At 36.8% G+C, this 144,179-nt stretch overlaps 1 protein-coding gene and 1 pseudogene across 1 annotated transcript; both read right to left on the reverse strand.

The window, feature by feature from the left end:
- Nucleotides 1–1,715: 1,715 nt before the first annotated feature.
- AGK (acylglycerol kinase) lies at nt 1,716–98,891 on the reverse strand. Its single transcript, XM_074193543.1, has 16 exons — nt 98,826–98,891; nt 91,289–91,421; nt 65,100–65,139; nt 60,487–60,566; nt 49,470–49,545; nt 47,352–47,444; nt 39,062–39,094; nt 37,207–37,301; nt 32,464–32,533; nt 24,770–24,849; nt 20,141–20,198; nt 18,506–18,650; nt 17,677–17,774; nt 14,690–14,760; nt 3,931–4,015; nt 1,716–2,098 (listed from the first exon to the last, which is right to left on the reverse strand). The coding sequence occupies exons 2-16, from the start codon at nt 91,387–91,389 to the stop codon at nt 1,961–1,963; spliced, it is 1,263 nt and encodes a 420-aa protein (XP_074049644.1). The 5' UTR covers nt 91,390–91,421; nt 98,826–98,891; the 3' UTR covers nt 1,716–1,960.
- A 9,348-nt stretch (nt 98,892–108,239) lies between these two features.
- Nucleotides 108,240–109,392, reverse strand: LOC141493786 (non-selective voltage-gated ion channel VDAC2 pseudogene; annotated as a pseudogene).
- Between the last annotated feature and the right edge of the window lie 34,787 nt (nt 109,393–144,179).

A 144,179-nucleotide genomic window follows, 5' to 3' on the forward strand; every position in this document is an offset into this window, starting at 1 on the left:
AAAGGCAACAAAAACCAAAAAAAACATTAAAAATGTTCACATGAAAAACAAAAATGGATTTGGTAGTACATACATCACCTCCACCATCACTTTCTGGGTAAATGACTAAAATAATAGAGAAAATAGCTCAGAAAACTGAAGCTGCTCTTTCCAAAAAAAAAAAACAACAAAAAAAAAACAACAGGATAAAATACTGGTTTTTGCAGTTTGTAGATTTGGTTATAGAAAATACCCTATATGATGCAAAAAAGGGGAAAATAATTGATAACTTTTTGCAATGTTTTCTATACATTGTATCAATTGATTTTCACGTGCTCAGTAAGGCAGGTAGAAGAGGTAATAAAAGCATATTTAAATAGTCCACAGTTAAGAAGCTACGAAAAGACAGAGTCATGATACGGATGTCTGACTTCAAACTACTTTTTATAATTGTAATCATTTCTCCTGGGAAGAGTAGTGATAGGTCAGTTTAAAATATGTGTGAACCTACTCAAAATTAGGCAGTCTAGTGGAGTCAGAAGATGTGGGAAAGGGGTGGCTAGGTGGTTCAGTGGAGATAGAGCACTGGCCTTGGAGTCGGGAGTACCTGAGTTCAAAGCCGGCCTCAGACACTTAATTACCTAGCTGTGTGGCCTTGGGCAAGCCAGTTAACCCCATTGCCTTGCAAAAACCGAAAAAAAAGTATAATACCTCATAAGGCTGCTGAAAGGGAAGCATTTTTGCAAACTAAGAGGCTTAAGTGACTTGTCCAAGGTCACACAGCTATGCAATTATTTAAGTGTCAGGCCAAATTTGAACTCGAGGTCTTCCTGTTTCTAGGACTGGTGCTCTAATCCACTGTGCCACCTAGCTGCCCTCTAAATGTAAATTATTAGTAAAGCTCCCATTTGAGAAAGTAGAAAGCACAAATGAAATAAGAAATAACACATTAAGCAAAAATTAGATATGAGTGCTATGTTTTTTTTCAGAGGGTGATAGGAGGTAAGGTGAAGGGGTGAAGAGAAGAAATTGTGTTCAATTCTTCCCGAATTTTTTGTTTCTCTTTTCCTGAACTGCATTTATATTCATTTAAAGGTTCAGAATCAAGTACATCACAATGTCATATTCCAATTTAAGGGAGAAACCACTATGTATGTGCTTTCTGTTAAGGAAGGGCTAAGTCAACAGAAATAAAAATAAGGCCTTACAAACAAAAGGGCATAAGCTCAAGAGGTCAGGAAAAGCCTTCAGGGAGAGCTACCCTTACCTTAAAGGGTTATAGGGAGTGAATGAGTAGCTTTCCTACTTGAAAGAAATGTTATTTTATCCATGAGGATGCTCCCTCTTAGTAAAAACTCTGACTGGGTACTTCTGTAGGTGAACAGAGGTGGCTATCCCTGCTGCAGCCAAGCTGGGGAAGAGCCTTTGAGCTCAAATGGCCAGGCTGGCCCCAAAGGGGCAAAACAGGAGTCTGCTACCAAGTCTGCTGCTCAACCTTTTCCAGCTGGGTAGGTCCTGATTGATTTTCTTTCTAATCCACTGGCACTACCTTGAGAAAGAAGGGTTATTTTCTTGTCATGTTGATACATCAGAACAGAACTTTGGGACCTGGGGGAGGCAATAGATGCCCTTAACCCTTTTCCATTTCAACATGTGCTATTTTGGGAATAGAAGAAACTCTTGAAAGTCAGGATATATATCACGGGAAACCAAAAAACATCCAAGAGGGTAGAATGTCAAGATAAAAACTGAAACACTTTAATGGAAGCTGGCTACATGACGGATGATAAACAGGACATTTTGGGATATTCCAAGTGGCAGAGGGGTCTTTTCACAAGAAGAAGCCCCCAAGATAACGGGATGTTGTTTTCATTATGTGGTCCCACCTCTTTTCCTAGGTGTAGCAGAGCAGAGTCCCAACCTTCAGGTAGTTAGTGCCCCACCACTCAAGAAGGGCTGATTTCTGTCACCTTGTCCATGGTCACTGTACAGGCACCTGGAACAACTTCTCTCTCTGTCGTGGGTCACAAAAGAACTGGAGCTTCTTGGGCAGTAGTGTCACCTCCACATGCATGGCTTCATACTCCTCATTGTCAATGCTGAAGGACCCACCTGTTCCCTGAAGAGAAGAGGAATCCCAGAGCAGAGACTCAGTAGCCATAATACTACTCTGAAACATCGGAACAGCAGTATAATTGTGTTTCTAAGTCATATGAGGAGGGATGTAGCTCAATACTCTAAATATACCGTAACATGAAAATATGACTCAAAATAGGCACAACCATTTCCAATAGCTGTTGGCACTGATATATCCATGTATATCCCAAGCTTTATCCCATACATGTCAAAATCATACCAGATTTTATAAGAGATGTCATAATGTAAGTAAACTTTGTTCAGTAACCCTCTGATTATTAATATCAAGTGAGGGAGGCAGCAAACATAGAGACATGCATATACTTGCCACCATCATAAAAAACACCCAGCACAGACTACAAATGAAAGAGGGATTTTCCATTGATGGTATTGTTCCTTTTTGTAAAAGACAATTTGCTAAATTCATCAAGCCACTGTGGTGATTTCTAAAGTTTTGTATAATCATACAGGAAAACTAGGTAGATGAGGATGACTTGTTAAAATTAGTAGACAAAACTGAATAGTCAATCTATTCCTCTAGGCCTCTGCAGATTGCTGATGATGGAGAGTGAACTCTGCTCAGAATGGAAAAGGATAAAGTAGGGGAGGAAAGAGGAAGTCTTTTGGGACACTGAGGAGAGACTTAAATGATCTTGGGCTTCCAGAAAGATAGGCCCATCTTATCAATGCTTTTTACATGTGATGCTACATGGTTAGTAATGGAAGATTAGCTGCTTCCTGAGAAATTTTCCTTGCCCTTATTCTGAATATGACAGGTTTAAATAAGCTGCTACTAATTATCACTATCTCACACAGAAAACCAAGATAAGATCATGGAAACATGATTTACATCTAAAGGATAATACCATAAGTAAATTAAGAGAGCATGGGAACAGGTTTTCTGTTAGATTTATGAATACAAGAGGAATTTAGAATCAAAGAAGAGATAGAGGACATAGCAAAATGTAAGATAGATAATTTTGATTATATAAAGAAGTTTGTGCACAAATAAAACCAATGTAACCAAATTATAAACGTATTTTCAACTTTCATTTTTTTCTTATTTCAAGTCTTCTTGTGATGTTTGTCCTTCATTCTTTTTTTTTTAAGGTTTTTTTTTTTTTTTTGGTAAGGCAAATGGGGTTAAGTAGCTTGCCCAAAGCCACACAGCTAGGTAATTATTATGTCTGAGCCCAGATTTGAACCCAGATACTCCTGACTCCAGGGCCAGTGCTTTATCCACTGCGCCACCTAGCCATCCCTTTGTCCTTCATTCTTGAAGAAGACCATGACATCAGGAAGGTGGTGCCATGACAAGAATGTGAACTGGATTTGAGTGAGGGGTTGCTGGCTCTATCCACTGCACAAAATGACTAATATGGAAATATTTTACATAGTTGCAAAAAAAAAAAAAAAAATTAAAATTACTCCAGAAAGCAGATATCAAATCCTGGCCTTGGAAGTGACTTTTCCTTCCATTGTCTAAGGCAGAGAGAAGAAGGGCTTCCAGTGTTGGAGGCTAAAATCTCAGAAAACACTTCAATCCCAAGGATTAAGAATTATAACATGCATTTTATAGAACGCTTTAAATTTTGCAAAGTAATTTTCTTAACAACCCAATGAAGTAAGGAGTACACATACATTTAATGGATGAGAACACTCAGAGGGGTCCTACCTTTTTTCATACAGTTAGTCAATAGAGTTGAAATTTGAATCTAGGTCTTCTAGTTCCAATCTAGTGCTGATTCATTATGCATGTTGTCTTAGAGGAGTTAAAAGACAGATGATACAAGCCAGTTACCCCTGAACTCTTACCTCAGGAAGAAGCAAGGTACACCGGCTGGCTTGGAGGCAGTCTGAGCCTTCGGGACACACGTGAGGGTCTCTCATCTTCTGGCTCCTGTTGAAGTAGAAAACGGAATCTTAGAAATGGACAAAAGTAACTGCATTGAGGAAGTGACAATGCAATACACAAGTAGACTCGAGCTAGACACAGAGAAGCCAAAGCTGGAAACTTCTCCAACGTGACTGGCAGACAAGGAAGGCCTCTAGTGGCCGTGTCCACTTCAGTCACAAACTGTCGCTTGGCTCTGCAGACTTGGAGACGTGATGTATAGCCGAAGCCTACACGAGAAAACATGTCAGTGCACTCACTGCAAGGCTTAGTTCTTTAATTCAAAGCTGTACTCCTCTGTTCATGTTCTCAGCTCTTAAAGTAATTTAAAAGGAAATTTGTCAATTAATCAGAATCAAAAAGCATTGTAAAAATAATAAAAAGCAATAAAACAGACCCCTCCACCATCTTTAACTTTTTGATCTAAATCTAGGTTTAAACAATACTTATTCCTGAATCAAAAGGTAACTTTTGCTCTAAATAATATCAGATGCTCATCTAAGAATTGCTAAGAAATATCTTCAATCTATACAACCATAGTAATAATAATAATAATAATAATAATAATAATAATAATAATAATGATAATGCTAAATCACATTTATATAGTGTTTTAAGATTTACAAAGCACTTTTTTTTATAACAACACTGAAAGTTGAATTGTCCAAATACCCCATTTAACAGGCAGGGTCATTACAGTCTTTAGAGATGACCTTTGTGGTCACACTGTCAGCAGGTACCTTCCTACCATCTCACTTGGGCTATTACAATAGCCTCCTAATTGGCTATCCTTTGAGAAAACTACTCTTTAATTCATCCTCCACAGAGCTTCCAAAGTGATTTTCCTTTTTTTTTGAGGACATTTATTTGTTTGTTTTCCAATTATATGCGAAGCATTCATCCTTTTGCAAGCTTCTGGGTTTCCACATTTTCCCACTACCCTCCCTTTTCCACCGCAGCAAACAATCTAACATAGGCTATATGCATAAAACTGTGCTCAATATATTTCTATATTTCTCAGCAGTGTTTTGTTTTGCTTTTGACTACTGTCTCACTCTATCTGCAATTCCTTTTTTTTTTTTTTTTAGGTTTTTGCAAGGCAAATGGGGTTAAGTGGGTCACACAGCTAGGTAATTATTAAGTGTCTGAGACCGGATTTGAACCCAGGTATTCCTGATGCCAAAGCCAGTGCTTTATCCACTGCGCCACCTAGCTGCCTGAGAAGTACAATTCTTAAGAGCTATAAGTATCCTTATATCATAATCAATTTGTATTGACACCTTTTTTTTCAAGTACAATCCCCTCCATCTGTCCCAATAGACCTACAACTCTTAAGAGTTGTCACATCATAGTCAATATTTTTAAAGATGTATTTACTTTGAATTTTACAATTTCCCCCCAATCTCACTTCCTTCCCCCCACCCCCCACCCCCCACAGAAGATAGTCTGTTAGTCTTTTTCATTGTTTCCATCACAGTCAATTTCTGCCCAAGCCCTCTAAGTATGCTTCTTTCAACTGTCTAGAGAAATAAAATTCTCAGGACTTACAAATACCGTTTTCCTGTGTAGGAGTATACCTAATTTAATATTATTGACTAACATTTTTTCCCTTTCTGTTTACCTTTTTACACATCTCTTGAGTCAATTTTTATCAGATAAATTTGAAAGTCTTCAAATTTTCTGTATTTTCCCCTGTATTTTGCAGGGAAGTTAATTCAAGCTTCTTTGCCCTACAGAATATCATATTCTAGGCCCTTCAATCCTTTAATTTGAAGCTGATAAATCCTGCATAATTCTGTCCATGACCCTCTTGTACTTACTTTTTTTTTCAGTGCTTAAAACTCTATTTATTTATTTAATTTATTTTTTTATTCTAATTTTGTACAAATTTTTTTTACATTAATAAAATATTCTTGTTTACAAGTAAACAAAATACCCCTCTTCCCCCATGAATATAGATAGACTTGCTTGGGTGAAAAAAGTAAAGGGGAGAGAAAAAAATTAAAATCCCAGCTATGTGACATGCAAGCCACCCGATCCCCACTGCCCTGCAAAAACCAAAAAAAATTAAGAAAAAAAAGACCCAAAATAAAATAAAATAGTAATAATAGTAGGGGTGGCTGCGTGGCAGACAGAGCATTGGCCCTTGAGCCAAGGACACCTGGGTTCAAATCTGGTCCCAGACACCCAAAGATCACCCTGCTATGTGGCCCCAGGCAGGCCATCCAGCCCCACTTGCCCTGCACCCTCCCCCAAATAATAATAACAAAAAATGTGCTTGAGTCTTTGTTCCAACACCAACTACTCTGTCATGGGTGGATCTCATTCTTTATGATAAGTCCATCACAAAAGTTATTTCGTTATTTTTCCACCATTGCCATTGCTGATCGCAACTCCCTCCTTTCTTATTTCTCCACTACCATGTACTCTATTTTCTCTCTCCTTTCACTCTGAATCTGCTATAGGGTTGCTGAGTGGCACAGCAGACAGATCCCTGGTCCTGGGGACAAGAAGCCCTGAGCCCCCATACCACCCCTTAGGCCCAGCATCCACCTGGCACTATGGTGCTGGGCAGGCCTTCCAATCCCAGCCCCTTGCAAGAAGTAAGAAAGAAAATGTGTTATAGCTGGCCACTCTCCCCCCATGGTCCATCCTCTCCTCCTTTATTCACATCCCCACCCCTTCCCCCTGCTCCCCCCTCCTTCTTACTCCAGATGTCTATACCCCATTGAGTATATATGCTGTTTCCTCTCCTAGCCATCTCTGATGAGAGCAAAGGTTCCCTCATTCCCCCTTGCCTCCCCATTTCCATATCATTGCAATAGCTCATTGTAATAAAAAAAAATCTTATGCGAAATATCTTGAACTATTCCCCCCATCTTTTTCTTTCTCCCACTCCATTTCCCTTTTTTCTATTGACTCCATTTTTACACCATATTTTATCTTCAAATTCAGCTTTCTCCTGTGCTTCAACTATAAAAGCTCCCTCTACCTGCTCTATTAACTGAGAAGGTTCATATGAGTATTATCAGTGTCATTTTTCTATGCAAGAATACATGCTGTTCAGCCTCATTAAGTCCCTCATATTTCCCCCCTCTCCTCCAATCTCTATGCTTCACCTGAGTCCTGTGTCTGAAGATCAAACCTTCTGTTCAGCTCTGGCCATTCCAAAAGGAACATTTGAAATTCCCCTGGTTCATTGAAAGTCCATCTTTTTTCCTGGAAGAGGACATTCAGCCTTGCTAGGTAGTTCATTCTTGGCTGCATTCTAAGCTCTTTTGCCTTCCGGTATATTGTATTCCAAGCCCTACGTCCTGTGTGATCCTGACTGCAGCTCCACGATATTTGAACTGTGTCCTTCTGGCTGCTTGTAATATTTTCTCTTTGACTTGGGAGTTCTGGAACTTGGCTATAATATTCCTAGGGGTTGGTTTTTTGGGATCTCTTTCTCTGGGGGATCAGTGAATTCTCTCCATTTCTATCTTGCCCTCTGCTTCTAGGATATCAGGGCAATTTTCCTGTAGTAATTCTTTGAAAATGATGTCAAGACTCTTTTCCTGATCATGACTTTCAGGTATTCCAATAATTTTTAAATTATCTTTCCTAAGTCTGTTTTCCATATCAGTTGCTTTTTCCAATGAGATGTTTCACATTTTCTTCTAATTTTTCATTTTTTTTGGTTTTGAAGTGTTGATTCCTGATTTTTGGTAAATTCATCAATCTCCCTGAATTATTCTTTGTCTGAAGGATTTGTTCTCCTCAGAGTTTTCTTTATCTCTTTTTCCATCTGGCCAACTTTGCTTTTTAAAGCATTCTTCTCCTCAATAACTTTTTGAACTGTTTTATCCATTTGACCTAAGCTGGTTTTTAGCATGCTATTTTCTTCAGCGTTTTTTTGGATTTCCTTGACTAAGCTGCTGACTTTATTTTCATGTTTTTCCTGCATCTCTGTTCTTTCTTTTCCCAGTTTTTCTTCCAACTCCCTCATTTGATTTTCAAAGTCTTTTTTGAGATCTGTCATAGCCTGAGCCCAATTTCTGTTTTTCTTGGAGTCCTTAGATTCAGGAGCTTGTGCTTCCTCATCTTCAGACTGAGTATTTTGATCCTTCTTGGGTTCATTTGCAAAATATTTCTCAATAGTCTTCCTTTTGTTTCTTTGCTTGCTCATTTTCCCAGCCTGGGCCTGGTCTTAGGGGTGCTTCCTGAGCTTTTGGGATACTCCCACAAGGGTCTCAGTGTGTGAGGCTCTGTCCTCCCTCCTGGTCTGTGAATGACCATAAGCACCTCCCTCTGCCACGGGGCTGAGGTGGGGGGTCCCTGCTGTTCTATGGGGGGGCCTAGACTGGGATCAGGATCTGAATGTGGTCAGAGCCCCAGAGTCCTGTTCCAGGGGCAGAGGACCAAGCTCAGCAGTCTCTCTCTCTTCACTCCCTTCCCTCAGCTTAATGGGCTCATGCCCTGGGGGCTCCTGCTTACTGGCTCCGCCTGCTTCTGTTTCCTGGATCAGGGCTGGGGAAAGACCAGGCTGCTTGCTGTGTGCCCTGAGAGCTGGGCTCCACGTGCTGGCTCTGGCAGAGGTCCCCCGCTGGTCCCCACTTTGTGCCCGGTGCTCCTCGGGGTGCAGCTCAGGAGACTTCCCTGCTGCTGTGAGCTGAGACTCCCAGCACCCTGGGGCTGCCTCTGGGAGGCTGAAGTTCTTTCGCTCTGGCGGGCCACCCCTCCAATCCCGGGGAGCAGAGCCTTTCTGCTCTTTTCCAGGTTACCTTGAGTCGGAGAACTGCCTCACTGGGTCCCTTTGTGGGTTCTGTCTCTGGAAAGTTTAGAGTCCTTAGCTTATGAATTTTATCAGAGAGCTCCTAAGACTGGATCCCTTCTGGTTGCCATCTTGGCTCCACTGATTCTCTTGTATTTAAATTGCTTTTTTTGGGCTGCTTGTAGAATTTTCTCTAGTTGAGAATTCTGAATTTTTGGTTACAGTATTTCTTGGAGTTTTTATTTTGGGGTTTCTGGGAGTGATGGATGAATTCTTCCAAGGCCTATTTTATCTTCTTGTTCTAGGATATTAAGGCAGTTTCCCATGTTCATTTCCTGTAATATGCTATCCAGGTTCTTTCTTTGATCATGACTTTCAGGTAGACTAATAACTCATAAATTACCTCTTCTAGATCTGTTTTTTAGGTCAGTCATTTTCCTAAGAGATATTTTAAATTTTTAATTTTTTTTCAGTCTTTTTGGTTTTGTTTGCTAGAATCTTGGTGTCTCATAGTTATTCGTTTTCATTGTACAATTCTGATTTTTAGAATTTTATTTTCTTCAGTTAGCATTTGTATTTCCTTTTCTAATATGGTTAATTTTACTTTTAGATGAGTTGTTTTCCTTCCCAGTTGGTCATTTACTTTTTAAATTATTTTCTTCAATCAATTTTTCATAACTCTCCTGCATAACTTTCACTATTTTCCCTCCACTTTTCTTCTTTTCCTCTTCTTTGGCCTTTTTAAAAATCCTTTTTGAGCTCTTCCAAGAATTCTTTTTGCATTTGAGAGCACTTAATAATATCCTCTGAAGCATCACATGTAGGCATTTTGTCACTGCCTTCCTCTTCTAAGGTGACATTTTTATCATCCCTATCAGAATAGTAGCTGTCAATGGTTAGTGGGTTGTTTTTTGGGGTTTTTTTTTTGGTAATTGATAGCTGATTTTGATGGTTGCATTCTGCTTCTGTGGTATAGGGTGTACAGTCCCAAGCTTGTTACACTTGGGGCCTGTGGTTTGCTCCCTGCACTAAGGCAGCTGCACCCTATTCTCCAAACTATGCTTTAGACCCTCACTGTTGGCTCACTGAGCTGAGACCTCAGCTGACCTCAGTAGACTTGGAATTTCAGCTCTGTTGCCACTTTGCTGTGTTGAGACCTTAGCTGCCCACTGGGACCTGAGCCACAGGCTAGGATCTCAGCCGGACACTGGGACCTCAGCCATGTCTGAGCTACCAGGACCTGAGCCGGGTTATGGCTAAAAGCCTTTCACTTGTTTCCCAGCTACACTAGGCTCCACAACCCTTTTGCCCACTTGGCACAGACCTTTTCCTGAGGTTCTTCCAAGATATCTCACCAAAAAGTTGTTTCACTATTTGTTTGGAGGGGTTCTCTGACTTTAGGATTTGTTTAGAGATTTTATTCAAAGTTGTTACTGGGAAAAGCTCCAGAAGCTTCTGAGTTTTGCAATGTCACACTGGTACCCCCTCCTAGAAGTCTGCTCCAAAGTAATTTTTCTTAACAATGGATTTGACCATGTTGCTTTTCCACCAATAGGCAGTCAATTTCATTATCTTCTTATGATTTCAATGAACAGATTCAGCTTGTTCCATAGAGGGAGCCCAGGCCCTGAAGTTAGAGGACTATATAACTTAGGGAAGTCATTTGACATCCCTAAGTCCAAGTTTCCTCAGTGGTAAAGTGAAGGGGTTGGACTAGACCATGAATAATGGGTTCTTTAACCCCTCTAGGACTATGATCATATTGCGATTAAAGCCCTTTCCCTTGGACACTGGGCTCATACTCCCCTTTCAATGTCTTATGGTTCAATCCAACTGACGTTCCTACTAATTCCCACACAGGACATTACAGTCATCACTAGCCTTTAGACAGGGTTGTACTCCATGCCTGAAATGAACTTCCTTCCTCACTCAAACTGTTCAAAAAGCCCTAGCTTCCTTCCAGGTTTAGTTCAGATACCAACTTCAACATGAGGCCTTTTATGATTCCCCATAAGTGCTAAAGCATCCCCTTCAAAAACACCTTTTATTTTATATACCTTAATATATGTACAGTGTTGCCTTTCCCCATGAATGCAACCTTGAGAGGAGGGACTGTTTTCACTTTTATATCCCTATACCTAGCATAGTACTTGTAAGAGCCACAATTCAAATCCAAGCCTTCTGCTTCCAAAATCCAGCTTTCTTTTCATTATAGTACACAATCCTATCTTAGCCTTATTTATAATTATATTTATCATTTAGTTTTTTATTTTCACTTCCCATTGCTAGATGTTAAACTAGTGCAGGGCTGTGGTACTGGCATATTGCCCAGCAGGCAGCACAGGAATCTGCACAAAGTCAGCACTCCAGTAGTAATAGCTGAATGAACAATGAGCATGGATGAGCCTTTTAGAGTCTTATTATAAGGCTGCCATGGGGCAGATAGGATACAGGGGATAAAACACCAGCTCTGAAGTCAGGAGGACTAGAGTTCAAATCCCAATACTTACTTAGCTGTTTGACCTTGGGAAAGTCACTTAACCCCACTATCTTACAAAAATTAAAAAAAAGGCTGCCACTAGGTAAAGTAGTAACAGGTAGAAACTGCGGTTCAGAGAAGCTGTGACTTGCTCAAGGTCATGTGAATAGTTAAGGGGTAGAGGAGGCTAACTCCAATGCTTTTCCCACTATACAAGAGAGTTATCTGTTATCTTCAAATAAACACAATGAAAAATTCAGTATTTGAGTTTAGTACTACACCTAAATTAAGTAGTTATTAAATCTCCCAAATCACTGGACTAGTCAAAGGCATAAGCATCAAAGATCAAATTCTTTAAGAGGAGAAAAGATAATAAATAATATAAGTGAATCAATCCAATGTTTAATTTCTAGTCTTCTAGTTAGTTATATTATATCTTCAAATATGAAACTTCATTAGATTTTTAATTGATAAATTTTTTCTATATTATTTTTCCAATTACATATTATAAAAGTTTTTCAACATTCATCCACATGCATATGTATATTTTTAAATTATACAATTTCCTTCCATCCCCTCTCCCCATGCCCTTCCCCTCTCCCCATCCCCTTCCCCTCAGCAGTGAACAGTCTCGTGAATACTATATATACACACATGTTTACAGATTAGTCATTTTCTATATGAGGAATTAGGATTAAGGGAAAAGAAAGAAAACCATGAGATAAAGAGAAATTTTTAAAAAGTGAATATAGTCTTCATTCAGATTCTGAAGGGTTTTTTGATTTTTTTGTTTTGTTTTTGTTTTTCTTTCTTTGGGTGTGGATAGCATTATCCATAACTGTCTCCCAGGGTTATCCTGGCTCTCCAACTGCTGGAGAAGCTACTTCCATCAAGGTCGATCGATTCACAATGTTGTTAACATGTACAATGTTCTCTTGGTTCTGCTCTCTTTACTCAGCATCAGTTCCTGTAATTTGTTCCATAGAGTCTGACCATTCATGGTTTCTTATAGAACAATAGTATTCCATAACATTCATATACCATAACTCTTGTTCGGTTGTTTCCCAATTGATAGGCATCTCCTCAATTTCCCATTCTTTGCCACTACAAAAAGAGCTGCTATGAATATTTTGGAACATGTGGGACTTTTCCCATTTTTTATAATTTTATAATTATAATTTTTAAAAAACAACTAGAAAGTCCAGTTCTTATTCTACCCTTTCCTCTATCAATTATTCAGAGGCACTGACTGGATACTATTCTATAGTGAACTAAAACAGACATTTTGCCCAAGAAGAATGATACAAAAATTACTTTCACTCACCCTGAATCTCCTCTGCTTTAGGTAGTTGTTTTGGTAGTTGTTAGACTAGACAAAGCTATCTGCAGTCAGCATTGTATACACACACAACCTACATTGAATGCCTAAATCTCAGAAGAAAGTGGTTCTGGGAAATCAACAAATGACTTAGTAGCACTTGGGAAACAAATGTTTTAAAAACCTAAATGGTAACTATGGAGGCAATGGAGATGAAGGAGGGACAACAGAAAATAGGAGAAACCAGAAGAGGGGTTAGAAGTCATATAAAGATTGGCAGAAATCTGAAACAGCTGGAACATAGCCTCTGGTTTAGAAAACTCATATTTTTGTATAACCCTGACTAAAAGGATTCAAATAAATGAAAACAAAACCCCCAAACCCATTATTTTTCTTCTTCTAGCTAAATTAAAAAGCATAATCATGTTAATGATACATCAAGACAACAAAGAAATTACCTAAAAATAAATGATCTTTTCTTTACCCCTTCCAAATTAATTTGGAATCAGAATTTTGTAATTGTAAAAGACTTGAAGATCTTTTAGTCTCTCTCCTTCCCTAGAGGATTTGGAAGCCCAAAAAGTTTAAATATTTTCTCAAGGTAGCAGAATAAGAAAAACACCTGGATCTCCTGGGTTCTCTATCTCAAACTATTTTGTGAATTTTGAGAGGGACCATAACAGCAATGAAGCCTTTCATATGAGAGAATGACCAGAAAAAAGGAAAACTGATTCCACAAGCCAGATGCAAAGAACTCTTATTTACTTCATGATCCCACTAGAAAACATGGCCATCAAATTCTTCCTTCCATCTTTTGATGGAAAAGTGGCTAGAGTTGGTGCTTCAGAATCAGGAAAAACATCCTAGCTGTGGGGCTGAAGACAAGTCCCTTAGTTTTTGTTTCCATATTCAGACTGGTCTTGTCTCCTCACTTGGGAGTGCTCTTTATCAATAAAATCATAAATCTAGTACCTATTCCCCTTCCCCTATTCCTGCCCAGGGTGACATATGATTCTCTTTCCTACCCCTTCCCCAAATCTACCAATATAATAAAATTACAATTTTTTTGCCATTACAAGCCTCTGCTCTGGTCCTCAAACTGCTTAAGATATAACCTGACACAATTAGGTTATCAGGAAGGAAGATAATCCTATCCTTAGATGCCAAAGACTTAAAGAAAGGAGATTTCATCATCTGGACTCAATGACAATACCCTCAACAGAAACCATAACTTTTCCCTATTCTTTAAGAAAACAAAAGGCATTTTCCTCACAGAGCAGATAAAACCAAAGGCATATGCAGGGCCTGGAGATTCTGCACTGACTGCAGGAACTGTGCTCACTCAAGCAAGAAGGAAGCAGCTGCCAACCCTGAGAGCTGTGAATACAACAGTAACCATGGGGATCCTGCTGTAAATGAATGTGCTTCTTGCCTCTTCAGGCAATAGAGGGAGCACTGAGAATAAGAACCAAGCAAATGGCAGGGAGAGTTAGCCCCTGCTCAGGAACATGGCAGCCTCTCCCCATTCTCCAGGCCTTGGAGCTGGCAGCAGAGACTTGGGGAAAGGGCTTGTGATCCAAAATCCAGTGGGGTGGTGGGGTTTCCAAAGAATACTTCTGCACAAGGTCTTTTCTGCACCCCAGCAGCCAGCAGCTTCCATTTCTCTCCCTCCCTAGTCCCCTTTACTACTTAGTGAGTTGGTGATATATGGACAATGTCTCTCCTGTTCACATGTAAGCTCCAGAAGGACAAAAGGCAGGGGTCTCCTTCTCTTTGGGGTTCATATACACCATGCCTAGAACAATCCCTAGTACATAGGAAGCACCTACTAAACACTTGATGGTTAATTAATTAAAGTCCTGGGAAAGGAAAAAGGGTGAACTGGTCATTAAGTTCTTTCACTTTCCTTTTCAGTTAAAAGGTAAGGCTGTTATGAAATATGTTTGATCTCCTCAGAAAGGAGCCCGAAGATGGCAGCGGAGTTGTGCATGAAATCTAATCTGAAAGGCTAAAATCCAAGCAGAAGGAAAACAACTCTTAATTCTCAGTCCACTAGTCAAAATAGAGCACACAAGAGTAAAACTTTACTGCCTTCACACCCAAAACAAGCTTCTTTTCCTTTGTACTTACCCTATACTTATGAAGTCACTTTTATTGATAGTATCTGGTTCAATGCAAATATTCATGAAATCTTCTGTGCCCTGAGAAAGAGAATTCAGAAGACTCTGATTAGTGTTTCCATCACTGCAGCTAATGAGATTTAGCCTGGGTGTTATCCCTGGATTGTTCACCACCAAAAGTGATTCAATTCAGTTTAGTAGGGCTTTTGGTAAACTTCGAATTATGGGCCAAGCTTCCTGCTAGGTGAGGAAAATAAGCTGAGGCAGGACAGTCTGCTCTCATGGATCTTATAGTGTGGTAGGAGGAGACTCAGGGTCTGCAGGGTCCTAAGCCAAAACAGTTCAGAGGTATTCATGGCAGAGGCTGATCACTAAAAATAACAATTATTGGTATTATTAATGTAATTCCTTGTCCCTTAAGCTGACCTTCCTTCTGATTAGTCACTTTTATGCCAAAACAATGTTTTTCAGAATCTTTGTTCTTATTGATGCCATCATATGGAAAACCACATACAAGCTGTTCAGTATAAATTTTGGAAAGAAATGCTGCTTTACGTGTTCACCTTGTGCAGATCTCTCATTTCAAAACCTGCTGGTGACAGACTCACAAGAAGAGAGTAGCCAGGAGTGGAAGCTGAGCTCTCCAGTCACTATCATGTGGGGGTCACATACAATTATGGTACTGTTTGACTGAACCTCAGTTTAATTCCTGCTTTCCTGCACCAAATTAGTTGGGGGATATTCAGGAGTACTATCATTTATAATATGACATGAATGACAAAAATAATAATTTACAGGGCAAACTTTTAAAGGTTAGCAAAGTATTTTACATAAATTATCCCATTTGAGTCTCCCAAGACCTCTCTAAGAGATAGATACCATTCATGTAGCTACATGTATAGTATTTCAAATACCTGTGATTCTGTCAGTTTGGGAATTCCCTCCACCAAGGCAGGTGTAATCTAAGTGACTTACTCTTGGTTATACAATGCATATAAGTCATATGGGATTTCAACCCAAGTCTCCCTGACTCAGTACAGTTCTACCCACTAATATACAATGTCTCTCTTCCAATTAAAAAAAACTCAGTAATTACTCTATTCCCATTCTGGGTGGGAATGAGCAAAAGCTTCTTTGCAAGGGCTACAGTGACATACTAGAGTAAAACAAAACGAGTAATCATATATAAAAAAGGAAAGAAATGTGATCTATTTGATAAGGGAACACCTTGGTGTCTCTTACTTGCTAGTGCTGTGATCTCTACTCTAGATCTCCTATTTGGCTACTATACTGGTCTTTATTTGCCTTCCCATTTGCTCCTGTGGAATATAACCTTCATTTCATCTACCTATAAAATTTGCCATAGTCCTACAAAATCAGACTCTTAGTCTTGATTCTTCCTGCCTTATTCTGGTCAACCTGCTTGAAGCTAGCTAGCAGCAGCTCTGATCAGGAATCGAGGGTCTCATACAGTAGAAGACAGCTCTACCTCTCCTTGAAATGCTACACCAGGAATAACAAGACTAGGATGATTATGGAATCCTTTCTACCTAGCAACTTTGAGGCTGTGATGCCAGACAGATTTAAGCAGATTATCACTGAACCTCCCAATAGTAACTTATGAATCTGTCCAAAATGGTGACATGGACAGATTCAGAATCCTCTGCTTGAGAGGCTAAGAGAATGGTAATAGCGAACAAGAAAATATTTAAAACTTAACTTATGTTGACCTTTTTTAATCTTTGTGATTAATCAGTTTTTTTTTAAGATGGTCTATGCAAGAATGGTCATTATTATATCTGTGCCCTTGGGCTATTTTTCTTTTCTTTCTCTGCCAGATTTTAACTTTAGATTCAAATTACAATTTAAGATCAAGTTACTCTAAACAAATGCTCTGTCAAGATCTTGATGATAATTCTCCTCCTCCAGAGAAACAAACAGCAAAGATGTAAAGGTAAAGCCAAGAATGGGTGGAGACACAAAGGATAAAAAAAATGAAAACAGCCTCTAAAATAATGGTTATGTGGCACATCCTGGTAGGAAAAAGAAAAATTTTCTTCTCCCAACTTCTGTTTTCAGTAGTAACTTTATATAAGAACTGTTATTTATATGAATGAATAAATGAAAGTTTATTAAAATTAATTTGTTTTTAGATTCAATCATGTAATTCTTAAAAATGTTATTTATTTTGACCATGCATTTTTCCCTTTGTTGGCACCTGCCATTTTTTGGAAGGGTTAACTAGTTGTAACTTTACTGGTTTATGCAGGTTGAATCATCTATGAGGCTAATATCATTTATCATATCAAGTGACAAAGAGGATATGCTTTTTCTATTAGTTTACTATTGTAAAAAGTATGAGACATTTTAACAATCATCTTGGAGTACCCTGAGTCAGTGATATTAAGATATATAATCTAGGTCCTTGGGCTGGATCAAACTGGAAATCACATAAAACTGTATTTTAAAATTTATACTGACAAGAGTAAACTGATGGGGGCTATTAGTCTACACTGCCTTGTGCCCTGTCAAAGTGACCTCAAGAGCAGAAAACCTGAAGACTACTCTAACACTTGCAGGGTCAGAATTCTTCATTACAGTCCAAGAAGTTTTAAAACAAACATCCTTTCTAGTCTTATGAGGTACCAAGGTGTGACAGGAAGATAACTGGACTGGAAATAAGATAATCTGGATCCAAGGTAAAGTCTTCAGAAGAAACCTTACCTCCTCGGACCTGAGTTATATCATCTCGAAAGTGAAACAGTAAAATTAAATTCCATAAGATTCATTCCAGGTTTGACATTCTGTGTCTTATCCCATAATGCTATGTTATCACCTCCTTCACCTCTCTCCCCAGACCTGATCCTGACCCTTCCATCTCAGTCCTTTCACTTATTTACATAGTATAAACCAAACACTAAGTTGTAGAAAAACCAAGTGACCTCTGCTGCCTCACTGGAGAACACAAAATACTGATTTATAACATGGTCCTCTTACCATCAAGTCAGGCTGACTGTTCCTTGTTGTGATGGATAATTCCAGAGTAGACAACTGCACTTCTTTCCAGACCTCTGGTTTTACCTTCTGGGAGATGGCTGTGTGAAACCATTAGGCACAGGTCAATTATTTCCATTAGTGTCCCAGGACTACGAAGGCAAAACAAATGCCTGGGGCTTCCAGCTGCTCAGCTCCACTTTTGCCTGTACTGTCCTTTTCCTTCCCCTGCTTTATTTATTGTATACCTTGCTTACACACAGAGGAGAGAGAAGAGCCAGAGCCACTGGGGAGGATCCACACAGGACACATTCTAACCTAGTACAGCAGCCAAAGAAGTCAAGAAGAGGGGCCCATTCTATGCCACCCAGCAGGCTGAGTCTGTTACCATAAAATGAATAATTCTGGGCCAGAGAACTCAGATCAGTTTATTTGGCAGCTTGGATTCTGAGCTGACTAGACACAAGGGATGAACCAAAAAGATTTCTTTCCCCGATTGGATAATATCTGCTCCTCAAGAAAAGGGACTGTTAGGGGTGGCTAGGTGGCACAGTGGATAGAGCCCTGGCCCTGGAGTCAGGAGACCTGAGTTCAAATCTGGCCTCAGACATTTAATAATTACCTAGCTGTGTGGCCTTGAGCAAGCCACTTAAACCCACTTGCCTTGCAAAAGAAAAAGAGAAGGGACTGTTTCACTCTATATGTACCCTACACCCAGAAAGTGCCTGGTATGCAGTAGGCACACAGTAAATACTTATGGATTGATTAGGGAGGCTATCTAAGGGCAGTGTCAAGTAGCGAGGGTATCCCAGATTTCTAAATAATCTCTCACCATCCTGAGAACGTGTCCAGTATGTGAGCCTTCGAAATATCCTTCTGTATAAAGCAGGCCTGGGAGGCTTTTCTTCTGGCTCACTGGGTGGCCTCTCAGTAGGTCCCACATATTTGATGGAGGCCTGATGTATCTGAGGCCACTCCTAGATCAACATAGAGATTTAAGAAATATTGCTAGTAACTACTCCTGGGAGACCTTGGACAGTGAAGCAGGATCTGGATTTCTACTGGAAAGGCAAATGCCTCCTTTTCTTCCTCATGAAATCTGTGACTCTAAAGGAATTTGAAGACTGAAGTCTTCTAAAGCTTCTTCCTCTAGAGCTGATTCCTCATCACAAAGAGATATAAGGAATCTTTCCTTCAAACTAACAACTCAATGCATAAACTTACCTTTCAGTACAGGGGAAACTATTAAGATAACACAAGAAGACAAAGCTAATGGTACTAAGTGTGTGAAGGGAATCATTCCATAAAAAATTTAATTCACATATACAGATGCTAATAAAAACAAAAGTATTGAGTTACACCAAAAATTATTTAATTAAAAGACAAAGATACTAGGCCAGCTCTGAACTCAATGGTTTCTCACAAATTAGCTCCTCCCCTTTGAACTTCTGAATTGAGGAGTGTCTGTGTGTGTGTGTGTGCATGTATGCACATGTGCACAAGTGTCTGGTCTGTGAGGGGACATGGAATCAAATACTCTAATATAAAAAAACAGATCTTAAGAGTCCTCTGTGATTTAATAATTGGAGGATGATCCAGAAAAAATTCTCAGGGATGGGAACTGGACTAATGATTTCAGCCCTAGAGAGTAAGGAAACTCCTTTTACCAATGCAGGATGACACCTTCTCTGCAACTGCTAAGGATTAAAATGAAAACTAATTATATTGAGACATGGTTTCATTGATATGAAATATGTTAAAATACATACTTTTCAAAAATTCACAAATCCCAAGTTAAAAGCCTTCTGTAACTATCTCTTAAGAAAAGTGTTTGTTTCTATCCAGATGTTACAATTTAGTTATTTATCTGGACTCTTCCTTCACTCATCAACCCATGAAATGCACTTATCCTTTTGCTTATACATATTATTAATAATATATACCTATAAACTATATGTAGAGAGTATATTCTGTATGTAGAATATATTTTACTTTGAGATCTGTTCACAATACAGAGATGCACAGCTAAACAAAAATATAAACAAGTCTGTCTAGGTCCATATACTCAAAGATAGATTTGTACATATTTATTAATACACACACACACACACACACACACACACACACACACACACACACAAAGATAAGTTTGCACAAGAATAAAGAAGCTGAATAGGTTAAGTGGTGTTAGAAGGGTAGATTGGGGCAGGGGTGAGACTGAATAGAGAGAGTGGAAGAAAAGACAACTTTATCAGCAAAAAGACTATTAATGTAGGTATATTTTGTTTATTTCCTGTTTTGAAGATGCAGTCTTGTATATATGCCATTCTTCTGCACAATATGATGAAACAGATTCCATTCCCCCCCATTCACCTTTTCTACTACAAACAAAATGAGAAATGTGCATCACATATAAAAATACAACATCCTTCTAATCAGGGTTTTCCATGTTTTGTGTTTTACTTACCTTAAGAGCACTAAACAAATAAGCAGCTTTGGTTTTTAATGGTCCAAGATACCAGTACCTGAAAAGGATTGAGATGAAATTCTGATTAGAATTTCTGATTAGAAAATGTGATAACATTTCCAAGAGTCTTATTCATCTGATCTGTACCATTCAAAACAAAATGCAAATATCTATACCCTCAAGTACAAAATGTTAAGTACCTTCAGAGTATAATAGTAAAAGGGTCATAACTAGAGTCAAGGTTAGAAAAATGAATTTATGTCTGTATTAAAAAATGTTTCTTTGGGGCAGCTAGGTGGTGCAGTAGAGCACCAGCCCTGGAATCAGGAGAACCTGAGTTCAAATCCAACCTCAGACTCTTAATAACTACCTAGCTGTGTGACCTTGAGCAAGTCACTTAACCCCATTGCCTTAAATAAATTTTAAAAAATGTTTCTTTCCCTGATATAATAAACAGCGTCAATAAACAGATTTTCTGCAGATGAGAGGTCAGTCCAGGAGGGAAACCCTTTGTTTGATGGCAGACATGGGCAACAGTGGTATAGACTGGAAAGGCTTGAAATAGTTGTGAATGGAGTCATTAGAAGCTTGAGAAGACAGATGAACTGAACTCTGATGGAGAAGGCAGCAACATCCTTTTTTCTTTATTTAAGGCAATGGGGTTAAATGACTTGCCCAAGGTCACACAGCTAGGCAGTTATTAAGTGTCTGAGGCTCAGATTTGAACTCGGGTCCTCCTGATGCCAGGGCTGGTGCCTTATCCACTGCATCACCTAGTTGTTCCTGCAGCATCCTTCTTTGTCTAGGAAGACAAGTCCATTAGGGTGGCTGCTGTTAGTACTAATGAGCGGGCATGGGGGCCTGAGCTAGAGTATAATATTATATGTAAGCAATAAATTTTTATGGGATGAGTTGTGAGGGAGACACGGCTAACACCAGGCTTTGAGAGGCTCTCAGGGTAAATAACTGGCTTCCTACTCCATATTATCTTCCCTTGATGCAATTCAACAGACACTTACTGAGCTACTAATGGAGTCCAGGACTGTTGTCAAATGCTGCAGGATACAGGAGAATGTGTGACTTGAACCCTGCACTTATATAACCATGCCAGGGAGAGAACATATATAAAATAATAGAGAACACCACCTGAAAGGATATGACCATGAGAGAAATGGGCAAAGGACCTCCCTCCCCACCCAGAGAGCTACCAGCAGGCTTAACTCTGGTGTCTCTACTGTCAGTGAGAGAGCTGCAATGGAGCAGTTAGTGAGGGTCTTCAGGGTCTCACTCTAGCCTCTTGTTTGACCCCAAAGATCAAGGGCCATTAAGGCCTCCTCCTGTTCAATTCCAAAGGGCTTTCATTTACATAAGATCAACTAACACTCATCCCATCTCCAATAGCCAGAACACACATTTTCCCTAAGAGGTCTACTATTCTTTTTTTAATAACCACCTATGGTTTAGGAGTAAGCATATTTCTTGCTTTTTTTTTTCACACAATGTTCATTTGAATTGTGTTTAATTTAGACAAGCTGTCCTACAAGTCTGGATGTAAGGAGTTTCCTATCCCGGCTTAGAGCAGACCATGGCTGGCTGGCAGAAATGGCTATTTGGTTCACTCTTGGTTGACTCCCTTAATTTTTGTTTTTGATCCTGATCCAGATTGGTGAGGGACAATGCTCTGGGGTCCTACAAAATTCCACTATATGATAAAGCTCTAAATGAATATAATGTAAAGCTCTAAAATGAATATAATGCCAATGCCTAAATACATGACACAAACATGAAGAGTCAAGCACTTCAAGAAGGGAAGGAGAATATAAACTTTTTAGTTATTGGCAAAGGCCTAAGGCAGAAAGAGGAACCTGGGGTGGGTGGAGACATGCTGGGAGAGCATCATAGCTGGGGGCAAGAGCATGAGGAAAGGTCAGAAACAAGCAAAGATGTAAGACCAACCCAAGTAAAGCCACAGACAAGTAAACATATTCTACTTGGCTGACTGTTAAGTGCCCCCACAGACAGGGTACAAGGCTAAATCCTCACCAAAAGGATTTGCCCTTTAGGAGTTTATAATCCAGGAACATTAAGAGATAACATCAGGACCAGACTCTGGAGGAGTCTTTACTGTCACCTCTAACTGAGAGCCAGAAAGAGGTGTTAAGTCTTGATCCATGAGGGAATGGAAAACCATTAAATCAGGAGAATGATATGATTCACACTGATAAGAAAGCACTGACCTTCCTCCATTCCTCCATAGATAAGCTCCCTACCTTAACATAGTTTGCTTCCTATAAAAATTCTATTTCTTCAATAGAAAAAAACAGATTAAACTTTCCCCAACTCCCAGCTGAGGTTTCTAAACTGCCAGATCCCCTCAACATTCCACAAGTGGCTTAGCACTTTGCAATCCTTCAGCAGGCTGGGAAACAGTTATGTCACTTGGTTTCTTTCCATTGCACAAACAGGGCATTTCAACTGGTGGACAGTCTCATTTAAAATGTTAAACTAGGGCAGCTAGGTGGCGTAGTGGATAAAGCACCAGCCCTGGAGTCAGGAGCACCTGGGTTCAAATCCAGTCTCAGACACTTAATAATTACCTAGCTGTGTGGCCTTGGGCAAGCCACTTAACCCCATTTGCCTTGCAAAACCCTAAAAAAATAAATAAAATAAAATAAAATAAAATGTTATAGCAAGCATGCAAAGATCAGACAGCTGTCACTAGATTTCTATATAAATATAAGGCAAATATATGGATTTGCATTATTTTAATGACAGTTTGCTGCATGGGCAATATTTTTATTCTTTTTTTTTAAAAGAGGTTGGTGAGTAGGAAGAGAGGAGAGCCAGGTATTGGCATTTATTTTTTTATTTAAAAAATTATTTTTTAATTTAAGGCAATTGGGTTCAGTGACTTGCCCAAGGTCACACAGCTAGGCAATTATTAAGTGTATTAGGCTGGTTTTGAATTCAGGTCCTCCCGACTCTATCCACTGTACTACATAGCTTGCCCCTGGGATATTTAAAAAAATGAAAGCAAGTCAATGAAGTATTTTTTTAAATGCATTAAAAAACACAAAATTTTTAAGGAAATACAAGTGGTCAGACCACTTTGAAAACGACATATGGAATTATCATATATTAATATATGTAATGAAGATTCTTAGTTTCAGATAAAATCTTTTTCCTGTTTTTTTTTTTATTTGCTTAGGGAAATGTTCCCTTTTTTGGTTGGTATTCATTAAATTCAAAATGGAAAAAACCCCCCACAAAACTGGCAGTTTCCTATTGTCTACTGGATAAAATCCATACTTCTCTGTTACCTGTCTTTATTTTCCCACCTCATCTCATATAATCCCATTCTGTGACTAATCAAGCCAAGTTAAGACTATTCTCTTTTTCCTGAAAACACTCTTGCACTTTCATGTTTTTCCTGGGTTTGGAATTTTTGCTTCTTGAAAAATACTCATTTAAAGTCAGTTCAAATGTCACTTCTTCCATGAAGCCTTTCCTGATCACCTGATCAATAACACCATCTGGAGGACCTTTAATACTACTTGCTTTTTTATCTCTTCATGCAATATTGTATAATTCTCTATGTTTGTGTCCCATTCCCCTATTACATTGTTATTATATTATTATTATTTTTTTAGATTTTTTTGTAAGGCAAAGGGGTTAAGTGACTTGCCCAAGGTCACACAGCTAGGTAATTATTAAGTGTCTGAGGCCAGATTTGAACTGAAGGTCTCCTGACTCCAGGGCAGGTACTCTATTCACTGAGTCACCTAGCTGCCCCTCCCCAATTACACCATAAACAACAAGAGGCTGGTCCATCTTAGTCATGCTTCTTCTACCTTTCCCAGAATTGAGCACAATGCTTTCATATAGCTGATACTTAGTAAGTACTTATTAATTCATTGTCTACAAGAATTCCAAGTCCCTGATTATGAGATCTCCAGAAATAAATTCACTTTTTAAGAGAGATCAATGATAATCCCAGTTTCTTTTGATGACAGATCATTACAATCTCCTTTTCCCTTACCCTCCAAGCAAGGATTCCTTTTGCTCTCTTAAGAGCAACAGAGGGGCGGCTAGGTGGCGCAGTGGAAAGAGCACTGGCCCTGAAGTTAGGAGTACCTGAGTTCAAATCTGGCCTCAGACACTTAAAAAGAACAACAGAAAGGGTACTCTTTCTTTAGGAGAAGTCACACCCATCCATCAGTGTAATGCATCAGAAACAAGTTCTATAATGTGCTTCCCTTGTGCCAATCAGGCCATAAGGACACCATGATCACGGTTTTTAACTCAGACATGCACCCTCAGAAGGCCTGAATTTAAGTAGCAAATCTACTGTTTTTCTCAAATACCATCAACCCATTGTTAATGAGATGGGAACTCTCCTAATCCTCTTTGCATTAAGGGTGGCCAATCTCCACAAAAATAACTTCCATCCCTATAATTCAAACAAAACTGAACTTAGAAGTCTGCCAAATGGGGTGAAAAAAATTATGAAATGAGGTACTGTATCTCTAGAACCTTAAGTGAATAGAATCTTTTTTTTTAAATGAGAACTCTAGTAAGGAGAATATAAAGAAAGAAAAATCACATATTTGTAAAATAATACTACATTACTTGCTAACTTTGATGCCTGCATCTCTGTAGGATCCCCATCTCAGGCCAGATAATGCAAATACAGGCTGCTCTTTTTCTCCCTGGAGGTTAAGAACAGGAAATAAAGGTTAATGATTTCAACAAATAACATAGTTTAAAATTTTTTGAGTTCTAAATTTTCTCCCTCCCTCCTGCCCTCCACCATGCATTGAGAAGGCAAGTGATATGATACCCATTTTGTGTGTGTGTGTGTGTGTGTATTTATATATCTATATAAGCCACAACACAATTTTTCTATCATATTAGACTAAAGGTAGCAGTCTTGATTTTTTAAAACTATAACAAAAATATGAAAATTCTTTTTAAACTAGATTACTGCTTTGTATAATGAACATGATCCTCAAAACTGATGCTCAAGTCATACTTTTAAAAAGGGTCAATCCTTGGCTATTCTAAACTCAGGAATCAGTTGACAACAATGTCACCTTCAGATTCAAACAAAAAATTGTTCTATGTTATTTATTAGTTTATATACAGCCTAGGAGTTGAGTTTATCATTGTTTTCTTCATTCTTTTTCCCTTATCTACCTTTTTTGGGACAAAGTTGAAGTCTGCCATCAAAGAATTAGTCCAGGAATTTTTTTTTTTTTTAGGTTTTTGCAAGGCAAATGGGGTTAAGTGGCTTGCCCAAGGCCACACAGCTAGGTAATTCTTAAATGTCTGAGACCGGATTTGAACCCAGGTACTCCTGATTCCAAGGCCGATGCTTTATCCACTACGCCACCTAGCTGTCCCTAGTCCAGGAATTTAATAATAGTGTCAGAGTGTTGGCTCAACAGAAGAGTGGTCATGATGACAGTCCTATTACCTGGTGTGTTTGGGGCACACTTTATGGTTTACTCTATTTCCAAGTTCTTAGAATATGTATATTTTTTGGGGAAGAGATTTCTGTGGATGTCCATAATTCCTGGAAGGTTTTGAAAAGGGTTTTTGCTCTTTCTATGTTACATAATAAACACCTATAATATCAATTGTGTAAGAGCTGCCAAAAAGGATACAACTTCAGAGAAAATATACTCCAAATGATTACATTTTTCGAAAGAAAAAATCCCTAGCAATGACTATGGTAGCTGTGGAATCAAAAGGTAGAGAAGAGAGGTCAAGTCATTAAGTAACTATTATCAAACTTAATTAATTTAGTTTTTCCAAGGCAATGGGGGTTAAGTGGTTTGTCCAAGGCTACACAGCTAGTGTCTGAGGTCGGATTTGAACCCAGGTACCCGACTCCAAGGTTGGTGCTCTATCCACTGTGCCACCTAGCCGCCCTCTCAAACTTAATTTAAATTTCTCAACCAAAAGCTACATTCATGCAGTTAATGAATTGGGAAAGTATGGTGGAAGGGGCAGTTAACCACTTTTCATTTCTAACTGGAAATATCCCTCAGAACTGCTGTCATGGTCAACCTGTTGCTGAACAGATTTTAACTTCATACAGTTTTCTAACTTACTCAGAGCAGAACAGCTGAAGTTTGTTGGTCAGCTGGAATGAATGGTCATGACAAGAGAAAGAACCATCAGCATAGACTGTTTCTGTGCCTATCCCAATATAAAAGATAAGTATGGTGGCTCATATTTCATCTTGAGATGTGTATGATGATTTCCAGGAAGAAAAGATTAGGGGAGCACATGGGAAGATTATGCCTTGGTTGATATGAACAATCCCATGTAGAACAGAAATTTAGGATGAGGTTGAAGAAAAGTATACTTGAAGAAAAAAAGTCACATATGAGATTCATCTTAATAAGGTTTTAATTTGAGGATACCTTTGGAGAGAGAAGAGATTAAGTATGAGCAATCAACAAGGCTTCTTCTCCCTGAGAACACAGACAGAAAAACAGTAGTGACATGAACCTTGATGAAATGAACCTTTGGTATAGAAATATTCAGTAATCAAAGATAATGATATGGACTAAATTCTATAGAAAGAATATAGATTAGTCCAAGGCTACAGGAGAATCGTTCTTATTTATGCCACAAGTAGTTTTCAGGCTACTTTTCACTCTTTGTTTTTGGGTATTTTATTAAAAATATAAAAACTGGAACCTAAAAGGCATATCCTATTGGGGAATGTCTAAAAAAATATGGTACAAAAAATAGAATACTATTGTGCCATAAGAAATGGTGAAAGACAAATTCAGAGGAATCTGCAAAGATCTAAATGAATTGATTGCAAGCAAGTGGAAACTGAATAATTTATACAATGACAACAGTGTAAAAAAACACAAATCCAACTTTGAAAGATTTTAAAACTCTGATGTTTAAAACTCTGAGTCCAAAAAAAAAGAAATCTGAAATACACCACTCATCTCCTGGCAATGAGATTAAAAGCTATTTTTAGATATAGCTATTATATAGGAATGTGTTTTGCTGGACTAAGTATTTATAGAGAGCTTTATTTTTTTTAAATCAATTAAAGTGAGAGGGTCAAATTAATTTTTTTTAAAGGTTACTGATCAAAAAAACCACCAAAATAGAATAAAATATAGGCCACATTAAAATTATTGGGGAGAAAAGGAAAATATTATATGAATTTTGATAGTAATCTTTGACCAAAGGCTTATTTAATGCCTTATGGTGTGAAATTCATGACTCTGGGTTCTTCAAGGCTAAGATAGTGAAATTTAAATCACAGAAGTGTTTGATTACTCTAAAATAAGTGTCTAGATCTGGGGATGGACAGTGTAGCTACTATTTGAAGACCAAACGAGCTCATCATCCAGTGAGGCTTTTTTGGCCATAGCATCTCATCTCCTAAGGCTTGTAAGGAGTTTTGAGCTATATCAATGGAGTAGATGCCAACTGTGGTTAATGAAACAAACGGCCAGTGTGAAATAATGAAGGAAAAAATGTAAAATTTTTAGCAAGAGAAAACATTCTCATCAACTGCATTTTCTGAAGAAAATCTTAAGAAATTAAATAACCAAGTTATAAAGGCATCCAACTCAACATTAAGGAAATCTAGGTCCTCCATTTACCTTATGAAGAAAGGTAGCATTTGGTCCCAATCTGTCAACACAAAAGGTTTTTGTGTGTAAAGGTCTGGTTTCTGGGTCTGGAGTCAAATTTTCCTCTATTCTAGGCTTGCTTCCAAAGGACTCCATTCTGGGATAAGTGTCTTTAACTAAGTACAATGAACCCATTATACAGGTAGAAAAAGAAATGCCAGAAACAGCAGCCTAATTATGTGACAATCACTGTAATAAGGACTTGCTGCACAAAAGAATATAAAGGATGGCTCAGCCTCTCCAGGAACTCAGGGTTTAATGAAGAAAACAGGAAAGTAGATGTAAAGAGGATTTCAACAGGATACACTGGAGACAATTGATAGAAGAAAAACACTAACATCATGGGGAACTGAAAGGGCTTCTTTTTAGGGATTTTTAACTTGAACACGAAAGAACTGTGGACACCAGGAGGTGGAGATGAGTTGATAGAATTCAGGTAAGAGGAGAGTCAGTGATGGCGAGTCAAGAACACATGACAGAGAATACACGGTAAGGCCTGTGGTAGGAAAGAAGGACTGAGTCATGAAGGACTCTGAAACCAGGAAGAGAAGGGTCTCTTTGGATCTGGAGGTGAGGATAGGTGGGACAGGAGTCATAGTCAGACATATCTTCCATAGCTGAATAGAGGAGGATGGTCTGGATGGGGGATGCCAAAAGACCCAACCAAATGTCTAGGGCCATAGTTCAGAGAATCGGGTGTTAAACACTGTGAAGGGAAAATGCACATGATTTGGCTTCAGAATGTTCCATAGGAAATACACAGACTAAATGAGGGGAAGAGTAATGAATATCAGATGAGCAGGTGAAATGTGTATATGCTATACAGTGTCAGATCTATATACTGAGGAAGACTATTTAAAAACATTCCTTTATTGTCCCAGGAAGGTCCTGATCCTTGAGGGATGAAATGGTGGAGGTGTATTCTAAAGCATAAATAAGAATGAAAGACTGAGTCTCTTCTGGGCAGGTCAAGTAGTAAGAAGGCAGTCACGGGCTATGGGAGGAAAAACAGTGGCAGGTACTGGGTTAAGAGGAAGATTCTTTGTCCACTAATTGGGGAATGACTGAACAAATTGTGGTATAAGTATGTTATGGAACACTATTGTTCAATTAGAACCCAGTACAATTGGGAATTCAGAGAAGTCTGAAAGAGTTTGCATGAACTGATGCTGAGTGAGATGAGCAGAACCAGAAGAACATTGTACACCCTAACAGCAACATGGGGGGTGATCATCAACCTTAATGGACTTGCTCATTCCATCAGTGCAACAATCAAGCACAATTTTGGGGTATCTGCGATGGAGAAATTCCATCTATATCCAAAGAAAGAGTTGTGGAGTTTAAACAAAGACCAAAGACCATTACCTTTAATTTAAATTTTTTAAAAAAGGTATCTTATTGTGTAATTTTGCTATTTCATATTTTTTCCTTAAGGATATGATTTCTCTCTCAAGATTCAATTTTGATCAACGTATAGCATGAAAGCAATGTAAAGACTATCAGACTGCCTTCTGTGAGGGTGTGGGGGGGAGCAAAATGGGGGGAAATTGTAAAATTCAAAAAAAAATTAAGAAAAAGAAAACAGAGGAAAACTCATGATAGTGACTATTTAAAAGTAAATGAATGTCATTTGGAGATATGATTTGCTAATCCACAGGTGAATATTTTATATGGGGGAACATCAATACAACTACTCTTTGATAAAGGAGAAATCAAGAAGAGATCATGTCCAAATTTCTCCAATTGCCTTCATTCCATTTTTGTTAATGAAGCCAAACATTTTTCAATATAAGATTATTGAAAAATTTAAAAAAGGGGAATGAAATGTTGACTAAAGCAGGGAGGTGAGAAGACACATGTGGGATCTGCAATTGGAGAATTACTTTCTTGAAGATTAATACATTTTTGACTTGGAGAAGATGAGCTTTCTAAATAGTTAAGTGGGAACCAGGGGCTGAAGTAGAGGATATCCAGGAAGATTTAATTCTTAATGTAATTGGTCTTATAGGACTTAACCCTGGATTAAGAAATGAGAGAATGATACTGACTCACAGCTATTCCCCTGGAAAAATCTTTCAAGTAGTAAGGAAAACTGGATATAGTATTTGTTTTACTCCCTTTAAGTTTGAAAATTTTTTATGAGCATGAATCACATCTTAATCATCTTTATAATCCTTCAGGGCACCTGGAGGGTCCAACAAGGGCAGACTTTCACCTTCAAAGAATTTAAATGAATCGAATAGGTATTCTTCACCTGTTGTGGAGAAATTAGGTGGTTCAGTGAACAGAGCACTGAGCCCAGGGTTAGGAAGACCTGAGTTCAAATTTGACCTCAGACCTTCACTAGCTGTTACTTAACCCTGGGGCAAGTTACTTAACCCTGTTTGCTTCAGTTTCCTCATCTACAAAATGAACTGGAGAAGAAAGTAGCAAACTACTCCAATATCCTTGTCAAGAAAAACCCCAAATGGGGTCACAAAGAGTCATACACAAGTGAAAAAACTGAAAAAAAAACAACAAACTTCATCTGCTGATTATAACTCTGTAAGTGAATTTCTTGAAGAGTTAATGAAAAATATAACTGAGCTAAGCAGTGTTTGGGCATGTAAACAGAAATCATCTTCTGATCTTAGAAGGAACACTGATCTATTTGTCAGGAGCTCAAAATTAAAAGACAAATTAACCACTGACTATTAAGAAATGTACCACAACGGAGGACTATAGTCTCATTCAGGTCACCCCCCCCTTCAGAAACAGGACAAGAACTGGTGAGGAAGAAAGGAAGGCAGGGTAGGTAATGATGGTCCTCTCATTTTAGCCTTCATGCCATTCATTCATTTACACTAAGAGGTTATGGAAATAAGACAAAAAATGTTCTATGTGGACCTAACCTGAAAGTCTTTAAATGAGACATTAGAAAGAAAAGAACCAATGATGGTTCAATGAACATTTCAGTTATAATAATAAATAATATTAGTGATGATATTGATGTGTTGACTAATATTTATACCGTGCCTTATACATTTGCAAAACAATGTACAAATATTGGCTTATTAGCTCCTCACAACAACCCTGGAAAATAGAAGCTATTATTATCCCCATTTTACAGAGAGAATCTAAAGCAGGTGTCTGAGGCAGCATTTGAACTCAGGTCTTCCTGACTCTAGGTCCCTGTTCTATTCATTGTGTTACCTAGCAAGGATTCTACTCATATTAAACACCATACTATTGACCTTTTGGGGACAAAAATGTCTTTTATTCAACTGTAATATCTTCCAGAGAATTCTTAACTACATACCTAATTATAATTCGAATAGAACTATATGGATATAGTTATGTTGTGGGGAGGGGGGTGGCACAGGGAGGAGACTGCAGGTAGAGAGAGTAATAGCAGTGAAATAATTTATTTTCCTAATCCTATAAAGCAATTGGTCCTGGAAGCCAGGCCAAATTTATTTTAGCTGCATGCAAAAGAAACCAAAGAAGTCTGGAATGCCATATTTTCTGAGGATCTAAGAAATGACTTGTAGATATTGTTCATTTCCTTGATCATACCAGTATAAAGAGTAGTTATAAATCAACAATGGCTGAATCAACTTGCAAAAGAGGAACACTTGAAACAAAAATGAAAGTGCTGAGATGACAGGTATGGTCAGAAAAGGAGAAAAAAATATTTGTACCACTATCTCGAGCAGGAAAAATAAAAGAGCCAAATGAAACTTCTGAAAGCAGATTCTAACTTCACTTATAACTAGAAGCATTTTTAAAGTATGTTTTAATCTAATCCATCACCTTGGAATAGATTTTAAAAGCTATTACAATTCAGTAAAGAGCACTCCTTTTTCATATGCAAAAATAAATGTTCATCTTCAATTGTGAACAGTCAGCTCCAAATATCAAAATAATTGTATGTTGATGTTTATCCTTAGTTCTCGAAGAAGACCATGACATCAGAGAGGTGATGCTGTGACAAGTACTTGAACAGGATCTGAGTGAGGGGAGGCTGAGCTAAGTCACCAGACTCACTTTTTTCCTCCTGAGTCATCTGGAGATGGTCCTGGATATGAGACAATTGGGGTTAAGTGAGTTGTCCAAGGATACACAACTAGTAAGAGTCTTGACTCCAAGGCCAGGGGGTCTATCCCACTGCACCTCCTAATGCCCTATAAGAATATAACAACTAAGAACAAAGCAATGGATTTTAGACCCTCTTGACACTAATTTTTTTTTTTTGCCAAGGCAATGGAGTTAAGTGATTTGCCCAAGTTCATACAACTAGGTAATTATTAAGTGATTAAGTGTCTGAAGCCGGATTTGAACCTCCTGACTCCAGGGCTGGTGCTCTAGACACTATGACACCTAGCCATCCCTGACACTAATTTTTTTTTTTTTTTTTTAGATTTTTGTAAGGCAAACAGGGTTAAGTGGCTTGCCCAAGGCCACACAGCTAGGTAATTCTTAAGTGTCTGAGACCGGATTTGAACCCAAGGTACTCCTGACTCCAGGGCCGGTGCTTTATCCACTATGCCACCTAGCTGCCCACAACACTAATTTTTTAAAAGGGAACTTCACTGATGGAAAAGAAACCCAGAAAGAAACCTGTAAAGAAACCAAGTAAATTCTCAGCAGAAATTCAAAGGCTTTGCTTACCTTGATCTGTAGTACATCAAGTGGAATAGTTTCTCCTCTCACAATGGCCAGTGTAGCATCTGTAATGTGCCTAAAAGACAATCAGGTGGACATAATTCACATAAATATTTTCTTTTCATTAACTTTGTGATGAAGAGGCTACAGAAATATTTTTTTTTTAGGTTTTTGCAAGGCAAATGGGGTTAAGTGGCTTGCCCAAGGCCACACAGCTAGGTCATTATTAAGTGTCTGAGACCAGATTTGAACCCAGGTACTCCTGACTCCAGGGCCGGTGTTTTATCCACTGCGCCACCTAGCCACCTCCAGAAATCCCTTTTACGGGTGTGAAAGCTAAGGTTCTGAACTGGAGTTTCCTAATTGTGTGTACAGTTCTCTATCCCCTGACACACAGAAGACACTTAGAAGTCTATCTAGTATGTTGGTGATGAAGTCTATCTAGTATGTTGGTGATGAACAGTAGGATAAAAGATATTAAAGAATAATAAAGATCAGACATTCCTCCTATTATTTAAACATGAAAAGAAAGAACTCTTTCCTGTGTATGTCCCAAAAGTATTAGTGAATTTTTTAACACTAGCTTAAGCTACTATTAAGAAAACTAGTTTGGCTACGTGGCACAGTGGATAAAGCACCGGCCCTGGAGTCAGGAGTACCTGGGTTCAAATCCAACTTCAGACAATTAATAATTACCTACTGTGTGGCCTTGGGCAAGGTACTTAACCCTATTGCCTTGCAAAAAAAAAAAGAAGAAGAAAACTATTAAATTAGCTTAATTAAATAGCCAACAGCATTAAAACTTTTGGGACAGGCTATATGTGAGGTCTGATACCAGATACATATATAACAGAAAAGCCTGATATGGACAAAAATATCAAACTATGGCCTATTGAATTTTTAGTAATAATTAACAATTCAAGAATAAAGTCAAAAATATTACAATAGCAACTTCAGTTCTTTGCTGAGACATCCAAGCCACTAAACAAAAACATCACTTTAAGTGTTACAGAACATTAAATACAGAATCTTTAAATATTTTGTACCACAGATCTCATTTATACCTTCCCTTAGAGGCTATCACCATTTCAGGTGCATATGAGCTTGGAATATATGCTAAAAATCACCTTACAAGCTACAGGCAAGAAAAATAAATAAGCAGCCTTCATTTAAGAATTCTAGTGGAGGGGCGGCTAGGTGGCGCAGTGGATAAAGCACCGGCCCTGGAGTCAGGAGTACCTGGGTTCAAATCTGGTCTCAGACACTTAATAATGACCTAGCTGTGTGGCCTTGGGCAAGCCACTTAACCCCATTTGCCTTGTAAAAAAAAAAACCCTAAAAAAAAAAGAATTCTAGTGGAGAGGGGACTGTGTGGTTGTTTAGTTGTCTAGTCCTCCAGTCATGTTGAGTTTAAGATGTCTACTGGATATCTAGTTCAAAATGTCTGAAAGGCAATGGGAGAAGTGAAATTGAAGGTTAACAGGTTAGGGCAAGATTTGAGATTTGTCAACATGATAGATTTGAAAATGATCAACATGAAAGTAATAATGAAGTACAAAGAGGGTGATGAGATCAACAAGTGAAATAGTCTACAGGGAAGAGAGAAGAGGGCCTCAGATAGAATCCTAAGGAACACCTAAGATTAGAGGTGTGGTCTGGATCAATAAGAGAGAAGGAGCAGTCAGGAGAAAAATCAGGAGAGAGCAGTGTCCTGAAAACCTAGGTAGAATAATATTATCATGGAGGTGAAGAGAATGAGGGTTAAGAAAAAGCCTCAAAAACATACAAATTTGAGCAGTTAATTAAGATAAAATCTGAATTCTCAAATAGCCAAGTTAAAATTTAAGAGAGAAGTCACTTCTTCTCTTGATATTTGTAAGCTAAATAAATCTTCCAAGTAATAGTTGATAATAGCTCCTTACCTTCAAGGCACAAGTATCAAGGTAGATATTTACAGTAAGGTGTTTGTGTACATTATTATTACTCTTCATGCCAACACCATGTGGTAAGTATAATAGGTGTCGGATAATGATGAGGCAAGTGAGGAAACATGCTTGAAGGAATGATTTCCCCAGGGCCATACAGTTATTAGGCATCAAGATAACATATGAATGTAGGTTTCTTATGCCCCAGTTATCCAATCTGTGTAGGGGCTACTTGTAGCTTGTCTCCAGAAATAGAAAAAGGAGAAAGCAGTCTGGAGTCCACTCAACCTCACTTCCTCTTCTATTTTCAAGAGTCTGAATTACTCATCTTTTGAAAATAGAGCACTTAGCAGTTTAAAGTCTGAGATTGGTCACTTGAGGAAAGGGGAAATTGTATAGTTACTTTAATTGTTTATCTCAAAAAGAAACTTACTAAAAATACTGTAGGTTCTAAAAAAAAATTTCATTTACCTTAAGCAAAACCCTAGGAATACTACTGTAATTTAAGTGCTTAGTAGTTTTTGATTAAAAAAATGATCTTTACTTAATGTAGAATACTGTGTCTTTAAAGACTCAAGCCTGTCATTTCTAAATTGCTTTGTAAAGTGAAGAGCAGAAGTCAGTCAACTTTGTGGCCTTAGTGTCATTGGTCAGCAACTGTCCAAAGCACTGAAAAGTAACACTTCAGCATATCACCACACTTTAGTATTAATACCAGAATGGATTTTTATAATAGGATCCTCAGCTCATTTACCTGAACAACTCTGACATTCAAGGTTCTCTTTTCTCTAAGGTAATTATATATAACAAATCTTGACAGCAGTGCAAAAAAAGCAATATCTTGTTCTTTTTGGATGGCCTCAGGCACTTGCCATATTACCAGGGGCTGCAAAAATTCTGAACCTGGGCTTGCTGATTTCATTACACAAGAGCCTTGGGGTATGCTTACAAATTAAATTAAATTAAATTAAATTTTAAAAGGTAGCAAAAGGAACAGTAATATTTTAATTATGGGATAAGCAAACCTAAAAACTGAAGTTTGTCCTTTAGCCTGAGAAAAAGTAACCTCAGGCTATATAGAATGAGGATAAGAAAATAGACAAAGGATATGGATAAGTATAAAGTTCCAAAGACAATTTTCCCCTCCAAGGCAAAGATTCTGCCTCCAGTTTTCTTAAATTATATAGCAAGGAAATGTTGGCTAAAGCAGGTCAACTGATCAATACTGAAAGGAAGAAAAGAGAAGCTCTCAAAAGCAATCAAGACCCAAACCACAAAAAGCTTATGCCAGGTAAATAAAACTCATCATTTCAATATTTTTCATCTGTCTGAAAATCTTAGCTGAAAAGAAAAAGTACAGCTAATTTAACTGATCTTTTGCATCAATCCCTGGTTTCAGGGTGGCTGGAGAGAAGCGGAAGGCTACCTGTTTTATTAAGGGCCAAATCTCTAGGAGAGTTGGATGTGATTTGAGTTTGTTTACCTGCCAAATATCTGAGGTACTGTATGGCTGAAAGCACTTACAGGGTAGAATGCTTAAATACAATGAGAAGCAATAAATAGCTTAGTACTTTGCAACCATTAAAATAAACTAAAGAGTCTGAAAAATAGAAAGCAGCTCTGAAATTAAACACAGATGCACTATAGCACCATTTTAGGTTTACAAAACATTTTTTTTTGAGGGGCTAGAAGAGAAAACAGAAGAGAAACAGAGGAACCTCTTGACTTTGACTCTAATTCTCTTTATTTGATGAAAAATTATTTAAAAAATTATGTTTGTGATTAACATATATTAGGGCAGAAATGCATTTGTCTCTATTGAACATACCAAGCTGGCCTATTGAAGTTAACTCTAAAAGGGAACATTAAGTTGTAAATTCATTTGTTGATAGGGTTATACTAATGAGACCAAAGAATAAGGTTTGATTTAAGTAATGGCTACTCTCAATGTGCCTGAGTCAAATCTTAATCACAAGAGTACACTATTTTTGACAATGGTACCTAGAAAGATAAATCATTATTGTTGCCACTAAAAACAAAGCAAAGCAAATAATGTCAATTCCAAGTTCTGATGAGGCACCAGAAGCATCACCACCATACACTGCTTGACAGGTCATTTACTCAAGCATTCAGTCCTATCTCTGGCTTTAAGAACTCCCTCTACCACAATATCCCCTTTCTTGATAATTATGAACCCAAAAGCCTACCAGGATATTTGCAACTATTTTAATTAACATCTATCTCCTTCCCTGTGAATTAAAACTTTTAGTTTTCCTTATAATTTCTATTGTCTTTTTGGTTTCTACTTTACCAATTTCTCTAATTTTAAGTATATCCTCTTTTTTACTTATTTTGCATTTATTGTTGACTTTTTTTAGACTAGTTTTTTTTAATTTTTATAAATGAACTTTTTAAAATAGCCAGATTTTTGTAGGTAACTTTTTCTCTTTGTCCAAAGAAATGTTTAAAGTATTAAATAATTCACAGAAATCAAGTTCTCCATGCTGTGTATACAAATTAAAGAACCTGTGTGTGCCCTCCAACTGGCAATATATTGACTAATTTTAAGTGAATATTGTTTATTAATATTTTTCTTTTTTACTTAAAAATGTATGTTTCAGGGGATCTAATTTCTCCTGAGAAATGCCTTAGTGATAAACCCAGAATCATCATATCATTTTCTTTTACATAATTATTGTTTCTATATCTTTGATGTATGATTACAAGTCAACAACACTTTGACACAAGTTACATCATACAGGTAGAATTTTCCTTCTATTCCCTCACATTCATTAATGTTAAAATTCCCACATTTACAACCTACTGGACTTTGTTTCCACTTTCAGGAAATAGTGTATGGCTCAAACTGCAGGTTTGTCCCAGTGGGATAAATCCTATGGGAATCTTGCTGAAGGTAACCTGGAGAGGTGAGAAGAAAAAAGAAAGGAAAGATTGGGTAAAAAATTAGGTTAAGACAAGACCATAGCTGTGTTAGGTATGATAGGACAATCTCCATTTTTGGAACAGCACTCAAGTGTCACTACCAGGAAATCAATGAATAATGTCTTAGAATTTGGCAGAAAAACTCTGTAAAACCCACTAGTGCCAACAAATTAGAAAAGAGTTTTGTGAAATGAATAGGGCCATGATCATATATACTGATGTAAATAAACTAACAAGAAACAGAGGGATAGAATCCATCAGGTATCACCTCCTCCCAATTTGCAAATGTTGAATAGAAAATTCAAACACTCAGATTTGATTAAAATTAAATCAGATTTAATTTTTTATTTAATAAATATTTTACATTTAAATTATTATTTTATTTAAAATATTTAATTATCAAGATAGACTTGCTTTATCATTCAAAACAGAATAAAATATGACAGAGGGAGGCAGTAGCATAATGAAAAGCATACTGAATTTAGATTTAGAGGAGTTGGCTTCAAATTCCTTTACAAGGTGATACTATGCAGGTCACTTTTATTTACTGGAGTTTCAACTTCATTGTCTGCAAAATGAAGGGTTGTACTATACAGAGGTACAGTTCTGCCCTCTATGATCCATAACTGTCCTATTTGGATAAAATTTTTTTTTTAAAAATCATTTTTCCTCTTCTGTCATGAAGAGTCCAATGTTATAAACCAGTCACAATGACAATATGCTACAGCAAGATGATTTCAAGTAATAAATTTACACAACTCTGCAGCCTGCACTACTGTACTCTGATATATTAAAACAATATGCATTCCTCATGAATTGTCTTTGGGTCAAAAACTCTAGACCAAGGAAATCCAGAGGATCTAATGTGTGTGACTCAGTTCAATTAAACCTACAAAAAAAATTAAGCTGGTTTTTCATAAGACAGAAAATACCATTTTAGAAATATATTATATAACCAGAAGGTACGTTCCAGAAAGTTGCACTAACAGCCTAGTTAAGTAATTAACAAACAATCGACCTTCCCATTACTCCTAGTAATCAGTTTATCACTGGTCCAGTTAAATGCTAAAGAATGCTGCTTATTGGATGTGTACTCTAACAGGGTTGAAAAAAACTATACAGACCAAATTTATATATTAGGAAGGGAGTGTTACTAACAACAAAAGGCCATCTCCCTTAATCCATTTATTTCCCTTTCAATTTGGACTTCAAGTTTCATAAGGAAGATTCTCCCTGGGCTGTCTAGGAACCCAGGCTGATAAATTTCATGACACTTTTTGCACTTCTATTTTTCACCCCTACCACACCACTTAGAAAGGGTTTTAATTTTCTTCAGGAAGATAAAAACAAATCTTCAGGTTCCTCTGGTTTTGTAATTGATGTGATTAGAAATGGGAAAGGAAGGTGGCTAGGGCACCAAAATACATCAAATACCATGGAAATGATGGACACAGAAATATCCCGAAGATTGTTTTGGTAGAAAAGATTCTCTGCTGGAGGGGAAGAAAGTTTATGAGGTAAGGCAAAAATGGGTACAAGCTAGCCCTAGATAGTTAATGAAGATGCCTTGTTATAGAGGACTCAATACTTCCCGGGTACTTTTCCTCCCCGAAATCAAGGAAGTATATTCAAGGAAGCTCTTTCAATAAACTGGATAGAAGACAGAGGGAAAGGAAATAATAAGAAAGGAAGGAGTAGAATTCAAAATTCAGAGCCTATTAGTTCTAAAGGCTTACCTCATCTACTCTTCGAAGAAGTCCTGTAACAACCTACAAAGAAATGTAAGAGATTTTAAGTTTTGTTTTCCATTCATTTCATTTATTTTTGATATTTTTTTTTCCAACTTATATATCATGAAAATCTTTCAACATTCACCCACCTGCATATTCATAAGTTACACTTTTCTTCACCACTCTCCCTTGCCCCATCCCTCTAAACCCCACCCTGGAGTGAACAGTCTAGTAAAAGTTGTACATGTACACCCATGTTTAGCATACCCATATATTATTGTATATGAGGAATTAGGATCAAAGGAAAAGAAATAAAAATTATGGGAAAGGCAGGAAAAACATAAGAGAAGTTTTTAAAACTTAAATAGTATCCATCAAATTCTGTGCTTTTTTGTTGTTGTTGCTTTTTCCCTTCTGGATGCAGATGGCATTGTCTGTAACAGCTTTCTCAGGTTTGTCCTAGCTCTTTGAACTGCTGAGAGGAGCTGAATCATCAGAGTTGATCAATTCACAATGCTGTTGTTAGCATGCTCAATATTCTCTTGGTTCTGCTCCCTTCACTCAGCCTCAATTTATGTAATCTTTTCCATTTTTCTCTAAATTTGATCATTCATTGTTTCTTTCAGAACAAAAGTACCCCATAGCATTGGTATATGGCAAGTTGTTCAGTCATTCCAAATTGATGGGCATCTTAAGTTCCAATTCTTTGCCACTACAAAAAGGATTGCTTATGAATATTTTGGAACATGTGGGACTTTTTCCATTTTTTATTATTTCTTTTGGATATGTCTATTATTGATATTGCTAGATCAAAGGGGATGATCAGTTTCAGTGCTCTTTGGGCATATTTCCATATTGCTCTCCAGAATGGCTGGATTAGTTCACAACTCCGTAACAGTACATCAATGTTCCAATCTTCCCATACCCTCTCTATCTTAGATCATTTTCTCATCTTAGCCAATCTGATAGGTGAGAGGTAGTATCATAGTTTTCATTTGCAATTTTCTAATCAATAATGATTTGAAGTTTGTTTTTCATAAGATTATATACAGCTTTAATTTCTTCATTTGATAACTGCCTGTTCATACCCTTTGGCCATTTATTAACTGGGGAATGACTTGTAACCTCAGAAATTTGATACAATTTTCTATATATTTTACAAATGAGACCTTTATCAGAACCCCTAGTTGGGAAATTATTTACCAGCTTTATTTTCCTTCAGACTGGGCTACATTGGTTTTATTAGTGCAAAATCTTTTTTAATTTAATATAGTTAAAATCATTCATTTTGCAATTTACATTATTCTCTATTTCTTGTTTGATCATAATTTTGCCCTTTCCCACAGATCCATGAGATCTTTGGAATCACCCTTTATATCTAAATCCTGTACCTATTTTGACCTTATTTTGGTTTAGGGTGTGAGATAAGGATCTATGCCTAGTTTTTGTTTTACTGTTTTCCAGTTTTCCCCAGCAGTTTTTGTCAAATAACAGATTAATATAGTCATTTACAGTACCTTTTGTACCTATTCTAATCCCCCTGGTCTACTGCTCTAATACTTAACCAGTAAGAAACAGTTTTGATAACTGCCGCTTGATAGTATAGAATTAAATCTGGTACAACTAGGCAATCTTCCTTGGCATTTTTTTCATAAATTCACTTGACATTCTTGACTTTTGTTGTTCCAGATGAGTTTTGTTACTAATTTTTCTAGCTTTCTAAAATAGATTTTTGGTAGTTTGATGGGTCTGGCATTGAATAAGTAATTTAATTTGGGTAGAACTGTAATTTTTATTATATTAGTTCAGTCTAGTCGAGTATTGATGTTTTCCAATTGTTTAGATCTAACTTTTTTTGTGTGAAAAGTATTTTGTAATTGTGCTCAAATAGTTTCCGGATTTATATTGGGAGGTAGATTTCCAAGTATTTTATGTTGTCTACAGTTACTTTAAATGAAAGTTCACTTTCTACCTCTTGCCCATGGCCCTTGTGTTGTTCATATAAAGAAATGTTGATGATTTATATGAGTTTATTTCATGTTCTGCTACTTTTCTGGCATTAATTGTTTCAAGTAGTTTTTTAGTTGATTTTCTAAGGTTCTCTAAGTAAACCAAGACTTCATCTACAAAGAGTGAAAGTTTTCCTTCCTTACTGCCAATATCAATTGCTAATGCTAACACTTCTAATACCATATTGCATAATGGTGATAATGGACATTCTTGTTTCACCACTGATTTTATTGGAAATATTCCAAATTTATCCCCATTACATATGTTTTTGATAATTTTAGATAAGACTTTATTATTTTAAGGAAAACTCCATTTATTCTGATATTCCCCTTTTTTAAAAATAGGAATGAATAGTTTTTTGAAAAAGGGTTTTTCATCAACTATTAAGGTAGTCATATTTCTGTTGTTTTGTTACTGATATTATGTTGAGTGTTTTCCTAATATTGAACCCATTCCTGTCTATCTCGTATAAATCCTATCTAATCATGGTATATTATCTAAGTAATAATTTGCTGTAATCTGTTTGCTAAAATTTTATTTAAGATTTTTGCATCAATATTCATTAGGGACATTGGTCTATAATTTTGTCTGTTTTGGCTCTTCCTAAATTGGTATCACAAAACAAATCTGGCAAAATAACCTCATATTTTCAAAAATAATTTGTGTAGAATTGGAATTAATTGTTCCTTAAATATCTGTAAATTCATCTGGATCTGGAGATTTTTTCCCTCAGGGAGCTTATTGATGGTTGCTTCAACTTCTTTTTTCTGAAATAGGATTATTTCAGTATTTTATTTCCTATTCTGTTAATCTGGGTATATTTTTGTAAATATTCACGCAGGCTGTCAAATTTATTGGCTGTCATTTCACTCAGGCTGTCAAATTTATTGGCACACAGCTCCAAATTATCTTTTTAATTTTCTTCTCATTGGTAGTTAGTTTACCCTTTTCATTTTTGATACTGATAATTTGATATTCTTCTTCCTCTTCTTTTTTTGCAAGGAATAGGGTTAAATGACTTGCCCAAGGTCACACAGCTAGGTTATTATTAAATGTCTGAGGCTGGATTTGAACTCAGGTTCTCCTGACTCCAGGGTTGGTGTCCTATCCGCTGTGCCACCTAGCTATCCCCTCTTTCTCTTTTTTTTCTTTTAAAAAGATTAATCAAAGATTCATTTATTATACTGGCTTTTCATAAAACCAACTCATTTATTTATCAGGTCAATGATTTTCTTGCTTTCAACTTTATTAATTTTTCCTTGGATTTTTAGAATTTATTTTTTAATTTAATTTTAACTTTTTCTATTTTAGTTGCATGCCCAATTCACATTGATCTCCTCCTTCGATATTTTATTCAAATAAGCATTTAGAGATATAAAATTTCCCCTAAAAACTGCTTTGGCTGCATTCCATAAGTTTTGGTGTGATGTCTCATTGTCAATTTTTTGAATGAAATGGTTTCTATGATTTATTGTTTGAAAAGATAAAGGGTTAAGGGAACAAAACATTGGTGAGGAGGAATAAGTGGAAAGGAAAGAGAAAAGTATAAACCAGGAAAGATAGCATGGAGGGAAATACAGAAGTCTATAATATTCTTTAAAAGTAGGTTATTTAGTTGCCAATTAATTTTTGGTTTATCTTTAAATGGTCCTTTATTACATATACTTATTATTGCATTATGATTTGAAAAACATGTATTATATTATTATTTCTGCCTTTCTGCATTTGATTATAAGGTTTTTTTATGCCCCAGAACATGGTCAATTTTGGTATAGTTTTCATGTACTACAGAGAAAAAGGTATATTCCTTTCTATCCCCACTGAGTTTTCTCCAGAGGTCTATCATATCTAAGTTTTCTAAGATTTTATTCTTAGAATTCTTATTTTACTCTTGTTTTATTATTCTTTCTTAACTTCTTGTTTTGTTTATTTTGTGATTAGATTTATCTAACTCTGAGAGGAAGAGGTTAAGATCCCTCACTATTAAAGTTTTCTATCTATGTCTCCTTGTAATTTGTTCAACTTCTCTATAAATTTGGATACTCCATCACTTGGTGTATATATATTTAATGATGACATACCTTCATTGCTTATGGTGCCTTTTAAGAAGATGTAGCTTCCTGATCTCTTTTAATGAGATTTATTTTTGTTGAGATCAAGATTGCTACCCTTGATTTTTTTTACTTCCACTGAAGCATAATATATTTTGCTCACTCTTTTACTTTTACAGTGCATGCATCTCTCTGCTTCAAATATGTTTCTTGTAAGTAACAAATCATAGACTTCTGGTTTCTAATCCATTCTGCTATCTGTTTCCATTTTATGGGTTAGTTAATCCCATTCACATTTACAGTTAAAGACTACTAATTCTTTATTTCCCTCCATGCTATCTTTCCTGGTTTATACTTTTCTCTTTCCTTTCCACTTATTCCTCCTCACCAATGTTTTGCTCCCTTAATATCTTTTCTTTTAAATTTTTCTTTTAAATTTGCCTTCCCTTTTATCAGTTCCTTCTTCCCCTTTCTTTCCCTGTCCTTCCCTACTTCCCTAAAAATCTATGGGATAGATTTTTAAATTCAGTTGAGAATGTATGTTATTTCCTTTCTGGTTCCAATCTTTTGAGTATGGTTTACTCAGTGTTCACACCCTCCTTTCTTTCCCTCTACTTTAAATGGTCTTTGTGACTCTTCACCTGATGTTATTTATTCAATAATGCCTAGTCTTCTAGTTTAATCCTTTTCTTTATGTCTCTATTGTTTCATTCCTGTCTTATGCCTATAACCCCTTTGTCAAAATATACTACTTTTGGCTGACCTGGTAAAAAGTACCACTCTCAAAGTTTGATTGCTTGATTGAGAAGCAGCACAGCATCATAGTCACAAAGTACACTCCCCTCTTTTGTCCCAACAGAAATACACTTCTCTTCTCAAGTCATAAATCACATTAAATTATAATTGATTCACACCTCGCCCTCTTTTCAAGTACCTTCCATGGACACACCATCCTTAAGAGACAAAGCATCATACAAAGTCAAATTATTACATGAATTGTTTGCACTTTCTCCCCCATCCCCTCTTCCCTCAGGCATACTTTCTCCAACTGAAGCCAAGCACCAAGCAAAGCAAAATCGCTTCATAAACTTTTCATGTCCAGTTTCTCTAAGTACATTCTCTCCCTCCTCTTTACAGTATTCCAATCATAGTCCTAATAACCACCCCCAACCAAAGTATTGGGTACACTTATCTCTATCCCTTTAGCTTTCTAACCACAGTACCAAAACCCTTGTTTACTAAAGTATGTATTAAGACAAGATCACTTCCTAATCTATTTATATCCAATACTTTTAAGTATAGTCCCAACCTCTGACCCAAGTATACTACAACCACCTTAATTAAGGTATCTAGGAAAGTAAGGTCACTTTGAGATTTAAGTATGTACAGAGACTCTAAATACTCTCCCTCCCACTGTCTCTATAGCAATTAACACCTTCATAATCAATATTGATTCATGTCTCATTTATACCCATATCCTCTAAATACAATTCCTTCAAGTATTTTCAGTCCTTTAACTATCCTAAGAAAAATAGCATTCTCAAGAGTGTTATCTTTTCTTGTAGGGGTGTGTATACATATACATATGTAAATATGTACACACACACACACACACACACACACACACACACATACATAGTTTACTGTTCTTGACCAAAATGTCCCCCCCTTTCCTTTTTATGCATCTCTTGAGTCTTGTCTTTTAAGATCAAATTTTCTGTTCAGTTTGTCTTTTATCAGAAAATTGTGGAAGTCCTCTATTTCATTTTAAGTCCATCTTTTTCCCCTGATAGAATATGCTGAATTTTACAGGGTAGTAAATTCTTGGTTGTAATCTAAGGTCTTTTGTCCTCTGAAATATCATATTCCAGGCCTTCCAATTATTTTTTTTTTAGGTTTTTTTGCAAGGCAAATGGGGTTAAGTGGCTTGCCCAAGGCCACACAGCTAAGTAATTATTAAGTGTCTGAGACTGGATTTGAACCCAGGTACTCCTGACTCCAGGGCTAGTACTTTATCCACTACACCACCTAGCCACCCCTTTCCGATTCTTTAATGATGAAGTCGATAAGCCCTGTGTAATACTGATAGTACTTTCCTTGTATTTACATTGATTCTTTTTGACTGCTTGCAGTAATTTTTCCTTTAGTTGAGAATTCTTGCGTGGCTTTTCATTTCTTTTTTCCATTTTTCTTTGGTTTTAAAAATCATTTTAAGTCCTTCCAAGAGACTTTGACACTTCCAATGTAAGTAATATGTCATTGTTTTCTTCTTCTGAGATGGTATTTTTATCATTGCTATCTGAATAGTAGCTTTCTATGGTTAGACCATTTTTTGCCCAATTTGATAGTTGAGTTTTGTTCCTGGGGTTTAGGGAGTATAATCTTGAGCTTTTTGTGTTGGGGACTAAGGTCTGGTCCCTGGTTTATTATTTGTTGTCTATGCAGACCAGGCCTTGCCTATATAGTGCTTTGATTCCAACCCAAGCATCTGCTCCCCCAGTGTTCCTGGGCTCAGACACTGTCTGGAATTGGGACCCTCACTGCTGGGACTACTCTCTAGCTGCCTGGACCTGGACTGGAAGACTCTCACTGGTTTTCCTATTTTCCCACCTAGTGGAGCTTTATTTCCACTTTTCCACTAGAGACAGAACTTAAATGGAGATCATCCACAATATCAAGAGCTGAGAACTTGTTTTTTCTTTTTTTTTGGGGGGGGTGGTGGCATCTATAGCTTTAATGTCTGTGTGGAGGCTTCATTTACAGTGCAGGGAAAAGCTCCAGGAGCATACTAACTGCTATCTTGGCTCTGCCTTAGTGATGGTCCTTCAGACTACAGTCAGGTCTAGGCCTGGAAGTTGTAGTCTGTAAGCCCTTCTCTGAGCAACTCAATGCAGGTCCATTTCAGGTCTACTGCTGAGCCCCTTGGCAGAGGACAGGGCACCTATCTTTTCTGAAGTCACTTACTTTGTGGCCACTCAAGGTTGGGAAGCCAGGTGACCAGAAGACAGACACTGTCCAGGAGGAAGCCATTCTCTACAGCCAGAGTGATCTGGAGAGTCTGCTTCTCCTAACCTGAAACAGAACTGTGGAGGCCCCATTTTCACTTCCTTTGCCTTCCAGATCAAGATTCTGCCCTTGCTGACAGAGTCTAAAGATCCTTTTGACCCTCAGGGCAGTACCTTTTTACTGGAGATAAAGATACTGGAGGTACCTTTTTATGAAGGATTAGCACCTTTGGAACCTCAGGCAAATCCCTTTGGGCTTGAGCCCCCAGCTAGGAAGTAGGAGAGCCTCCAAGTACTGGCTAGAGAGATGAGATTCTCCCAGCTCTCACACAGCTCTCTCTGCTCCTTTTGGGCCATGCCTGTGGTCTTCAGTGACATAGAACAGGGCAAGTTCCTGAGTGTCCTGAGGCCCCTGAGCCCCTAGGACCTCTGCTGCCTAAAATCTGCCTGGTCAGTAATGGGCTCTGCCAAAGACGGGGCATGCTCTTAAGGCTTGTGAAGGTCCCACTGGAAGTTTACAGTGGCAGGAAAGTTGCCACAAGCATAATTCATCTGAGTCAGGAAGGTAGATCTCTCAGGAGAGTTTGTGCTATAAAGACAAAATGCACCATCAACAAAACAGGCTAAAAAAATTTCTAAAATTGCTCACAGAATTTCTAATGCTTGTATTAGAAATAGAATAGATAGAATTCTAACTGTTACAGTCTTCTTGTTTTGTGATCTGTGAGGAAAATGAACCAAATTATATCAGATAAAACCTTGAAATAAGGTACTGATGTTTATTGGGCAGCAGAGTGAAAGAGCTTAAGTAAGGACTTCATTTTTATTTCTTTAATAACCTTATGATAGTTAATTAAAGATGTTTGAATTTGCTGCAGAGAAAGGGTAAACTTTCCAATGAAAAAGGCTCACTGCCTTTTTGGAACCAAATATAATATCAAAACAAAGTAGAAACCTATTTGAAAAGAAAATTAATGCTGGCAAAAATAGATAAATAAATAGGAAAATATGTCCTTGGGATGAAGGTTTTAGAGAACATAGTAGGCAAAGATTACTGCAGAAATTTTACCTCTACAAACATTTCAGGAACTTGTAACTCCCTCAAAAATTAGAGCTTAGAAAGAAATCATTTTTCTGGAATGCAACCATCGCTCAGTGACAACACACTAAAATGTGGTGTCCATTTCCATCATCTTCAATAACCCTTCATATAGCAAAAAAAAGTCCTACCTCCTGCAGAGTTCCATCTCCTCCTGCAACAATGATCATGTCTGTGTTTTCCATTAATTCTAGCAGCTTCTTGGCTTGTCCTTCATAATCTGTCTAAAATGGAAATAAACTCCTGGTTCAATTGATTAATCCAAGGACCACAAATGTCCAATTTTTTAAATCTTGGACTTTTAAATTAAGACAGTCATCCTTCAAAAATAAAGTAACTGATACCTTACAGACATCTAATATGCTAACAAAATAATAATTGGGCCAATGCCTGCAAAGGGCCAGAGAGATTTCTAGCCTCATTTTTATATGCAAAGAAAATGAGGGCTAGAGAAATTATATGTCTTATCTAAAAGTGTACGGTCAGGACCAGGAGCATGTGAGGAAACCACATACAAATGCTCATTTCGTCCCTATACTTACTCAATGCTTTTCTTTTTAAAGCAGTGTGGAAACTAACTGCATAGGTGTGGGAATACTATTACTCCACAGGTATGTGGAATAATGACAAAAGAATATTTTCCTTCAAAGGACAGTAAAGGTATTTCTATGTTATGTAGGAAGGGAACAACATTTATACCTAGCTATCTATAAAGATAGTACATAAAATCCTAAACATGTACAGAAAGTATTTGTATCTGCTTAGAGCTAAGTATTAACCCATAGAGACTACTCAAAAAAAATGAAATGTACTTATCTTTGTGACAGAACAATACTTTAAAAATCACCACTGAACTAAAAGAAATGAAAACTGCATCCAATTGAGACTATATGGGAAATATTTATATGAGCAAAACCTAGCCATACACTAGTTGCAACAAATTTAGGAGAAACAATACTTCAGAATGACTCTGGGATCCAGCTTTTTACTCAAGGGTTGAAACTGGTAGCACATTTGACCACAGAAAGAAGTTACAATTTAAGTCTGGGGAACTAGTATTTAAAATACATAGGAGCAGAATTCTTGCTTTAGGAATTCTGAGCAAGAAACTGATAAAGACAGAGTTTAGAATAAAACTAGGAATATGATCTTATAAAAAATTAGCAAGACAGAATTCCTTACATATGTATATTGATCTCTAAAGTGGCTCAGCACCAATATGTAACAAATACTTCAGAGTCTGGTTTACAGTATGTTTATAGGAGTCTCCCTCTTTGTTTTTCCCTCTTCCTCTTAATTAAATTGCTGAGAACCTCAAAGGATCATCATTTAGGGTTCCTGCTAAAGAAAAAAAGGGAAAGTCTCTCTGAGGGCTAAGGTTATAGAGTCAGGTACTGAAATAACTCTCTGGTCTTAAGAATTTTATACTTTTTGGGGAAAAGAAATTCTCATAAGTTTTACCAGCTCTTGTCAAAGAAGCAATAATTTCAGAATATAATGCCAAAGACATACTAGGAGTTTTTTTTGACCTTTGTTTTTTAGCATGCCTGAGAAGGAGAAATCATCTCTCACTCTCTCTCTTCCTGTCTGTTATGTGATTTTGGTTGCATAGGACCAAAAGAACTTGTGTACAGATTGCTGGGTTGTTATAGTTCATCTCTGAGGAGTGTGGAAAAACTACCAAAGGATGAAAGATGGTCACGCTGATATATTTTTAGGAGAAAGAAGGGTGATTCCTTAAATTCAATTCAACAAGCATTTATTAAGTGCCTACTGTATGCCAGCTTCTGTGCTTAAGACACAGAAAGAGGCAAAAGACAGTCCTGACCTCTATGTTAGGGTGCCACCAGATTAGATCCCAATCGTGGAGAATGTGCCCCTCTACTTGTCCTGCTGCCCTGACTGGGGTTGCCACAGAAGTGGCTCTCTCCAGACTGGTCCCAGTGGCAGTTCAACAATTTTCTTACACTTCTCACTGCCTCTGGAAGGGCACCAGTGTACACCCTGTGGTTCCATCTTACTTCCTGTCCTGGCTTCTACTTCCCTGTCTGTGCTGTCTTTCCATGTTGGAGGGCATGGACAAGTCTCATCCTACTGTTTTGTAGCACTGGAGTTCAGCCCAGTTTTTGGCACATAGCAGATAACTATTAAAGGCTTTACTCATTCCTTCACTAAGAGCTTCAGAGGCACAGGGTAGATTGTTCTATGGGTCAATTTTGTGCAAAGCTATGTGCATGAGTTGGTCTCACCTTGACTACAGTCACATCCATGCCAGATAAGTGTAAAATTGGGGCAGCATTCTTTTCAAAAAGATTTCTGGCTTTTCTGTAGATAAAGAAAAAAGCAAAAAAAAAAATTGAACAAATCTTTCAAAGGGAGACCTAAAAACCTATAACATTTCCTACAGGGAAGATTATGAAATAATACTATGAATCTTTAAACCCTTTGTTCTGTCCGCTGAATTACAAGAAGTCCAAAACTCAGAAAATTTACTAAATAAATCATTCTTTGACCCAGAGATCCCACAACTAGCATTTGCCCTCAAGAAGTTAATGCAGAAAAGTCTCAAATATGCTAAAATATTTAAGGCAACGCTTTTTTGCAGTAACAAGAAACTGGAAACCAGTGAGTGCCCACCAATTGGGAAATATAAATTGTGATATATGAATGCAATTAAATATTACTATGCTATGGAAATAACAAGTATAAAAGATTCAGAGACACAAAGATATAGCAATACCAAGAAAAGAATATAAACAAGGAATTCAACAACATAAATAAAAATACTAAAATTTATCAATTTTTAGATCCAGAGAACTCAGGACTCAACCCTATTTTCCAGTAGAAAAAAAGGAGACAACAGAATGTTGTACATGTGCTTTGTCCATCTATTTTTCTGTTTTTAAGGAAGATGTGATTTAAGGAAATAATTGTTAGATTAAAAAATACATCAAACCATTTAGCTAGCTAGCTTCTAACAATGAGATACATACATACACACACACACACACATATATATATTTTAGGTTTTTTCAAGGCAATGGGGTTAAGTGGTTTGCCCAAGGCCACACAGCTAGGTAATTATTAAGTGTCTGAGACCAGATTTGAACCCAGGTACTCCTGACTCCAGGACCAGTGCTTTATCCACTGTGCCACCTAGCCGTCCCTAACAATGAGATACTAATAAAATAGAAAAACAGATCATCATCACCACTGAAACAACAGGATAGGTACTAGGTCTTTCCCAAATAGAATTAAGTTTTCTAGATAAAAAAATATGGAACACTGAAGTGAAACCACTCTGATTAGTGGTCCTTGAACTCAACATTCCAATTCTTACTCTGAGAATTCAGACAAGCACTGATCTCAGCTCCAGTTTCCAGAAGTCTTAATCTTGTCTCTAACCTTAATTTGCCAGCTACCACTTTGGAGAAGCTTTGAGTGACCACATCACTTGTTAATGTTCTAGGAAACTCCATGCATTTACTTATCTGAACACACATTATATCTCTCATGGAATGGAAGCATATTAAAAGCAAAAAGTCTTTTGTTTTGTCAAGTCCTTTCAGCACAATACTATGTACACATAAGACCTTCAATAAATGTCTGCTGAATGGCTTTAAAACATATTCAAGACCCAAGAAGCAGACAAACGACTTGTACTAAAGAAAATGGTATGACTACTAGGCAAAAGTTTCAAATTGTATAATTACATATGGAATACACTACCAGAAATCATCTAAATTCTTATACTAATAACTGAAGCAGATGAGAGACTCAAGGGCATTGAAGAGCAAAATCTAGCATTACTTGTAATGGAAAAAATACTGGAAGCTTCTCCATTAAGAGGGTAAAATAATGATGTCCACTATCACTACTACTATATGACATAATGCCAGAAATGCTGAATTCCTGCCAGTGAATATAGGAATGAGTCTGGTTAGTTTAGAAAGGAATCTGAAATTATACAACAGATGTTACAAAACTGTTCATGTTTTTTGACATAAATGATTCTACTACTATCTATACACCTAGAAAATCATTAGTAGAAAGAAAATGTCCTATGTATACAAAAACCAATCACAACAGTCCTCCTTTAATTATTTTGTATGGAAAAAATATTTTGAAATTATGAGCATTAGACAAAAAAAGAGCATTTCCACATATACACTAAAACACAAAGAATTATATGAATCACCACTTCCTTAAAAAAGTATAATAAATTTTACATGCCACATTCAAAACAGTCTTGATTGTACTTTATTCTGAATTTCCTTGTCTCTTCTGTGCATTTTCAAAATATTATAATGATCCTCTTCTTTTTCTAAGCATCTCTACTGCATCCCCACACCCCCATTAGAAATGGTAAGAAATTTTTAAAAGGGTTTTTTTTGTATCAAATAAGGCTAGTCAAGCAAAATGAATTCGAACAGTGGCAATATCCCAAAATGTCTCTACTCCTTTTGTCTATCGGCTCTCTGACAGGACAGATGGGGACACATTTTATCAGAGGCCCTTCGGGGTCAGTCATCCAGCACTTATTAAGCACCTACCATGTACCAGGAACCATTCAGCAGGGGTTACAATGAGAGACAAAAAGCCATCCCTGCCCTTGAGGAGCTCAAGTCATTCATGCTCATTTTTTGTTAAAATATTCCTATCTTTAAAAAAAAATGGTTGTTACTCAGCTGGATCCACTCCATATCAGCTCAGTCCACTCCACTTCAGCTCACACTCTCCAGGATTCTGAGACTTTTTTTTTTGTCATTTTTCAGTGCAATAATATTCCATTTCATTCAGTTGACAATATTTTTCCAGCCATTTCTCAAATGTCTAAGAGGCCTTCTAAGACACTCCAGTTTGAACTGATGCCTTTTCCTCCCTCTAACATATCTGGATCAGGAAGGTTATTTTGATTGTGGTTATTCCCTTTCCAATATCATCCTCCCTTCGACCTCCTCATTTCTCCCTTTTGCTTCCCTCACTGTGATGAAAAATATCAGATTATTCCCCCTTTCTACACCAGTATTATTTTTCCTTTTACCCCTCTATTCTCTTTCTTTTGTTCAAACTCTCTCAAATGGAATCACTCCACTCCCTGGTTGCCGGGGTTTTTTTTTTTTTTTAATTTAACACCCTTTGAAACCATGAAGTGACACTTGTTTCTTTTCCTCTTCAATTTAACTCTTTAGGTTTGTCTGAAGTGTATATATTTTAAAATTTCCCCTCAGTTCTGGTCTTTTCATCTAAAAGACTTTTATTCCCATTCCTAATTCCATTCCCTAAAGTTTGCTATTTCATTCCCCTCCATGGTATTATATTCAACTTTGTCACGTAAGTTATTCTTGGTTGTAAACCTCTTATTGTAAACACCTTTTGGAATATGACATTCCAAGATAGCTGGTTTTTAGTGAAATCATGATAATAATAGCTACTGCTTATATATTACCTACAATGAGCTAGGAAGTATGCTAAGGGCTTTTAACAATTATCTCATTTGATCCTCTCAATAAGAGATTGTTACAATTATTATCCCCACTTTACAGATAGTGACTCAGATAGTAGTTAAGGGCCTTGACCAATATCACAATTAGCAAGCATTTAAGTTTGAATTTGAACTCAAGTCTTCTTGGCTCCAGGTTCAGTACCCTATCCACTGTACCACCGTGTTGCCAGGTCTTGTGTTACCACAAGTTATCATAACTATAGTTCTTTTAACCTGAATTGCTTCAATCTAGAAGCTTACAGTACTTCTTTAACTTTTCATTTAGGGATTCCTTTCAGAAATTATCAGTAGTAGACTATCTTTTTTTTTGTAAGGCAAACAGGGTTAAGCAGCTTGCCCAAGGCCACACAGCTAGGTAATTACTAAGTGTCTGAGACCAGATTTGAACCCAGGTACTCCTGACTCCAGGGCCGGTGCTTTATCCACTGCACCACCTAGCTGCCCCTAGTAGTAGACTATCTTTATAAGGACAGTTTTCATTTACAACTTCTATAGATACTGATTTTTTTTTTTTTGCAGTGCAGTGGGCAAGTGCAAGTGACTTGCCCAAGGTCACACAGCTAGGTAATTATTATGTGTTTGAGACTGGTTTTGGACTCAGACCTTCTGACTCCAGGGTTGGTGTTCTATCCATGGCACCACCTAGTTGCCCCCAATACTGAGTATTCTTTTTTTTCCTGAGTATTCTTTAAAAAAAAAAAAGTCATGGTTTTCAGAGATTCCAAATGATTCTTAAAATCTCTTTCCTTGATTCTCTCCTTTTTGAGGTCAGCTATCTTTTTTTATTACAGATATTTTACAATCTTCCATATTTTCAATTATTTGATTTTGTTCTAATATTTCTTGTTACAAACATTCACTAATTTCCTTTCAATCTCTCTTCTAGTTTTCAGAAGTCCATTTCTTTTTCTTTCTAAATCTTTGAGAACTTGCATTTCTTCTTTTTAAATCTTGTTTCATGTCTTTTAGGTATTGATATAATATTTAAGGAAATTCCAATTTAATCTCTGAGTCTCCTTGCAATTGTACTTTTTTTTGTGGTATCTCTAAATTTATTTTGCAATAGTTTTTGATACTATTCATTGCTTTCTTTGATTTCTTCATCTCTTCAGCTTCAATTTCTGAATGGATCCATTTCTATTCTATGCTGCATTTTTGACAGAGGTATCTTGCTTGATCTCATCCTAGATCCTCTGGGTTCTTGTGCTCTCCTCCACTTCCCAAGATAAGGCAAAATGGAACTTGAGAATCAAGAGTGCTAGATTTCCAGAGTCTAGGTTATTCAAGACTGAGTTTTTGCCCACTGCCATTCCCTAGGGGTTCTAAGGTCTCTATTCTAATACTTTCTCAGGGAAATCCTCCTGCTACCTCCAAACACAGAATTACGCAAGCTACACTTGTACGTCTAAGGCTATGCTGAGAGGATACTTTGTATAGGTAATGACTTTGCCGATGGGTCCTTTTTCCTATCATCTGAGTTTCTAGTTGACCTTTTGGGGCAGTTCTAAAATGGAAAAAATCATTTACAGTAGTTTCTCACTAGATTTCTTGATCATTATTTAGGCTAGAACAAATTTCAATATTTTGCTAGAGGAGGTACAAGAGAGTTGGGTAGTCTGTCTCCTTTTAGGTAACTAGCTTGACAGGCCTAAACTTCTCTAACAAATAGCAAGATGCATAGTTTTGTTTTTTAGGGAATATACTGTTTTTCTTTATTTTGTTGTAATAAAAGACAAAAACTCAAAAATAAATTACCATTTTTTTTTAGTGTAATGAATCTTGTGAAAAATGTCATGGCAATAGAAAACTTCTTTCTTCTGTATCTTGCAATTTGTATCAGATCATCATCCATTTCTTCATCTTTCCAGGGAATCAATTATTTGGTACTTTTTTCTTTGTGTATTTGCACACAATACACATACACATATGTCTTTCACATATAAAATATATATGTATACACACATATGTAAATGTGTTAATTCATGACACTTAAAACACACCCTACATAATATCGTCCTGATAAAAATATTTCCTCAATAACAGCAGTAGTATCATAACCAAGCTTTTCTATAATATAATACAATTCTACTGCAATAACATTTGTTTAACTATAACACCATACTTCTCATGGAATTTACTCTCCCCAATAACAGTGACCCATTAAATCATATTTCTCTAAAACTAGCTAAAACACTAGACCAAATAGACCTGTACAATGCTATTTTGTTGTTTGTTCTATTAGCTGCTTCTTTAGACTAGACATATTTTTCAAATATTTTATTTCAGTTTTAGGATAAACAGACTATTCTTTCCAATTGATTTTTTTAAACAATTGCTATGGCGATAAAATACAAAACATGAAGAACTTATTCTGTGACTGATACTGTGCTAGGTACTAGATAATACACAAAAATGAAGATAGTCCTCAAGGAGTTTATATTCCACTTGTATATACAAGAAGGGTCAAAACGAATAAAAAAAAATAATGCCCCTGAATTTGAATACTGTGTGCAGTTTCGAAATACAATTAGATTTTAGGTAAGTTGTCATTGAGATAAGTTGGAAAGAGAATACATTTTATTTACTTTTATATCTTCTTCTTTACCTAGCACAGTGAGACACACACGTACACACATATGCATATACATTTCAAAATTATGTATAAAATTATGTACAAAATTATGAATAAAATCAGTCATCTTGATTTTATCAGCAAATTGAAGGTAAATCATGCTTGGAGTGCCATATCTGTATCCTTGCTTTCTTAAAGAAACAGCTCTCATACATTTTATATATTTAATACTGGACATTATCCTGAATCCAGGCATTCAATAAGCCTTGAATCTATCATCTAGGTCATATCTTTACAGTTTGCTTAGAGGCAATATGACATAGTGGACTCTGCTTTAGACGTGGATTCAAAAATACCAGAGTTCAAATACTGTCTCCGACACTCAGTATCTGATCAAATTACTTAATTACTTTTGGCCTAAATTTCTTCATCTGTAAAATGAAGAGATTAGACTTGATCTCTAGGATCCCTAACAGCTATTGATTACCATATCAATACATTTTCCAAAAAGACAATCAATTTTCATAGTAACAATATATGAGTACAAGTCAGATGCTAAAGAGGCCATGACTAACTTTCTGTTATAATGGTTTTGTATATCTGCCTCCCTCTGATCCTGGCCACTTGGATCAAAGTATCCAGATCTGACTGGAAAAAAACTAAGAAACTCAGTTCTTTTGACTTCTCCCTATGATTTTAATTATCTTTTTAAGTTCTAATTTTTCTCTTGTTAACTGTGGCTATTCAAAATTCTTCTCTAGCACCTCATCAGGGTGTAATGTGACCTCAGGTTCTCAAAAGTAACAACAATCAAGTATTGGTAAGTCCTGTAATTCCCTCTAAGGCCTCTGATTAATTTAATGTGTATGAAGTCAAGCTAGCTCAATTAAAAAGATTAAGTCTGACCACGGTCTTCTCTACCAACCTGTGGCCCAAGCAGCACTGCTTGGCTGTTCTTTTCTCTCTCTCTCTCTCCCTAGCCCTTCCTATGTCTTGTAAACTTTTTAATAAATTTTTGTTTTATTTCCACTCTTGCTTTCCCCAGTCTGAATAACGATTCCACACAGGCAGAACTAACTTAAGTAGCCAGCAGCTACAGGAGACTCTGCCTAGACTGGGAAATTGGATTGAGCTCCATAGGTGAGAAGCACGACCTTTTTTTAGATTCTAGATTTTTAGAAAAGTAGGAAAATTATTGGACCTCTGACCCTCTTTCTGTGTTTCCATTTTTCTGGAAAATGGAAAAAGGTTGAGTTTTTTTGGGGGAAGACAGCTAAGCTGATCCCATTTGGTGTTTCAAAGTAGCCCTGGTGTGGGCCTGCCTTTTTGAGACTGACTGGAGGAAAGGCAGTTCTGAGGTGGAGTGAGGGTTGTTAAGGAAAGATGTTTGGCATATATCCTAATTGACATGTTTGCCTACCTATAAATTGATGAGAATTAAAATATGGGGAAAAACTTGCTGTGTGCTTGCTCCTTGGAAGAAATTAGATTTGACAAAAGCAAAACACCTGAGCTCCTGGAAATTATCTTTTGGGTAGAACTCTTTTTCTCTCTTATTCTCTACCCTCATCCACCCCCCTGCAGGGGGAGGGGGGAGGGAGAAGGGAAATCTTCCTTTTTTAGAACTTTTAAACTCAAACCTATGTGTCAGATGGAATGCACGCTTCACTGCAAGAAGGATAAGACCCCCCCCCAAAACTTGTTTTAGGAAACAGGGGACCCCCATGCCTTCTTCCTGGTTTGGGGAAGGGGGGGGTTGGGCAATGACCATGTTTTCAAATGCAAGCCCCATTCCCTAAAGACATTAGCTGGGCTGAGAAAGTCCCACCCTTGGGAGGGGGAAGGGAAATGGGTAGACTGATTGGGAAGCCTGGTGGTCAATTAGTTAAGGAAAAAAAAGGGGGAAGACTTTTCTGGGACTAGGAAATTCAGATTTCATCTTTTAATTAAGCCTGTGCTAATAAATAATATCTTTGTAATAGAGTAGCTGGATTTGAACTTTATAAAGTTACTTAAGAATGCATTCAATTTGGGGTGGCTAGGTGGCGTAGTGGATAAAGCACTGGCCTTGGAGTCAGGAGTACCTGGGTTCAAATCCGGTCTCAAACACTTAATAATTACCTAGCTGTGTGGCCTTGGGCAAGCCACTTAACCCCATTTGCCTTGCAAAAACCTTAAAAAAAACTGAAAAAAAATGCATTCAATTTTAACTATTGATTGGCAATTTCAAAAATCTTAATGAATATATAAAAGGTTCCTCAAGACATTCATACTATTGTTAAAGTTATTTTTTTGACTGGTCTTAATTGGTACATTAAAAAAATAATATAAATATATTATATATATAAATATATATTCATATATAAATATATGTATATTATGTGTGAATGTCAATGGAATGTTTTCACATCTACTGGCCTGGAGAGATGAGAAAATGTTTCTATATTCTGAGGTTTCATCTTGGTAAATTTGATAGATTTGAGAGAGAGGGAGAGAGAGCGTGTGTGTTTGTAATTCAGATCTGAAATAGTTAAATGTTACTCCTTTTAGTTTGGGTTTTGAATTTAATTGCTTGAAAGGGTCTAATTTTAAGTAATTATGAAGTGGAGATCTGAGCCTATCCCCTTATACCATTTGAAAGTTTCTAAGTGGCAAAATTTGTGAAACAATCTCAGCTGTGAGCTAAGTTTAAGTTTTGTAACAAGTCTTGTGTTATTAAGAAGGAAAATATAATTGGGATAAATTGTATGTCAATTTGGGAATATTGAATCATATAATTACTGATTTCTTATGAGAAAGAAATACTGTACTAAATTTTGTGATCTGATCTGTTTTGATGTTAAATCAATATTGATAATTGTCAGCAATCTCACAAGGTCTTTTGTTGGTAAAGGAAGAAAGTTTGTAATCCTTGTCTCTTATCTATCCTTACATGTTTATGGAAGGGAATGTATATGTATATGTATTTACCAGTGATATTCTCTCGTAACTTCAAAGAAATATTAAGTGTTTGCTTCTTTTGTAAACATGTAAGCTATTTGAATACTGTAAACCTGGAATTAACACGTGATTGCTTTTAAGGGGTGATAAGGGAAATAATCACAAATTATGACCCCCCCATAAATCTGTGGATTCATGCATAATAATTCATGTAGTTAATTGATTTGAATGCCTCACTGTTTTTACTACTATTTAACTGCACTGGAATCAATAACACATGTTAGAAATTTAAGGTTACCTAAGATGTTCTAATGGTTTTAAAGAATTTTGAAAGTAATCATTTGTATTTTTGAAGATGGCTAGTAGTTAAAAGTTTATGTATAGAAATGTCTAGCTATATATGTAAACTGGGACTAAACTGTGGTTATTTGTTTTAAGGGAAAAGCAGTTATGTAACAGAAGGAAGATAAAACAATGATGATAATTTGAGATTTCTCTGTGGCAATCTCTAGCCAATTGTTATGTGAGAAATATGGGATAGGCAACCTCTTAGCCAGAAGGAGATGTTTACTTACTTAAACATTTTATAAAAAACATGAATTAGTATTGTGTTTTTACATCTCAAAATCTGTTTGTTGCATTTCATTTACAGCACAGTTCTTAGTTTTGACTAACAACTGAATTATGATTTTTTTCCCTGGATCTCTTATATCAAATTACAGCCTGGCACACTCTTGATTTTCCTTAGTGCTCAAGCCACCCAAAACTCTGGTTATAGGTAATTGCTATATTAAAGTATTGATAATTGATCTGCCTGACATCAGATATGTTAAAACAGAAAGACAATATGCCAAAGAAACCATTTAGCCCTATGGGCTTTGATGTTAAATGCTGCAGATGGACCTTTGAAAAAACGACCCTAACCTCAACTGGGGTAGGATTCTCTTAAAATTTCCTCACCTGGCTCATTGAAAAATATTGTCTGCATAAGGGAACATGTCTTCATGTCCTTCTCTGCTCTGTAATAGCAAATTGCCATGATCATTCCAGGTGCAACATAATTAAGTATGAGAGTAAAGCCAGTGATCATGGTAATGCCTATTGGTATATTTTTTTAGCTGCTTTAAAGAGAGCTATTCTTCAACTGGAATTTTTGTTCATTCTAAACATGGCCAAAAGCTAAAATAGAAAATTTTGTTGCAAATTACTTTTTGGACACATGCAGTTTTAAAATGCCTTTTCAGTACATTTGTTTATACTATTTGAGCTTTTGTTTGCAACTTATGTGGTATCCATCAACAAATCTGTGTTATATTGGAACCCATGTTCTTATAAAAGGTATTTTGATACTGGCTTAAGATCATAAAGCATAATTCTTGCCCCTTATAGACCTTCTAGTTTTTTCCTAATTATTGGACTCATGTTAAATAGCCTTCTCTTTTACAATATTTCTAGTTTTTGCTTGTTTAATTTTTTTCCTTGAGTTTTGTTTCTCTGTATAGCTCCAAGACCAGCCTCTGTCTCAATGAAGCCCTCTCTGTAATACATTCATCTCCAAATGGACTCTGAAAAGCCCAGAAGAATCTGGTCCAGAATAATTTTGAGGGGGGGGGGATGATGAAGAGAATTGTGAAAATAACGAAGAAAATTGGGTAGAGATGTAAATTGACTAGAAGTAGAGAATTATGATTGTAATAGAAATAATCTGTAATCTTAAAGGCTGCTCAAATTGGGTGGAGATCCCCATTCTTGATATAGCACTGATCCATTATTTAATGTAAAATTTGTATTCTGAACTCCTTAGGCTTTACCCTCTACCTAATTCCTGGTACAATAAGAGAAAGGGAGTTCATTCACCTTTTGCCCTCTGGTTGAGAAGCAAGAAATAAAAACTTGGGTTTGACCCTGGCTCAGGGCCACAGTCTTCTCTACCAACCTGTGGCCCAGCCTAGCTGTTCTTTAATCTATCTTTCTCTCTCCCTAGTCCTTCCTATGTCTTACAACCTTTTTAATAAATTTTTGTTTTATTTCCAAAAAGAGAAAAAAAAATTAAGACCCAGGGTAGGTTCAGGGTGACTCGTTTTAACTATGATCATGCTGGAAGTTTATCTATGTTGTCCTCAAAGGATCTGACACCAGTGGAGGAATGCTCCATATCTCTGAGGTAGCAAAAATGATTTATATCTTCTCTCTCTCTCTCTCTCTCTCTCTCTCTCTCTCTCTCTCTCATACACACTCTCTCTCTTACCCTTTGCAAGCTGCAGGGTTGAGAAAGACGGTTGCTTTCTTCACTTGTGCATTGGAAGGAATAAGTTGATTTCCAAATACCTAAGAAAGAGAATATAAGTTTTAAAAATAGATTTTTCCCTGTTCTTTGTTTAGCTATTAAATATATTATTTTATATATTTACATATTTTATATGCTTACATATTATATTATATTCTCAATCTACAGGGCATTTAGTCTTACCTGAGTTGAAGTGAATACCTTCATGTTCCCATATTTACAAACCACAAATATTTTCTTTCAGTTTTAGAATAAACAAACTATTCTTTCCAATTGATTTTTTTAAACAATTGCTATGGCTATTAAAGTATTATAAAGGGTTAAAATGAAGCTATGCCTTAATGTCATATGACAATAATTACTCAATCCTGGATACTATCATCTATGAGAGGGAGAATGAAAAAAACCCTCTTACTGTGGGTAAAAAATTGTCTTGGCTGTCACTGTGCATGTAAAGTACTCAAGTTATAAAATCGTTAGGATGGGATTTCTACTAAAGCCTACTGTAGAGGGAGTGAGGGGGCCAATTTGTCAATGATCCATTTCCTTGAGGAAGTAGGGAAGAATAAGCAGGGGCCTATGGACAGCTGGGATCCATTAAGTGGACACCAATGAATATTCAGAAGAGACCTGCTCTCGGGTAGCCCTGTGACCTTGTATGATCAAGAGAGACTTAAAGATAAATTCAATTCAAGGAGAATCAATAGAGTGTCCATCTATGGACCAGGCTCTGAGGAAACAAAGAAAAAAAAAACAGTTCCTGAGCTTATGGAGCTTGTATTCTACCAGGAAGAGAAAAACAACATTCATAAATAAGTAAAAATACAACAAAAATAAAATAAAACTGCTTTGGAAAGAGAGGAAATGCAATAACAAGGGTGAGGGTAAAGGGGGAGGGAGGGAGAGAGGCAGAGGTGGTGTCTTAGGATAGGTGGTCTATAGGAAGCTGTTACACAGGTTTTGTTTGGAAAGAAGTAGGGATTCTTCTGATGAAGGAGAAGAGGAAGAACACTCCAGACAGGATAAGTCTGTTGAAAGGGTGAAAGATGAAATGTCATAGACAAGTTCAATAATATGGCTGGTTTGGCTGAAATGGAGAATGCAAGAGGGAGAGTACAGTGCAATCTGGTCTGGAAAATTATGAAGAGCTTTAAGGGTTGACAGATTCTATTCAAAAAGGAATTCTATTCAAGTTCACTGAGTTAAGATGAATGACATGGTCAGACTAGATAAGAGGAGAAGGTCCTTCAATTCAATTAGAAGAGATATATATAATCCACCTTTATCAGTATTTTGGAAATATGCAAGGTGATTACCCTCATAGTAACCTCACCTGTTCCCTTCATGAGAGACCAGGAGAGATGAAGCTGCAGAAGTGGAACAGGCATGGGGGTGGGGTTGCATAGCAATTAGGAGCTATAGTGAGAAGTCTGAAAACTGAACCTGTTTCTCTATCCTGAGCCCTTTTCATATCATACTCTACCATTGTTATGGAGGTTTTCCCTTTCTATGAGGGCAGGTAGGTGGCAGTGGATAGAGCATTGGCCTTGGAATGAATAGGACAGGAGTTTCGAGTCCTGGCTGATACTTATTGGCTCTGTGATCGTGGGCAAGTTACTGAACCCTGACTGCAGTCGACCTGATTCATATCTGGCCACTAGCCCCAGATGGCTCTGGAGGAGACAGTGAGGCTGGTAATTTAGCACAGCTCGCCCTCACTCAAATCCAATTCATGTGCTTGTCATGCCATCATATCCCTGATGTTGTGGTCTTCTTCAAAAATGAAGGACAAACATTAGAGACCCTTTCTATATTCTCCTCTGTTCTGTGTATCCTTAAGTTGTATGTGACAGGTGTTCTTACAACAAATCTATGTCTTGGCATCTCAGTGACAAAGTGGCCTTGGCAATGTCCCCTAAACCCTAAGTCCTAAAGCCCTTTAAAAGCCATGGGACGCTGCAAGAATCAAATTAAAAGTGGATGATTCTTTTAGTTCAATCTAAATTTGACCACGTTAAGTTTTCATTCCTTGTTCTTACTGTACTTTTTTTTTTTGTAAGGCAAAGGGGGTTAAGCGGCTTGCCCAAGGCCACACAGCTAGGTAATTATTAAGTGTCTGAAACTGGATTTGAACCCAGGTACTCCTGACTCCAAGGCCAGTGCTTTATCCACTACGCCACCCCCCTTACTGTACTTTTCACTAATTTTTCAGTATATTTTTCAATTTTCAAAATATAATTTCAATATTGCTCTTTAACTCTGTAAGAGAAGGTAGCTTCACAGACCCAGACACTGGGAGGAAACAAACCCTCCAGTGTCATTTTCTTCTCCAACTCATTTTACAGATGAGGAAACTGAGGAAAAGAGGATTAACTGACTTTTTTGGGGTCACATACTACTAAATGTCTGAGGCCAGATTTGAATTCAGGAGGAGTCTTCCTAACTCCAGGTTTGGCATTCTATCCATTGTGCCTCCTAGCTACCCCACAGCCTACCATTTTCTGATAGGACGAGGACCTCTTTTGTTTGCCAAGTTCCCTGAAAATCTTATGGGTGAATTTACTTGTCTTTGCTTAATTATTGAAAATTTAGAAACTTTTTCACTAATCCTTGACTTAATCTAACTACTGGAATTCATAAACCTTATTAGAAAACTCTATTCTAGCTTAACTATTAATGTTATCTAATAAAATTACTTCTGAATTGGTATAAGCTTCTGAGACTTCAGGTCAGTTTTGTGTTAAAAGCACTTCCAATTTCCAAACAGTGATAATAAATTTTTTTTCCTTTTATTTTTCAGCCAGTTTTCTTACTTATTCTAATTCAAACGTGGTCTATTTACTTGCCTAAATTGATCAGGCTAGTTAGTTAGAAAGACATCCTTTTAGACTTCTTATTTTATGAGCAAGGAAGTTTTGCTATTAGTGAGCTATGCCCACTCTCCAAACAGCTGAAAAGGGGAGATTATAGTCCCATAACTACGACTATATATCAGTCTGCCACTTCCCAATCAGAAGCAAGTAACTTTATTTTTTAAACCAGTCATCTTCCCTCTCCCAAAATGAATTTCCAGTTGCTACTCCCTAGTTTAGTTATTTTGATTTAAAAAATACTTTCCCCAATAGCTGTGGTGGCACTAGCACCTAAAATATTTACAGTCTGTTTTCTAATGGTTGTGTTGGCAAGTGTTCCTCAAAACTAATTCTAAAAATGTCCCTATGAGAACAAAACAATTCTAAATAACATTTTAAAAAGGAAAACTTGACAAGTTTTAAAACAGAGTTAAAATGGTTTTACCTATTAATAGTTTGAAACATCAATGTAATTTCTGAAAATATTTCAGGAATGAATGTAAATTTGTCTACCACCTACCTCTCCAGGTCAATGTACTGTTCTCTTTTCCACTGATGACTTTAATGATCTTTTTTTTCTGTATTTATGACATGATAAGCTTAATGGACACAATGCATTTTCAAAATGTCACCAAACTCCTTGAAATTTATCTTGATTAAAGAAAAGGTATCTGATTGGAATCTGAAGACCTGAGTTTGAAATCTGACTCTTTCAATTAACTACCTGTGGGTCCCTGGACAAATTATTTAACCTGACCAGGCCTTAGTTTCCTCATTTATAAAATGAAGGAATTGCATTAGAAGACTTATTGGGGCAGCTAGATGGCGCAGTAGAGCACCAACCCTGGAGTCAGGAGTACATGAGTTCAAATCCGACCATAGACACTTAATAATTACCTAGCTGTGTAGCCTTGGGCAAGCTACTTAACCCACTGCCTTTCAAAAAAAAAAAAACAACAAACCTTAAAAAAAAAAGACTTCTAGTGCCCTTTTGAGTTCTATGCTCTAATGCTAGAGAAAACAAATTATATGAACCTGACAGTCTCTTGTAAATTGCAGATAAATGTGGTAGTTTCCCACATGAATAAAACAGAGGTCCAGAACAACAAAACATAATCTTGAAGATGGGTTTTAATAGCATCAATCAAACTTTTAGAGGCAAGTCCTAAAGTGGTAGTACCACCTGTGAACATAATCCTCAAAATTCATCTAGATGGAGGGTTTGCCCATAGCTGGATCATTCCATATAAAGGAAAACCTAAGGAGCCTAAGCTAGGCCAAATATGGAAGCTTGGGGTGATTTTCAGTCTTTTAATTTTTTTTTTCCAGTCATGTCCAGTTTTTGTGACTCTATTTGGGGTTTTCTTGGCAGAGATACTGGAGTGGTTTGCATTTCCTTCTCCAGTTCATTTTACAAATGAGGAAACTGATGCAAACAGGGTTAAATGAGTTTCCCAGAATCATACAACTAGCAAGTGTTATTATAGAACCAAAATAAGTGGGGGAAGGGAGGAAGAGCAAGGGTTACTGTTCAGGAGATAATTAACCTATTAGTTAACTAGTTAAGAGCTGACTCAGCCTGAGGCAGTCCCTCAGAGCCTCAACTCTAGTGATGTAAGGCACAGTATTCAACCAAAGTCCCAGGAATAGTCTGTGGTTGAAGTACTGCACAACTAAGATAAGAAAGATGAAATTTAATTTTATCACATTAAATGGTATTACCTGGGCTTCTTGACAGGCTGCTCTTCTTAGCAGGTTATCACTATCAAGGTAACAGAAAAAAGGAAATAATATATTAGCTTTCAATAAAAAGTTTAGTATTCAAACAAAAGAGTTCATTTTGCAAAACATAAGCAAACATTCCTTCTAAATTACTAAGGAAAATCTTAAGGAGCAAAGAGCACAGCAAGGAAAAAATTGAAAAATAATCTCCCTGGAAAAAATTATGTGTTGGTTATTTCCAGAATATTCATTTTTATTTCTTCCCCAACTCAGGTCATTGTGAAATAATTTGTTTCTTAATCTGTTTTTTTCTTTCTATTTCACTTAAAATCAGACCTCTCTCTCTCTCTTTTTTTTTAAAGACACTATCAATGATATCATAAATAGAACTCTTTTGGCATAACATAAAGATCGGTTTGGAAAAAAAATTCAATGGAGGTTGTCAGGAAGAAGTTTATCTATTTAGCTCCAAAGTTTCCAAACAATTTTTAAAATACAGTTTGGGTCATTATATCACCAAGAACTTTTCTGGTTAACAATTCCATGATCTTTTCAATGGAAGGCTCAATGAAGAATGGATGTAATTTGCTGGCAGTACTAAAATAATTTTAAGTGGTTCTAGGCCAAAATGAAAGTACTTGAGCAAAAGGCAATTTGTTAGAAAAAAATTTTAAAAGAAAAAAGATCATTACCTGAATTCTTTTTTTCTCCATGCTTTTCCCCTATGGATTGTGTTCATTACATTTAACACAAATTCAAATCTATTTTTCTAATCTATTATTGAGCTAGAAGAAATAAAATAAACAATTTCTTGCTATTTGCCACAATTACAGGAAAGGGCTGCTCACTTATTTTCTTATGATACAGCAATGCTGGAAAAAAAACAAATACCCCAATCTAGTAGAAAAAGCTCTATGCTCTAAGTTAAATGACACAACTCATTTAGGAGGTATAAAAACTGCTGGTTTCATTAAAATTCTAATGGAACAAGAAGCCTACTTGCCTAGTTGGCTTTGCAACAAGAAGGTAATTTAGTGCAACTACAGGACCCCAAATAGAAAGTCCCTAAATCTGAATTCCCTAAGGCACTGTGTCGAGTCTTCAGTCCGCCCCCCTTTCTATACCTGCTCTTGCTCATCATGTTCCATGGATTCAAGAGTCATTTCTATAAAGATGATTTTCAAATCTGTATTCAATCCCCAAACCAGTCCCAATCTGTGACCTGAACTCCAGTCACACATCAGTTCCCTGCTGGACATCTTCACCTGATGTCCCTTTAAAATCTTATTTAAAAATCCAATACATAACACATTATCCAGTTTGTGCCTTGTTACCACTGAAAAACACCAACAACCACAAACCCAAATGTTCCACCAAACTTTCCTATTTCAGTTGAGGGTATCGCCATCCTTCTAGCAAAACAGATTGCAACTGGAGAGTCATTCTCAACTCTTTTTTTCTCCCTTCTTCACATTAATCCATTAATCAGTTACTATGTTTTGCTAAATTTTACCTTCATAAACTTCCCTCACATCCATTCTAATCCATGATTCTAATTTAGAGACGCCCCCCCCCCACATCAACTTTCATCTAGAATTCTGAAATAGTTATTTCCTCTCTCTGGTTCCATTTTTTCCCCTCTCCAATTCATCTCTATACTGTTGCCTAAATCATCATGCTAAAGTGGAAGTCTGATCAAGACACTCTCCTGCTCAAAAATCTAGGCTCCTATTATTTCCAGAATAAGACACTAAGTTCTGAACCTGGTATTTAAAGTCCTTCATAATTTGGCTCACAGTAACTTTGCCAGATTTATTTCATAGTTTTCCCTTTATACTCAATTCATTTGCTGTTCCCTTAAGATGGAAACTTTAGATCCACTCTGATGCCTTCTCTCATTAGTGTGAAATGTAGATCAGTCCACAGTAGAAAAAAAGCTCTTTGAGTGAAAGGGCTTTTTCCTTTCTGCCTCTGAAAGACTAATGTACCTCATATACCAATTTATCCAAGGCAGTATAAGAGGCAATCCTAGAACAGAAGACTCTCTGGCCAAACTCTATCAACATACATACACACATACATACATACACACACACACATTCATTCATTCATTCATTCATTCATTCATTCATTCATTCAATGTTTTTGCAGGGCAAATGGGGTTAAGTGACTTGCCCAAGGCCACATGGCTAGTTAATTATTAAGTATGAGGCCGGATTTGAACTCAGATACTCCTGACTCCAGGGCCGGTGCTCTATCCACTGTGCCATCTAGTCACCTTCTATCAACATTTGTTTATGTAACTATATATCAAAGGGCAAACTGAAGCACAGAGAAGTAACTGTCTTATTCATCATGAGTTTTGATCATGTGTGATATAACTGCCAGAACAATACATCTTTCTACATAGGAGTCTTGAAGAAGAGACAAGTTGAACTGGAAACAGATACATACATATTCAAATTATGACATCATTGCTAGCTAATTATATTCTTGAATTTTTAAGGGGTCCCATTATACAAATTTTCTGTATCATATAAATAAGGTTCTTGACCTGGGTTCCAAAAACAAAAATCAGTAATTGTATTTTAATATAATTGATTTTCCTTCTAAGTGCATATATCATTTTATTCCTTTAAATACATTATTATGAGAAGGGTTCATGGACCATAGGTAGTCAAAGAAGTCCATGACACAGAAAAGAACTATGTCTGTGTCCAAGATCCTATAATAACACTATATAAAGACAGGCCCCATATCATTTGCAAGGTTAACAAAAAGCTTACAAATCCATTTTTGAACCAACCAATTGTGATGTACAAAAGCCACAGGTATGATCTTGGGAAGAGAGGGATAAAGATAAGAGTTCAAAACAGGATCTTGGGATATAAATCCAAAAGACTTCTAGCAGCTTCCTCATCTATAAAATGAAAAGACTAGATGAAATGACTTCTCAGGTACCTTTCAGTTCAGATTTTTTATCTTGTAACTGAGCCACTATCTGCAATAGCACCAGGTGACATGGCCAGAGATGTGTCCCCTTAAGGAACTAAACAGATATGACCAAGAAGTTAAAAGTAACCATGTTTCATTCTATTATGAATAAGCATCCCTCTATGTGTCACTGAAAAAAAGTAAAATCAAGGTCATGTATGGGTTCTGTGATCCTAAGGGGAAGGCAGTGTTTTCACCAAGTATAAACTTCAGAGAAGGAAAGCTCTGAAAAGCCTGGCAAAATTTATTAAAATATTTATGTCTTCCAACAATACCATATACCAACTCCCACCTAGTTAACATGATGCTACTTAACTGCTCTGGAAACCTTTTCATTTATGGTAGAAGAACCAATAAACTATTCATAACCTTTGATTCAAAGACCCACCCAAAAGACATAAATCCCAAGGAAGCCAAAAGTTTCCATTTTTGCCAAAATATCTTCTGGAGTTCTTTTTGCAGTAGCAAAACAAAGTAGCCTGGAATCAAAAACAGATAACTGTAAACTTAAGGAATGGCTGAATAGGGGAGGCTAGGTGGCGTAGTGGATACAGCACCAGCTCTGGAGTCAGGAGTACCTGAATTCAAACCCTGCCTCAGACATTTAATAATTGCCTAGTTGTGTGACTGTGGGTAAGTCACTTAACCCCATCACCTTGCAAAAACAACAACAACAATAACAACAAAAGAGGAATAGCTGGATAGAACATAATGGAATATTACTGAACCCTATAGAATGACAAAGAAAAATTCAGAGAACTATGAAAAATTTTTATGAACTGATGAAAAAGTGATGAAAATAGAATGAAGAAAACAATTTCCATACCAAGACAGCACTAAAAGTAACTGACCTTTGATTAACAGCACTAACCAAGTGCATTAAAACAGATTAAATCCACTTCCCAGCTCTCAGTAGAGGTGCAAAATGTTGTTTATGCTATCAAAAACTGTTTTGTTAGTTTAGCTTAATCATTTTTATTCGACATATACAGGAGAATATAATGTGGATTTATGAAGAAATGTAAAAAACAAAAAATACTAATAAAATAAAAACAAATCAGCTGTCACCCACAGTAATGGGTAAGGATCAATTTCTCTTCCAGAGACTTGTGAAAGGTAAACAGGCAGCCATTCATGAGCTGGGCAACATTTTATTACAGGGTGGCAAACAGAGTGCTACAAAGAAGCCTTTTCTTTACTTTCTTCTTTGTCCCCTGAAATCGGTAGAATCTGTAGATCTTTTGATATATATATGAAGTATACACAGTATATAAAGATTTTTCCATTCCATTAAAATGATGAGGTAACATTACAAGTACAAAGCTTCATATTATTGATTTAATTTGTCAGAAGGCAGTATGGAAAATATGGGGCTAGACTCAATCATGAAACAAAACTCTTAAAAGCACTTTCTCTGTTTCTTCACCTGAAAAATGAGGACAAAGATATTTTCCCTACTTTGCAAGGTGCCATGAGAAAAAGTACTTTGTTTTAATTGCCAAATCTAATGGCCTTTTCTTAATCTTTATCCTTCCTGATCCCTTTGCCAATTCTGGCAGGGCAGAGGGAGTGGTTTCAGAAAAGATGATATGGTGTTTGCTGTCTGACAGCACCAGGAAAAATGCTAAGAGCAGAGAAGTCTGTGTACAATGTTTGTAGATCTGACCAAAACCTTTCATACTGTCAGCCATGAGGGTTTATGGAAAATTATGTCAAAATTTGGTTGTCTGGATAAATTCCATCAAATTGTACTTCAGTTTCATGACACATGCTTGCCTGGCTTCTGGATAGTGGACGATGCTCTGGAACCTTCCCAGTTATCAGAGGAGTTAAACAAGGATGTGTCCTTGCTCTCATGTTTCTAGGCATGATATTTTCAGTCATGCTATCAAATGCCTTCATTGAGGATGAACAAAGTATCAAGGTCAGTAACTGCATTGATGGCAAATTCTTCAACTTGAAAAGGCTACAAACCAAGACCAAAGTGGAGGGAGTATTGGTGCAAGATCTTCTGTTTGCAATTAGTGTGCCCTCAATACAGCCTCTGAAGTTGAGATGCAAGAGTATGAAAAGATTCTCTGCTGTTTGTGCTAATTTTAACCTAACAATTAACACCAAGAAAACACAAGAGCTCCATCAGCCAGCAGCATACCATCCATTACAGCAAATGGATAAGTTTTGAATAGAGTGCAAGTTCACTTACCTTGGCAGTGTCCTTTCCAAGGGGATTCACATTGACAATGAAACTGATACAGACATTGCCAAAGCTATCTTAGTGTTTGGGAGAGAAGAGGTATTATACTGAAAAACAAACTGAAGGCCCTGTGAAACCTAGACAGACTACCAGCACCATGTCAGGAAACTGAATTGCTTCCATTTAAATTGTCTTAGGAAGATTCTGAAGATCACCTGGAAGAAGATACCAGACACTGAGGTTTTTTTCTCGAGCTAAACTACAAATCATTCAAATGTTACCATAGAGAGCACAACTATGATAGCTGGCCATTTTGTCTGTATGCCAAACACACATGTGCCTAAAAAAATTTTTTTTATGGAGAACTCAAACAGAAGTCAGCAAAAGCAATACAAGGATACTCTCAAAATATCTCTTAAGAACTTTGGAACTGATTGTGCAGCAGGGAAGAGACACTGGCACATGACTGTCCTGAATGGCATGTCCTCAGAGAGGGTGCTGTGCTCTATGAGAATGGCAGAACTGAGGCAGTTCAAAGGAAAAAGTGAGATGCACAAACATAAAGGACCCACCCTAGGTATTCACATGTGGTAAAGCATTCCAAGCTTGTACTGGTTGGACAAAGTGTAATTTGATTCTAACATAATCAATCACTCTTCTCTAGGTTTTCATAGTCCTTCTCTCTTCTGGTTGTCTCCCTACCTATATGACCATTATTCAGTCCTTTCTGACAAAGTTTCATTCAGATCACACCCCCTAAATATGGTTGATCCAGAGTTCCTAGGTCGTCTTCTCTTCTTCCTCTATATTACTTCACTTAGTAATCTCATAAGCTTCTGAGAATTTAATTATCATCTCTATGTAATAATTTTCAAATCTACTTATCTAGATTTTTTTGTTTGTTTTATATTTTATTTATTTAAGGCAATGAAGTTAAGAGTAAGACTTGCCCAAGGTCACACAGCTAGGCAATTATTAAGTGTCTGAGGACACATTTCAACTCAGGTCTTCCAGACTCCAGGGCCAATGCTCTATCCACTGCACCTCTTAGCTGCCTCTACTTATCTAATTCTAATCTAAAATTGACTTGCAGTCTCACATCTTCAAATACCTGTTAGATATCTCAAACTGAATGTACAAAACACATCTTAAACTTATCTCATCCAAACTCAACTCATAGTCTGCAAACTGCTTTCCCTAAATCTTTCCACCTTCCCAATTCTTTTATTATCACTGTCCCAGTCACCCTGGCTTGTAATCTAGGTTTCATACTTGACCTCTACTATTCTCTCAACCTCCTTATCTAACCCATTTGTTAGGGCTAGTTGGATTTTATCTTCCTAACATTTCTAGTATATGCCCCTATCTCTCCTTTGAAATGATCACAAGTTCAGTGTTGGATCTCATCTATGAAACTCAAAGATGGCCACTGCAATAGCCTGCTATGTGGTCTTCCCATCTCAAGTCTCCTTCCACTCCAGTTCATTCTTCACTCAGTTTGTTGCCCAAGTGATCTTCCTAAAGTACTGTTTGACCATATCACCTCAGTACTCAATAAATTCCAAGTTTCCTACCACTTCCAGGATCAAATATGAAGAGCTCCATACGATCCTCAAAGTCCTTTAGCACCTGCCTCCCCTATCTCCACCTCCACCTCTGTTCCAGGAACAGTGCTAAGCACTTGGGAATTAAAATATAAGTAAAAAGAAAAGACCAGTCCCTGCTTTCAAGAAGTCTATATTTTAATGGAGAAGGATAATCTACACTAGAGAGCTGAAGTGGAGAGGGCTAATGATGGTTCTGGAGTCCAAGAGAAGAGATAGAAATGATAGTTTTGAAGTAGAGAAAATCAGAAGGCTGGTCAACTGGGAGATTCAGATCACCTTGGCAGAGGGATATTTTAGGGAATCAAAGCTCAAGAGTGGTTGGATCTAACCAAGAGGACCCCAGGCAGGATCCAGAAAAAGATAGTTGCTGGGACCTCTGGCCAAGATGGTGGAGAGAAGACAGGCACAGTTCTAAAGTCTCCTGATCTCTTCCCCATCTATCACATGAAACAAACCTCTTAAAAGAAATCCGACCCACAAAACCCAGAAAGAAAAGCTAGAAGAAAGAACATCTACCTTGGGATTTGTCTCCAGCAGCAGCTTTGGCAGAATTCCGGTGGGTGAGTTTGGGCTCAGAGGAAGGATCAGCCCCAGATCAACCAGATTAACAGCTGAATTGGAACCAGGAGTCTGAAGGCCTGAGAGCCAGACCTGCTGGATCAGCGGTGGGGCTAGACGGCAGGGGCTTGAGTAGGCTGGGGAGCAGAGGCACTGGTGTTGGTGCTACCCTCCAGGAGCTTGTGGACAGGGCTAGGGGGGAAGAGCTCTGGAGCAGGAAAGCTTCAGACACCATCCCTGGGCTCCTCTGGTCTGAGTCCCATTACAATTCAGACTTCTTCCCTAACAAACAAATGCAAACTAATTCTACCTCAGGCCCAGGTGTGTGAGCAGAAGAACCAGCCCAGCTGAGGAATGACCTCAGGCCAGGGTACAGCCCACAATTGATTGAAGGCAAAAGAATTCAATTGCTCCAACTCCTCCCTTCAAGCAAAGGGAGAAGGCCTCAATCAAGGTCACAGACACTGCAGAGAAAGCAACCAACACCTCCTACTGACCAGCCAGAGAAACAGCACTCAGTGAGTAAAGCCTTTAGCGATCCCAAGCCCCTGTGAACCAGCCCCTCCCCAACTTAGGTCTTAGCAAAATGAAGAAGGGTCAGCAGAAAGGTGGATCCATAGAAAAATTCTTGGAAGGGAAAGACCCTAACTCAGAGAGACCTGGAACCTCTGAGGTGAATACAATCTGGTCTTCAGCACAGAAAGACTTCCTTGAAGAAATAAGGAAGGAGCTTAAAAATTTGAGAGAGACAATACCTTGCAACAAGAAAACAAAACCTTAGAAAGTACAATTGGACAAATACAAAAGGAGAATAAATCTCTCAGATCATCAATTGGACCAATACAAAATGAGAATAATTCTCTCACATCCTCAAATGAGCAAATGCAAAAAGAAATTAATTCCGCTCAAAACCTCAATTGGTCAAATGGAAAGCTCTTTCAAAAGTAGAATTGACCAACTGGAAAAGGAGTTGCAAAAGGTTAATGATAGTGTCTGAGGCCGGATTTGAATTCAGGTACTCCTGACTCCAGGGCTGGTGCTCTATCCACTGTGCCACCTAGCTGCCCCTATTACTTTTAATTTAAAAAAAACCCAGTAACTTATTATGTAATTTTGCCATCTCTTTTACTTTTTCCTTAAGGATATCATTCTCTCTCAACACATTCAATTTTGAGCAATGTATAGCATGTAAATAATGTAAAAGACTATCAGACTGCCTTCTGGGGGGTGGGGGGGAGGGAAGTGGGATTGGGGACAATTGTAAATTCAAAATGTAATAAAAAAAGAAAGAAAAGAATGATTGTCATTTCTCTAAATGATGAAGTATCAGAATGGAAAGTGCAGTAGAGTGGGAGTTTATTGTTCTGGGTTTTCAGAGATTTGAAGGGCTGACATAAGGAGGGATCACATTTATTTTGTGCCATTGTAGAAGAAGGGGCTGCAAGTGCTAGGGAGAAAGATTTCAGTGCTAAATGAGAAACAGTCATGACAATATGAAATTGGGATCACATATTCCCCTTTCGTAGGAGTATTCATAAAGAGATACACTTGTTAACCATTTGCAAATGAATTTCCTAAATGGAGTAGAGGGTTGGATTAAGATTATCTGGAAAGTAGCTACCAACTGGAAGATGTTGGTAAAAGCAGAACAAAGTGTCATAGAAGGGAAGGGTAAAATAATCATTACTGAGAATGAGAAGCAGTCCATGGATCTGCTAGAAAAAAGGTAACCTTCAAATAAATATTAGAGACAGAAGCTAGACTGACAGAAGTCTCAAGACAGCAGGTGGTGAGTGGAGCCTAGATTTGTAGAAGTTCAGTTCAATTCTAGTAAATGCTGAAATGATGAGTTAGCTTCCTTCATGAATGATACTGACATAGGTGATCTATTTATGTCAAAAACATCTAGCACAATTATTGATAACTTTGAGAATCAGGACATTATGACTATAGCAGACTGAAGTCTCACAATCACAATGAAAGTTTGAATACCAGGAGTGAACCTTTACCCTTTAAATCCACCAGTTTATATGGAGGTCTTTAAGACCAAAAAATATTGCAGAGAAAACAAAAAATAATTTTTTAAAGAGATGCATAAACATTATCCCTAAGGGGGAGGGAGAACACAAAATCTATAAAGATTTTAAAAAACCTACAGACTATAAGGAATGAGAAAATGTAGTTTAAAAATCTGAAAAGGGTTGTAAAATTTATATTTAAGGCATTTTTTTTTTTTACAATTTATCACTTGCCAAAGAGGAGGCCTTTGGAAGAAAGAGATTAGTAGTTGCCAAGTTAAGAAAATTTGCTGATGTTCACAAGCCAGCCTTAAAGGACATGAACTTTTCTGCTATCACAGGTAAAGACTGCTCTAAATTTATTCCAAGGCAATGTCTAATGTAGGCTATAGGAAAGAAGAATAAAAAGATTTTATTACAATAATCATACTGACCCATCCAATTCCCTCCCTACCCCAAGACATTTCCAACTTCAATCTAAAAGCAAATTGTATAGCAATCTCTAACACCAGATCTACCTTTACAGCATGCCAACATAGCTTATGCTTTACAAAAAAAAAATTAAAAAAAGACTCCAAGTACAGCATTTATAACAACCACTTCAACTTTATATAATACTATTTTTTTGCACTTAAATTAAATATGATATGCCAGTGGTTTTGTGTTCTGGCCACCCTGTGGAGCAGCAAAAGATTGGGGTGTCAGTAGAACCATAAGAAAAATAAACTTGGGGCAGCTAGGTGGCGCAGTGGATAAAGCACCGGCCCTGAAGTCAGGAGTACCTGGGTTCAAATTTGGTCTCAGATACTTAATAATTACCTAGCTGTGTGGCCTTGGGCAAGCCACTTAACCCCATTTGCCTTGCAAAAAAAAAACCTTTAAAAAAAAAGAACAACAAAATTAACTTCAGAAAATGATATATGACCAAGTATGTAGAGGTGTGTAAATATACTCTACCCTGGTTCAGAGAAATGCTTGATTATCTAGGTTTAGATGGTTATTAAAAAAAAATGGATAGTTCTACATTTGGAAACCACCAAGGGAAAGAAAATTGTTCATGATATTTAACTTGGCTAAACAAAGAGATGAAAAATCTTTTGCCTCTTGCAGATCTCCTCATAAAAACTTCCATTTTCCTTGATCAGCTGCTATGGGAGATACTAGGTCTTACTTCTAAATAATCCAGGGAGAACAAAGACAAAAAAGCCTATTCCTGACTAACACCATCAATTGGTTGCAAAAAGTAACACAGTAAGCGAAACATAATTATAGAGACAATTTTTCTTGTACAACCTGTCAAATGACATCATGCCGGGGTTTTATAATGTGTTGACAAAGTTTGGTTATAATGTATTAGTGACATTATTGAATAGCAAAATTGATTGGGATGAGATTATGTGAGGGGTGGATGTTTGTATCTAACACCAACCATAAAGAGTCATGAAAATATGCTTCTGGTTGCAATCTATTCATTTAAAGTACATTGATTTCAATGGGTATCATAAAACTAGTGAGAAATAAGGTGCCATAAAGGTTATCAGATCTTGACTCACAGTGAAGGACTATAGTAGCTATATGACTCTGGGCAAGTTACTTAACCCCTCTGATCTCAGGACTCATTTTTACAAAATAAAATTACCCATCTCACAGAATTTTGTGGATTTTAAAGCAATCTTAAGGCAAAAATAGCTTTCTATCATCTCTAGAATGACATGTAAACTTTTGTTTGGCTTCCAAAGTCATTCTCCAGCCTCACTAGACATTATTCACCATTCCACACTCTGTGAACCAATCCATCTAGTCTCCTCTTTATTCCTCATACATGGCATTCCAACTCCTATTTTCCACACCTGGAATATCTATCTTCCCTTACCAGATGCTTCTTCTTCCAAGGCTCATCTTGAATAAAACATAGAGCCTCTTCTAATTTCCTTCTAGGGATTCCTTCTAATTTCCTGCTAGGGATCCTTATTCTCAAACTATGTGGTATTCATCTGTATTTATTCTCTGGATATGTATTCTGTATACACTTAAAGACAGTTAAGTGCTGCAAAAGTCTTGAATGGTTTTGTTTTCCAACAACTTTATTCATTGGGATATAAGCTCACTGTGACTGGGTATCATTTCATTCACTGCAGTTATACCTCCACTGCCTATTTGTTGAATGTTATATAAAGCAATGTGCCATCAGATCATTCTAACTTAGAAACCACAAACTGACATCTATGTTGCACCGCATTTTTATTTACTTTGATAACATTTCCCAATTACATTTTAATATGGCTTGGGCAGCTCTCAGGAATATGATGGATGAACTACAGGTAGCCCTGTGTTTGACCACTTTTATATAAAGGACAGTTGGAAGGCAAAATTTGCTGTTGGGTGGACAAGAGTTTCACCATATTTCCATTTAAGAATTTAAAATCGAAATAATCACTTTTAATTAATTTCTTTAAAAATGTGTAGTTGATGGGGCGGCCAGGTGGCGCAGTGTATAAAAGCACTGGCCCTGGAGTCAGGAGTATCTGGGTTCAAATCCGGTCTCAAACACTTAATAATTACCTAGCTGTGTGGCTTTGGGCAAGCCACTTAACCCCATTTGCCTTGCAAAAAAAAAACCCTAAAAAAAAGTGTGGAGTTGAATTTAGTAATTTGTTGAAAGTAAAAAATGCAAGTCAAGAAGCTGGCATAGATATAAAATGTGGCAATGAAATTAACCAGTTAGCATTATTATCTGTCTTTTGCAGTTGAGTCATGGCAAAAGAGTAGCACCCCTTCTGCACCAATAAAAGATCTTTCCTTAATCTTCAAGGCAAGAGATACTATATAACTCAGCACCATGAGAAAGCTGTAGCTAGTCCCATTTTATAGACATTTGTGCTTTGTTGAATGACCTAAAAATCTAAACACATCTTTCCTGGAATATCTGTAGGAAAATGTAGATCTGTGATCTTCATCTTTTCTCTTTATTACATAGTGCTTTATCTGATCATGAAAAGCACTACAAAGTATCCAGGCAGGTATCCATTTATTAAAGACACCAAAGCTCTAGTGCTACAAACTGCTAGTCTCTGCAGAGGTCAGTACCCCATTCCACTGCCATTTTCTCACATACCTTGAAGATATTCCAGCTCAGCACAAACGCCAGCTGGTATCTAGTATGCCATTCTAACTGCTCCTGATTTCTATTTACATAGTGGTTAGTCTGCTAGGTTTAGTTCACTACTCCTTCAGGAAAATGTGCTATCAATTAATCAACCAATATTGATTAAGTGGCTACTATGTATAAAGCATTACGATAGGTCCTAGAGATACAAAAGCAAATAATGAAATAATACCAACTTTCAAAGAACTTACTTTCTAATAATGGAAGGCCCTCAAGAAATTATTTGCTCTATCTTCTGATCAAATAATGCCCATCCAAGATTTACTCTTATTCATGGTCTTCCTGAATGTTTCTAAGATTGGGAACTCTATTTTATGTAAGATTCTGATCCTGATGAACAAGAATAATCTTTTCAAATATGACAGTGATACTGACTGACCCCTGCAGATACACAAAATATGGCACAGTAGACCATCATGTCTGATACAATGAAATATTATTTTAAAATACCAGTAGAGTACACTTTTGTGAAGTCGTCACTCTTACTGTAGGGTAAGAATTTTCATTAATACCACTTAAGTAATGATGGCCCAACAGGAATTATAATGAGACTCAAGCAGAAGACAACCAACTACTTTGGTTCTTACAATCAGCCTTAAACATGGAACAGGCCATAAAAATGCTGCTGATGTTTATGTTACTGAATAACAAGCTTTAGAGTTACCTCTTCTCTCCATCTTTAGGTCAGATGACACATAAATTACCCTCACCAAATGAGAATCTATCCTACTTTTTATTTTTTAGTTTTTACAAGGCAAAGGGGTTAAGTGGCTTGCCCAAGGCCACACAGCTAGCTAATTATTAAATATCTGAGGCTGGATTTGAACTCAGGTACTCCTGATTCCAGGGCCGGTGCTCTATCCACTGTGCCACCTAGCTGCCCTAATCTATCCTACTTTTAAAGGATCATCTGAGGAAAAACAGTATAGCTCTGATTAGTAAAATATTCTAATGTGGAATAACATTCACCAACAGAAATATTATTATCTAATCTAATTTCCTCGAGGCTGTCATTTCTTGCTACTTCATTTTCACACCATTGCAAAGATGCAGAAATGATCTTTACTGACAAATGTGCTGGCTATTTTCACTTTATATGCTTCAGACTAGAATTCTAAAGGCTAGTTACTTATTTTTTTTAGGTTTTTTTTTTTTGTAAGGCAAACAGGGTTAAGTGGCTTGCCCAAGGCCACACAGCTAGGCCGGTGCTTTATCCACTACACCACCTAGCCACCCCCCCCCCCCCCCGGGCTGGTTACTTATTAACAGCGTCTCTGAAATTAAAGATTTTATTCAGTAGGTGAATAATGATGTTTTGTTAATGGCTTCCTGGTCCAAATACCTAAATTTCCCAAAACTGAATAAATGAGTCTACAAAATATTTTCCAACTGCATCAGCATTTTCTGTTAAAAAGTATTAAAAATAGGGGTAGCTAGGTGGCACAATGGATAGAGCACTGGCCTTGGAGTCAGGAGGACCTGAGTTCAAATATGATCTCAGACTTAATAATTGCCTAGCTGTGTGACCTTGGGTAAATCACTTAATCCTACTGCCTTGCAGAAACAAAAAGTATTCAAAATAAATTAAAATGTTAAAGAATACTATATTTAAATTGGATATACAATACAGGACAATTTTAAAAAGCAAATCTTTCATTGTTAATCTGCTATCAATCATTGTTAAAACTACTAACTCTAGTAACTAAACTTTTTTTTTGGTCTTTGCAAGGCAGTGAGGTTAAGTGACTTGCCCAAGGTCACACAGCTAGGTAATTATTAAGTGTCTGAGACTGGATTTGAACTCAGGTCCTCCTGACTCCAGTGCTCTATCCACTGTACCACCTACCTGTCCCACTAGTAAAGGTACAAGGGATGACCTTGCCTTGATCTCTGGTTCACACATACTTGATAACTCAAAACACATTCTTATTTTCTTATGGATCTGGTTTCACATGGATTTAAAGACTAGGTCCTGTAGTTCCTTCTCAGCTGAAGGTAGAGTCTCATCCTAGCAGTATTTCCACAGCTAATACTAGAATAGTTTTTAGATCTCCTTCCTTGTACTTTCAGTCAGCAATCTAGATGCTCAGGCTTCCTGTATCCATTTTCATTTCACTGGCAGAAGAGAAAGATCACACTGCATGCCCTTTATTTTAGAACAGTGATGTCCCCATTGACTGTCTTTTTTTTCAATTAGCTTTTCTCCTTTTCCCACTAAGGTGACTCTTGTTCTTAGCTGTTTCTCATTGAAGTTACAGAGTGTATTGTTTCCATTTTACATAAAATACTTAAATTTCCTGGTGTAATGGAAAGAGGACTAGATGTAATGTCAGAAGGCCCTGCTACTTTGTTCCTTGGACAAGTCACTTAACCTTTTTAGGTCTCAAGCATCTGTCAAAAAAGTGGGTTGTAATAAATGATCCATAAGGTCCCTTCCAGTTATAAATTCTAGGATCTTATCCTAGTAATCCTTTTGTGATCTAGTCTTTGGTCTCTTTTCAAACAGGTTCTATTCTCTTTTTCATTTAATTTGATTTTTAAAATAGAAATTTAGAGTATTTTCTTCATATTTCTGTCTCTTCTCTTTTCAACACCCCCCCCAAACACACCCACCCACCCACCCATCCCTTTTAAAAGACAAAACACAATATCCATATAACCAGGAGGAGTCTGTGCCCAGTTCATGCTTTTCTAGTCTTGTTCCTCAGACCCTGAAAAATGCCTTTCCCTATATAATTTTATTTTTTAAGAATTTCTAATATTTATTTGGGAATTCTGCAACTTTTAGGAATGCTTCTGTAATTTGCTGTAAAAATTCTTCAATTGTCTTTTACCATGTTAAGAATCAATGACTGACTTACAAAGTAAATTTCCTGGACAAAAATATGGAGCATAAGGAGACTAAAAACCCCAAAGTCTACCACATATTTCTCCAGGGTAAAAAGAAAATACTTTCCACTTAGCAATAATTTTCTATTAAGAAATGTCAACCAGATGTTCCCTGACCACATTCAATTTATTATCCATTTTGAGAAATTTAGTTGAAGTGCCTTTCCCAAGTTCAAGTTGTTATTTACAAAGTGTGAAATGGAACCCAAGTGTCCTGACTTCCAGTCTAGTATTCTTTCCACCATGCTTCTTCAATCTCTGAAGGAAACCTCTAATTTAAAAAAGACCAGAGTAAAATAGTACTGAATTATTTTTTCCTTAGCTCTATTCATTTCTCCCTTACCCATTTTGACCTATAGATAAATGAAAGTCTTAATGAGCTCTCTTCTTAAAGCCCTGATGTTCTGAAGCTTTTTTGTGACATGGACCCCTTTTCAGAATTTTTTAAATGAATAAAATACAAAGCATAAAAGAAATCAATAATGCTAAAAATAGTTAACCCATTCTGTTCACCAACTTCTTCTCATCTTTTTGTTCCTTTATTTGTAAACTTCTCTTGCTTTCCTCTTTGCCCTACCCCCCATATCTGGTCCAATTGTTTCATTTCATCCATCATTTAGTTTTATCAACCAACCTAGTGCACGTCTTCTTTCTCTTCCTGTTAGTGATTATATCCATCTACCAATCAACAAACATTTATTAAACATTGTGCTAAAGCTAGGGACATTAAAAAGACAAAAAAACCCCACCAATATCTGTCCCCAAAGAAGGGACATTCTCTTGGAAAAAAATAACATATATAATAGAAAAAAACAAAGTATATGTCAAGTCATTTTAGGAGGTAGAGGAAGATATGGATTCTCTTGAGTCCAAGATTAGGAGGGAAGGAGTATGTTCCAGATTTGGGGACAGCCTGTATAAAGATACTAGGAGGGGAGATGGGATATAATATATGAGGAAAAAGTAGGTAAGTCAATGTGGCTGAAATATAAATATGCATGTAGAGAAGTGATAGAAAATAATACTGGAAAGGAGGGCTAGAACCATACTGGGGGGGGGCAGCTAGGTGGCGCAATGGATAAAGCACCGGCCCTGGAGTCAGGAGTGCCTGGGTTCAAATCCAGTCTCAGACACTTAATAATTACCTAGCTGTGTGGCCTTGGGCAAGCCACTTAACCCCATTTGCCTTGCAAAAACCAAAAAAAAAAAGAAAGAAAAAAAAGAACCATACTGGGAAAAGCTTTCAAGGTCTAACAGAGAAGACTGGATTTTATTAATAGCATGTTGATAGCAGTGTAGAGTGGAGGATGGATTGAAGAACAAGAGAACTACCTGTTCCTTTAATCTAAGTGGGAGGTGATAAGAATGGTAGCCATGGAAGTGAGAGAAAGGGATGTATGCAAGAGGTAGCAACTGAATAGATTGAGGGATTGAGGGATAAAGGATGACTGAGCCTGCAAACCAAGATACTTGGAAGATGGTGGTGCTCTCTTCAGAAAAAAGGAAAACAGCAGACATTGGATCTGGGGTAAAGGTGTTTGAGATGACTGGTTTCATTAGACAGTTTGAAATGTGTGAAAGAAGCTCAAGCGAGAGATGGAGAAAGGAAGGTGAGATAGAGAAAGGGAGGTGAGATGGAGAAAGGGAGATGAGATGGAGAAAGGGAGGTGAGATGGAGAAGGATGAGAATAATCTGCAAAGTTGAATCCATGGAATCTGGTCAAAATCATCAAGAGAAGGAGTACAGAAACAAGGAAAGGCCTCAGGACTGAGTGGTTAGGGATGATAATCTAGTGGAAACATGGTAAGATAGGAAGAAAGGATAACAGAAGAGAGAATAATGTTGTACAACTTAGACAGAAGAAGATATCCAAGAAAGCTGCAAAGAGATAAAGATGTAAGAATGAGAAAAGGCCTTTGGATATTTGCATTTACAATTAAACAACCAATATTTCTTAAGCCCCAGCTGCAACTATGACATTATGCTTCCTTCACACAACATAACAAAAAACACAGTCTGTTGGCAGAATATTCATGATGGGCATTTACATTAGAAAAATTTTCATCAGAAGCCACTTCTATAGATAAGTAGTATAAAGAGATGTTTCTCCCAAATCATTTGACTCCTAAATAGAGAGGAAGTTTGGGCAAGGTCTGACACCCCCCCCCCCCCCAACCATTGCTAGCAGTCTCCTAGAAGAGAAAATCTGAATACTACTTTTTTCCTTAGGATATGAGCTTCCCTCAGGAGACAGTTCTGGTTTTAATTCTTGCTCTCCTTTCCAAAGGGTAGGTTTCACTTTATAATAGACTGAATCTATGACATATATAAGTCCCCCAAAATGAGGTACAATAAAATAAGTTTTAGCTTCATTTTTAGTTGGAAAAGGGAACAGAGAGGGAAAGGGTAATATAATAAATGTATACAGGACTTAAAAGATTGACTTCTAAGAAATCTAGTTTGACAGCCATGTTAATTGCTAGCAATGTGCTACTTTAAATAGCTCCCATGAATACCTCAAATCTCAGCATCAGCTTGTACAATGAGATAGAGATGAACCTTGAGTAGTAAAAAAAAGCAAAAGTAATGCTTCCTTTAATGTTCAACAAAATGTAAAAAAGATGAAAATCCATGGGAAGGAAAAAAAATTCTTCCTCCTTCAGCTGCAAAAGAACCTAGTCACACTACGGACAACTAATTCCAATTAATCAGAAGCTAATCTGAACTGCAGGAGATGCCAGAAACAAAATCAAACCCCAAACTCCCTGACCCAAGCCACAACACTTTACCAAATCCTTAATCTGTTCTAAAAAAGAAAATAGAAATCTAGCCATGCATGTCTCATGCATAATAATTTCACCTTGGATCAACACATTTCCATTTAGATGTCCCACTTGCACATGGAAAATTCAACATGTTTAAAACCAAATTTAACATTTTCTCCCAAAGGCCAACTCCTCTTCCTGACTCCCCTGTTCCTGTTAATGGTATCATCATTCTCCCACAGTCACCTTGAATGCAAATAGACTTTCTTTTCCCTTTCTTTTACTCATGTCAAACTATCACCAAATTTAGTCCATTCTTTTTTTTCTAAATGTCTATCAAATCTATCTCCTCTCAGGTATTCCAACTCTTACCAGCTTTGTTCTGATTTTTCTCAACTTCCTCAGACCAGGCATGCAACAAAAGCATTCCTAAATTGGACTTAACCTTTCTCTGCATCAATTTACCAGGTATTGCAGCTAGATTAAAGATGCCAAAACACTACTGATGGTTCCCCAGTACTTAACAAGTCAGATCCAAAATCATTCTGGCCCTTTCAAGCTCTTGTGTGCTTTCCTGTCATTTTCTCCATCAAAATTACTCTATTCTCTTTGTTACCCCTATTGAAGTCCTCTCCATGTGGAAAAGGCCTAATTCCAATGCCAATCACTCTGCTGTTTTCTCTGATTCTCAATACCAGAAGTGATTGTGTTCTTTTTCTATGCTTCTATGGACATTTATGTCTCTCACATACAAAGCTGATATATCTATATCTATCTATATCTATCTATCTATCTAAAACATATATTATTTGTATTCCAGTATGCTAATTTTAACTCCCCATGAGAATATTTTAATTCCCCATGAGAGTATAAGTTAAAGAGAAGTAATTGTGGCTCTTCCTCCTTTGAATCCCTCTCTGTCTCTACAATGCCTTGTACACTGTAGAAAGTTAATAAACATTTGATGAATAAATGAATGGGACATCTCACAGGAAAATACATTCTTCTACTTTCACCTCCACTAAAGCTACAAAACTCAGCCAAGGGCCAGGCTACTTGCTAATGTTTCTCTTCATTGCATTTCAACAGCATTTACTTAATACTTCCTAGACTATGTACCAGGAAGGTCAGACTTCAGATACAGAAGGAGGCACCAACCAACTTCCATTCTTAAGGAGCTCAATTTGCCAGCCATTCATTCAAATGGCATTAGTTAAATAGCTCCAATCAGTTAAGGCTTCATAGAGGACTGCCATTTGAATTGGGAATTGAAGGATGAGCAGGATTTCAAAGGCAAAGTTTTGTCAAAGGTAGGGGTAGGAGGGGGAGGGAGAGAGAGGGGGGGGAGGGAGAGGGAGAGAGAGAGAGAGAGGAGAGAGAGAGGGAGAGGGAGAGAGAGAGAGAGAGAGAGAGAGAGAGAGAGAGAGAGAGAGAGAGAGAAAGTGTTTGTGTCATTGCTAGATAGCCCCAGATGTGAAAGAAAAAAATGTGTGTTAAGTGACTTGCCCAAGACCACATAGCCAGTAAATATCTAAGGCTGGTCCTCATGACTTCAGGGCCTGCACAATACTCACTGGGCCATCTAGCTGCCCCAGAGGACAAAGTACAATCTCAAAGAATTCACCAGTCACCTCATAAAAGAAACTCCAAAATGAAAATTCTCAGGAATATTATAACCAAAATCCAAAACTCTAAAGTCAAGGAAAAAATATTTGAAGCACACAGAAAGAAATAATTAAAATACTAAAGAGTCACAATCAGATTAAATAAGATTTAACAGTTATCACTATAAAGGAATGGAGAACTTGGAATACGGCATTCCATCAAACTGAATGAAAATAACTTTACAGGGGAAAAAGTTGACTGAACTAAATAGAGAAATTTCAAGAATTCCTAATGGAAAGATCAGAGCTGCAAAGAAAATATGAAATAAATGCAGGAGTCAAGAGAAACTTAAAAAGGTAAAAACAAACAACAAGAACTATTAAACTGTGTATACCCTCTGATCAAGTGGTACTGCTTGTAGGTCTATACTCCAGAGAGCAAGAAAAGAGGGACAAGTACCCATATACACAAAATATATTTGTAGCAGGTCTTTTTTTGTGGTGACAAAGAATTGGAAATTGGGAGATGGCTGATCAGGTTATGGTATATGAATGTGATAGAATACTATTTGTACTTTAAGAAATGATTAAGGGAGGGTAGCTAGGTTGTGCAGTGGATAGAGTACCGGTCCTGGAGTCAGGAGTACCTGACTTCGAATCCAGCCTCAGACACTTAATAATTACCTAGCTGCAAGGCAAGCTGCCTTGCAAAAATCTTAAAAAAAAAAAAAAGAGAGAGAAATGATTAAGGGGATAGTTTTTCTGAAACTGAAGATTTTTATTACTTAATAAAAAATGAAGTAAGCAGAATAAAAACAATTTATATTGTTAGAGCACTATTGTAAAAATAATCAACTTTGAGAGAATTAGTAATTTTAATCAATACAAAGACTGACTCCCAAAGAATTCATGATGAAACATGTTATCCAGATGGAAAACTATTGGATTCAAGATTGTAGATTGAAACATATTTTCTTTTTTTCTTGTATTAATACACTTCGTTTGACTATATAAATGTGTAATGGATTTTGGGGATTTTCTGCCTTCTCAATGAGTGGGGAAGAGAATTTAGAACTGAAAATAATTATTTTTTTTTAATTGAAAGGTATGGACCAGATATCAAGGTCCTTCTCATTTCCAGATCCTATGAAATTCTTAGAAAAGTACACATAAATGATTTCTGAATTGTTATTACCACTGCCTAAATGTTATTTTCAACTGATAGATGAGAAAATGGAGGTTCACTAATTTCTCCATATTTTCATAGTTACTAAATATCAAACCTATGATTTGGATTAAGGTTTTCTAATTCTAAGACAACTATTCCTGGCATTTTACACTATTGTTTTACAGCACTCAGATCCTTTTGAAAATTTTTAATAATAAAAAACCCCCAAATTTATATTTACAAAACACATTCTCACAATAACTCCATGAAATAGGTAGCACAAGAATTATTATCACCATTTTATAGTTGAGGAAACTGAATTTCAGGTATTTTCATTGTTTTGTTAAGTCAATTACATAGCTAGTGAGTACCAGAGGTGGACTTAGTCTTATGATTCTTTTTCTTTTTTAGTTTTTTTTTTTTGCAAGGCAATGGGGTTAAGTGGCTTACCCAAGGCCACACAGCTGAGGCTGGATTTGAACTCAGGTACTCCTGAGTCCAGGGCCGGTGCTCTATCCACTGCACCACCTAGCCGCCCCTAGTTTTATGATTCTTGAAGGAGTGCTCTCTACATACCATGTCACAGTACTAACAATTCACATTTACATAATGTCTATTAGTTTTGTAAAGCTTTTATTAAGCTATCTCACTTTAACCCTTAAAAGAAATTTTTGTGAAATTAATAATCTGAGTATTATTATTTGCTAGTTCAACAAAGAACATAAAAAGAAGTGGTAGTAACACTACTACAGATGAGAGAATAAAGATTCAAGATATAAAGCAACCTAGAATTACAGTCCAAAATAATGAGATATTTTGTCAGGCTAAAAGAAAAGTCTATTAACAAAAATGAGTTATACCAAACTAAACTCCTGTCCTTTAAGTTAAGGTTATTGGATTAGTAGATGACAGGAATGTACTATGGAGTATAACTGCATTTATTAGGCTGATAGATTTAGCACTGAAATGCAGCTTATCATGTAAATCAATCCTCACATTTGATATGTGAGAACACTGAGTAGCAGAGTGGTCAAACAACTAATCTAGGTCACAAAGGTAAAATAGCAGAGTTTGGACTCAAACTTGAACCCACTCTAAATCCAGCAATCTGTTGACATCCAAGACAAGAGAGAGAGGAACTCAGACAGAAAAACAATATATGTCTCCTCCAAGGCAAGGTAAAGACTGAAGTCTACTGAGTCAATCCACAGACCTACCTTCAGAGAGAGAGGAAAAAAAAATAAAAAGGCTTTAAGCTCCTAGTCTCTAATTCAAAGGGGAAAAGATAGCAAATCAAAGAAAGAAAAAAAAATTTCTCTGTTTTTACTGATCAGTTCATGTTTTTTTCCTCCTTCAGATTATATATAAATATCATGCACATCTTTTTCTTTTACATGGTAGGGCTGAGTTAGGACTGTTCTTTTGTTCTTGCTTATCTCTTCCTCTTCAAACTTTGTCTTGCAAATATTTATTTCTTCTCTATATAAGTAAGCTAGCACAAAAGATTATTTTAAAGTTGTTAGTTATCTTCTTTAGGATACCAAAACAACTTATTGTGGAAAAGAGAAAAAGAAAATTAAAAAAATGAGAAATTCACTTGGAGTAGAGACTTAGGTTGGTGAATTTTCCAGTGTGAGATGCTTTGAGATCCAGCCTCTAAGGAAACCATCAACAAAAAATAAAGAGTCAGAAAGAAAATAGGGGAAACTCAGGATAGGGGTAACTGAAATTATCAAAGATATCAGAAATTAAAAAACTTATAAGAGAATAAATCAACAGGGAAACCAATAACAACAGAAGGAAATATGACCTTCAGATCTAGTAAACAAATTTAAGCATCTATGAATAAAACTGTTAAACAAAGGAAAATGATCCAAGACTTGATGAGGCAAAAGACTTTGTGGAATGTGAAGAAAACATGGAACAACAACATGCTGTTCCTGAGTGGTTTAAAAGAGAAATGAGAATTATGAGTTGAAAATATGACCTGAACAGCAAAAATAATGGGCAGAATAGAAAAACTGGAATCTGTCATGGCAAAGTCTCACTAAAGAAGCAAAAGAGAACAACAGATTGGGAATGTAACATATAGAAATGAAGGACAGTCTAGAAGAGAAGCAAAAAATAATAACATCAAAAGAAAACATGCTCAGTATACAAAAAAAAATCTCCAAATATACAGATCTCAAAACCAGAATGCTTAAAGACAACTTACATGGGTCTCCCAGAAGACTATGATAAGACAAAAATCTATTAACAATATGATGCAGGGGGGAGGCTAAGTGGCACAGTGGATAGAGCATCAAGCCCTGGAGTCAGGAGTACCTGGGTTCAAATCTGGTCTCAGACATTTAATAATTACCTTAGCTGTGTGGCCTTGGGCAAGCCACTTAACTTCATTTGCCTTGCAAAAAAATCTTAAAAACAAACAAACAAAAAACCCAATATGATGCAGGAAATAATAAAAAAGAATTGCCGACAGCTTCTGAAATAAAATGCCAGTTGAAATCATTCAAATCTCTAGAAAATAAGACTGTAAAGGAAATACAAAATTGAAAAAGGGCTCTTTCCCACACTCCACATAAATCCCCAGTTTTTGTCAACACAGGTAGACAAGCTTCTCAGCATCCCTGGAAGATGCTTCATGCATTCAGTTATACTATTTCTTCTAGTTGAAATTACCATTCTCCTTTCTCCTTTTCTGCTCACTGAAATCCTAATCATTTTTCAAGGCTCAATTCTATGATCATTCCTTTATCATCCTAATTAGAAGTGCTATCTCTCTACTTGGAAGACCTTATTTTTCCTAATAACACTCATTCATAGCACTCACTGAAAGATATTTGAGGGCGGCTAGGTGGCGCAGTGGATAAAGCACTGGCCCTGGAGTCAGGAGTACCTAGGTTCAAATCTGGTCTCAGACACTTAATAATTACCTAGCTGTGTGGCCTTGGGCAAGCCACTTAACCCCATTTGCCTTGCCCCCCCCCCCAAAAAGAAAGATATTTGATATAAAATACCTTGCATTTAAGTTATTACTAGATATAGTATTTCCTTCCTTCTAAAGACACAGAATATGTCCTATGTATCTTCACTGCATTCCTCATAGCACAGAATCCTCCAGAAATTGACTGCTCAGTTAACTGATGACATGGGTGAACATGTAAACTTCAGAATCTGCAAGAATTAAGGATCACTGAGTCAGTTAACAGAGGGTTTTAAGTTAAAAAAAAGATGAGGCTTAAAGAATACAAACTCAGAAGAGATGAGCCACGACAGATGGGAACCAAAAAAGTGAATGGGATCTGAGATGGTCTGAAAATATGTTTAAGGTTCAAAGCAGATGCTTTGCTCAGGGAACATGTGGAAACTCATGTCCATTTCAGGTGTCATTTGAGGACCCTGTAAAGAGAATAGAGCCCTACATCTGAAAGGGCAGAACTAAGAACAGTGGTAGAAACTCAGATTTAAGTTCATCCTAAGGAAAAAGTTTCCAGTCTTAATTTGGGCACAAATCTAGGCTGTACTGTTATACTCTCTGTGACACTGACTAAATCCATTGACCTCTAAGGGCCTGATAACCCTCATTTGCCTTCTATGGTGCCTTGTGCGCCAATATCCTAGGATCTTCCTTGTAGATGTTGAAGACAACACCTGAACATTGTTCCAACTCTAAGTCTATGATTTCATAATTCTAAACAAGTGCTAAATGAATATTTACTGGGCAGCTAGGTGGTGTAGTGGATAAAGCACCAGCCTTGGAGTCAGGAGTACCTGGGTTCAAATCCGGTCTCAGACACTTAATAATTACCCAGCTGTGTGGCCTTGGGCAAGCCACTTAACCCCATTTGCCTTGCAAAAAACCTAAAAAAAAATATATGAATATTTACTAAATGAAGCTGGAAGCAGTATAATGTGCTAAGAATGACAGAGGGGCTTTAGTGGACTTGAAGCTCCATAGAAATCAATAATATGATAGGGGAGGCAAAAAGCTAACACAATCTCAGTGTTAATTTATAAAGGTCTAATAACCATGAGAGAGAGGTTGAGAATCCCTTTGTACTCTATCCTGGCCAGACCATCTCTGAAGTACTATGTTGAGTTATGGGTGCTACATTTTAAGAATGATGTAGACAAACTGAAGTATCATATGAGGGCAACTCTGACCACCCAAGAATCAGGTGATGTTTAGCCTGGAGAATAGAAGTCTCATAGGAAAAACTATTTCTATATTTAAATATTTTAAGAGTAGTTAGGTGAAGAAGATTTAGCTTTATTCTCTTGGCTTCAGAAAGCAAAATTAGCAAAGTGGGCAGAAATTGTAAGATGCAGACTTGGACTCAGTGTAAAAGAAAACTGTCATTAACAAACTGGTCTGCTGCCTCAAGAGACAGTGAAGTCTACAACACTGAAGACCACTTGTACAGAAGAGATGATTCCTGTTCAAGGATAACTTGGAGCAGATGATCTCTAAGATCTCATGATTCTATGACTGCATAGGGAAAATGAGCACAGTAAAGAGAATCTGGAATAGTTTACTGAACAGACTGTGCCAGAGATCCAATAAAAAGGACTGATGAGCAGCAAAAAGGGCTATAGAATTTGAGTGGGAGAGATTTGCATCTTTTTCCATCAGCATCATATCACCATGAAGGAAGGCAGGAAATAGCAGCACATGGGAGCAAACAAGGTTAGGAAGAGTCACACCATGGAGGGGGGAAATAAGGACAGGAGTGAAGAACATTAAGTGACCAGGGAGTCAAGGCTGCAAGGAAGTCAACTGTCATTAGAAGGCTAATGGACTGGGAGGGACTGAGTGGTAAGAGGTCCTATAGGAGCATAAAAATGGGGGTTATGAGCTATAAGCTTATTGTGAATGGAAAAGTAGAAGTGATAACAGGACAGAAAAAAGGCAGGAAAGCAGCATAAAAACCCTTAAGCCTAGATTCCTCCTAATCATGGGAAGCTATCCTGACTGACAATTTTCCTCACTTAAAATGGAAGAAAACAGTCTTTTTTTTCATCTTTTGTACTTTAACCTACAGATAATGACTTATTTTTTTTGACAACTCTACTTAACTTCCTGTAACCTCTGGTTACAAAAAGATTTTTAAAAAAGAACTCAAATTCAGAACAGGAAGTACACGAGGTTTTAATTAGTTTCACTATAACATCTCTCCAGCCACTTTTTTACTTTTCCCCCAAAAAAGAAATCAGATAATCACCAGTGTTTTCCATATAGCCAATGTCCTCCATAGGTCAGCAAGCAGGCACCAAAAGTAGTTTTCTTCCAATGGTTTCGAAAGGTTTTGAATAGTTGAGTCATCTTCTCCAAGAGGCCAGCTAGTTTAGCAGAACCTAGAAGGGAAGAGTTAGGCCATCAGCAAAGGTCTCAAGGTAATCATATAATATTCATATTCTTTCTCTTACCTCTAACCTATTTTATTTCTCCACCTTTTAATTCTTATTTTCCCTCCTTTATTTTTGCCTGATGTACATCCCCAACTAAAAGTTCCTCTAACCCCATTCAGAAATCAAATAATCTTCTTTAAACCTATGTACCTTCCCAAACATATCACCATTCTCTAGTTACAAATAATTCTTGATTCTTTCCTCAAGAGCATGCCTACATCCAATCAGTTGTCAAATCTGATTAAAACTCCTTCCAGGATAGCTCTTATATTGATCCTCTCATTTCTTACTTCTGCAATCTTCTTGGTTTTAAGTACTTCTCTCTTCTTTCCTAGACTGCAGTATTGTTCTCTTAACACATCCTTCCTACTACTATCCCTTCTCCAACCCAATATTCACAATGTAACATATGTAAATCTTAAAATGGTGTTCCAAGCACCAGTCCTCTAACTAAAAAACCTTGAGGTGACAATCCACTGCTTACTAAATAAAAAAGAAACTAGTGACAATAAAAGTCTATTATACAGGTTCACCCTATGACTTTTAACTTTATCTGTGTCCCAACCAAGAACTCAAAAATCTAACCAAAATGGACCATTTTCCATCCTCCATTGCCAGCCTGCCCCTCCTCTCAATGTTTTTTGCTCATGTCACTGCAAACCTACAATGGCTTTCCTTTCTCTCCCTTTCTTTATCCCTTAAGAGAATCTCAGCATAAGTCTTGGTCTTAACAATAACTGGCAGACATTTAATTTAGCTTTTCCTCTCTACCATATCACTAACAATCATTCATTTAGACTCCCTAGTATCATTTAGACGATACTACCTGCTGAGGTAACCCATTCTACTCCGAACAATCTATTAGGAGTCCTTTCCTGGCATCAACAGTTACTAGACTTGCAGATGCAAACCTTCACTCATTTCTCCAAGTTCTGCTCTCTGGAGCAGAGAAAAACAAGGTGACTTTTTTTTTTAAGTAAATAAATTTATTTTCAGTTCTTATAAGTCTTTCCATGCCTCTATTTTTATATTTTTGTCATTTCAAATAGCACTGGTACTATGTACTGCAATTGATTTAGGAAATTCTAAATCAACATTGTGGAAAAACAGGTCTAACAGCTCTCCTAAAAGTCTCCTGCAAGACTTTCTTTTTCTATGTATTTGAAAGCAGTTATCACATCTCTACTACCTCCAAACTTCTTCAATGGGCACAGGGATTGAAATAAAGAAAGGATTTTATAAATGCTTGCTGACTTGACTTGTTGACCATGCTATGCATTTCAAAGTTCATTCAAATGGTCTAGAGTCCCCATTACCTCTAGATATTTTCTACCTTTCAAATATCCTTTATTAAAATGTGGTGATCAGAACAAAACTCAATATTCTACATGTGGTTTGACCAGGACAGAGAACAGCAAGATTATTGGACTCCTTAAATCTGGTCAGGATGCCTCACTAAAGAATTGAAGAATCAAAGGCCAAGTGAAGAATTTCACTGGGCATTCTGCTTTTCCCAGAGTGCTCTAGCAGATGTCTTGCTAGGTAAAGTTCTCCACCACTTTATCATACCTTCATGATAATTGATCTATTTCTATAAATGGTATAGAGCATAGTCACAAAAAATTACTTACTGATTTTCATCTACAATAACTTCTCTTTCAGTTCCTTAATCTTCTCTTATCTTAATAAATATGCTACTTCAACATATTCTCTATTCCTTATTATTAAAAGGAACCTTTTCTAGAGCTATTTCCCAACTCTGAATTTCATCTCACCAAATCTTACTGAAACAATGAGGATATTTGTGTTATTGCATTAGATTCTAGAGTTTATCTGGTTTTATTATCTATACTTTGTGCACATGTATACTCCCCTAAGAAAATGGCTTTTTGGGCTTCTTTTGGGGGGGGTAATTTCTCCTTATCAATTACTAGTCTTTTCTACTAATACTTCTTTTTTTTTTCCCTTCAAGGCAATGAGGTTAAGTGTCACACAGCTAGTATGTATCAAGTGTTTGAGGCCACATTTGAACTCAGGCCCTCCTGACTCCAGGGTGGATGCTCTAGCCACTGTGCCACTTAGCTGTCCTCTTATTCTTGTCTTACACAGTACCTGAAATATAAGAAGAATTACCTCCAAAGTAGGGGCAAAAACAATTCAAGAGATTTTGATGTAAAGTTTTAATACATCCCAAAAAGCAGCCAATAGAGGCTGACAGGACTATTTGATGGAAAATGGAACGTTTCAATTTTTATAATCATTTATTTTTATAAGATATTTAAACCCCAGTGCCCAGATCTTTCTGTGCTACATGAGGAAGTATAGCAAAATTTGTACAAGGAATCCGAATCACAAAAGCATTCTGGTCTGTTGCTAGGAAGAAGAGGCTTTACAGAATTAGAAAAATCAGCCATGTTCTTCATTCAGCACCTTTAAGAAAAGGTACATGTCTTACCTAGGCCCACTGAAGGGAAGGGGGAAAAAAGGGGGTAGGGTCAACAAATAAAAGCAACTAGGGTAAATCAAATCCCAAAAGCAGTCCAGTGGCATCTTTCCCCCTTCAGACCAGGGCTGAGAAGTCCAAACTAGGGGAATCCAATGACTTCCCAGATCAGAGCCAGGACTGATAACCTTCAAAGTAGGTCAGGGGAGGGCAAGACTGGGAACCTACCAAGATGACAGTCTGCCTTCAGGGAAAGGCAAGAGAAAGAAATTTGTGAAGATCTCAGATTCCTTGGGCTATCCTTACTCTATGCTTCAGGGTAACTTGAGAATTTATTAAACTCAGAAGAATCCTACTCAGGTACAACTAGGTGATAAGCAGGGAGTTACCAAACTGGCAGTGAAGCTCCTAGCAGAGGGTACTTCACTTTCAAATTATCTAATCTGATCTGTGCAACAGTCTGAGAGACTGGTGTTGTCACAATCTGCATTTACTGTTGAGTAAACCAGAGTGACCCAAAGAGTAAGTGTGAGAGATGAGGCCTGTACTTGTACTCTGCCCACTCTGCCATCTGACTGCTTCTCCAAGCATTCCCCAGGTCCTGGCAGAGGGTCTGGCTCAGAGCAGGCACTTCCTATGGAAGCTAATAGATCCGGGGTGGGGGGGTGGGGTTCAAGGAGAGGGATTAAAGTTAATTTAGAAGTAGCTCAGTGGACTGACTGGGAAAGGTCAGGCTTGAAAAAAAATCAACTTGTAGTTATAACTCCTGGGTTCAAATTCCAGCTTTCAGCTATCTGCTTGGGAAGTAAATTAACTTCTTGAATATCAATTCTTCATCTGTACAAAGAGGGAGTTGGAATGAATGGCCTACAAAGTCCCTTCCAATTCTAAATTTATGATCTCAGCAAACATTGTAGAAGATACTTCAGGGAAGAAAGGCCCCAAAAGGATAGAAAAAAAATCAACGACTACCCAAAATGACTACCCAAAAAAGACAGTCTGGAAGACATTACCAACTACAACCCGCAGTCTTACTTTCTCATCTTTTTTTAGGTTTTTTTTTTGCAAGGCAAATGGGGTTAAGCGGCTTGACCAAGGCCACAAAGCTAGGTAATTATTAAGTGTCTGTGGCCAGATTTGAACCCAGGTACTCCTGACTCCAGGGCCGGTGCTCTATCTACTGCGCCACCTAGCCGCCCCTTACTTTCTCATCTTTAAACAGGTTTTTTTATGAGAATAATCCAATTACATTTCAAGATATCCTTGATGAAATTAAGAGGAAGGGCACATCTATATAGTCCTTAACTGAAAAAAAGCTGCAGAGACTACAAGATCCTATTATATTTGCTGGTTATAAGAAACACTTGATTTGGAGGCCCAAAATGCAGTTTTAAAGGTTTTCCTACAATAAGCTGTCTCCTACCCAATGGATCACATAAGATTCCATAACAAATGCAACTATAGATGTAACTGTCCAATGACCCTCCAATAATAACTATCCTATGAGGTACAAAATACAGAGATACCTTTGTCAAAGGAATAGTGGAGGATGTCCTGTAAAGTGATCATGTGGGATGATTCCCCAGATATGAAGAGTTTTTCCAAATGTTTCAATTTTAGAATGACAAAGTGCTGAATGTGGTAAGCCGGGGTGGCTAGGTGATGCAGTGGATAGAGCACCGGCCCTGGAGTCAGGAGTACCTGGGTTCAAATCTGGCCTCAGACACTTAATAATTACCTAGCTGTGTGGCCTTGGGCAAGCCGCTTAACCCCATTGCCTTGCAAAAAAAAAAATCTGAACATAGTAAGCCAAGGCCTCCTCAATATGATCCATGATTATCGCTTAAAAGGGATCAGCATTAACAATCTATGAAGGAAGAACTAAAAGAAAAAGACATGCCTTTTGTCTAGCTCATGGCATTTAGTTGGAAAGCAAGGTTGTTAACTAGGTAAGCTTATTAGTACAGGCTGTTTAGGATAGGTACTTCATATAGACAATGAAATGGAGCTCAGAAATGAACAGGATAAAGAGAAAAGGCTGAATTGCATCTAGAAAACTGAGTTATATTTTAACAACAATCAGCAGCAACCTGGTACAAACATTCATTTTTTAAAAAAATGTATTTCTAAAGATACCTTGGTGATTAAGAATCTTGCAATGCCACAGTCCTCAAAAATGTGGATGACCTAGGATCTATAGAGAAATCCAGGTAGGCTAAACAGCATATTTGCAAGAATGCGGAATAAAGTAAGAAGCTGGATGGAACTCAAAGGGTTGGACATTTTATAAATGAAGTCAAAAAGAGTCTAAAGAAGTGCTTCAGGATTGAGTTCTCTCTCTACTGAGTCAGATCTAGCTGAGTATTATTAATTCTTTGGTCAAATTTCAAGGAAACATTAATTTAGGTATTGGCTCTAGGACTGAGCCACCTAAATAGGAAGGTGTTGCCACATTTTTCTCACTTTCAGAAGATGGTATTAGAATATGCAGATTTTTCAGTCATCTGACCCAGATGAATTACAGCTTTGAATAAGAAAAGATCTGGCAGGGTTATTTGAAATATTCCGGAAGGGATGGCTAGGTGGCGAAGTGGATAAAGCAACAGCCTTGGAGTCAGGAGTACCTGGGTTCAAATCTGGTCTCAGACACTTAATAATTACCTATTTGCTTTGCAAAAAAAAATATTACAGAAAACTGGAGATGAAATACAAGACATACAAAGAAATACAAAGGGCAAATGCTCTGATTTTCAAAAAAGCGATGAGAACACAATTTGTAAAGTAAGAGATCTTTTTTTTATTTTTTAGGGTTTTTTGGCAAGGCAATGGGGTAAAGCGGCTTGCCCAAAGCCACACAGCTAGGTAATTATTAAGTGTCTGAGGCCGGATTTGAACTCTGGTACACCTCTGACTCCAGGGCTGGTGCTCTATCCACTGTGCCACCTAGCCACCCCCAAGTAAGAGATCTTAAGTTGAATTTCTGGGAAAATTCTATAAGGAACCAAAGTGTTGGTTGGTAAATAACTAAAAAAGGGAAACAGTGGCTACCAAGAGTCAGGAAGGATTCATCAAGAATATAGCATGCCAAACTAACCTCACTTCCTTTTCTGACAAATTTTTAAGGCTATAGATGAGAAAAATGCTATGGATATGATTTATTTAGATTTTAAGAAAGCTTTTAATAAAGTATTTTATTCTATTCCTATAAAGAGATAAGAATTAGATAATAAAACAATCAGATCCATATCTGGTTGAATGGCTGATGTGATGCTTAAAATTTTTAGCAGTGATTTGGATTATCAGCCTAGATATATTATATTCATTAGATTTGCAGATGACACAAAGGTGAGTAGTGCATCAGATGACAGAGTCAGGATCCAAAAAGATGGTAATAGTGCTGAATCTAGTAAAATGACATTCCATAAGTATAAAAGAAAAGATCTGGGGGTACAAAAAAGACCAATTTCAAAACTATGAGAAAAGGAACAAATGATTAGGCAGCACTTATTCTGAAAAACACCTAGGATTTGGAGTAGTCTGCAAATTCAACAAGTCAGTCATGTGATATGTCTGCCCAAAAAAGCTAATGTGACATTAGGCTGTACTGAGAATTAAAGCTTCTAGGAAAAGGCAGGTAAACATGTCATCAGATCTCACCTGGAGTACTGTATTAAGTTCTGGGTACCATAATTTAAGAATATTGATATGCTGGAAAGAGTGCAGAGGATGGCAACCAGAATGGTGAAGGGCCTTGAGTCCATACTATATGAAGATTCACTGAAGGAATTGGGGATGTAAAGCCTTAAAAAGAGAAGATTCAGGTGAGCCTGAAAGGGCTTTCATGTGGAAGAGGTATTAGACTAGTTCCATTTGGTCACAGAGTAAAAAAACCAAGAACAACAAATGAAAGAAAGTAGCAAAGAGGTCAATTTAGGCTTCATGTTAAGATTGGCAAATACCTTTAGGTTAAATCAAGCACTTTTCTCTGAATGCAGTAGAAGAAATATCTAAAGAATTATTTCATTCTTGATAGATAGATCTCTCCACCCTACCCAAGACAAGTAAAGGAATACTACTATGAGTACCATGTATCGATATATTATCAACTCAAAAAACTGTTGCTGAATCATTAGGAATATCCTTTGGGTTGAATAAATGGGCATATAACTTTCATTCCTTTTGAACAATCTGCTTTATTTATTGCATACTGGACGCAGAAATCTTTTTAATTAGTAAATGTTTGTTTTCCAGCCATTTCTTCTCTCCCTCTCTCTCACACACACACACACAAACACGTGAAAGTCCTGTCATTCATTCATTCATTCATTCCCTAGAGTCGGAGAGAACAGACAGGGTGTAGGAAATAATTCTTAAGTACTTTACAATCTAATAGAAATGATAAAACCCGGGGCTGCTAGGTGGTGCAGGAGATAGAGCACCGGCCCTGGAGTCAGGAGGAGGTGAGTTCAAATCCGACCTCAGACACTTCATCATTACCTAGCTTGTGTGGCCTTGGAGTAGTAACTTAACCCCAATTGCTTTGTAAAAACCTAAAAATGAATAATAATAATAATAATAATTACTTAACCCCATTGCCTTGCAAAATAATAATAATTACTGAACCCATTGCCTTGCAAAAAAAATAATAATAATAAAAAAAATGATAAAACTGGCCCAGACTCGGACCAGGGGGGATAAACCATGAAGTCCGCCCTAGTTTCAGGCTCCGCGCACGCGCCGGGCCGCAGCCGCGGGCGGGTTTAAGGACCCGGACGTGAAGGAGTCCGTGCAGCCGCGGCCTCGCAGCGCCGGAGTCCGCCGGGGAGCCGGTGCCGGCTCGGGCCTCCTCTCTCCTCCCTCCTCGCCACGAGCAGGGCCCCGGGGCCCCGAGCCGCCGCGCAACTCACCGCCCGTCCCGCCGCCCGGCAGCGTCTCTACCGGCCTCGCCGCGCACGCGCGCTCCAGGCTCCGAGTCCCGGGCCGCGCTTCCGGTGTGCAGCCTCAAACTCTTCCCCCTCGCCCCGGAAGAGCGCCGCCCCCGGCTCTCGGGTTCCGCGGCGCTGCAGGCGCGCCGGGCCGAGTCTCCCGAGCCCCCAGAGCCCTCGGATTTCCAGCCCTCCCTGCTGCCCCCTAGTGGCAAGGCCGAGAACGTCATGCTGTCTGCCTCTCCTTTTCCCCCTCCCCTCCCTCCCCTCTCTCTCTCTCTCTCCCCTCCCCCCGTCCATCCATCCATCCATGCACATGAATTTGAATTTGGGGCAAGTCATTCCTGCTCTGTTTCCATCTTCCCATGGCACGATGGACGGATGATTCCAGCTTTTCAGCTGGAAAAGATTTTAGCCCAACCCTACATTTTACAGATGAGGAAACTGAGGCACAGAGAGGGTGGGCAGCAGAAGTGGGATTTAACCAGCTGCCCCCTTCCACACCTGAACTCACCCGTCAGGTTGCAAAGAAGAAACAACCGGGGCGGCTAGGTGGCACAGTGGATAGACCACCGGCCCTGGAGTCAGGAGGACCTGAGTTCAAATTTAGCCTCAGAAACTTAATAATGACCTAGTTGTATGGCCTTAGGCAAGCCACTTAATCCCATTTGCCTTGCAAAAACCTAAAAAAAAAAGAAACAACCATCACAGTCAATTGTTAAGGGTCTGCTAAAGCAATCAGGCAGAAACCATGTGCCCATAAACACATATGTGCATGTGCATCTATATATGAAATATATATATATATATATATGTATGTATGCATGTATTCAAGGTCATTTCAGGAGCTGGGCAAGGTGGGGAGAGCAGCAAAGCCTCTAAGAAGAGATGCTATTATAGCTGAACTTCAAAGGAAGCTTGGATTTCCAAGAGGTAAAGGTGAAGAGTGAAAAAAAAACCAGAAAGATCTGAGATGAAACCTCTTTTGAGGATCAGCAGGAAGACCAGTTTGAGTGAATGTAGAATAGCCTATAAAGTGGGGATGGACTAATCCCCCAACCACCTCATAGTCTAATATTTGAAAGTCCCCAATCACAGTGATGCACCTTTGGTGTTGTGAGCTGATCCAAGCATTCTAGATGGCAATTTATAGCCCAAAGTGTTTTAAAGCTATGCAAACCCTTTGACTCAGCAATATCACTATTAGATCTGTATGCCAAAAAGAACTGGAAATCAAGTAAATGTCCTTCAATTGGGGAATGACTTAAACTGTGGTATATGTATATCGTGGAACACTATTGTTCTGTTAGAAACCAGGAGGGATGGGGATTCAGGGAAGCCTGGAGGGATTTGCATGAACTGATTCTGAGTGAGATGAGCAGAACCAGAAAAACACTGTACATCCTAACAGCAACATGGGGTTGATGATCAACCTTGAAGGACTCACTCATTCCATCAGTGCAACAATCAGGGACAATTTGGGGGCTATCTGCAATGGAGAATACCATCTGTATCCAGAGAAAGAACTGTGGAGTTTGAACAAAGACCAAGGACTGTTACCTTAAATTTAGGGGGGGAAAAACTCATATCTTATTGTCTGATCTTGCTATCTCTTATCTTTTATATTTCTTCCTTAAGGATAAGATTTTTCTCTCTCATCACATTCAATTTGAATCAATGTATACCATGGAAACAATGTAAAGACTGGCAAGTTGCCTTCTGTGGGGGGTGGGGGAAGGGAAGTAAGATTAGGGGAAAAATTGTAAAACTGAAAATAAATAAAATCTTTAAAAAATCTGTATGCCAAAAAGATTTTTTAAAACAGGAGAAATGATCTTTCTGCATAACTGTATTTATTGCAGCTCTTTTTGTTTGTGGTGGCAAAGAATTGGAAATTGAGGGGATGCCCATCAATTGAGGAATGGCTGAACAAACTGTAGTTTATGAGTGTGATGGAATACTATTGGGCTAAAAGAAATGGCAAGTAGGATGATTTTAGAAAAATCTAAAAAGACATGAACTGATGCAGGATGAAATGAGCAGAACCAGGATAATGTTGTACAACAGTAACAGCAATATTGTGTGATGAACAATTGTGATCCAAGATACTTCTAAAGGACTCATGATGAAAAATGCTGTTCACCTCCAGAGGAAAAAAAACTGATGGTGTCTGAATATAGACTAAAGCATTATTTTTTCTCTTCCTTCTCATTTCTCCCTGTTTCTCCTTCTCTCCCCCTCCCTCCCATTCTCTTTCTCTTTCTCATTTTGCTTTCTTTTTGTGTTCTTAAATGAAATGACTAATCTAGAAATATGTTTTACATGCTTGATTGAACAAATAAAACCTATATCTGATTGGGGTGGTGTGGAAAGAGGGAGGAATAGAATTTAGAATTTAAAACTTTATTTTTTGTTGCTTTTTTCACTTTATATGATTTTTCTTTATTCAAATTACATGTAAAGATAGTTTTCAACACTCATTTTTTTGTAAGATTTTAAGTTCCAAATTTTTCTCCTTCCCTCCTCCCCTTGACAGCGAGTAACTTAATATAGATTATACCATGTACAATTATGTTAAACATATTTCCATATTTGTCATGTGAAAGAAGAATCAGAACAAAAGGGAGGGAAAAACTGTGAGAAGGAAAAAAAATGTCATAAATTTTAAAAATTGAAAATAGTAAACTTTAGTTCTTTCTCTGGATGTGGATGGCATTTTTCCATCATAAGTCTTTTAGAATTAATCTTTTCATTGAACTGCTGGGAACGGCAAAGTCTTTCATAGTTAATCATCATACAATACTGCACCTATTACTGTGCAAAATATTCTGGTTCTGCTCTCTTCATTCAGCATCAGTTCATGTAAGTTTTTTTGAGACCTTTTTGAAGTCTACCCACTTATGATTTCTTAAAAAACATTCATATACTATAATTTGCTCAGTCATTCCTCAATTTATGAGCAACCCCTCAATTTCCAATTCTTTGTCACTACAAAACAAACTGCTATAAGTATCTTTGTACATGTCAGTCTTTCCCCCTTTTTATGATCTCTTTGGGATATATACCTAGTAGTAGTATTGCTGAATCAAACAATATGTATTGTTTTGTTGACTTTTGGGCATAGGAGCTCAAAAGTTTTAAAAAGTGTATTAAAAATGTTTTAGGGGCGGCTATGTGGTACAGTGGATAGAGCACCGGCCCTGGAGTCAGGAGTACCAGAGTTCAAATCCAGCCTCAGATACTTAATAATTAGCTAGCTGTGTGGCCTTGGGCAAGCCACTTAACCCCACTTGCCTTGCAAAAAAAAAACTTTAAAAAAAGTGTTTTTACATGTAATTGGAGGAAAATAAAAATTTTTAAAAATAACTCAGGAAAGACCTTAAAATAGTCCTCAATCATTACTGAAGGAGAAATCAACCAATAAATGTTTATAAAACACTTACTATGCACCAGAGATTATACTTAGCACTGAGGATACAAATAGAGATCGAAGAGAGTCCTTACCCTCAAGGAGTTCACCATCTAATGGAGGAGACAACATGCAAACAAATATATACAAAGCAAGCTACGTGCAGGGAAAATAAATAATTAAAAGAGGGAAGGTACTGGAAGGTTCCTCTATAACCAACTATACAAAGACATAATAAAAATGATAGTCTTATGGATAGTTGTAATAACAACCCATCTGCCCCTGCAGTCTTGTTTAACATACTTCCCTTAACCCTGCTATTGTGTCTTCTTAATTGTAAAAGTATTTAGATATTTCCCCTTGTCTCCCATCCTTACAGAGGAAATAATCTTCTCATTTTGATATCAAATCTTAACAGATACATAGCAACTATTCTTCCAGAATCCCATTTTTTCCCTTTTACTTATTTCCTTTCCCCCTACCCTTCTCTCTTGCTGAACGATGTTATTTATCCTAAATGACTGCAAAATGTTATTGGTTGGCTGTGTATTCTAATGGGGCTGAAAAGCTTTAAAAACTAAAATCTATGTCCTAGGAAACTGAAGCTTCTATTTCCTAGCATTTCCTAGCTTTTAGTTTGCCCTCCTATCTTTGACCTACAGTCATTGGACCATAATAATGGGTACAATTGTCTCAAGAGGTGCCATTCCTCTTGGAGGAAAGAAATTTCTTGATAGTTATCACCCTGGGAATGTAGGCTGGAGTCTACATTCATAATTGCCTAGAATTTATAATTGCCTACTATATGGCAAGCACCATAGGGTACTGTGTATACAAATATAATGAATAAAACAAAATCTGCTCACAAGTTTGCCTTCTAATAGGAGAGATAATAAGAATATATAGAAGCAAATACAGACCATATATAAAAGAATAAATAAATAGATATTTTGAGGAGAGAAGGCAATAGCAATTAAGGGCATCTGTATAGATTTCATCTAGAAGGGGGTAATTAAACTGTATCTTGAAGGAAAAGAGAGATTCTGTGGTGAGAAAATAATGCATTCTAGGCATGAGGGAAAGACCACTGAAAAGACAGGGAGTTGAGAGAAGGAAATCTCGTTTGTGAGGGATAGATAAAAGACCGGTTTGACCTTGGATCACAGATTGTAAGTGGGGGTGAGGAGTGGGAGGGATTATAATGTAATAAATCCAGAAGATTGGAGCAAAGTGATGAAGTATTTTAGAAATTTCACAGGAGAGTTTATACATGTACAGTTATCCCTTCCACTTGGTGGAATGTTTCAATTTATTGAGACCTGGCATAAGAAATTAAATGGAAATTAAAAGCTTTAGAGAAGACCCAGAAAACACACAAAGGCCAGCAGACAACATAGAAAACTATTTAACGAGAGAGAAAATATAGTACATGGTAGTGGAGAAGTACGAATGGAGGAAGTTGTGATCAGCAATGGCAACAGTGGAAAAATATGGAAGTAACTTTTGTGATGGACTTATCATAAAGAATGTGATCCACCCATGACAGAGCTGGAGGTGTTGGAACACAGACTGAAGCACATTTTCTATTATTATTATTATTTTTTTTTTGCAGGGGTTGCAGGGCAAATGGAGCTGGGTGGCCTGCCTGGGGCTGCAAAGCTGGGTGATTGTTGGGTGTCTGAGGCTGGATTTGGACCTGGTTCAAGGGCCAATGCTCTGTCCGCCACCCGGCCACCCCTACTACTACTACTACTACTACTACTACTACTACTACTACTATTATTATTCTTGTTATTGTTACTATTTTATTTTATTTTGGGTCTTTTTGTTTTTGTTTTTTGCAGGGCAATGGGGTTGGGGTGGCTTGCACGGGGTCACACAGCTGGGTGATTGTTGGGTGTATGGGGCTGGATTTGGGCTCGGGTGCTCCTGGCTCCAGGGCCAGTGCTCTGTCCACTGCGCCACCTGGCCATACCTACAATTATTATTATTATTTTTAATTTTAATTTTAATTTTTTCTCTCCCCTTTACTGTATTGTTCATGTGGGTCTATAGTCTTTTGGGGGTATTATGTTTACTCTTTAACAAGAATATTTTAGTAATATATAAAAAAATCATTTGTACAAAATAAGCATAAATAAATAAATAAATGGGTAAATAAAGAAAAAAGAAAACTATCTAACCCAAATTTTATAGAAAGATACTATAAACACCCCATTAAAGGGGAAAAAAATTCAGACTTCTCTAGTTCAAAGGGAGAGTCAAAATTTTTTATGTGGATTTTCCAGATTTTGAGGGCTATGTGGAAAGGATAATTGTATTGATTCTAGATGCAAAAATAGGAAGTCACTGGGGTCTACTGAATAGGAGAATGACATATAGGAGTATCTCTCCCTACCTGATAATTTTTTGTCTTAAATCGATGTTAGATGTTACTTGCAAGTTATAGTGAACAAGGAACTCACCCTCAGTTTCTTCACATGTAAAATGATAATGATGGTATAGTTCCTATCTCATAAGAATGCTATGAGGTTAAAATGATCTAATTTATTCAAGCATCTTACAAACCTGAAAATATATGTAAATGTCTGTTTTTAAAGTAATCTTTATTTATAGGAGTTCGATAATCCAGCCTAAAACCTAGTTTTATTATTATCATATTTATGTGCTCCCATGTATCATCACCTAGTGAAATAAATGATTTTTAAAGAGGGAGGCAACTTGATACAGTATAAAGACCACTGGCTCTGGAATCTGAGGACATAGATTCAAATCCTATTTCTGACATTACTTGTGTCATTTAAGGCAATTTACTTTTTTTTTTATTCTGGCCTGTTTCCACATCTATAAAATGAAGGGTATGGACAGCATGGCCTCTGAAGACCCTTTCAGCTCTGTTTGTAATCCTAAAAAAAGGACTTTTATAGCAGTGAGCAGTATGAGACCATTAAAAGATATGCAGTTTCCCAAATGTCATCTTCCTGCTCCTACCAAATTCTGGACCCGACTTGTCTTTATATTTTATTTTATTGTTGTTCAGTCATTTAAGGTTGTGTCTGTCTCTTTGTGACTGCATTTAGGGTTTTCTTGGTCAAGACTCTGGAATGGTTTGTCATTTCCTTTTCCAGTTCATTACAATGAGGAAACTGAGGCAAACAAGGTTAAATAACTTGACCAGGGCCACACAGCTAGTAAGTGTCTGAGGTCACATTTGAACTCAGTTCTTCCTTATTCCACTCTATCCATTTTGCCACTTAGCTACCCCCAGTTATATAATGCAGACAAAAATGGAAGAAGGATTAGATATGTATTAAAAAAGAAAGGAAACTGAATGCTATACTTATATATTATCCTTAAAACATCATAACTATTAAGGTTATTAAGATATTCCTCAATTTTTTTTGCAAGGCAATGGGGTTAAGTGACTTGCCCAAGGTCATACAGCTAGGTAATTATTAAATGTCTGTATTAATATATTCTTAAGATGTTAAAAAGAACATAAGCAAAGTTTCTAGAGACAGGTAGTATAGTAGACAAAGCACTGGACCTAGAGTCAGGAAGACCAGAGTTTAATTCTATCTCTTACATTGACTAGCTAGTCCTTTAACATCAATTTCCTCATTTACAAAATGGGAATAATAATAGTACCTACCTCCTAGAAATTGTTGTGAAGATCAAATGAAGATGTTTTTAAAATATTACTTAGTATTTGCTTAATAAATGCTAGTTTTTATTTTATTTTTTCATTAAATGCTAGTTTTTATTTTATTTTTTCATTCATATGCAAATGTATATTCTTAAGTTACAAAATTTCCTTCCACCCTCCCTTCCCACCCCTTTACCACCAGCAGCGAACAATCAAGTTAACATTGTACGTACATATTTTTGATAAATCTGTTTATAGATTAGTCATTTTCAGTATGAAGAATTAGGATTAAAGGAAAGAGATACATAAGAGATAATTTTTTTATAAAGTGTTCATCAGATTCTGAAAAGTTGGGTTTTTCTTTTGTTTTCTTCCTCTGGATGGGGATAACATTGTCCATAGCAGGTCTGATAGGGTTGTCCTAGCTCTCTGAACTGCTGAGAGGAGCTGCTTCCATCAAGGTTGATCATCTCACAATGTTGTTCTTAATGTGTACATTGTTCTCTTGGTTCTGCCATTTACATGGCATCAGATCCTGTAACTCATTTCATGCTTCTCAAGAGTTTGAACATTTATTTTTTTATAAAACAATAATATTCGATAGTATTCATGTACCATAATTTGTTTAGTCATTTTCCAAATGATGGGCATCTCCTCAATTTCCAAGTCTTTACCACTACAAAAAGAGCTGCTATGAATATTTTGGAACATATGAGACTTTTCCTATTTTTTATTATTTCTTCTAGATATAGTCCTAAAATTGGAATTTCTGGGTCAAAAGAATGAACAATTTTATTGCTCTTTGAGCACAGTTCCATATTGCTCTCCAGAAAGGTTGGATCCACTCACAGCTCCACCAGCAATGCATTAATGTCCCAATCTTCCCACAACCTCTCCAACATTGGTCATTTTCCCTTTTTGTCATCTTGACCAATTTGATAGGTGGGAGGTGATACTTCATTGTTTTAATTTGCATTTCTCTAATCAATAATGATTTGAGGGGCTGCTAGGTGGCACAGTGGATAAAGCACCGGCCCTGGAGTCAGGAGTACCTGGGTTCAAATCCAGTCTCAGACACTTAATAATTACCTAGCTGTGTGGCCTTGGGCAAGCCACTTAACCCCATTTGCTTTACAAAAAAACCTAAAAAAAATTAATGATTTGGAACATTTTTTTCATATATTTATATGTAGCTTTAATTTCTTCATTTGAAAAGTATCTATAAATATCCTTTGACCATTTATCAGTTGGGGAATGACTTGTAACCTTATAAGTTTGATACACTTTTCTCTTTATTTTAAAATGAGACCTTTATCAGAACTCCTATTTGCAAAGATTGTTTCCCAGGTTTCTGCTTTCCTTCTAATTTTGGCAACATTGATTTTATTGGTGCAAGGACTTTTTAATTTAATATAGTCAAAATCATTCATTTTGCTATTTATAATCTAATTCTTGTTTGGTCACAAATTTGTACCTTTCCATAGATCTAACAGATAATTTCGTGTTCTATTAATTTAACCATGGTATAGCCCTTTATGTCTAAATTCTGTACCTATTTTGACCTTATTTCAGTATAGGGTGTAAGATGTGAGCCTATGCATAGTTTTTGCCATACAATTTTCCAGTTTTCTCAACAATTTTTGTCAATAGTGAGTTCTTATCCCAGAAGCTGATGTCTTTGGGTTTGTCACAGTAGATTGCTGTAGTCATTTACCACGATTTCTTTTGAATCTATCCTAATACAGATCCATTATTCTATTTTTTAACCAGTACCAGGCAGTTTTGATGACTACTGCTTTATAGCATAGTTTTTAGATCTGGTAGAGCTAGGTCACCTACCTTTACATTTGTTTTTCCCATTAGGTCCCTTGCTATTCTTGACCTTTTGTTGTTCCAGATGATTTTTCTTACTATTTTTTCTAGCTCTATAAAATAGTTATTTGGTAGTTTGATTGGTATGGCACTGAAGAAGTAATTTAATTTGGATAGAATTGTCATTTTTATTATATTAGCTCAAGCATGAGCAACTGACATTTCCCCAATTATTTAGGTTGGACTTTGTTTGGCTTTATAATTGTGTTCATACAGCTTCTGGGTTTGTCTTCGGAGGTGGATTCCCAAGTATTAAATGTTGCTTATGTTTACTTTTAATGGAATTTCTCTTTCTATCTCTTGCTCTTGGGCTTTATAATTCATATATAGAAATGATGATGATGTAAGTGGATTTATTTTATATCCTGCTATTTTGCTTAATTTGTTTATTGTTTCAAGGAGTTTTTGAGGTGATTTTTCAGGTTTTCTTTTTTTTATTCACAGTTTTCATAAAGGTCTATTTCATTATTGGTGGGTAGTGCCATTTAACAGTTAAATACATTTAAATAATGTATAGGTGACTCCACTACTGCAGCATTGGTAACTAGATAGGTAACCAATTTAATTAGAAACCAACAAGTAACTGTCTAAATATTTAAAATACAGCTCTTTTGTGGATCATCCCTTGTTTAGATCATCCCTCCTAGAAAAAAAAAAGCCTGCTGGTCACATTGGATATATATTTTAAGGCCAAATCTTCTGCTAGCAATCCTTTCTCCACGAGTTTCTTTGATTGTACTAAGCCTCCAATTCCAAGGCAAGCCCAAGTTTGTGACCTCCAGCATTGATGCTCTTCCCATCCACCAGGGCAGACAATGTAAGCTTCACTCCAGGCCTCAGGGTCTGAGTATAACCCATACCAATTAAACTAGAATTGTTGACTTTTGCAGAAGTAGAAGCAATGCTGTCCAACTGATATTTGGCTGCAATGCCAAAGTGAGTGCAGTTGGTGCCTGATGTCCAAGCAAGGTTTACAGAAGTATCCAGTTCCTCACATACTTTCTGATAAATTGAACCTCCAAATTCTGTTCCATCATTGACAGTGGTGTGCAGTTGGAAGTCTCCAGTCCTGTAGCCCACTGCAAAGTTGTTCCTTGTTAACGTTGACTTGGCACTATCTAAGGTCATCTGGTAGCCAGCAAGCTAGCCTTCATAACCAAAAACGGCTGACCCATGAATCGCAGGTCCAGCAAAATCAAAGTCAATGTCACAGCCAAGATTTATACATTCCCGTTTGCAAGAAGACTTTATTTTGCCACTTTTCTTTCCTGTGTTTGGTGAGAAGGTAGTGTCAAATGTCAGCTTCAAACCTTGGCAAATCTGATCTTAAATTGCAATTTCAGTGCCCAGAGTGTTATCAGTGTTCCATTTTTCTGTGAAAGTCAGACCATACTCCATTTATATTTGGTCTCCAAAGTTCCAGAAACTTTACCAGTGTCTGTATTAGATGAACCCGATGATGAGAATTCCACTCCACTGCAGGACTTTGTTTTCACATCGAGTTTCACCAACCCAAAACCAAATCCTTTGTTGAAAATATCTCTGGCAGCTTTGCCAAGGTCAGCATATGATGGAGGAACACACATTGACAGCCACATGCAGTCCTGTAGGTACAACGACATGGCGAGAGCATGGCACCGGCAGACCTGCCTCAGGTTTTCTAAGTATACCATCATATCATCTGCAAAGAGTGAAAATTGGGCTTCTTCATTGCCAATTCTGATTCTTTCAGTTTCTTTTTCTTCTCTTCTTGCTACAGCTAGCATTTCTAATACCATATTGAACAGTAATAGTGATAATGTGCATCCTTGTTTCACCCCTGATTTTAATGGAAATGGTCCAAGTTTATTCCCATTACATATATTATTTGTATAGATACTATTTATTATTTTAAGGAAAACTCCATTTATTCCTAAACTTTCTAGTGTTTTTAATAGGAATGGATGCTGTATTTTATCAAAGACTTTTTCACCATTTATTGAGATAATTATATGATTTCTGTTGGTTTTTTCTATTGATATATTCAATTATGTTAAATGTTTTCCTAATATTGAATCATCCCTGCCTACTGGTATAAATCCTACCTGATCATGGCATATTATCCTAGCAATAACTTACTGTAGGCTCATTGCTAAAATTTTATTTAAGAGTTTTGCATAATATTTAGGGAGATTGGTCTGTAATTTTCTTTATCTGTTTTGGTTCTTCCTGGTTTAGATATCAACACCATGTTGGTGTCATAAAAGGAATTTGGCAGAACTCCTATTTTTTTAAAATAATTTATGTAGAATAGGAATTAATTGTTACTATTTGCTAGAATTCACTTGTCAATCCATCTGGACCCAGAGACTTTTTCTTAGGGAGTTTATTGATAGTTTCTTCAATTTCTTTTTCTGAAATGTTTTTTTTATTTCTTCTTTTGTTAATCTGGGCAGTTTGTATTTTATTTTTATAAATATTCATCCATTTTCACACAGATTAACCAATTTATTGACAGACAGCTTGGCAAAGTAGCGCCGAATTATCTCTTTAATTTCCTCCTCATTGGTGGTTAGTTCACTCTTTTTGGTTTTGATACCAGTAATTTGGATATCTTCCTTTTTTTAAAATCATTGTAACCAAAGGTTTATCTATTTTATTGGCTTTTTCATAAAGCCAACTCAGTTTTATTTATGATATCAATGGTTTTCTTGCTTTCAATTTTATTAATTTCTCCCTTGATTTTCAAAATTTCTAATTTGGTATTTAATTGCAGATTTTTTAAACTTTTTTTAGTTGCATACCCAATTCATTGCTCTCCTCTTTCTCTATTTTATTCATATAGGCATTTAGAGATATAAAGTTTCCACTCAGCCTTGGCTGCATCCCATAAATTTTGGTATGATGTCTCATTAGTTTCATTTTCTTGAATATAATTATTGATTATTTCAATTATTTGCTGTTTGATCCACCCATTGCTTAAGTTATTTAGTTTCCAATTAGTTTTTGGTTTATCTTTCCATGACCCTTAATTGCATGTAATTTTTATTGCATCATGGTCTGAGAAGTATGTATTTATTATTTCTTCCTTTCTGCATTTGATTATAAGGTTTTTGTGCCCTAGTACATGGTCAATTTGGTATAGGTACCATATACCGCCAAGAAAAAAGGTATATTCTTTTCCATCCCCATTAAGTTTTATCCAGAGTTATATCATATCTAGTTTTCTGAGATTTCATTCACCTTCTTAACTGCCTTCTTGTTTATTTTGTGATTAGATCTATCTAATTCTGAGAGAGATTGAGGTACCCCATTATAAAAGTCTGCTATCTATGTCACCTTGTAATTCACTCAACTTTTCTCCTAGAAATTTGGATGCCATACCACTAGGTGCATTACCAATGATGCCTTTTAAGAAGATGTAGTTTCCTTCCTTATCCCAATGAGAATGAATTTTGCTTTTACTTCATTTGAGATCAGGATCACTACCCCTAATTTTTTTATTTCAGTTGAAGTGTAATATATTTTGCTTCATCCTTTTACCTTTACCCTGTGTGTATCTCTCTGCTTCAAATATGTTTCTTGTAAACAACATATTGTAGGATTCTTGTTTTTAATCTATTCAACTTTCCACTTCTGTTTTATGGGACAGTTCATCCCATTCACATTTACATTTAAGAATATTAATTCTGTATTTCCCTCCATTTATATTTATATTTTTCTCTTTCCTTTCCTTTTATTCCTCCCCACCAAAATTTTACTTCCTTTCCCCTTTGACTTTTCTTTTAAAAATCTAACTTTCAATTTATTTTCACTTATACCTTCACCTTCCCTTTTAGCAGTCCCTCTTCTCTTATCTTTCCCTTTTCCCCACCTTTTCCTTCCCCCCTCCACCTCCTACCCTGTAGATTAGGTTATATTTTTAAACACAATTAGGAATGTATCTTATTTCCTCACTGGGTCAAATCTATTGAATAAAATTTACTCAGTGTTCACACTCTCTTCTTTCCCTCTAAAACTGCAAATCTTTGTGCCTCTTCACTTGATATTATATACCAGTCTGGTACTATTAATCAGGTATCAACAATCACAATTTGATTTTTTGATTGTTTGATAAACTCAAAGTTATCAAAGTATCATCACAGATTGATTGCTTGATTACTTGATAAACAGGATTGTCTCAAATTACATCAAATTATAATTATAATCATTTTTTTACCTTACCTCCTTTTCAAATACCCTCTAAGGACACACAGTCTTCTTCATGGGCCAAAGTATCTTCCAAAGTCATATCATTTCTTGAACTATTTGTGCCTATCCTCCTAGGCCTATTTTTTCTCACTATTTACATCCCCCTCCCCACCCAGGGTACTTAACCTCTTGTTAAGTGAAGCTTGGAATAAGTCAAATCATGATTTGATTAACAAGGATCTTAAAGGACACTGAAAGTCTCACTTGAGAACTTTACAAATGATTGAAGTTAGGGAGACACTGACTCAGGACTGGCCAGTTTATGATGCCCTCATCAGAATAAGTGCTAAGCTTTGTCAGCCCAGCAGAATTAAAGTGGGTCAAAGGATAATGAGAGACTTAAGTTTAGAATTAACACCCCTGCTTTTCATCAGGGCTTTTTTTGTCTCAAATATAGTGATATCATCTTGGACCTCTTCAATGGAGAGACAAGACCCAACAATACTTATATCCTCTAAGTACAATTTCTACAGTTATATTCAACCTTTTAATAATCCTAAGAGAAGTAAAATTCTCAAGAATTAGAAGTGTTATATCCTCCCTTTTGGGGTTGTATACAATTTGATGGTCTTGACCAACTTTTGTTTTGGTTTGTTTTTTTCCTTCCCCTTTCATTTACCATATTATGCAACTTTTGTGTCATGTATTTGGTGATTGAATTCTCTATTCAGTTCTGGTCTTTGTGTCAGGAAATTTCAGAAGTCCTCTATTTCATTCAACATCCATCATTTCCCTAACAATATATGCTGAATTTTGGGGTAGTACATTCTAGGTTGTAATCCCAAGTCCTTCGCTCTCTAATATATGTTATTTCAGGTCTTCTGGTCCTTCAGCATTGAGGCTCATAAGTACTATGTGAGTCTGATTCTATTTCCTTTGTGTTTGAATTGTTTTCTTTTTGCTACATACAATATTTTCTCCTTTAATTTGAGAGTTCTGGAATTTGGCTATAACAGCCCTTGGAGTTTTTATCCTGGGGTCTCCTTCAGGAGGGGTTCTGTGGATTCTTTCAATGATTATATTGTCTTCTTGTTCTAGCAGATCAGGACAGTTTTCCCTAATAATTTCTGTATGACATTTTCTAGGTTCTTTTTTTGATCTAGGATTTCTGGTAGTCTGATGATTCATAGATTGTCTCTTCTGGATCTATTTTCCAGGTCATTCATTTTCCCTGAAAGGTATTCTACATTTTTTCAATTTTTTCAGACTTTTAATTTTTTTTATTTTTTATTTTTTATAGGTTTTTGCAAGGCAAATGGGGTTAAGTGGCTTGCCCAAGGACACACAGCTAGGTAATTATTAAGTGTTTGAGACCAGATTTGAACCCAGGTACTCCTGACTCCAGGACCAGTGCTTTATCCACTGCGCCACCTAGCCTCCCCCTTTTTATTTTGTTTAATGGAATCTTGTAATCTCCTAGATTCATTGGTTTATATTTGTTCAATTCTAAATTTTAGAGTTTTCCTTTTTTAAAGGTATTAAATTTTCTGGTCAATTTTTCATAATTTTCCTGCCTGACTACCATTTCTTTTTCCCATTTTTCTTCTTTCTCTCTTCTTTGGTTTTAAAATTCTTTTTAAGCTCTTTAATGAACTTCTGTATTTGATTCCATTTTATAGACTGTTTTGATATTTCCCCCGTGAGTGATTTTTCACTACTTTCTTCTTCAGATGTGGCATTGTTATCATCTTTGTCCATAAAGTAGTTTTCCATAGTGAGAACTCTTATCTTTCCTGCTAAACAGTTTTTCTGTTGTTTTAGCTCTGCTCCTGGGGTTTAGGGAGTATGGATCCAAGCCTTTGCTGTTGTTGTTGTTGGGGCTAGGGTCTGATCCATGGTTTTTTGTTGACCAAAATGTTGCCTTCAAGGTCTAGGTCTTGCCTTTGCAGAGATTTGTTTATTCCTTTCTGTACAGGTTCTGATTTAGCAGTAATTTGTTCTTGACCCAGTCCTGTCCTTTGTCCTGGTGTTCCCAGGGTTTACTTTGTTTGGGGTTGGGGTCCTCCTGGTTGCCGAGACCTCTGTTATTATTAAGCTGTTGGGACCTGAATTGCATTGTGGCTAAAAGCTTCTTGCTGGCTTTCCCTGCTCTCCTGCCTCCTTTGCTTTGCTTCGCCTTTTCCTCCAAAGAGACAGACCTTCACTGAAGATCTTCCATGATACTACAGTTGAAAACTTCTTTGAATCTTTTATTTTTCTTGGTGGAATCTGTAGCTTGAATGACAGGATAGAGGTTTCATTTATCTTTGATAGGTAAAAGCCCCTGAAGCATGTTAGCTTCATGCTGCCAACTGTAGTCTGTCCCAGAAGTTCAATGATAATTATTTTTTAAAAAAAATCTTCTACTATAAAATGATAGCTATTATTATTATTTTATATGTAAGATAGACAGTTAGATGGCAAAGTAAATAGAATACAAGGCCCTAAAGTCAGGAAGATATGAGTTTAAATGTGGCTTTAGAAATTTACTAAATGTGTGACCCTGGGCAAGTCATTTTATACTTTTGTGTCAGCCTCTCCTACAAAAGAAAGGAATGGTATCCAGCATCTTTGCCAAGAAAACCCTAAATGGGGGCAGCTAGGTGGTGCAGTGGATAGAGCACTGACCCTGGAGTTAGGAGTATCTGAGTTCAAATCCAGCCTCAGACACTTAATAATTACCTAGCTGTGTGGCTTTGGGCAAGCCACTTAACCCCATTTGCCTTGCAAAAAAAAAAAAACTAAAAAAAAAAAGAAAAGCCTAAATGGGGACACAAACCTAATTGAAAATGACTAAACCACAAAAATATGTAAAATTTTGGAAAGACTGAGATAATAATGAATAAGTTAGCAAGGCAAAGAGTGATTGGGATCTGTATAAGTAGAGGGGATGCCCACAATGAAAAAGATCACCTATCAATCCAAATATCAAGAACTGACAATCAAACCCATGATTGTGACCTACAATCTTGTTTTCCACTCTTCCCTGGGATAGTTCCACTTTTCACAATCCATTCTTTCCTAGTAAAACTTTCATCATCCCCATCCAACAGTGACCCTTTACTGTTTCACTGGTTAGAAGTGTGCCTGAGGGCTCCAAAATCCAGAGGAATTATACCATGGTCTACTTCAGCTACCTTTCTTAAAAGACTTTTGGAGTTGTAAGTGGCATACTTAGGACAGGTAATGATTGAAAACAGGTAATAAAGCTAAGGATATGGGTTCTAACATGTGAAAACTGGTTAAAGTTTCTCAATTACATAGCCACAGATCATAGCCCTTGTCATATGTACCCAGTGGGATTAAAAGGAGAAGTATTGAATGAGCAAGAAGATTCATACAAAGGTTAGAAGCATAATTCAAAGTTCATGTCCTACTGATAATAATAATAACAAGGATTTATATCCTGCTTTAAGGTTTGCAGAACACTTAACACATATCATCTCATTTAATTCTCACAGCAATCCCCTGGGTAAATGCCTCTATTATCTTCATTTTACAGACAAGGAAAATGATGCTGAGAATTGGCCAATATCACATACCTAGTAGGTATCTGAGGGAGCTGTTCAAACTCAGGTCTTTCTGATGCCAAGTACAACAGTCTGTCTATTCATGGTATCATGTAATGATGGTAGGTTAGAAATATCATAATCTTGTTTACCTACAGCAGAATGCTGAGTTCTCACTTCTTTCCTCACTCTCAAATGGTTCATACTTAAGAGTTTTGAAGCTTTTTGGGAAATGGACTTCAAAACTTTATTCTCATTGATCTTAGGAAAACATAGATAGACACAAAATAATGATAAGTGAAATGAGCAGAACTATGAGAATATTGTATAAAATAATAGGAAATGTGTTTTAAAAACAACTTTGAATGACTGAATCATTTTGACTATTATAAATACCCAAATTAATTATAAACAACATATGATACAATCAGAGAACTAGAAGTATGTGTAGAATGATTTTACATTTTTACATATTTATGTAGATTAAGGTGTCCTGTGCACACGCGCTCTCTCTCTCTCTCTCTCTCTCTCTCTCTCTCAGGATAGTCAGGACTGTTAGATTTCCTATAGTTAAGAAGAGAAGTCCCCAAAGGGATGTAGTTGAGGGTATTAGAATTCAATTTCAATTCAATCAATATTTCTTAAGCATTAGCTAGGTGGCACAGTGGATAGAGCACCTGAACTGGAGTCAGGAGGACCTGAGTTCAAAAACCTCAGAACTTGAGGCTTACTAGTTGTGTGGCCCTTGGCAAGTCACTTAACCTTGATTGCCTCATATCCAGAGTATCTCCACTTGTCCTGATTCATATCTGACCACTGGGAACCATATGGTCCTGGAGGAAAAAGTGAGACTGGTGACTTAGCTCAGCCCCCCACTCACTCAAATGCAATTCATATGCTTCTCACCTGATGTCAAGGTCTTCTTAGAGAATGAAAGGCAAACATCAACCAAGTGTTAGATTCATTGTTAGCTTCAGGGATAAAATTAGAAAAAGAAAAACAGTTCTTGCCTTCAAGGAACTTGCAATTTAATGTAGGAAGATAGCACATAAAAGGAAGCTGCAAAATGAGTGGGTGGGTTGGGATGTGATGTTCCTGAATTAAAATTAAGTTGAATTAAAGTTGGACAATGGAGAGAGGGTAGGAGAGTACCAAAGGTTGGAATCAGATAAAGGGAGACTGTGGAAGAAGTTTATTGCTCTACCCTCCAGTCCTACAGTAAAAGGGAAGTGAGTATCATGTTCTGAGGAAAAGTCAGGACCTCATTCCTGAGCCTGCTCTATCCATTTTGTTGAACTGAAAACAGGTGAGAGATGGATTGAAAAGGAGTCTAGCCCATTAATGGAAAAGTTGTGTGAGTTCTGAGAAAGGAACTTCATTAATAGTGCTCATAGAACTTCAGAATTTGCAAAGTTCTTTCCTTTTAACTATATATCTATATAGATTATCAGTCTATCTATCTATCTATCTATCTATCTATCTATCTATCTATCTATCTATCTATCTATGTAGTCTTATGAATCCTTAGAACTACTCTGTGATGTAGGTATTACAATTACTCTCTCCAGTTTATGGTTCAAAAAAATGAGAATTAGGGGTGGCTAGATGGCGCAGTGGATAAAGCACCAGCCCTGGAGTCAGGAGTACCTGGGTTCAAATCTGGTCTCAGACACTTAATAATTACCTAGCTGTGTGGCCTTGGGCAAGCCACTTAACCCCATTTGCCTTACAAAAAAAACCCTAAAAAAATGAGAATTAGAGAAGTTAAGTAGCTTGCTTGGGGTCACTCAGTGTTAGGGTTGGGATGTGAAGCCAAATCTTCCTGTTGCTAAGGCCAGTGCTCCATCCATCACACATATTACCTTGACCCTGGTGAGAGCTTTAAGCTCTGAGATGTCTGGGACTCTCAGAAAGAATTGGAGAGAACATTTAGATCATATCAATAGAGCAAGGGCACTGCCAATGGAGATGATGCCTCAAGTTTTATGACTCAAATCACCAGAAGGGCAAGAGATGATCCCCCTAGTCCCCATGGGAAAAAGATCTTTTATCCAGTTGTATCAATTGGTGGCTCAGTTAATAGAGTACTGGGGCCTGAGACAAGTTCAGAGTTCAAAATTAGCCTCAGACAAATTATACACAGATGAACTGTATGACTTTTGTTGAATCACTTAACCTCTGCCTAAGTTTCCTCAACTATAAAATGGGGATCATAGAGTTGTTGAGAGGGTCAAATGAGCTGGTATTTGTCAGGTGCTTATTTTCATTCTCCCTCCCTTTTTTAAAAAAATTGAATTTTATTTTATTTTTCACTCCCTATTTAATTTTCCTCCACTCCCCCACCTATTGAGATGGCAAGAAAAACAAATCCCATTTCAAATAAAAATAGTTATGCAAAACAAATTCCTGCATTAACCATGTCCAAAAGAGAAGAAAGAAAGGAAGAAAGAAAGATAGAAAGAAAAAGAAAGAAAGGAAATGTGCTTCAATCTACCCGCTGAATCCATCACCTCTTTGACTGACTCTGGGAGTATTTGCAATGGAAGATTTGGGAGCAGGGAGATATGATGGGATTTTTCCTACTGTAGAATATCTAATGTCAGTTGAGTTATGGTTGTTTTTAGCTTTCAAATGCCAGCTTCAGCTCATTCTGAATTTTAACACTCAAGTATAACTAGGAATTTTTTTCCTCACAAAGAGCAATATCAATTGTGGTGGCGATCCAAAGAATATTCTGTTCATGGGTATTGGTTCTCTAGGACAGTATGGGGCTTGTCTCCCACCTTCCCCTGCTCTCTGCTGACCCATAACCCTATCATTTCCTTCCCCCTCTCATTTCTCCAATCCCTGGTGGTATATTTGGTGGTGAGGGCAGCTAGGTGGAACAGTGGATAGAGCACTGACCTTGGAGTCAGGAGGATGGGAGTTAGAATCTAACCTCAGACATTTGACTCTTACTGGCTGTGTGACCTTGAACAAGTCACTTAACCCACTATCTCCAGTCATCCTGATGTATATCTGGCCACTGGACTCAGATGATGCTAGAAGAGAAAGTGAGGTTGGTGACTTAGTACAAATCCCTTCACTCAAATCCAATTCGTGTGCTTGTTTTGGCATCACTACACTGATGTCATGGTCTTTTTCTAAAATGAAGGGAAACATCATCATCATCATTATTATAATTTAGTGGTGAAGGACTGAAAAGGATGGTGTACCAAGGCTGTGACAGGAAGGGTCTCCCCTTGCTCCCAGTGCCGTCACCTTGGGCATTAAGCCTCAGTGGCACTCATCTACTTATAGCTTTATTCTCTAGGCTATTTATAAAAGACTTTTCAGTACTTCTGTAGTCATTTTATTCTTTGACCTTGCTTTTACATTTTCTATATGTCTAATAAAAATCTATAGTAGCTTCTTTATATAACTGTATCTTTGATTAATTTCTAGCTTTGCTCATCAGAATTATTTATTTTTCTGTCCTCAGAATTTCATTCTTGAGAGCTTCTCACATCTTCCCTCTCCTTACCAGCTTGACTTTCTGTAGAATTTTAGGCCACTGCATCCTATCAACTTTGTCATTTTTTCAGAGGACTGTTAGCAGTCTACAAGCCATTGAAAATCATGAGTCACCTTGCCTTCAGCACATGTTTTGTAGCTTGCCAATACTTGAGTTTGAAATGTTGTAAATCTAATTCATTTTTCTCCTTCTTATCTGAAATAGTCTAGTTCAAGCTCTGTGGTTAGCATTTAGCATTTCTTCCATCCAGTCTCTGCCTATGCCCAGAGATAGGAAGAAGGAAAGAGGAAAAGAGAAAACAAAGGCATATAGGCCTACATGGGCAAAAAGAAATTATTCACCTCCTCCCTCTCTTTCTCAATAGAACCTTTCCTTATCCTAAGGAAGCTTTGGGACCTTTTTTCCATAGAATACTGAGAATTTGCTTTAACAAGAATAATGACAAATTTTTCTTTGCAAAGATGAAGCCATCCCTACTTTGGAGGGGGAGGGGGGCAATGTACTTTCTGCTGCTATTGGATCAATGATATCTTTTGGAGAGAAAAGATAATATGTATTTATTGGACCACAGTCTTTTAGATATGGAGGGGATCTTTCCTTGATAAAAGGATTTAGAATGAAAAAAGAGACCCCAGAGGTCATCCACTCTAACTCATTTTACACATGAGACTTTTGAGATACTGGATGACTTTCCTTTAATATTAACAAGTAAAAAAAAAATTAAAGAAAAAAATACTACCAAGTAGTTTGTATTAGAACTCACTCTGGGCCTCCTGATGCCCATTCATTGTCATTATAACAGATAATAATGTGTGTTCTCTGATGTAAAATCCTTACACCCTCAATTTATACAGCTTTTCCATAAGGTGTTCCATCTCAGATCCAGTGAACACCATCCTAATCCTTGAGAGCAGGCCAAAATCATAAGATTTAGTTCTCTTTGCAGTGGTCAAAAACCTTTGGCAAGATGGGAACAATGACCACTAGGTGGCTCTCAAGACCAGGTGGTGAAAAGAAATTGTGTCTGAATACTGCATAAACGTATTTTTCCTCCTCTGCCTATGGCTGATAGGCCAGCATCCTATAGCTCTTTCCATGATTGTTACGGATCTTGAGAATGTCATAATTTGAATCCGATGCTAATTGTCTCTCTACAATGCTCTGTAGTTTTCCTCTACTGGGATTGGGACTTTAGTGAGGGTTCTTCAGTGAAGTATAAAGCTTGTAACTGGGCTACCTCAAATCTTGGGGCCTGCCAAATAGATCTAATGAGTCTCAAACCTTCAATGCTTTAGTGTTGCCCATCATTCACATTTTTAATTCTTTATGGTTTATAACACATCTAAATGCAGGCACATTTTTTTCATTCCTATCCAAGTCTTTGTGACCCCATTTGGGGTTTTCTTGGTAAGCATACTGGAATGGTTTTCCATTTCCTTTTCCAGCTCATTATATAGATGAGCAAAGTGAAGCAAAGGGGGTGCCTGGGGATACACAACTAGTGATTGTACTCAAGAAGATGAATTTTCCTGACTCCTAGCCTGGTACTCTATTTGTTGTACCACCTAGCTGCCCACATTTACTATATACAGATATTATGTGCACAATATTCATATTAGACATCTTACTTGTTATACATAGTGCATATATTATGCACCTATTTTTATTCACATGTTTTATATATATATGTATATATACATATATATACATATACATATATATATATGTATATGTATATATATGTATATATACACATACACACACATTTATGTCCAAGTATATATCATCTGATCTAGGACCTCATTAGGATAGAAAGCTTATATCAATGCAGAATAATACCTTCTCTGCAATGTACATTCTTTGAAAGTTGACTGATATAATGAAAAGCTCAATAATTTCTACAGGGTCACATAGCTAGTACATGTCAAAGGCAGGACATGAACCTAGCTAGGGCTTTCTGACTCAGAACTTAGAAGTCTATCCACTGTTCATGATGGATTCAAGTGTAAATATTATTATCTCTAGTTCACAAACGTGGAAGTGTAGGCTCAGAAAAATTAAGCCATAAAGAATAAATATTAGCATTGAGACTGGAGCCCAGGTTTCCTAACTTTCAAATGTGATGCTCTTTTCACTGTAATACTGATTTCTCTTTAACAATCACTACCTTCAAAAAATAATAGAAAAAAAAGGATTTAAAGTTGGAAAGGATTCTGGAAGAAAGGGATAATCCATGAAGGAAAAAGAAGGGAATAAGCATTTTCAAGCCACTGTATCAAATGTAATCTCATTTGATTATCACTATAACCTTGTAAAATAGGTGCTATTATTATGCCCATTTGGCTTAGAGTAAACTGAGTCTAACAGGGGTTATGTGATTTGCTTAGGGTCACCTGTCTAGTAAAATATCTAATGATAGAATTGAACTCAAGTCTTCCTTCCAGGTCAAGCATTCTTTCCCCTGCTGCCATGAGGTCAGGTTTAGAGAATCATCTGGTCTAAACCTCTCATTTCGCAGATGAGGCCACATAAAAAGTAAGTGAGATTACTAAATTGAATTCAGATCCTCTGACCCCAAATCCATCATTCTTTCTACTCTTTTCTCCTTCTTCTAGACCAGGAATGGGGAATGTCTGGCCAGCAGGCCATATAAGGCCCACAAAATCATTTGGTCTGGTATTGCCAAGGCAACTGTAGGTGGACTCAAAATTCAATAAATCTAGGAGCTTTTTAGGGATGAATTAATTAGATGTTTGACCAAATATAACAGGCTAATTTTTAAGTTTTGGTCCTTGCTAGAAGAAAAAGTTTCCTCACCCCTGTTCTAGACCAACTCATTTTTACAAACAAGGAAATTGAGACTTGGAATAGTGAAGTGATTTTCCCATGGTTGCACAGCTAGAGGCAAAGTCTTTTGACTATAAATAGAATACTCTTTCTTATAGGGGTCACATCTATTCTCTCCTTAGTCTTGACAGCAGAGACAAATATGGTGATTAGGAACAACTACTTTCCTAAGTTGCCTTGCATCCACCATCTCTAGTTGTCCTGATCCATATCTGGTCACTGGATCCAGATGGTGTTGGAGGAAAATGTGACTTAGCACAGTCCCCCCCCATCCCCTTACTCAAATCCAATTCTCATGCTTGTTATGGCATCAGCTCTTTGATGTCATGATCTTCTTCCAGAATGAAGGGAAAACAGCAACAACAAACATAAACATCTTTCTTAAGTACCACTCACAAGTGGGCAAAAAAAAAAGGAAAATCTCTGTGAACAAGTACTAAGCAAAGACCAGGGGCTCTAGTATATATGTTAATATTTGGTCTAGAAAACCTTCCAGCATGAACAAAGCAAAGCAACTAGGACCACCTCTCCCTACCTTCTTCTCTGTATATTTCATTAGCTCTTTTCCTTTTCCAGATTCTTCTTGATGTTCATTAGAACCTGATTTTATTTGGGGGTAGGATGTTAAAGGAGTTCTCAGGTAGGACTTTAGGAGCAGAGGAAAATTATACTAATAGTAGCATTGATGTAGAACTTTAAGGTTTACAAAGCTTTTTATTTTTATAAATTTGGGAAGCAGGTGCTATTATGATTCTCATTTTACAGATAAAGAAACTGAGGCAATTAGTTGGAACAGTGGATAGAACACTGGGTTTGGAGTCAGGAAGACCTGAATTCAATTCCAGCATCAGAAGTTTCCTGCCTGTGTGACCTTGAGCATGTTATTCAACTTTTATTTGCCTCGGTTTCCTCATTTGGAAAATGAGGATAGCAATGACACCTACTTCCCAGGGTTGTTATGAAGATCAAATGAAATAATATTTATAAAATACTTAGCATATTGTCTGGTGCTATGTAAATGCTAGCTGATGTTGTTATAACAGACAAAGTTAGAGTGACTTGCCTAGGGTCAAAACTATATTAAATAACTGAGGTTGTATTTGAACTCAGGTCTTCTGAGTCTAGCAGGTCTTCTACATCATCTAGCTGTAATACCATAGTTATTCATTTTGGGGGGGCTATATGATTTTATGTGCTCTGGCAAAGGAAAGGACAAGAAGAGACACTGTACTATCATATTTCAAATGATTCCCTCAGGGTGAATACTCCCTTCTTAGGTATGTTACTTTACCTCTCTGGGTCTTAGTTCCCTCATTTGCAAATTGATGAAATTGAACTGAAGTTCTTTCTTGTTCGATCATCCAACTATGATATAGCCATCCTTCAATGCCTAAGTATATTATCTTAGGAATTTCTATGGCCAGCATCATCATGAAGAAAATTTTAGGATGATGAACTCTTTGAATTTAGCTACCCTTTTACTTAGAGGCAGCACAATGCATAGGATAGTGGAGTCAGGAAGATCTAAGGTCAAATGTGTTTTTTCTTAGCTATACGATAGTGGACTTAACTTCTGTTTGCCTCAGTTTTCTCAATATAAAATGAGGACAATAATAGGGCTGTTGTAAATAAAATCAGATAAAGTTTGTATTTCATTCACAGTGTCTGGTACATGGTTGACCCTATATACATGCTTATTCCATTCCCTGAGCTTTCCCTTTAGATGATTGGTATGTTATTGGGCATCCTGGAGGTTTTTAAAGTTTTCAGAACTTATACTTCAATAGTATAAACATTGAAAGCTCAGGGTCATATCTAGGCCACTGGAATAGGCCTTCAGTGGAGGAAGAAGAGACTTTGGTAATAAGAAATCAATATGTTTATAACCTACCAGTTTGCTGTCAGCACAATAATGGCAAGGTTGCTAACTAAGCACATTGTGTGGAAATGTTCTGTTACCCAGAGAAGACCCCAGAGCAAGCCTAAACTGGCCCCAGGCCTTCATAGACAGTCTTCAGGACTAAAGAGACTGCCAAGAAGCATTCCAGAGCTATTCAGGCTATGGAATTAAGGCTAGCAGAATTTAACCTCCTTGAGGAAAGGGTTGTTTTTACTTTTTGTCTTTGTCCCTCCAGAGCCTAGCACAGTGCTTCATGCATAGCAAGAGAGAGTAAGCAAGCAACTAGAATTAATTAAGCTCCTACCATGTGTCACACACTGTGACAGATTCTGGGAAGATAATGAATAGTAGCACCTTCTCTGGGCTCACTCCCCAATCTGCCCTGGCAGGTCAAGTGTTCTGAGGGTAATTAGTACACAGTGTTCTAGGGGACATCTCCATGGACTGAGCAGTGTGGAAAGAAATAACTTTGTCCTCTTTGCTTAATTTTGTTATTTCTTAGTGTAATTAGGAGTGAACTGGTCTATGGGGTTTAGTCTTTGGGAAATTCAGGGATACCCAATCCAGTCTAAATGACCATGTGGAAGCTTTGGGAGAGCCTGTTTCTAGTCATGTGTGACTGACTGACTTGCACTCTGTGAAGAGAGTTGGACCCTGGTTCTAGGCCGCCTCAGTCTTCTCTGATAATGGTCCAGCCAACACTGCTTGGCTATTCTTTTATCTCTCTCTCCCTTCCTCCATCTTGTAACCTTTTTAATAAATTTTTGTTTTATTTCCACCCATGCCTTCCGGAGTCTAAATAATGATCCCTCATAGGCAGAACTGAATCCAAGTAGCCTGTGGCTACAAAGGAAGGATTGGTAGTTTACATTACAAAGACTGGGCTCTGCCTGTATGGTTGCTTTATAGGCAGGTAGCCTCAATCTGATCAAAAATTTAAATTAGGTGGGTGTGCTCCACCTTTCTAAGGTGGGTCTTGACCTTCTTTGTGCATACTCAAGGAGATCTAGCAAGAACAGCTAGATTCTTGCTCATTAGTATAATGAACAGGCTGGAGGAAATTAAGAGGAACCAATGTATCAATTAGATTTGTAAATCCAACCAATGATTGGCATAAGGGGGTAGGAACAAAACCCTTCAAACTGCATAAAAGAGCTTGTATTTTGGGAGAGGTGTGCCATTTTGTTAAGATATCTTAATAGGAAAAACCATTTTAATCACTTTGGACTAAGTATTTTTGAACCATTTATAACAATGCCCTTTTGCTAGACTTTTTTTTCCAAACATGATGCCTACTGCTATCAAGTTATATTTGAATCTATTCTTCTTGTAGAATAGTATGCCTCAGATTTGAAGGAAAATATTATGTACCAACTTTTGTTATTTTACTATCTCATTAAATACCTTTACTAAAAGTCAGTTGAATCACCTGCCTTATTTTTAATGAGCACATAATTGGGGGGCTTTGCGAGCAACAGTACTAAAAGTTCAGTCCCTTGGGGTTCCTATAATAGTAGGTAACCAACCCTCTTTAGACTCCAAACCTTGAGTATGAGTTCAGTTGGGAGAAAAGCATGATAAGGGGAAATAGGGTAGGTGGTTTCTTACTGTGCGCCTTCCCCCATTTGTCGTCAAAAGATAAGAATACAATCCCAAGATGTTAATGAGTTAATAGATTAAATTTAAAGATGCCTCTAGTCCTGATCTCTTTATGCAATGAACACCTACCCCTTTGAATGAGTCAAGAAAGGAATTGAAGGAATTGTTTGAGTAAAGAAATTAGCCATACTTCTGGGGACTTGAAATAGCTAAACCTTGCAGAAATCACACTAGTCAGTTAAGGTTCAGAGAAACTATGGGTAGTAGCAATTTGTCCAGAGGGAAACTTACCTCTGGACAAAAGAGAAGTAGTTGAAGACTAAGACAGAGTTCAAACCAGTAGGAATCTGTAGAGGAGAATATATCTAGAAGGCAGGGAGGAATATTTCTCTCATTTCTTCTCCTCCTCCTAACAACCAGATAGCTTTGGAAGAAAGTTACTGGACCATGACCTTTCCACTGTATGTAGAGGAGATCAGAGGCACACCCTTTGGATTGACATGCATGGAGAAAACTGTTAGCTGAAGGAAGAAGCAGCTTCAAGGAGAGTGACCTCTGCTATCAGAGTTGGTAATATTAGCCATCATGAATTATCTTCCATTTACACTATATATATATATATATACATATATATATATATGCATATATATATATATATATATATCTCAAACATTTACAGTTATTTGCATGTATTATTTGCATCATGCACCCTCTTAACCCCACCCCAAATCTTTTGGGAGTAGGGACTATGTTTTTGTTTTTCTTTGCATCTCCCATACTAACTTAGCACATTCCCTACCAAATACTAAGTGTTTAATACATTTGTCATACTTGCTCATCCAAAACAAAGACTTTATAGCCTTGCTCTCCACATAAGTTCCTGTGGCTTTTCTTTTGTAGAACTAGTTGAAATAGCCCTGAAGTTATGGCTTATTTCATAAAAGAACCAAGATCACTCCCCTGTGAAAAAGAGGCCAACTAGGAATGAAATTCCTAGTGAAGTTGTAATTTTTCATGGGGAGAGGCAGCAGCCCAGGAAATACCATCAGCCTCTCTGCATGGAAGCAGCAAGTATCCTCTGAAGGCAGAGGATGATACAGTTAGGACATATCCTTGGGAGGGTGAGATGGACACATGTTCCTTCTCCCTCCATCAGTAAGGAAAACTAAGGAAGAGTGTGCTTCCAAATGTGTATGGAGGATTTTCCTCATTTATTTTGCTAGATTGTTTTAATTAAGTGTCTTTTATTTTGAGTTAATGTATGATCTCATTTTCTCTGGAAAAAGAAAAGCAGTGGTGGGAGGTTCATGAGCTGTGAATCTGAAAGGATGAGGACTCAGAGAACCTAGAAGTTGGGTGTCTCTTTCAGGGTATTCACAGGTTCAAGGTATTTCACAGTTGAAAGCAGATCTTTAGAGATCAGTTTGAACATGAAAAATCTGAACTTCAGAAAATTAGATGATTTTGGAAACCAGATCCCTGATTCCCAGACCAGTGCTATTTCTGTAACATCATGTTGCAGCCCCTTGCCAGGTTTTCATGGGAAAGACTGCCCACCACTGAGAGATTTTAGGACCACTTAATATCACCCTAAAATGGCTATGGTTTGATCCCTATTTCCACATGGTATATGGTCAGGGCATTGTTTATGGAAAGAGGAAGGTTTCTAATTTTTCCTCCCAAAATGAATTTGTGGACAAAATGGGATTCCTCCTGGTTTCACTTGCATGGATGACAATTAGATGAAGATCTTTTCTTCAGGTTTCCCTTGGAGACAGAAAGATAAGAAAGAGAGGATGGAGGGTGAGAGAGGCTCTGCCAAAGGCAGAGCAGTCAATAAATTCGTGCCTTAAATCAGTGACATTTTCCTCTTTCAGAAGATGAAGGAACCAACTGGTTTAGCATTTGAATTTCATCAACAAAGAGGAATTGATAACTGAAACAGAAATTACTGAAACATTGGAGACAAGTGACCACTTATCACAGTTTGTGAAAGATAACCAGCAGCAAGTCCAGTAAAGTCTCATCAGTACTCTAGATTTAGAAAGAAGAGATTTCAAAAGATCCAGAGGAATGAAAGGTAGAATCCAATGGTCTAATATTTTGTGGGGAAAGTTAGCCTGAGAGAAGAAAAACTCTCAAGCAAGCATTTCTGAAAACTTTGAAAGACTTAAGAACTAATCAAAGTGATCACCTATTTTGACTCCAGAGGACTGATGAGGAAGTGTACTTATTCATCTCTTGATACCTCAAAGTATAGAACAAGACATACATTTTCAGAAATGGCAAATGTGTGCATTTGTTTTGCCTATGCTTATTATAAAGACTGAGACTTTTAACAAATGTTATTTAATGAAGGAGAACTAGGGATATTGATGGAAAAAAGGAAAGAAAAGAGTGTCATTGAAACAATTTTTTAATGCCCTGATGAAAACTCAGAAGAAAACATAGAGGAAAGTTTTGAAAGTCATATGTTCAATTTATATCATTTTTTTTTAAAAAGTAGACTATATAATATAGATTTTTTTCATATTTGGTTTTCCTTTTCTGTTGCATGTTGATTTGGAAATGGTTTTTTTGGGGGGGTATTTGTTAAATTGAGAATAAAAAATAAAATTTTAAAAAGAATGAAATATTGGTGGAGTAAGCAGATTTCCAGATAAACAGGGGAAAAATATAGAGCTACCTAAAAAGACTGACTTAGATACCCTGGAAATTCATCTACCTATTGAGATCTTTAAAATACATTTATAGAAGATGGACATAAGAATAAGCAACTAAGAATGTATATAAAGGAATGGCATATTAAATTATTAGTTCCTCCAAGGCAGGGACTGTCTTTTGCCTTCCTTGCACCTTCAATGCTTAATACAGTGCCTGGAACATGGTAAGATGTTTAAGAAATGTTTTACTGAGTAATAGTTGACTGACTGGAGACAACATTCAAGTATAATAGGTGGGGATTAACTATTAGCTGTCTTCAATTGGTTCCATTCACCAAACCTGCAAAAACTACATTAAGAATCCTGAAAGAACTGACATGATTCTTAAGTTGCTGTCTATGGTCTTGAAGAGATCTTGGAAATCAGGGGAGTTCCAGGAACAGAGGGGAAAATATTCTGATTTTAAGAAAAGGGAAGAGGGTAGAGTTGCAAGCTTATCAATGAATTTGACTTCTTTGCATTCCCAACAAAATTTGGTCATGTTCATCATTGAAAGCAACTGGAGGAAATCATGAAACTCCATTATTTGATTTCATTTGGACCCTTATTACAACAAGGCAATTCTTTTGTTATATTTCTAGTCAATATGCAATTTCACTCACCATAGTGGCTATTTCAGAGATTCTCACCTCCGCTCAAGTCCTCCATTCCTGCTTCTCTTCCCCAGCTGTGTCAAATCTAAGGAGCTTTACTCAATCCTGTTTTTTTTTAACTTCTCAGGAGTTTTAATTCATCTCTTCTTCTTAGTTCTCTCTTCTCTTTGCTTTCTCATGACACCTTTTTCTCCTCGTTCTCCCCCTACCTATCTAAGTGCTCTTTCTCTGTCTCCTTGCTGGATCTTTTTTTTTTAATTTTTATTTATTTAAGGCAATGGGGTTAAGTGACTTGCTCAAGGTCACACAGCTAGGCAATTATTAAGTGTCTGAGACCATATTTGGACTCAGGGATTCCTTACTCCAGGGTGGGTGCTCTATTCACTACACCATCTAGCTGCCTCCTACCTTTGTTGGATCTTTATTGAATTTATGTTCACTTACTATGGATATCCTCAAGGGTTTGTTCTGGGCTCACTTTTCTTTTTCCTCTATATTTTTTCACTTGGGAATCACATCAGCTTTCATGGGTTCAATTACAATCTCCATATAGACAATTTTTGCATCTCTGTAACTACCTATATCAGGCTTTCTCCTGAGCTCCAGTCCCACATTCCCCAATTGTTTTTTGGATATTTCAAACTGGATGCTTTGTCTCCTTATACCTTACTCTTCAGTAAGTACTTTTCAATTCAATGATACTGGCCTCTTGGTTATCTCATAGATGAGACACTTCATCTCTCAATTCCAACCATTTTCTCTGATTGTTCCCTATGCCTAGAATACTCCCCCTCCTCCACTCCAACTATTGACTTATCTGGCTTTCCTGATTAAAAATCTCACCTTCTACAGGAAGCCTAGAGCAGCTTGATGGCCCAGTGGATAGAGAACTGGACCTGGAAGGCAGGAATATTCTTTCTGAATTCAAATCTGACTTCAGATACTTATTAGCTGTGTGACCCTGGGCAAGTAGTTTTCTCCTCTATAAAATGAGCTGGAGAAGGAAATGCCAAAACAGTATGGTATCTTTGTCAAGAAAACCCCAAATGGAGTCATGAAGAATCAGACATGACCAAAAAACAAGTTAGCAGCAACAATAAATAGGAAACCTTTCTCAGACTTTTCAATTCCAATGCCTTCTCTCTGTTAATTATTTCCCATTTAGCCTACATATAACTTGCTTTGTAAACATTTGTTTTCTTGTCTCCCCTACTAGATTGGTACTGTTTCTTAAGGACAGATATTTACATTAGTAAACTCTTTGAGGGTAGGGACAATCTTTTTTTTGCCATTTTGAGGAAAAGTGGTATCCCCAGGACCTAACACAATGTCTAACACATAGTAGACACTTAATAAATGTTTATTGACCTGACTATGGATACTCCTATCAGATTACTTACTGTCATGGGAAGGGGGGGAGGAAGGAAGGGAGGTAGAAAAATATGTAACTCAAAAGTTTGGAAAAAGATGAATGTTGAAAACTATCTTTGCATTTAATTGGAAAAAATAAAATAAATAACATTCAAAAAACAAGCATTTATTGTTTAATTGATTATAAGCATCTCAAACTTAACCTGTCAGAAACAGAACTCATCTTTCTGTTGCAAATCTTTCTCTCTTCCCATCTTTGTGGTTTACTCTTGAAGACAAAATCATTCTCTTGGTCATTCAGGTCCTCAAGTTGGTTTTAACTCTCTCATGCTTTTCCCACAAAACCAGTGTTTTTAAGTCTTACTATTTTTGCTTTTATATCATCTCTCATCTTTGTCCTTTTCTCTCTTTGTATAAAGCTACTACCTCAGTGCAGGCCCTCAGTCCCTCATACCTGGACTGTGGCAATAGCCTGTTGGTGGATGCCCCTCTCTCAAATATTTCTCCACTCCAATCCATCCTCTCTCAGCTGCCAAAATGGTTTTCCTAAATTTTTTTTTACCATGTCACCCCTCTAGTCAATAATTACCAGTGGCTTCCTGTTATCTCCAGGATCAAAGACAGGATGTTCCATTTGTCCTTTAGAGTCCTTCACAGCCTGATTCCTTCTCTTCTTTCCAAACTATTTATCTTTTACTCCCTTTCAAGTACTGAGTAGCTCCACAGACCTCCTTGCTATTATTATACATGCTAACCCCCACCCCCAACAGCAGTTCTGTGTTTTCTCTGCCATTCTTCCATATCTAGAAAAAACTCTCTCCTCTCTCCTCACTTTCAACTTCTGGTTTTCATGGCTTCCTTCAATATTCACTCCAATTCTACCTTCTGCAATAAACTTTTGCTGACACTACATAGATCCTGGGATTCAACTTCTGATGTGTTTGACACTAAATTTTCTCTTAAATATGTCTCCTTTTCTTCTTTTCAAGTTGTATTCACTTATTTCTTCTTTTCTCTCATTGACAGATGATAAAATTTAAGATGTAAAAGGGACTTTAAATATTTCCTTATAAAATAGTTTAAAAGACTTTAAATTATTATCTAATCCCCTTATTTTATAGATGATAAAATTGAGACAGCAGAGTCAATTTTTGAACTCAGGTTTTTGTGACTCCAAATCCAGTGTTCTCTGTTACAAAACACTGCCTTACCTTAATAAAATCTCCTTCCTTCCTGCAATCAAACTATAGGTATTGCCAAAGACACAGTTCTGTACTCTGCTTTTCTTCTTTTATATTATTTCCCCCTGAAAACTCATCCTCATAGCTTAAATATAATCCCATTATGGCAGCTTCCAACTCTTCAGCTCTGGCCCCTAAGCCTTAGACCTGTATTTCTAGTTGCTATTTGACTCCCCTGTTACCACTTCAAATTCAATATATCTATAACATCACTTAAGTGGAAAAGGAATTCTGAGAAATGACCTCCAAAAAGGATCTTCCCATTACTTACATGGAGAAAAATTAAAAGCAGTGACCCTCAGAATAAGGCTTTACCTGAGATATGTGGTGAGATGCAGATTAGAGGGCTAGAGAGGATCATGTCTTTAATCTGACATAAATAAAGTGAATATACTTCCATCTCCTACTTTTTTGTCTTTACATTAGTGGTTTGTCATGTTTAGAAAGCTCTCCCTCCTCATCTCTATCTTGGAGAATCTCTAACTTTTAAAAAATAACTCAGATACCACTTTCTGGATGAATTCTTTTCTGATATTCCCCCAAAGTTATTAGCATTCTCTTTCTTTCTCCTCCCCTGTTCTCTTCCTCTTTCTTTTCCTCTCTCTCTCTCTCTCTCTCTCTCTCTCTCTCTCTCTCTCTCTCTCTCTCTCTCTCTCTCCTCCTGCCTCTCCTTATCTCATGCTATCTCTTCTCTCTCTGTCTCTCCTTTTTTTTCCTTCCTTTTTTCTCTCTCTCCCTCTTTTTTCCTCTGACCCTGACTCTCTCTGTTTCTGTCTTTCTCTTTAATTTACTTTGGATGCTTGAAATGACAGTATATACAATATATGAACAAATTAAAACAAAGTAATTTTAGAGTGGGGGAAGTCCTAACATTGTCATGATTCAGAAAAGGCTTTTTGTAGAGAGTGGCATTTGAGCTGAACTAGAGTTTCTAAGAGACAAGACATGAGGAAGCAGGGCGTTCCTGGCATGGGGGACAACCTATTCAAAAACAGTGAAATGGGAGGTTGAAATAATCCATTTGGAATGGAATAAAGTAAATGCTAGAAAGATTAAAATATAATCATCCTGGAAAGATAGATTAGAGCCAGTTTTCTTTTGTGTACATCGCAACTTGAATACTTAGAACTTTAGGAACTGCTGCCCATTTTCTGGATTGTCTAATGTAAAGATTTCCCCGGATTTCTGGATATTAGTTTAAGTTTAAAAAAGAGACATAGTTCACTTAAATATGCCTAAGGTTATATATTAAAAATGTGTTACATGTATAATTTAATTCATCATTTCCTCTCTCATATTAACTCCTTTTCCTATCTGTCAGTGGTTCCACAGGTTTAAGATCTATGCCATCTTCGAATCTCTTCCCCTCCTTTCTATTCCCCATAGCCAATTAATCATAAAGTACTATTGATTCTTTCTTCATAGTATCTTTCAGATGGACCCTTTCTTCTATATCACCTCTGTTACCACTGTGGCCTATTATCTCATGCTTATGATTATTGACATCTAAACTCATGAAGAGGAACTTGGGAAACATAGAAGAACCTGAAAACAAATGTTGGAAACTGCTTCAATAGATTGGAAAATCCCATAAAGTGACCAGATTTCAAAAATCTCAATGTAGTATAAAGGGTAAAAAAATCAAATAAGTTCATACTCGGGATCCCATGGTAGAAGTTCTTGAACATTCCTAGGGACACAAATGTACAGACTCAGAAAAGTGAATGGAGCAAGAATGGAGAGCAATAATCAGAGAGGTGGATGGGATCAGCTTTGAAATTCCTCTAAAATAGGAAATAGGTCTACAATATAGCCTATGAGTTAGCACAAAATAGTACCACAAATATCACTAATTGGTTATAAAAGAGAAAGGGGTGGGGAAAGGGAATCAAGAGGAAAAGAGAGAAAAGGAACAAGGGAATTAAGAAGAGAGTATTGCAAAAGGTGAATGTTTATTCCAGGGTAGTTTTTAGGGAACCATTTTATAGGAGCATAGGAATTGCATTGCAAAATCTCTATTCCTTGGGTTCTGCAAAATGAAAACCTTGGACACTCATTAGCAGCTGGTGATGACTGCATTTTGGGTTATTGGTCTTGGCTTTTTTGCCTAAATTTATTTACTTTGGATTGTGATCATTTCTACTTGACAGACAGCACTCTGGGTTGTCATTCAATTTATCTAATTGCTGCTCTTTCAATTCAGTCCCTGATGACTGGTAACCTGATTACTACAATTGCAGGAGAACTTGAATTGAACAGTGCACAATAAATAAAAATGTACACAATAATGAAAATGCTTAAATTAAATAAAACTCTCCTAATACGTAGCAGAGTCCACTGGAAGCATTCATATGAGTCACTAGTCAGAAAAGGAACTTATGAAATGTAGATGAATAGTTGTGGAATTTAATCTATCTTTCAGAGGGAAAAAAATCACATTTAGCCCAACTTTCAAGATCCTAGTAAATTCTAACATATCCATCTTCTTCTCACTATAGTTTTATGTAGAAGTCATTAAGCTTCATATAATATCATAATAGTTAATAAACATTTATCAAACACCTATTGTATGCTATAGATTATATTAAGTGTTGAGGATACAAATATGAAAAGGAAAGACAAGCACCGCCTCCAAGGAGTTTATAATATAATGGAGGAAGACAACATGCCCCAAAGAAGTCACGAATAAAGGGGAGAAGGTGCTTAGGTCATGATGGAGTAGTCCAAGGGGAGTAGAGCCAGGAGTATTAAACTATTATTATATACCTTTCCCTTTAAAATAAAGTTGATAACAAAGTGGTAATCCTCAAAACAATCTTACATTGACTAGGAATATAGAGTGGTGACCAGTAGAATAGATTAGATACACAACAGTAGTAAATGACCACAGTAATACAGTTTTTGATAAATTCAAAGGTCCAAGCTTTTGAGGCAAGAACTCATTACTTGACAAAAACTGCTGGGAGAAGTGGAAAGCAGTCTGGCAAAAACTAGACATGGATCAATATCTCACAATCTATGCCAAAATAAGGTCAAAATGAGTACACTATATTTAGACATTAAGAGTAAGAAAATTCATAAGCAAATTGGGGAGTATAGAAAAAAATGATCTGTGAGAACTATGGATAAGAGAAGATTTTATGCTCAAACAGAACATAGAAAAAAGACAGGAAATAAAATGGATAATTTTGATTACATGAAATTAAAAACTTTTTTGCATAAACAAAACCAAAGCAGCCAAAATTAGAAAGAATGTAGGGAAATGGGAGAAAACCATTTACAGTAAGTTTCCCCAGTGAAGATCTCATTTCTTAACTGAGCTAAATTTGTAAAAAAACTAAGAACCATTCTCCAGTTGATAAATGGTCACAGAATATTAAGAAGTAGTTTTCAGAAGAAGAAATCAAAACTATCCATAGTCAAATAAAAATGCTCTAAATCACTAATAGAGAAACACAAATTAAAACAACTGACATCTCACTGCTCACTTTTTATGGTGGCCAATATGACAGAAAAGGAAAATGACAAAAGTTGGAGGGGATATAGAAAAAATGTTTCACTAATGCATGGTTGATAGGTTATGAAATGGTCTAATCATGTTGGAGAACAATTTGGAATTATGCTCAAAGGACTATAAAACTGTACATACTCTTTAAATCAGCAATACTACTCCTAGGTCTGGATTCAAAAGCTCTAAGAGGAAAAAGAAAAGGATCTATTTATATAAAAATATTTATCATAACTTTTTTGTGGTTACAATGAATTGGAAATTGAGGGGATTGACCATCAAATAGGGAATGACTGAACAAGTTGTGGTATATGATTGTGGTATTATACTAATAGAAATAATGAGCAGGATGATTTCAGAAAAAACCTGTGATGACTTTTATGAACTCATATAAAGTGAGCAAAACTAAGAGAACACTGTACATAGTAAGTTATAATGTAATGATGGTCAATTATGAAAGACTTAGTTATTCTGATTAAAATAGTGATCCAAGACAATTCCAGAGGACCTATAATGAAAAATGCAAACTATCTCCAGAGAAAGAATTGATAAATTCTGAATGCAGATTGAACCATGCTTTTTGTTTTTAGGTTTTTGCAAGGCAAATGGGGTTAAGTGGCTTGCCCAAGGACTCACAGCTAGGTAATTATTAAGTGTGAGATGGGATTTGAACCCAGGTACACCTGACTCCAGGGCTGATGATGCTTTATCCACTGCACCACCTAGCCGCCCCAGAACCATGTTTTTTAAAAACTTTTTTTCTTGTGTGTGTTTTATTTTGTAACATGGCTGATATGAAAATATTTTGCATGACTTCATATATATAATTGATAACATATTGCTTGACTTATCAAAGGATAAGGTAAGGGAGAAAAGGAGATAATATGGAACTCAAAAATTTTAAAAATGAATGTTATTTTTTACATGTAACTGGGAAATATTTAAAGAAATAAAATATACTAATGATCAATTGTGAAAGACTTAGCTACTCTGACCATTACAATAATCCATGACAATTACAAAGGGCTCAAAATGAAAAATGTTCTTTATCTCCATAGAGAGAACTAATGAATTCTGAGTACAGATTGAAGCATTTTTTTTGTACCTTAATTTTCTTCTTTTTTTTAAAACATGCCTAATATGGAAATATATTTTGCATGACTTGAGTATATGATGACTATAATATTGCTTGCCTTCTCAATGAATTGGGGAGACTGCAGGGAGGAAGATATTTGGAACTCAAAAGTTTAAAAATGAATGCTAACAAAATAAATAAATATTTAAAAATAAATAAAAAGAATACTATACACTAGGTCAGTTTGACCTTTGAAATTAAAATATCTAGTTCATGGCCAATGTGGACATTTGTTTTGCTTCACTATAAATGTTTATGATGTTTTATTTTCATTGATTTCTCAATGGCAGGAGTGGCAGGTGAAATAAATAATATAAATAATAAAATAAAATTGAGGTTTTGGGGTGGCTAGGTGACACAGTGGAGAGAGCACTGGCCTTGGAGTCAGGAGTACCTGAGTTCAAATCCGGCCTCAGACACTTAATAATTACCTAGCTGTGTGGCCTTGGGCAAGCCACTTATCCCATTGCCTTGCAAAAACTAAAAAAAAAAAATAAATAAAATTGAAGTTTCAAAAAGGTCTGGAAATTTCAGTGGATCTGCTAGGGATGAACACCAACTTGACTGGGGCTTGCTGCCCAGGATGTAACTTCCCTCACTATTGTCCATTTTTCTATAGCCTGTTGTCATTAGCTATTTCTGTTTCCTTTTTTTCCTTGGTGTGTGTATATGTGTGAGTACATGTATATTTTAAAAACTTGGCTCTTTTTCCTGCAAGAATATTCCATTACTACTGGGGTTTTTTGGTTTGTTTTTTGTAAGGCAATGGAGTTAAGTGAATTGCCCAAGGTCACACAGCTAGGTATTTATTAAGTGGCTGAGGTCGGATTTAATCTCAGGTATCCTGACTCCAGGATCAGTGTTCTCTCCACTGTGCCACCTAGCCACCTGGTCCATTACTACTGTTATAATATCTGGCACTAAATTGAGGGATAAGGACCAGATTACTATTGAAATCTTTCAGCTCTAGATAAATAGCCACAATAATAATAGTTAACATCAGTGCTTTAAGGCCTAGAAATCTCTTTACATATGTTTTCACATGTTATATATGTGATTCTACATGGCTAATATAAAAATAACAGCAATGCTTAACATAAAGTGGTTGATAAATGACAAAGTGAATTCCCACCTACCTCTTCCCTGTTCCCTTTGGAAAATAAAAATAAGGTTTTATTCTTTTTATAAAGTAACAACTGCAGAAATAAATCAGTAGACAAATCACCATGATTCAAATTTCTACAAAGATCATCTTTCATTGTTATGTGAACATTATTTCATACAAGTAGAAGAATGACTATTAGCTACTTTGGCTGAATATCTTCTTTTATTCATTTTTGTTACTTGGTCCCAAAAATGTGTTATAGAAGAAGGATCATAATGAAAATAATTTGGGTACAAGGTCTCCTTTTATAGCAGAAAGCTAGCGGCAATTTTGGCCAGTGTTAGCATTCCAGGTCCACCATATGTTAGCTATTTGATTCTAGATAAGTCATTTAGCATCTCTGTCCCTCAACCTCATCTGTAAAATGGGATAAAGAATCAAAGGTGAATTTATGAACACTGTAAAGCACAGTAAAACTGTCAGCTGTTGTTATGACAATGATTTTCATTTTTAAAACTTGGGAGCACCATGACCTTTTAACAATGGAGTTTCTTCATCTTAAAAAAGGGAATAATTAACTTTGCTTTACTTAGGTGAGTATTAGTGGAATTAGCCTTGGACTCTAGACATGGGTATGCAACAGATTAGTGTATGAACTAGGGCAATATAGTCTTTCTGGTCCTCACTTTTCTCATCTGTAGAATGAAGGGGTTAAAACAGACAATCACAAAGATCCTAGGTATGAAATCTGGTGATTGGAAACCTAAATCAGATGGCATCTTACAAGTGTCCAGATTTATTTCTGTAACATTTTTTGAGTGAGTATGGAAAGAAAATTCCCACTTAGATGCTTCCTAGCAATGTGATCCTGGATGAATGACTCAATTCTTAGCCTTCTTTTTCTTTTCTGTACAATGGCCATGATAAAAGCATCTGCCTCAAAAAGTTGTTGTAAGAATTAAACATGGTACCCTAGGAAATATCCTATTTTATAGATGAAAAAATGGGCTAACAAGGCTTAAGTGGTTTGCTTCTGATCACTTATCTAGTAAGTTAGAAGTATAATCTCCTCTAGGACCATCCCCTTATCTTGATTTTTTTTGGATCTCTTCATCATGGCCCTTCAATTTCAAATTCTTGCTGATAAAAAAAAATGAGTTGAAAAGGGGGTCAGGCAGAAAAGATGACTGAATTTTTGATGTTAAAATCAATCACAATATAGCTGCAGAAGGCATTATTTGAATTGACTGGTTAACATGTATATGTTGACTTGGGAAACAAAGGCTAATATATTCATGATTTGAAAAGGAAGTTTTCATTAATCACTTTTTGAGCATTTAGAAGAAGAAAATGGGAGAGATATAAAAATATATATTCCTTATGTACATAGCATAAATCGACTATGATGGAATTTGGGTCAGGATGGGAATTCCATGTAGCAATCTCTTCATTCGACTGTCATAAAATGGTTTATGAGCAAGAAATCAGCTGTTGCTGACTAGTGAAAACTCATAAAATGCTGTGTTAAAATTAAGATTGATATATATATATATATATATGCCATTGCTTGGCATATAGATATATAGATCAATAAGGTCAAGTAAAGTCTCATATACATCAAAATATTCAAAGCAGCATTGTGTGTGTGTGTGTGTGTGTGTGTGTTCAAAAGACTTGAAACAAAGTAGGTAATTATAAAGTGGGTAATGGCTAAACAAATTATAGCACATGAATAAAATGGAATATTGTTGAACTGTTAGAAAGGATGATCCTGAAGATTCGGATTAATGCATAAGACTTGGAGCTATTTTTAATAGACTAATAACAAAGAGAAACAATTAGCTCATGGTATTTTTTAAAAAGAGAGGAAAATCAAACCACCAATTTAAGAGGGGAAAAAGGTGAAGAAACTATTAAACTATTAAACTCTTAAAAAAACTATTAAACTATTAAAAAAATTTTTGCTCAAAAATTGATAACTTCAAAGAAATGGATGATTCCTTAGAAAAAATATAAAATAGACAGATGAACATAAAACCATATAGAGAAATAACCTAAACTCAACAAAATAATATGAACAAGGTTTAACAAACTAACATTTGTTAGTTTTCTCTTAAGTCAACTTTGCCCTTAAGATCAAATAAGATAATATTTGTGAAAAGTGGTTAGCACAGTGCCTAGAACATAGTAGGCATTATAAATGCTTATTCCCCCCTCCATGAAAAAGAACCTGGGCACAGATGGTTTTATAATTATATTTTTACTATACAATTAAAGAACAATGAACTCCAATAGTACATTGACAAAATAGAGAAAAAAAGATATCTTAGAAAATTCCCTTTATGATATAAGAAGGGTCTTGATATTAAACTAAGGAGAGAGAAATCAGAGAGAGAAAACTATAGAGCAATATTTCTAATGAATATTGATGAAAGTGCTGAATAAAATATTAGCAGAGAAGCTAAAGTGACATATTTTTTAAATTATCCACTATAATCAGCTTAGATTTATAGCAGAAATATAGTGATGGTTCAATAATAGGAAAACTACAAATGCAATAGAGCATAATAAAAATAACAATACAAATCACAGTCTTATAGCAGTAAAATTAGGAAAACCCCTTTTTAATACAATACTCATTTATGTTAAAAATCTCTATAAATCACAAATACCTTTCTTCAAAATGTTAAATAGTAATCTATAAAAAATAATATATAAAATTGAGAAGATCAGAGGCCTTTCCAATAAGATTAGGGAGTAAAGCAAAGATGTTCCTTGTCATCACCATTATTTAATATAGTTCTGGAAAAGTTAGCTATAGCAATAAATCAAGAAAAAGAAATTAAGGAAATAAGAAAAGGACCCATATGTATAAAAATATTTATAGAGATACTTTTTGTTATAGCAGGGAATGAATACAAAGTAAGTACCCATCCATGGGGAAATGGCTGAATAAGTCCTGGTACATGAATATAATGGAATGTTGTTTTAACATAACAAATGATAAAAGGGACAAATTTAGAAAAAGTTGGGAGAACTTGAAAGAACTGCTACAGAGTGAAGTGAGCAGAACCTGGAGAATAATTTATATGATAATTAGGACTTCATCAAGGAAAATATCTTTGAAACACTTAAGAGCTAGGATCAACATTATGAATAATCATGACCCCAGAAAACTAATGATGAATCATTCTTCCTATCTCTTGGCAAAGAAGTGATGGACTAAAAGCAGAATAATATGATGTACCTTTCAGACAAGTCCATGTGTGGTTTTGTTTTTCTTGATAATATATATTTGTTATAATAAAGAGTGTGTTTTTGGTGGGAATCATTTTTTTGGGTAGGGGGAGATGGAGGCATAAGATGGAGTAGAGAGGTAAATGACAGTGGTATTAAAAGAAGAAAAGGATGTTTGTGAGGGGAAACAGATGAAGCAATGCAGTTTTAGAATTATGTTTAATTATTTAGACTTTAAAAATATGCACATAATGGAGAATTATGGTTTCATGTAGTCTTTTTTTTGTTCTTTTTTCTTGAATAAGGTTCAACTCCTAAATTTTGCTCTTTTTTTAAAAAAGATAAATAAAATTTTATTTTCTTTCCCTTCTATCTCCTCCTCACTGAAAGGGAAAAGAAAGCAAAAGAAAATCTTTATAAAAAATATGACTAGTCAAACAAAACAAATCCCCAAATTGCTATGTCCTAATGCGTATGCCTCATTTTGCTTTCATAGGCCATCTTTTTCTTTCAGGAAGTAGGTTGCTTTCTTCATTATCAATCTTTTGGAATCATTATTAGTTATTATATTGAACAGAGTTCTTCAGTCTTTCCAAGTTGTTCATCAGTTGTTGTTTTTCATAAATTGTTCTCCTAATTCTGTTCACTTTACTCTGCATCAGTTCATAGAAGTTATCCCAGGTTTCTCTGAAATCTTCCCTGTCATCATTTCTTATGGCATTCTATTGCATCAATATTGCTATAATTTATTCAACTATTTCTCAGTTATGAATGAATTCTTGTAGGGGGCTGCATGGCCTAATGAATAAGATACCTGATTCTGGATCAGTAGATTGAGGGTTCGAATCCCTTTGTGGTAGTGTAGAATACATGTTTGGGGCAGCTAGGTGGCGCAATGGGTAAAAGCACTGGCCTTGAAGTCAGAAGGATGGGCATTCAAATTGAGCCTCAGACACTTGACTCTTAGCAGCTTTTTGACCTTGGGCAAGTCTCTTAACCCTGATTGCCTCACATCCAGGGCCATCTCCAGTCGTCCTGATTCATATTTGAGTACTGGACTCAGATGGCTCTGGAGGAGAAAGTGAGATTGGTGACTTAGCACAGCCCCCCCCCCCCCTCAAATCCAATTCATGTGCTTGTCATGGCATCTACTGATGTCATGGTCTTCTTCGAGAATGAAGGACAAATATCATCATGAACAAATTCTTAGTTTTCAGTTTTTCGTTATACAAAAAGTTTACTATAAATATTTTTTCATGTTTTCTACTTACACTTTTTCTTTTATCTCTTTGGGATCAAAGTAGTAGCATTACTAGGGTAAAGGACATACACCAATTAGTAACTTTTGTGGGGCATACTTCTAAATTGCTTTCCAGAATGGCTAGACTAGTTTTCACAGCTATACCAACTACAATATGCCCATTTCCCTGTAGCCTATTCAACATTTGTTACTTTTCTTTTTTTTGTCAACTTTGCCTTTATGATGAATGTGAGATAGAACCTCAGAATTGTATTAATTTGCATTTGTTCAATTAGTAGTGACATGAAATTTTTTTATAAAGCTACTGATAGCTTGGATTTCTTCCTTTGACAACTGCTTCATATCATTTGAACCACTTATCATAGAATTTTGTTCTTGTTTGTATAAGGAAATGTTCATGTTTGTTGGTGTTTGTCAGATTTTATAATCATGAAAGAGAAAAAATGTGAGTAATTAATAATTTTATAATAAAGCAACAGATAAAAAATAAGCCCATAAAAATCAACTGCCTTTCTGTATGCCATTAACAAAACTCAGTAGGAAAAGCCTAAAAAAAGAAATCCCATTCAGAATAAATATACAATTTAAAATGTATCTGGGAGTTCTTTCAAAACACATTCAGCATTTATATGATGACAAGTATAAAACTCTTCAAAGAAAGAAAGGAAGAAGGGGCAAGCTTAGTGGTTAGATAGAGCACTGACCCTGGTGTCAAGAGAACCTGAGTTCAAACCTGGCCTCAGTCACTTAATACTTCCTGAATATTAATACTTATATGGCCTTGAGCAAGTCACTAAACCCCATTGCCTTGCAAAAAATAAAAAAAAAGAAATAAAGGAAGACAAATAATTGTAAAGATATTAATTACTCAGTGAGATATAGTGAATAGAGAAAATGACATGAAAACTAGGAAGAGTTACTTCTAAAATATACTTAGAAGTAGTTTAAATCATACATCTGGGTTGGCTAGGTGGTGTATAGAAAGCACTGGCCTTGGAATCAGGAATACCTGGGTTCAAATCCGGTCTCAGACATTTAATAATTACCTAGCTGTGTGGCCTTGGGCAAGCCACTTAACCCCATTTGCCTTGCAAAAATCTAAAAAAAAATCATACTTCTAAGATAGACTGACTACCAGGGTCAGGTGAAGTCACTTAAAACATTTCAGTGACTCAAATAACTCTCTAATTGACCATAAGGTGCAGAAAAGCTAAAAGAAATTTCCTCATTAGAGAACTTGCTATAGTAATGAAATATAAGATCTAATCCCTATAGCTATTACAGTTATCATTTCCACATTGAGACTTTTCCCATTGCAGTTTTGATATAAGAAATTATATATGCTGGCTGACATAAGAAATTAAATGGGAAATTCGGGGGAGTTTTGTAGAAGCAGCTGACAACACACAAAGGCCAGATTACACAGAAAATTTAGACATTCAGAAATGCATAAAATATATATAGTATAATATCAAAGTATATGATAAGATATTCCCCCTAAAAGAAAGAGGAAAAAATTCAAACTTCTTGTCTGGTGCAAAGGGAGGACACAAAAATTTTATATGACTTTTCTGGATTGCCATGGTACCCTACTCAAATCCCAGGTGGAAATGTGGAAGGTATAACTGTAATTGTTAATGATTGGGCCACGATAATATAATAAAAATAGTTATATTATCTGAATTTAACTTAATTCCAAGTTAATCAAACTACCGAAGAGTTATTTTATAGATTTAAATAAAATTATAGCAATATTTATCTATAGAAACAAAGGTCAAGGATCTTGAGGGAAATGAAGAAAAGAGAATTCTGTATGAGAGTTCAAACTATATTGTTGTTCAGGCCTTTCAGTTATGTCCTACTCTTCATGATCTTATTTGGGATTTTCTTGGCAAAGATAATTGAGTTGTTTGCCATTTCTTTCTCCAGTTCACTTTTTAGTTGAGGAAACTGAGACCAACAGGGTGGGAGTGTCTTGCCCAGTAAGTGTCTGAGGTCAGATTTGAAATCAGGTTTTTCTAACTCTAGACCTGACACTCTAACCACTGTACCATCTAGCTACCCATTATACGTTAATAAAACACATTAAAGAAAAACTACTATATTTCCCAAAGTAAAATAAATTAGTGAGAATAGCATCATTTTACTTTTTTTTGTGCAAATTTCTTTAATGTCAGCCTAATAGAAAACAGGTGGATTCTTAAAACTACTTCAGTTTTTCAATCTATTGCAATATGTTGTTTTTGGTTGAAGTACATGAATATCTGGCCTCATACAGATATGTACTTGGAAAAGGGAAATAATGTCATAGAAAGATTAAATTCTTATTAGAACATATAAAATCCCCTGATATGTACATATATATTTATAGCATTTGGAGGTACAATTATGTAAAATATGATAATTGGTTCTAGCCCAATGAAAATATACAGTGCAAATTTGAGTAATGACATCATTTGTGGGGAAGGTATTTATTATTGACAATGAAATAGTCTGGGGAGGGGAGTCCCCAGACCATTGCATGAGAAACTGTTGCTCTGAAGCACTATCATAGGAGGCAACAGAGGGCAGCTAGTTGGTATAGTGGATTGAAGGTTGGATCTGAAGTTAGGAAGTCTCATCTTCCTGAGTTCAAATCCAGCCTTAGATCCTTACTA

The sequence above is a fragment of the Macrotis lagotis genome, chromosome 7, assembly GCF_037893015.1.
Source record: "Macrotis lagotis isolate mMagLag1 chromosome 7, bilby.v1.9.chrom.fasta, whole genome shotgun sequence".
Taxonomy (NCBI): domain Eukaryota; kingdom Metazoa; phylum Chordata; class Mammalia; order Peramelemorphia; family Peramelidae; genus Macrotis; species Macrotis lagotis.

Bases quoted from the DNA above. Each gene is read 5' to 3' on its own strand.
- AGK (XM_074193543.1), bottom strand. From the start codon at position 91,389: ATGACTCAACTATTCAAAACCTTTCGAAACCATTGGAAGAAAACTACT. The intron at 32,534-37,206 runs GTAGGTTGTAAA...ATTGTCTTTTAG, and splicing joins GAAAGTGGAAACAAAGTCCA to GCACATTACAGATGCTACAC. The intron at 20,199-24,769 runs GTAATGTAGTAT...AATCCTTTTCAG, and splicing joins GCAGGCATCAAAGTTAGCAA to GTACTGGTATCTTGGACCAT.